The sequence below is a fragment of the Sciurus carolinensis genome, chromosome 12 (genome assembly GCF_902686445.1).
Source record: "Sciurus carolinensis chromosome 12, mSciCar1.2, whole genome shotgun sequence".
Taxonomy (NCBI): Eukaryota; Metazoa; Chordata; class Mammalia; order Rodentia; family Sciuridae; genus Sciurus; species Sciurus carolinensis.
The window spans coordinates 78855191-78998024 of NC_062224.1; the positions used below are offsets into that span (position 1 = coordinate 78855191).

Below are 142834 nucleotides of genomic sequence, written 5' to 3' on the forward strand. Positions count from 1 at the left end.
GTGAGCCATTGTGTTCAGCTTTGACTGTAGACCTGTGCAGAGAGGAGACTGTTACAGAAGTCCAGGGCAGAGAGGCTCATCCAAGAAGGTGAAAGTCGATTCTGGTTACTTTTAGAGGGAGGAGCTAACAGTATTTACTGGTAGATTGGTGTGGATCTGAGAAAAACAGAGTAGTCAAGTCTGATTTTACCAATCACTTTCCCAAGTACTAGTTCTAATGAACCGAGGCTCCAGGGGCAGTGAGTGCTTTGGAGCAGGAAAGTAGCTGGCAGGATAAGAAGAAAGGGGTGCGGAGAAGGAGGATGAGGTACTCGGTCACGTCCCCATATCCCCTTTAACCTTGGTCAGACCCCAACTGAGCCTAAGGCTTTATTTTAGTTTACTCATCTCTGAATACATTAGGCTTTGACATTCTGAAGCCTGTGTTTGGTGTTCTGGAATTCTGGAAGCTTAGGATTCTGATTTGGGAATGATCAATGTCCTTGAAGAGTAGGGCTACTTTTGGCAGTCTGCATAAACAGCTTCCTGAGCTTTGCTGGGGAGTGTGTGGGGGGCCCAAGCAGAGCAACTGATGTTTCCCTTCTGTGAAGCCAAACCACTCAGGGACCTGTCCCAGCTTGTGAAGTCTGAGACACCAAATGCTTATTTACCTGGGCTCCTGGCCCCAGAAAGGGGAAGGAGTGGGGATTTAAAGGGCCCCAGCCACTCACAGTGAGGTCCCCCACATGCCCGCCTGCTCTCCTGTGGTCTAGGATCTGGGGTTGCGACACCTCCTCTCTTCTGCTGAGTTAATTATTACTGAGTCCTTTGTCACATCCTTTGGTGATGGGCAGAGGATGAAAATTCCCTGAAGTCTTATGTTCAGAGTTGGGGAAGTGGAGAGAGAGCACCATGTGGGAGTGCTCAAAATGCAGGGTCCTCAAAGGTGACCCTTCTCTGCAGTGGACTCAATGGGGGTCTCTGTGTTCTGCAGGGCTGATGAAGTCGTTTCTTGTTCTGACCTCTGCTTGCTGGGTTAAGGCAGACTTCACTGAAATGCTTACTGTGGGCAAGACACTAACATTTATTGGCCTGTCAGCTATGCATCTAAATAACTTACTGCCCACTTGCTGATTACAGGATTCCCCCACCCACATGAACCTGTGTTAATTAGAATGTGGGAGTTAGATGTACCTAGTTTAATCTACAGAATCCTACATTCTCCCTTAAGGATTCTCCAACCAATTGCTTGGGCATAACCCCTGTGATGGTAGACAACTTTCTGCTTAGAAGACACTGAAATGCTAGAATGGAGAGAGTCTCCTTTAAACTGCAACTTTAGGTAATAGTGTTCCAAAATGATTCCAGGGAAGGTGCTCCAGGGCCAAGTTAGGGACAGAATGACCTTCCAGGTCTCCCTAAAAGCCCTCTGACCCAATGGGTGGGAGAAAAGTGTCCAATGAGACCAGCCTTTCATTGGACCTGTTTCTGCCATTTACAGTGGCTCTATGCCTGGGAGCCCTAAGCCAGGAGCCCTAAGCCAGGAGCCTGCCTACGGTCCCACAAAGGGAGCTGTGTTATCCGACTTGGCAGAGGGCCAGGGGAAGTCTGCTTTGACTTTTCTAGTCCAGCTCTGCCTCAGCCTTTCCTTCCATCACTTGTGGTCAAGTCTGTTTTCTGGCCCTCCAGGCTGGCATTCTTGCCCAGGAGGGAGGGGCTAGCAGACGAACCCTCCCTGCAGCCTGGGCAGTGACTCACAGGTAGTTACCTGTCTTAAGGCTCCCTGCCAACGCTGTGGAGGGAGCCAGAGGCCAGGTTTGGAGTTCCTCTGTTCATCCCTCTTAAACTTCCCTGGGGTGAGTTAAACTCTGACCGCTTCCTGATCCTTTTAAGGATCCTCCAAAGTCCCCAAGAAGCTGGGATTTTCCACGTTTTTCCTTTGGGAGGGGCCTGGTCAGCTCACCTTCCAGCCCAGTGATATGTCTAGGACTTTAACATTTTGTATACAAGCTCTGCTCTTTGTGTCCCCTGCTTAGTCTTCTCTCTAAGGTGATCCAGGAAACAAGAGGAAGCTGATCACTACTGGCTTTGGAATGGTGCCAAGTAAGTGCCTGGTATCAAATTGAGAGCCCTTCCCCAATCTAGGGGTCCAGGTCTCTAAAGATCACTAATACTTTCCTGGTGCCTTCTGTTTGCAGGACCCCCTCCAGCCCCCAAGGCACCCATAGGCAGGCTGGCCCTGCAAAGGCCTCTGGGACGACCCACTTGCCCAGTCCCGTCCTGGTGTGGGGGTGCAGTGACGACAGACGGGCGTGACTGCTGCCAGATTCCTGAGGCCCGCCCTGCAGTGGGGCTACGCCCAGCCAGGGAGTCTCCAGAGGTGAGGCTGTTGTTTAAAACTTCGGAGCCAAGAGAGGAGACCCCTACATTTGAGGGGAGCTCTTAGAGAGGCGATCTGGAGAGGGAACCGTAGCAGCAATCCCGGGGAGAGGTATGTTACCTGCCTTCACGTGCCCTGGGGGGCTGGATGGGGAGCAGGGCTATCTCTGGGTGCCCTGGTCTGGTAGCAGAGCCTGATTCATTCCTCTTCCTGGGAGCTCACCCGAGTGAGCGCACCTCCAGATGCTTGGTTAAGATGTCTGCTGCTGTTTGCTCTGCTTTTCCACGTCTGATAAGCGCCTCAGTGACTTAGAAGAAAGCAGGTTCAGGTCTGGAACTGAGCACAAAAGAGAAGCAGGAAGGGTGGGCTGGCCCAGCTCAGAGTGCTTCATTCCTGGGGGATTTCCAGCTCTGGGGTGGGATTGCAGAGAGAGCACTGGATAAAAATCAGGAGGTATGTCTCTCTCTTAGGCCACCTGTCAATCATGGGACCTTAGGCTGCATGCCCCCAACCTGGATTCCTGGGTATTGGAAGGAATGACTTTTTTTTTTCCTCTTTCCACATTTTTTAATTGGTACATTATAGTTGTATGTAATTATGGAATTTTTTTGGTTACATATTCATACTTGCACATAATATAACAATATAATTTGGCCAATATCACTCCCCCCCAACTTCACCCTTCCGCTGCTCCTTCCACCTGCTGGTCCCTCTCCTTTACTCATCTCCCTTTGATGAAAAAATGATTTTAAAGCAGTAGGGTTTAAAGGTTTAAGGTTGCCAGAAATGTCACCAGATTACCCATGCCAGTCCCTCATCCCTCCATGCCAGCTCCTAAAGGAGTGCTTAAAGCCAGTGGCTGTCATTGGCGTAGACAAGGTTCAATCCAAGGCAGAGAGGGAACACTGCAAGAGCAAGGATAGAGTATGCTTCCACGGGGGCACACCTCTGGGACCCCCACTTGAGGCTTTGGAATCTCCATTTCCAGCTGCCTTCAGACTCCCTGCACATAATTGGAGAATTTTGGTTTGCTTTCAGTTCAGATTAAATCCTCTGTCACTTTATCAAAAACAGTCAGGCCCACCTGTCTCCAATTGCCCACCTGCCTCCCAGTTATCTGCTTAGTCTAAAATTGTGGTCACCACAGCCTCAGCCTCATTGTGGTCCTTGGTGGTGCCAGTGGCAGGAGAGGGCTTGCCTCTAGGCTCTCTGCCACTTGGCCTATTCGCCTTTTGGACTGTAGGCTGGACCAGGTTGAGCCTGCTGGTCCAGGCCCTGAGAAAGATCAGTCTTCTCCCTGGAGGAAGGAGCAAGGCCTTGGGTCTCCTTACAGTTCTTTGCTGTTCCTTCCTTTTCCCCATGTCCTCTTTATGGCCCTGCGGAGTGAGCAGGGTTGATCCTCCTTCCCAACCATTTCAGAGGAGGAAGTTGAAGTCTGGGAGGGGGATGGGATTTCCCCAGGGTACCCTGTGAGTCACATAATGGCTGGGAAGGGGGTCTAGGACTCTGGCATTTTCCAAACTTCTGGTTACAAATGGGTTTGCTGCTTGCTGTTTGTCAAGACCCTAAATAAAGATTTCTGAAAAAAAACAAAAAACAAAAAACATGAGTCCGAAAGCCTAAAAGGAAGGGGCTAGTGTGCCCTGGGGGATTGTATTATTCTACGCAGCCTCTTTGTTCTGCCCCAGGTGAAGTTCTCTCTGAGGATCACCCCACTGGCTGATGATGAGGCTGTTCCTTTTCCTGTGTTTCGGTGAGTGTCCCTTCCCATAGTCCCATGTCCTGTTCTATAGCAGGAAAGTGACCACCACAGGTAAAAGAGAGTTTACCAAAGCCTAATGGGGACATCTGTGAGAGCTTCCCTACACCATTGGGCCTTTGAGGAAGAAAATTCTCTGCCTCTCTTGAAAGGCTCCCAAATGTCTTTTTATTCTTACCTGAAGGTGGTGTGTGATTTCCTGAATGCTCTGCACTGGTTAGTTCCCACCCTCTCACTCTCGAGCAGGTTCTAGAGCCACTGTGGCTTGAGCTCTTTATTTTCTAGTGAATTGTAATGGAATACCTGCTAAATGTGACTGGATCAATGTTGCAGATAAGGAGTAGAAAGAATGAAGCCTCTCTCCATCTTCCACAAAGGGCTCGACAGTTACTTCTAGCAGTCCTCTAGGCTGTTGCTAGGACGTGTGTCAGGCAAAAAGAGCTGTGTACCATGTCCTGGTGTCTGTGTGTGTCTCTAGCTTGATTCTCAAAGCTACCTGTAGATGCAACATTTCAAGGTCATCTGTGGGTTTTGGTTGCCAGTGTTTGTCTTCTTCTCCTTTTCAAAGTTTGGGATTATAGGATATAAAACCAGATTTAGTATTGGGACTGTAATCATCACCACCACAGTAGGGAGTGGATCATGAGTGAGAGAGAGGGTCCAGTTTTGCAAATATCAACTCCCCTGAGGGACTCTGGGTGGCCAGTTAAGCCCTCCTCTCTCTGGGCTGCATCCTAGCACACACCCCTATGATTGCAGCCTTACCTGGCTTCCTGCATGCCCAACAAGCCTGCTCCCGTGGGGCCTGCTATCCACCTGTTGGCGACTTGCTCATTGGAAGAACCCGATTTCTCCGAGCTTCATCCACCTGTGGATTGACCAAGCCTGAGACCTACTGCACACAGTATGGAGAGGTAGGACCTACTTTCATGGCCACTGGAACTGGAGGAAGTGGGAGGTACTGGGGTGGGTGGGCCTGCCATTTGTTCACTGAGTACTTAGAGTGTGTGGAGTATAGGCCAAGCTCTATGCACTGTGAAGAGTGGAGAAGTATAAGAAAAGTATAAGACCGATCCCTGCTTATAAGGGATTTACATGTTGGTTGGGCAAGAGACAATGTACTCAGAATTAACCAAAAGGCTCTCTTCCATTGGATAAAGCTGGGGAGGTTTTTTGCTCAACCCTTGGGCCTGAGCAAAGGACAGATTCAAGCTCTGGGGATAGGTAGTGGACAAATATTGATCTCTTAAGTACGCAGAATCTTAGGTGCCATTTTTGGTGGTCAAAGACAAGGCTGGTGGAACGTGGGAGCTGGGATGTGTACGCTGACTGGTGTTCTTGCCACAATGTGACCTGAGTTGAGCATGGTCCCTCTATCACCACTACCTTTTTGACCAGTGTGGGAGTGTGGGTGGGGCAGAGCTAGAAGGAGAATATATGACTGGAGGCTAGAGTTTATCTTCTGCATTTTGCCACATTATGTGTAAGGGACTAACTTACTTATCTGTTAGTCTTAGTGGTCCTCTGGAAAATATTCAAACTTGTTAAAAATAAATCAGTAAGATAAGTGAAGAAGTGACTTGAGGTTATCAGTAAGGGTCAGAGACTTAGTTGATGAATTGGAAAGGGAACTGAACAAATCCAGGAACTCAATTCTTTAATGTTGATTAACATTACCTTTTAGGTAATTGACTTTTCCCATAGTCCCATGTCCTGTTCTATAGCAGGGAAGTGACCACCACAGGTAAAAGAGAGTTTACCAAAGCCTAATGGGGACATCTGTGAAAGCTTCCCTACTCCATTTTTTCCTTTTTTTTGGTACTGAGGGTTGACCCCACTGAGCCACACCCCAGCACCCCCTTTTATTTTTTCAAAGACAAACTAGTGGAAAACTAATATTTTACAAACGTTAGAACGAAGAAACAGTAAAATTCAGACAAATTTTAAGAGTTTATCATACAGTAAACCAAGACTTGACCCTGATCCTATGGCAACCATCCCTATGTATGACAAATATGTTGAAAGGCACCAACACTGAGATTAGGATAACTTAGTTGGGGTGCCCCTAGAGTAACCCAAGACACAGGGTTTGACAGCAAGTAGTTTGGGAAATGGTCCTAGGAAGCACTGTAGGAAACTTGGGAAATGATCAGGGTAGTGAGGGAAGCCAGTAGAGCGTGCCATAATGGGTGAACACCACAGGAGGCAGCTGAGGTCCAGTCCCATGCAGGACTTGTGGAGGACTGGAAGGACTCACTGCATAGGAATTGAGCTAGAACATTCGTTCACCAACACCCTTTTGCTGGTTTAGCTCAGAGAAAGTCCTCAGGCAGGGAGCATACATTAGAAGCACGCTAATACATCTTCCTGTATTAGAAAGAGTGGTGCTCACAGAACACAGGTGGAGAACACAAGTTGTCTGCTATGGTCTTTTCATTCCCAGTCCGTTCTTATATTTTATTTAGAGACAGGGCCTCACCAAGTTGCTAAGTGCCTTGCTGAGTTGCTGAGGCTGGCTTTGAACTCACAATCCTCCTGCCTCAGCCTCCTAAACTGCTGGGATCACAGGCATGTGCCACCACATCTGGCCTAGGTAGTTGGTGTTTTAAAAGAACTTTTGTATTTTTTCTTCCATGTCACCTCTGAAACGTTTTTGTAGGAACTTTGGTTTCTCTTTTCCCCTCAACAAGGTGGGGTCTTTCTTTGCAAAGTTAAAATCACTCAGTGTCTTCGCGAAGTTAAAATCACTCCGTGTTTTCTTATCGCCAAGTTGCTTTATTAGTCATTTTGCTGCCCTCAAAACATAGGCCTGGCTGGACATGGTGGTGCATGCCTGTAATCCCAGAAGCTTGGGAGGCTGGGGCAGGAGGATTGTAGGTTTGAAGCTAGCCTCAGCAATTTATCCACACTATAAGCAACCTAGTGAGACACTGTCTCAAAAAAAAAAAAAAAAAAAAAAAAAAAATGTAAAAGGGCTAGGGATATGGCTCAGTGGTTAATTGCTCTTGGGTTTAATCTCTGGTACCAAAACCAAACCAAACCAAACCAACCAAACCAACAAAAAACATAGGCTTGAAGGGAGTGAGTAAGGCATGGTTTGCCCTGAATCTTTGCAGCCTTTGGGGGAAAAGAGAAAGAGAGGGAGAGAAGGTGAGTGAGAGAGATTGATTGCTATGAAGGAGACTTGGGTTATCTATGGCTTCCTCTTTCTAGATGCCCTTGTCCTCAGGATGCTGGAAGGTGGTATCTGATATGGTCTCTGGGTCTCATTGGCCTTTTAGTCCCTAGTGTTCTCTTGGCTATTTTTAATAGTACTGGCTAATGACTTTGAGGTGCCGAGCAGAGATGGCTGTGGTTTCTGCTTCTCACCCACTTGGATGTGGGAAAGCCCATTTGACAGGGTTGGGTAAGGCAAGTACTCCCTGTGGGCCCGTATGACTCCACAAGCATCAGGGGACCTGGAATTATTGAGCTTTCTAGGCAACAGAGTAATTTTAGCTGCCCCCTTCCTACATTCCCTGCTGTCCAATCTTGTGCCATTGAGCCCATGTCTGGAAATTTCAGGTATACCTCCTGCTGGTTTCTTCCTCAGATTGATTTGCCTTCTGGAAGGGGAAGCAAGGCATGATCAGAGCCCTGGAGTTGGGTGTGCTCTTGCTCCCAGCCCTGTCTGGACAGATTCTCCCTTGCTAAGCCTGGGCTTTTGGCTTCTCCACGGCCTGCCCTCTGCCTCTCCCAGATGCTCCAGGGAGCCTGCCCTTCATGTTTGGAAGCAGCCCCTGAGAGCAAAACACAGTGCTTGCAAAAGAGAAGTCTAGACTTTTGCAACCCTAGGGATAGATAAATCTCAGCTATTTTCTTGCCATGAAAGCTGAGAAGCATTGACTCTTTTTTCTTTTTCTCTAAGGGGAAATAAATCCAGGTAGGCTTTGGAAAAGAATAGGGGGTGAGAATACCTTGAGAAAGGTGTTTAATTCCAGTTCTGCTATTAACTTTTGGTGTGAACTTGGCCCCCAAATTACCTCTAGTCTTCCTCTCTTCTTCCATGAGTGAGTGTTGGACAGGATGGTCTTTAAGGTCCCTCCTGTGCTCTCACATTCTTTGGGAATGAGCTGACTACTGGCTACCAGCACCTCTCCCCTACCCTCTGTCTCTCTGACTTCTTTCATTTCCCTTCTCCTCTCCTTTACATGCCTAGGCTTCTCTGAGGCCATAGCTTCCAACAATGGATACATACACTGATAGCTGTGTGAGAAAAGTTAGGAATTCAGATTTCAGCTGGGTTGAATTCCAGATCCAGTCTTTTTTTTTTTTATTGTAAACAAATGGGATACATGTTGTTTCTCTGTTTGTACATGGCGTAAAGGCATACCATTTGTGTAATCATAAATTTACATAGGGTAATGTTTTTTGATTCATTCTGTTATTTTTTCCCTTCCCTCCCAGCCCTCCCACTCCTCTTTTCCCTCTATACAGTCCTTCCTTCCTCCATTCTTGCCCCCCTCCCTAACCCTAACTCTAACCCTAACACTAACCCCTCCCACCCCCCATTATGTGTCATCATCCACTTATTAGCGATATCATTCGTCCTTTGGTTTTTTGAGATTGGCTTATCTCACTTAGCATGATATTCTCCAATTTCATCCATTTGCCTGCCCAGATCCAGTCTTTAAGTTTATTTTGTTCTCAAATGATACTTGTATCAACTCTCATTTATGAAGCACACATTATATGTGCTAGGCATCATGCAAAGAGTTTCATGTAAGCTAATTGTCACAGCACCCCATGAGTGACTCTTATTCACATGAACTACTGGAAAGTATGAGCTGGGACTCCACACTGCTGGTGGAAACACATAGGTGTTGAGAAGGCACAGTGAATGTTCTGTATAGCCACAGCTGGAAATGAGGGTGGATGGTATAGAGCTGCAGTCCTAGTACCTACCCCTTTATCCTGTGACCCCTCACTCCTCTCTACCAGCCTCCACTCCTATGTACACACCTTCCTCAAGTTAAGGCCTCTCAGGGTAGTGCCTCTGTTCTATTTCCATGCAGGGGTGACGTGGCGAGCCCTGAGCGTAGTACAGACTCACCGGGCACTTGCTGCCTGCTGCTGATGTGGCATAATTCAAGTGCAGCAGGGGTTCATGACTTTTGGACATTTCTGTCTTACTGCACCTCCCACCTCCAATCCTGCTGATTAGCAGAGGGAGATGGTGGAATGGGAGTTATAGGAGTAGCAGGGACTCCTAATTTCAAAATTGCTTCTCCTAGCTCCTGATCTCTGAGAAGCAGCTCCTGTTCTGTGGACCTACCTTAGCCTGTTTGCATGTTACCTCCTCTGCCTAATTCTGTCTCAGTGGCTAAGTAGTATTGGCCTCAAGGTCTTGCTTCTGTGGGTTTTGGATTCATGTTGCAACCCTTGCAATGGATATTGGACTTGGCTGGGTTTGCCCTATGGCACCTCCTCTCCACTTGACCAACTTTGTCCTTCTGGGCGGCAGCCTGCCTTCATGACCCATTAACTGTCTGGGCTTGGGCCTAGGCTGCTCTTTATTGAAACGTCCCAAGGCTGCAGTTCCAGCCTGTCCCCTTGTTTGCTTTCTTCTAGCTCTGAGATAACTTCTGGGTAAACTGACCACTGCCACCATTATTCCCTCAGCCTCAAGGCCAGGTCAAAGTGACTGTGGCACCTCTCTCTCCTCACTCACTTCTGTGCTGTCCCTGAACTTCATTTGGTAAATGGGAGCAATGATAGCACCTGCTTCAAAGGGCCGTTCTGAGTATTGTATGAATGGATGTGCAAAGTGAATGCAAGGTGCCTGGCAGAAGCTGACTCTTCTGTCCTGTCCCTTCCCCTTCCCTACCTCCCGGGGGCTGTGTCACTTCGAGATCGCCCATCTGCAGATTCTTTCTTGATCAGAACACATGCTCACGTACCTCACTGAAATCACCCCATCCTGGGGTTGGCCTGCTCCCTGCCTCCCAAGGTGACTGCTGCCAATCTGATCCACAGTGGGCTGCTGGAGAATTCACATGCAGTCACAGTCAGCGACATCTCCCCAGATTGGGGATGAAGACTCTAGTTCTGGTCCTGGTTTGAACCTTAGAATAAGTTGGTGCCCTTGTGAAGGTCATGACTCCTCTTTCTTTTCCCATTTTGTGAAATGAAGGAGTTGGGTTAGTCAGGCTTCTTAGTGACTGCCTGCTTCTGAGATAACTGGGTGACCCTGTGGGTCCTCACAGTCTTTCTCAGGGCCAGTGCTGCAGAGACTGAGCCACATCCACTGGTCAGCTCTGGGCTAGTGCCCATCCTCAAGAACCAGAGAGTTTCATCTGGAAGCTTCCAGCTCTGAGTTCTGCTCCCAAGAATATCTCTAACATTGTGTTTCCTCCCCTTGCTGCTCTATTTATCCCTCACATCTCTCCCTTTCTAGGGGAAAACTTAATTACCCAGTTGCCTAAATAACAGTCTTACGCAGCACATTCCTCAGGTTAATTAACTGTATAAACCAAACAGCTGTCATATTTTAATCTCTTGGAAAGAAACTGGGAGCAGTAACCAGTTGGAGAGTCTCTCCTTCCCAACACACACATGCACATAAGCACACCCTTACCCACATGTGCACACACCAACAGCCACTGCCCGTTTTGGTCTGGCAATTGTCTGTTTTCCTGACCTTCAGTAAAGCTCATGTGTAGGCAGAGGATGTGTTCACATGTGTACAATGGTCACCATCCTTTGCCCACAGAGGGCTTTGAGCCTGTCTGACCAAAATATCCATTTTTCTGTTTCCCAGAGGCCTAAGTCTAAAACTCCTACCAAGAGAGCATCACTGTTTTGGATGGAAGGTTGTTGAGTTCCTTGTTTTAAATGCAGTCACCCCTATGTGACCTTTTTCAACCATTCAGGCCTCATAAGGGTTTATCAGAAACTTAACTGTGACTTCCACAGAGTCTCAGGAGAGTAAGACCAGGGGAGTAATTTTTGCAAGAATAGAAGAAAACAACAAGGGGTAAGGTGGGGGGTTGCTGTTAGAGAGAAACGAGACATGGGTTGGTGAAATGTGAGATCCTAGGGTCCTGGTTGTTATGAGCAAGGAAGTGGGGCTTGTGGGGCAAAAAGGAGAAAAGAGAGGGGGAAAGGTGTAAGGGGAGACTTAGACACATACCATGATGGCTTCACAACTGTGCTGGCCTGGCCTCTCGCCCCATTGACCCTAGGGTTCAGCACCCTGGAAGCCTCTGGGCAGCATCTGCCAGGCCTACCTTGCTTCTTTGACAGCCTTCTACCTTCTGCCTGTGGCCATGGCAGAAGCTCTAGAAAGCCATTGCCAGTCATGGAACCTCTGGAGGTCCTAGACACACATGTCAACTCTCTACACCTAGGACGAGGGGAACATCTCCGTTTCTGGAGAGGTCTGTGATACAGTTGAGGTTGCCCTTCCCAGGATGTGGGGGCAGAGGACGAGAGTGTCCTGCAAACCTGTTCTAGCCTGCAATTTCCCGTAGTTGCTAGGGGACCTCTATATTCCTTAAATCAGAATAGCATAGGTATGTTTGAGTCAGACAGCCTGGGATAAGAATCTCTGCTTCATCCCTTCCTACTTTTATGTGCTTGGACACACTTCTTACCTAAGGTTCACTTTTCTAACCTGTAAAATGGGAATACCCACTATTTGTCAAATGGAATCCAGAGATTTTAGAAGGATAATGTGAGATCATATATATACTTGGTGCTCAGGAGAGAGACTGGTGCAGTGTGATTTTGGGGTGTGTGGTATACATCATCTCTATAATCAGCTTCAGAAATGACCTCTCTAAATTTAGCTAGGATGGAGAGAGGGCTGTAATAAATTAAGTCTTTGGTCAACATTTCACTTGGTGATGAGGAAGAAACTGAAGTTGAAAATGACTTAACAGCCAGCACCTGCAGTAGGTCCTGACTTTTGACCTTGCCTGGCAATCTTTTTGAACATAGAAATGTTGAAGCTCTAACAGATACTTTGTTGACTAAAGGCCTTGAGGACTCCCTCTTCCACTACTCTCTTCTCTGGGAAGAGAGTTTTTCTAAACAGCATCTGTCCAATATCTTATTTTTCTCTTGCTTCCTTTGTATACTTGCTGGGAGTGCCTTTGACTTCTGGGCTGATAAGCTGGAGTAGAGGAGAATTCCAATGGCATGTTAGAGCAAGATGGAACTTCATTATCTCATCAACCCTTGTGTTTTACCAATGAGGAAGCTGTTGTGGAGGAAATGCCTTTTTCTTGAAGGCAGCTGGATTTTGTTTTGTTTTGTTTTGTCTTATTTTGTTTTGGTCTTGGCTTCCTTCTTTTGGCCCTGGATGGTGGCCATGACCCTGACTGTAGCTTCTTAGTTGGACACAGGCGGTCCCCTGGCTCACTCCTGGAAGGGAGCTGTGCCTTGTACAACCTGAGCCTGTTCCCCTATTTTCCCCCAGAGTTAGCTCTGTGTTCTGCAAAGGCAAGGAGCTTTCATTTGCATTTGCCTTTCTTTCCACCCTTCTCCACTGAGATTCAAGCCCCTGCTGGCTCTTGCTCACTCCTCTACCCTCCTCCAGCTCTCTGGGAGGGTTGTCTTCCGGCCAGACTGCTGAGCTTCTAGAAAGCTCTAAGAGAAGGGAGAAGGCCCAGCATTTCCAGCTGGAGAGCAAGCAGAAGCCAAACTGGCTGGAGGCCTGACAGGCTGAATTGATAATAATGCTGCATCTCTGAGCTGGCACAGCCAGGAGGATGCTGGCCGGATGACCCCAGAGTGGGAGGCAGCTGCAGCTCAGAGCTTCCATCTCTGAGGGAGACGGAGGCACATAACACTGGTGAGAGAAGAGCCTCAAACTGAGACTTACATACATGCATATATATATGTATATTTATATATATATAAGCATATATATATGTGTGTATATATATATATATATTTGTATGTGTACATGCTACATGTAAGCTCACAAGAATAAAATAGACAGGGACACTGAGGCCCAGGGGGAAGAAAGAAATATGCAGCTTGTCTTTATACAGGCTTCTGTCACAAGCTGCTCTATTTCAGGCCTTCATTCCACCAGCTAGTTGACAAGCAGAGCTACTTAAAATACCTGTCTCAAGCCTGTTGGCTTAGCCTGCCTCTAAGGATTGAAGTAAATCCCTCCTTAGCTATGTTACTATGATAAGCAGCACATAGTTTTTAAGCCCATGAGGCCATCTGATCCCTCCATCAGTGCCTGCACACGTGGAAGGAGGGTGGAGGAGGCATGGAGTTTCCCAGACCACCCCTGTGAAGACCAAGGCAGGAGGCAGGGGGACAAGTCCGTACCAGACTCTGGACATTTTTAGTTTATTTTGCTTTACAATGCTGCCTATTTTCCTGGGTATAAAAGTTAATATATATTCAAGGTATAAATGTTTAAACATATTAAAAGATAACAGAGAAGGGAAAAGGTGACCTAGAATCCTATTACCCAGATATTAGGTTGAACTACATGCTATTGTTGTGTTTGTAAGTCAAAATGGGTGAATATCAGCAATTTCATACTGTTTTACCTAATATATTGGTATATTTCCTTCCAGACATTTTCTAAATGTTTAAAATTACCTTTGAGGGATGTTTGTTTATAAAAGTTTATGCCCAATGTGTTTTCCCATAAAACCTACTATAATGACTTCTTCATGTAGTTAAAATTTTTGTTTAAACTTATTTTTTAAATTTCTTTTTGGGTTACTGAGAATTGTACCCTCTAAACTCTCTTTAATAATTACATAATATTTTGTCATTTGGGAGTATCAAGGGCATTTCCACAGTTTCCAGCTCTTTGTCCCATGGTCCAGGGAAAGAAAGAGCCTTGTTTCTGGCACTCTCCTGGCCAGGGGCAGGCTGGGATCAGCTCCCAGCAGAGCTGGGAGTGGGGAGCTCTGGTGACAGGCGCCTGGCCGGAAGGCAGCTGGCCCTCGTCTCTCCTCAGGACATGTGCTGGGTGCAGACAGAGGATGAGGAGTGGAAAAGTTTGCCCCTGAGGGACTGGGCAGAGTGTAGAAAAGGGCATGCTCACTGCCAGGGACCAAAATAGGGTCCTGGAGGGGAGTCAGACTCCAGTAAGAGCCTTCTCTTTTCCAGAATGGACTATGTTAAAGGCCCAGGTATTCGGCCAGGGACCCATCTCCAGTCTTTTTTTATTCAATGGTAACTGAGTTGAAGAAACCGAATTCTTCTCAAAGACTTTGTTTGCCTTAGGCATCTCCCATGATTGGCTTCAGGGTCAACAAACCCTTCTTGGAGCCCATTGTGCAAGATAGAGATGGTCACTCTTTACTGTGTCTCCCATAGGGTCTTCCGTTCAACTGGTTTCCTATGGAAATAGGAGGATAAGAGGAAGGGAGAAAAAGAGAGCAGTGAGAGAGGTGGTTAGGGACTCTTAGGTGTTGACACTAGTGATCAACTAGGAAAGTTATGTTGCTTCTTTGAGCCTCAGCCTTCTCATCTATGAAATGGGATGAATAGTACTTATCACGTAGGGTTATTAATCAATATAGGGAATTATACTGAAATTACCTAAAACAGTTCTTGGTACATGGTAGTCATCCTGTCACTTCTTTGTTTTATTTATTTTTGCTATGGATTCTAACTATGTTGCTCAGGCTGATTCTGAACCCCTGGGCTCAAGCAATCCTCCTGCCTAAACCTCTGGGGTAGCTGGAAATATAGGCCCATCCTTTGATATTGACATTTGATATTGACATCTTCACCCCTCCTTTTAAACTCTGAGTGATGGAAAGAAGTGTCTATCAATAGTGTTAATGAAAATAATTAGTGTTTACTGAATATTTACAATTCACATGCATTCATTCATTTATTCAATGAGTATTTAGTGAGGATCTGCTATTTGCCAGGTGCCTTTCTAAGCACCAGAAATACAGCAGTGAAGGAAGTCAAGCTCCTGACCTCAGGGAGTAAGCAAACAGTAGATGGACAATAAACAAATAAACAGATAATAAATGCACAAGTATCAAGTGGAGATATGTACTATGAAGAAAAATGTAACAGGGCACGGGAAGGGACAGTAACAGGGATGGGGAAGGGGCTGGCGGGCAGTGGGTACTGTTTCTGTAGGACACATGCATCAGCATTGTTTGAGCATTAAACTCCCAAAGGATGGCACTTAATGAGTCAGTTTTGGGATACGACGTGGATGCCTCCAAGCGTCAGGAAGGGGGCAGTTCTCTTCTTTAGCAGAGTGGATGTGAGAGCTGGGAAGTGGGGTGGAAGCAGAGGCCCAGGGCAGGCCTGCGGCTGCCCCGCTGTGTTCTCTGTGCCCCACCTTCCTTGGCGATGGAGAGGGCAGGTGAGTGTTTCTCCAACTCAAGGCACAGGCAGGGCCTACCCACTCAATCTCTTTGGAACTGAGCTGTCAGGCGAATCCATTCAGTTCTAAGACATCGGTTTGGTGTGTGTATGGCCTTTCATGAATGTGGCGGAGTTCGAGGAACCAGAAGGCGGCAGAGGTGGCCACCAGAGCCCCTTCTCGATTATGATGAAAGTAGGTTTAGGGGAAAGCAGAGGCCTGGGGAGTGTGGAGTGCCAGGTGTCCCTACCAAGAAGGACCAGCGGGGCAGGGAAGTTCTAGTCTAAAACTTCTGCTTTGTCGAAGGAAGAATTTGTAGCCTCTGGACAGTGCTCTTGAAGCCGGGCACAGGGCTTGGGATCATGCTTACTCCAAGAGAACAAATTTTGCATGTATAGCAGGGGGAGCTGGGACATGGTCATGTTGTAATCTGTGCTGTGTGCGTGCATGTGCATGTGTGTGCATAGGCACAAACTAAAAGAGCAAGGGACATATGGCCTCTCTGGTCATATTTTTTTCTTGGTGATCTCTACCCTGCCATGGAGCCCATGGGGTTTATATTACTTGAAGAGATCGGCACAGTCCAGGAAGGTGAAGTTTCCTGGGGACTTCCTCAGTGAGACTGGCTTCTCTTATGGATAGGGAATATGGAATCTAGGAAGACCCTACAGTCCCAGGTGTCTGTGATGGAAGGCCTTGGAGATCATCTGACAACATTCCCCCAAGGCCAGGGCCTTTGTTTTGTTCAATATTCTAATTCCAGAGCCCACAGTAGTGCCTGGCATGTGGAACATACTCCATCAATATTTGTTGGATGAATGAATGACTCTAGTCCAAACCACACTCAATTTATAAAGCCAATCAGTGTTAGAAGTGGGTTAACAAAGTTAGCACTGAAAATCCAAATTTCTTTATCTTTTTTTTTGGTGTCCCCTCTCCCTGATCCTCAAAATCCTAGCCTTCCCCAGTCAGACTTTCAGAGTAAAGGAGATCAGATATAAAGCTTTTCAGTTTGTATCTGACATGTACTCTGTGATAAACTGATGCAAACCTCTCCTCCTTCTTGCCTTTGGCACTTTGCTCAAGTTTCTCTTCAGGACAATGTCACATTCCAAGGTTATTTTTTCCACCACTTTAAACCTCTCTGTAGCCACAAACATCTATTTACTATTCAATTGTATGTTAGTAGGGACAGAAAGGAATGGGATTAAAAGATGGCCAATAGTCGTGTTTTTAAGAGATTCACCTTTCCAAGTGTATTAAGATCAGTGGGTCCCTGGGAGTAGGATTCCCGTGGAGGGCACGATGTGTTGGGATCTCAGGACACAAGGGCTAATTTGACAAGGACCCCACCTCTGAACCTCTGCCATCTCCCTCCCCCACAGTGGCAAATGAAATGCTGCAAGTGCGACTCCAGGCAGCCTCACAACTACAACAGTCACCGGGTGGAGAATGTGGTTTCATCCTCAGGACCCACACGCTGGTGGCAGTCCCAGAACGGTAAGGATCTGCCACCTCTAGCAGCCCACAGACCGGGCCTCCATGGAGGTGGTCAGGAGTCCTTTGGGTTTCTCGGCATTTCTTATAGTGGCAGGGCATGGGAGGTTGACAAGCAGAACGTTCTAACTCTATATTTGGGATCTACTGGATGTTGGAGGTGAAAAGCCTTTTGGAGGTTAAGGAAAGGGTCTGAGGAGAGAGAACTGCCTTTATTTCACTCTATGTAGTCTCAATAGGTGGTGCATAGAAAGAATTGAGCTTCAGGAACAGATCTGTGTGGACAGACGAGTTGAAACCCACTAAGCCGTGAGAAGCATCAGGTGATGGTGGGGAGGAAATTTGGCCAAGATCAGGCAGGATCTTGAACAGATCGCGTAAGTACAGATGTGCTGCTAGTCTCCTCTCCCAGAGGTAGACCGAGAATCAAGGTTGGAGTGTTTTGAACTTCCTAGGGCTAGTCTAGTTCAGGATCTTATGCAGGCCTGGAAGGTGGGAAGTCTCTGACCTAATGCTTCTACCATTCGTCCTTTCAGATGTGAGCCCTGTCTCTCTGCAGCTGGACTTGGACAGGAGATTGCAGCTTCATGGCATCACAATGGATTTTAAGGTCTGCTTTCTGGAGGTGGTGATGGATAAGAGCGGGGTCCTGGGCCATGTGGGCTTAGGCCATGGAGGAACAGTGTTCTTCTCTTCCCAGCCTGGGAGTGATAGCACCATATGCTGGGCGGCCCTCTCCCCAGGCCTGGAAGCATCCACCATGAGCTTATATCATGGTGGTAATAGAGGCTTGGCTCCTGGAAGGAGTTGTACCGCTAGGCTCCATAATGAGATTGTATATTCTCTTCTTCTCTGTATCCCCTCTCCTTAACCCATCAGATTAACTCACTCTGCCCGAGTACTGATTCTGCTGTGCCTGATTGCTTATTATCTACTTGTATATTCTGGTATACTCTGTTTAATAACTTTGCAGATGAGGTTAAATTTAGCCATTAGCCAAGAACTCACCTATCTATATGAAAGATGTCTCTTTGGGGCAGCTCTCTTGATGGACCTTCTCCTCCTCCAGTGCTCTGACTTCTCAAAGTATTTTCAGACTCTTGTACTAATTTCTGAGATAATCCTTTTGGAAGGGATATTTCTTTCCTTCCTCTCTGCCTCCTCCCTTCTCCTCTCTTCCCCTCCCCTCCTCCCCCCTCCTTCCCTCTTTTCTTTCTTTCTTTCTTTCTTTCTTTCTTTCTTTCTTTCTTTCTTTCTTTCTTTCTTTCTTTCTTTCTTTCTTTCTCTCTCTCTCTCTCTCTCTCTCTCTCTCTCTCTCTCTCTCTTTCTTTCTTTCTTTCTTTCTTTCTTTCTTTCTTTCTTTCTTTCCTTTACACTGGGGATTGAACATAGGTGTGCTTTACCACTGAGCTACATCCCCAACCCTTTGAAAAAAAAATTTTTTTTGATAAGGGTCTCACTAAGTTGCTTAGGGACCTCACTAAGTTGCTGAGGCTGGCCTCAAATTTGCAATCCTCCTGCCTCAACCTCCCTTGTCACTGGGATTATAGGCATGTGCCACCATGCCTGGTGGGAATATATTCATGAATTCATGACAGGTCATTTTTTTTCTTTCCGCAGAAGCTTTGATTTTATTGTTTCTGCAGATAATGTTAAATATGAAAGGATCAAGTTTGGTTAATAAGTAGATGACCAGGAAAAGCAATATGTTTTTCAAGAGTTAAAATGTGCTTGGAGTAAAAGTAATAGGACCTAATTTCTTACATGACTGAGAAAGTTGGCTCTAAGGGCCATGACTTACGTAAAGGTCAAGAGTATTTTGAGAAAGGACAGCATCGTTTGAATGGATGCCCAGTCTCTAAAGGTGACAGTTTTGAAGGGCAACAGTCACTTGGATGGACACTGTTAAATGGTCTCATTGCTTTATTATGCTTCACCATCCACTTATTTGTCAGTTCTTGTCACACACACATTGAATACTGATTGCATGTTGGGTTTGGTGTCAGATGTTAGGCACAGAAAAACAAGTAAAGCTAAATCAACACTCTTTAAAACTGCTTTTTCAATACGCAGGGAAGACAAAGACCCAGTAGTGAGAGTGTAAGGGGTGTTGATGTTGGTAAGAAGAGGGGTTGGTGAGCACAGGAGGGGGCATCTAGCTAGGTCTGCCTTGGTGTGGGTGGGGGAATGCCTCCAGGGGAAGATGAAACTTCGCAGACCACTAATAACCAGGTCAAAGGCAACATTCATTCCAGGGAAGAAGGGCAAGCGCAAGGCCATGCGGTGAGACAGGAAAGTTTATCACTGGGGAGGGCCCAGTGAGCCTGCTGGGTCAGGAGGCTCAAATGCATTTATGGAGTTGAGAAGGTGGTAGAGTGGGAGTGGGAGTTTACAGATGTAAACGTGTAGGGGCAGCAGACTAAAGATTCATTCCTCCAGCAAATGTATACGAAGCACCTACTGTGTGCTCCATGCTGGGGTTAAAGCTGTGAATGAGATGGACCAGTTGGCCTACAATCCAGTGTGCTGTTTCTGAACCAAGGGTGATTTGGCCCACCACGTTTCCCAAGGGGATAGGTGTCGATTTCTGGAGACATCTTGGTTGAGCCGACGGTGGGTATGGTTTGGACATCTGGTGGGTAGAGGTCAGGGATGTTGCTGACCATCCTGTAATGCACACAGCAGCCCCTAGAACTGAGGGTTATCCAACTCAAAATATTAACCGTGCCAAGGTTGAGAAATCCTAATCTAGTGAGAGAATAAAAAGCAGGAAACTGAAATTTCATTGGAAATTGTGGTGAACTTTCTGAAGGAGGCGAGATGCTGGGATAGGAAATAATGGTGGGGTGGGGCGTGGTGGGCAGGGTGTGGGCAGAAGAATGCACGTTAGATGGGTATAAAAAGATCTCTTTGAGGAAGTGACGTTTAAGCTGAGAACAGAAAGTGAGAGGGATCCCTTGGGAGAGGACCATTTCAAGCAGAAGGAGGACAGGAGGACAGGCAGCAAGGTGTTGAGGGAGTGCGGTTGGTGTGGAGATGGAAGTGTCTGAGATGAGGGGAGGAGGCAGTCAGGCCCTGTGAGCCCAGGGACTCTCCTCTCACAGTCCGGGGTTCAGATTTTTAAAAGAGTGGGTTGGAGGATTTTTAGCTAAGGAGTGACGCAGTCCATGTTTATGTTTTAAAAGGGACAGCTCTTTTTGTATGGGGCAGGCGTGATGGAGTTCAGAGGTAGGAGTGAATGGATGAAGGGGTGTAAGAGGGCACCTGTGGGGGAGGTAGAGTGGAGTGGTGGCAGTGGGTGGTAGGAGGTGGCACTGGAGTCAGAGAGGTGGGCCTGATTTAGGTTCTGTTTTGGAGCTTGGATTTTTGAACCTGCAGTGCAAGAAGTGGCACGAGCTGGGAAGTCACCTGGAAATGGATGTAATGGCCAAGGAAAGGGGCAGGGATATATGCGTGTCTTGATGTCATGCGTGGAGCTTGCATCGTATCTTTAGGCCAATGCAGATTGATAGTAGAGTGTCCTGATCAAAAGAACTGTACAGGAAGAGCTCTCTGGTGAAGTGCGGAGAGAGGTTTGGAGGGCCGGGACAGAGGATGGACATGATTCATGATTCCAGGCTGTGATAATTCAGCTCAGCATGACCATAGCCTGGACTGTGGCCTTAGATGACCACATGACGGGGGTGGGAGGGGGTAAGGGCAGAACCCAGGTTTACTAGGTATAAAAGTGGTTGTTGTGGGAAATGCAGGAGTGGGAGGATTTTTGTGCATGGAAGCCTGGTGGGGGGAGGAGGCTGACTGAGCTAGGGGTCACACCGTCACACCTTCTGGAATACAGATTTTGTTTCTGTTACTTTCCACAGTTTCCCTGGGTACAAACTCCTGTGGCCTATGGTTTGCCAGGAAGATTGACTGCAGGGTTGCCCCTGAGCCCACTTGTACCTACTGGGCCCCTTTCTAAGAAATCACCCTCATTGGAGGAACCTGTTTCTGAGATTGTGTCCCCATGGGGACACCCCCAGAGCCTCCCTTTCCTTTTGTCACTCTTTTTTTTTATTTTTTATTTTTTTTATTTTTATTTTTTATTATTGTAAACAAATGGGATACATGTTGTTTCTCTGTTTGTACATGAAGTCAAGGCATACCATTTGTGTAATCATACATTTACATAGGGTAATGTTGTTTGATTCATACTGTTATTATTTTTTCCCTTACCCCCACCCCTCCCACCCCTCTTTTCCCTCTATACAGTCTTTCCTTCCTCCATTCTTACCACCCTCCTTATCCCTAACCCTAAACCTAACCCTAACCCTAACGCTAACCCCTCCCACCCCCCATTATATGTCTTCATCCGCTTATCAGTGAGATCATTTGTCCTTTAGTTTTGTGAGATTGGCTTATCTCACTTAGCATGATATTCTCCAGTTTCATCCATTTGCCTGCAAATGCCATAATTTTATCATTCTTCATGGCAGAGTAATATTCCATTGTATATATATGCCACGGTTTCTTTATCCATTTATCAACTGAAGGGCATCTAGGTTGGTTCCACAATCTGGCTATGGTGAATTGAGCAGCAATGAACATTGATGTGGTTGTATCTCTGTGGCTGATTTTAAGTCCTTTGGGTATAGGCCAAGGAGTGGGATAGCTGGGTCAAGTGGTGGTTCCATTCCAAGCTTTCTGAGGAATCTCCATACTGCTTTCCAGAGTGGCTGCACTAATTTGCAGCCCCACCAGCAATGTATGAGTGTACCTTTCTCCCCATATCCTCGCCAACACCTGTTGTTGCTTGTATTCTTGATAATCGCCATTCTAATTGGGGTGAGATGGAATCTTAGGGTAGTTTTGATTGGCATTTCTCTTATTACTAGAGATGTCACTTAGGGTTCTCCTGTTTGTTTCTTTTCAGGGCCCCTTGCCAGCCGGCATGCTGATCGAGCGCTCCTCAGACTTTGGCAAGACCTGGAAGGTGTACCAGTATCTGGCTGCAGACTGCACCTCTGCCTTCCCCCGAGTCCACCAGGGCCAGCCCCAGAGTTGGCAGGATGCCCGGTGCCAGCCCCTGCCCCAGAGACCTAATGGACGCCTAAATGGGGGGAAGGTAGGTAGAGGGAATTCTGAAAAAATAAGCACAGACGTACCTGTGTTCCTCAGTTCACAAAATCACAAGGAGTCGTGAGAAGAAGCAGGAGCACCCTTGGCCGGCTCCCCTTGCAATCCGTCCTGACTTCCCCTATAATGATACCCTGCAAGCATTTGTTGGGATGTTTCAGAAGCATCTTGAGGCTACTGCATTACCCAGCCCTGCCCTCTTCCATAGCCTCCTCCCAGGCTACTCAGTAGCACACCCTTATACAGAGAGGAGAAAATAACAAAAATTTGTTAGGATTTAACACAAAAATGAAATTTTTTTGGTTGAATTCATCCATTTAGTCAGTCCTAGTCCTTCAAGAGGAATTCAGGTATAAAGAGCCCCAGGTCACCTGAATTTAAACTCTCAACTGGGAATGAGAACCTGCTTCTGGAAACACCCAGAGTTGCTTCTCCCCAAATCCTCCTAATGTGGGTCAAACTCCTTCATAACTGGATTCCCCACCCCCTGGTGGAGTAAGCTGGTTTCCTTTCTTCTGTCCCCGGCTGGGATGAAGTGACCCCCAAGAGCTGCTCTCAGGTGAGTGTTCTCATGCTGAGCGGTCCCTGCCTACAGGTTGCATAGCTGCGTCTTTGGGGTGGGACAGCTCCTCCCTCATTACATCTGAATCCGAATCTATGGTCACCATGCTCTCCAGACCCCAGAGGCAGGACTTTTTCCTGATTTATGGAACGTTGGCTCAAAAACTTCCTGAGATATGCAAGGAAGTCACATCCAGTGAGTGGTTTTGATTATAAATAAAAAACCCATTGAAATCAGGGTTGTCTGGAGTGCCACGGTTACTACATTCAGTCTCGGGACTTCATTCATCCTAGGACATTGGAAAATTAGTGTCTCTTGAACCCTCGTTGTGTAGAATTTTGACCCAAGAAAATCAGGAAATTCTTGAGATACCTTTAGTTTTAGCTGGAGAGAAGTTACATGCATGCGTGCACACACACACACACACACACACACAACACATACACACACACACATACACACACTCACACACACATACACACACTCACACACACAACACACACACAACACACACACACAACACACACACACACACAATACACAACACATACACACACACACTCACACACACACACACCACACACACACACACACACACCACACATACACACACTCACACACAACACACACACACACACACAACACACACACACACAACACACACACACAACACACACACACACACACACACACACACACACACTCACTTAGGGCCTAGTAGTTACCTTGCTCATCTAGGGCAGGTGGCAGGCCTCATGAGGTCTCCTCTCTCATGTTCCAGAAAAGAAGAACCTCTGAGTTCAAGGAGGGTGGAGTGCGGACTGGAAAGGAAGGCTTCTGAGCTGGGGCACACTCTTATGCTTTGGTTCTTCCCTTTCTCTCCTCTGTATAGGTTCAACTTAACCTTATGGATTTAGCATCTGGGATTCCAGCAACTCAAAGTCAAAAAATTCAAGGTCAGTTTGGCTGCTCTTCCTGCCCGTGGGACTGTGAGTGGGGAATGAAACCAGTTGGAACCAAGGTCATGGAAATTTCCTGTTCTCTCCTATTTTTCTGACATGGCTGGAATTTAGACCTGCCCTGCTTGCCCCGCAGGGATATTGTGTGTAGGATGCTGTGGGAGCTGGGGCTGGGGAGGATGGTCCCTGGTACAGCATGAGGGCAGGACAGAGGGGTGGAGAGACTTTTCCTTATCTCTCGTGGTCTAGGACACTTATTTGCCTCTAACTTCCTTTCTTGGTTTTTCCTTTCCCCACCCCTCCTTTCTTGCTGCTTGCTGCCCCTCTCAGAGTTGGGGGACATCACAAACTTGAGAGTGAACTTCACCAGGCTGGCCCCAGTGCCCCAGAGGGGCTACCTTCCCCCCAGCGCCTATTTTGCAGTGTCCCAGCTGCGTCTGCAGGGGAGCTGCTTCTGTCATGGCCATGCCGACCACTGTGCACCCAAGTCTGGAGCCTCTGCAGGCCCCTCCTCTGCTGTGCAGGTGACAACTCAGGGTGGGGAAAGGGTAGCACCAGGCAGAGCAAGGGTGTTCCTGGGTCTCCTGTGACACAGGGAGGGCACACAATTTAAGACGTGTTTAATATTTTAGCAATAATGAAAATGAATCTAAGTGACCATCATTTCTGAAATCAGAATTTTGTGGTACTTCTTCAGGCCTGCTTTATAGCTTGAGATGGTTTTAATTTTCAATTACTTGTGAGTAAATGTCTGTCTGTACAGGAGGAGCTTATGGGAAAAACTTCTCATCCGGCCTACATGCTGCCATTATGATGCATAAATTGCCACTTGCAACTTATCTAAAAATGTAAATATGAAAATATTATAAATTTTTTTTTTATTGGGAGCTTAGAAAAAACTTGCATGGACCTCCACCATCACCTATTTTACTATTGGATTTAAAGATCCAGGTGGTTGCAACCTCCTGCCAGGATACAGGCTTATCCAGTGGTGAGAAACAGGGCAGGTGATTGACATGAAGTCTACCCCAGACCAGCAAAGGCGGTCCCGCAGGGCTGACACCTTTTCTGAGGTGTCAGTTCTCCGTCAACACATGGGAGTATGGTGTTTGTCCTGGTGGTACAGGGACATGAAGAAATGTACAAATCAGCCTGGGGAAGAGGTGCAGGTGGTCTGGCATCAGTTGGCTTTGTTCTTTTCACTCTTGGATCAACTGCAGCCCCAAACTGCAGAGGAGTCCAGGGGAAGGCCGCTCAGGGAACAGATAGGTGATCCACGGGGGCCCATAAGACAATTGAAAAGGAACTCAAAGGGGATGAGGAGATGGCTGGCGTGTGAGGAATAGCATTGTGGGATATAGAGGAGGCACTGGGCCACCCAGCCCCGGTGCTTCCCAAATCTGGCAGCACAGTGAGTGGAATTACTGCTTTAAAAGGCACAGATGCCCAGGCCTGTCCCCTGAGATTCGGGTTGAACTGTGTCCGGGCATCAGTGTTTCCCCAGGTGATTGTGAAGGGCAGCCAGGGTTGGAATTTATGGAACTTGAGGGACCAGGGAGGTTTTATGAAGGAGGTACCATTCTTGCTGGAGTTACTGGGTTGGGTTTTGCTGGGGAATAACAGAAGAAGAGAATTCCAGATGGAAGGGGAAACATCAGCAATGGCCAAAAGATGGGGGGAAAGAGGGTACAGGGAGTGACTGAGAGCTGAGCTTGCTGGATTGTTGGCAGGGAGCAGGGGATGAGAATGGAGCAAATGTGGTACAGGTCCTCCAATGCCACGCTGAGGATGTTGGGTTTAATTTGGAAGGCAATTAACACATAACAGCTATTCTATTTTTATACCTTAATGAGCCTAGTAACGATCCATCGTAAGAGTCCCATTAGCCAAACAACTTAGTCATGAATAGCTGGAATATAAATATTCAGAGAGCCCCCCAGCTTCTAGAATCACAGTTTACCCAAAGGGTGTCTGAGCACCTTCCAGGTGCAGCCTTGGACTGAGCATCCTGGGGTGTCCGAGTGAAAGGAATGAGCTTGTAAAATCCTTGCAAGGAGCAGTGCTGGAAAATTCACATGTGTTCTCACACACAGAACAGCAGCAGGAAGGACACTCTGTCACAGGAGCGGGGCGAGGGCTAGTGCATTCAGGAAGAGCATCTGCAGGGCTGAGCCTGGGCCAGTCCTGAGTGGTGGGCAGGAGGGTCACACAGGGGAGGGCAGCTCCATCCCTGGGGCTTTCCTTTGTTAATTAGTCTTGATGACCCACGGTCCCCTGTCCCAGGTCCATGATGTCTGCGTCTGCCAGCACAACACTGCTGGCCCCAACTGTGAACGCTGTGCACCCTTCTATAACAACCGGCCCTGGAGACCCGCGGAGAGCCAGGACCCCCACGAATGTCAGAGTAAGAACCTGGGATCACCCCAGTCCCCTGCAGCAACTGGGTTGGGTGCTGACCCTTCTGCGACTCACTGACCTTGCCTGGAACAGAGGAAGAATCTGTTTTTTATTACTGACATCTAAACCAAATTGTGGCCTTGCCATTTAAGCTGTCCTGGCTCTGTGGGGGTGGAGAGAGGATTGGGTGGGATCTTCTACTGCCTCTGCCTTGTTTTCAGCCAGCCCTGGAGGGGCCAGGGCTTGGTCTCTGCTGATGACACATGGCTCTCACAGTGTCCCCAGAGTCTCCTTTCTCTGGCCCCTCCAGTTGCTTTACCCTGAGTCAAACATATCTGGTTCCTGACCGTCCGTTTTCCTATATCAAATGGTCGCTTGGAGTCAGAATCTTTGCTCACATAGCCCTGGGGGGCAGTGACCCTGCAGGAGATTCATGGTGGCCATGGAGAGGGCTGAGGATAGACCATTCAAAGGGCTCTCTCTTTGCTCCAACATGGCCACTGTTCTCGACTTCGCCCCTGCCCACCCACGCTTGGGAATCAGGAGGCCTGAGTCCTCATTGTACTCAGATTTCTTCCTTGGTATATTACACAAGGCTCCTTGGCCTTGGTCTCCCCATTTCCCTGCCCTGGCAGTCTGGTGGAGTTGCTGGAGATGCTAACGAACTGCCTTGGCCTGTGCTTGGGGGATGGCGATGTTGCTGGTTGGTTATCAGCCTCGGGATCCCCTTTTCAGGATGTGATTGCAATGGGCATTCGGAGACATGTCACTTCGACCCAGCTGTATTTGCTGCCAGCCAAGGGGCTCAGGGAGGTGTTTGTGACAATTGCCGGGACCACACTGAGGGCAAGAACTGTGAGCGGTGTCAACTGCACTATTTCCGGAACCGGCGACCGGGTGCTCCTATTCAGGAGACCTGTATCCGTGAGTAGGGGCTCCAGGGACCCAGGGTATCATCCATCCTACTTTCTCTGGTTATAACAGGACACATGTCCCTGGGCATACAAAGGCCATTGGGGAGCATGAAGACTTGGTTGGATCATGACTTGTGGCGGTTGTTTTAACTTAGCTGTGCACTATTAAGCAAGTCATTTAACCTCTATGAACCATCAATCAATGAGTCGATCAGCCCATAGAAGAGAAAATATAAATGCAAGCTATAGCTCCTGCTGTCTGGTAATATAAAGCATACACCCAAAAGAGGGATGAAAGCTCTTTGCCCATGCTATTGCCTTTACCATGTTGCAATGTGGTCTGATACTTGTTTTTCTATTTCCCCAACACCGGTAACTCTTCCCAGGCAGAGATCATGTCTTATATCCTCTGGTCCTAACACAATGACTAGCAAATAATTGATGCTCAAGGAATGCTTATTGAATGAACGCATGGATGTAGGGGATGGAACATTCAGAGGCAGCTAACATGCCCACAAGGACACAGACTGCACATAGGAGAGAGCAAACTAGACGGAGGCAGGCAGGCAGAGGCAGTTTTAATCAGCAAAGACTTCGGCACTGAAAGAGTGTTTTGTTTTGAAAGGCATGACAGAGGCCAAGGAATCTGGTAGGGGAAAGCTGGGTCACTTCCTGTTGATAGTATTTGTTTATGGAAAGACTGAGACACCCTTGAGTTTGACTCTTGTGTCCAGCATTCACTTGCAATGTGATCTTTAGTAAGTTCTTCAGCATCTCAGAGCCTCAGCTTCCTCATCTGTACAATGAGGATGAGAATCTGCACCTTTCAGGGTTATCACGAGCATTACATGAGACATCATGGGACAGTGCCTGGCTCAGTGCTTGGTACATAGTAGTTCTTTGGTAAAAAATGAAAACAAAAGTACTGGTATAGTGTTTAACATCTCCAAGTGTCTTCTACCTACTCATATTTACTCATTTATTACTCATAAGAAGCTATGATGGCTGTATTATTTTCCCATTGTACAGATGAAGAAACTGAGGTGCAGAGGGGTACAGTACCTGATTGAGGTTATAAGATAGAAAGCTAGTGTTGGAAGAAGGACTTGAACCAGGCAGTGTGGCTCTAGAATCTTCTCTGAGCTCTTGAAATTTCTTTGTTTTCATTGTTGCGGCTGCTTTTGTCTCTCAGCTTGCGAGTGTGATCCGGATGGGGCAGTGCCAGGGGCTCCCTGTGACCCAGTAACCGGGCAATGTGTTTGCAAAGAACATGTGCAGGGAGAGCGCTGTGACCTTTGCAAGCCAGGCTTCACGGGACTCACATACACCAACCCACAGGGCTGCCACCGTGAGTAGGGGGCCTGGCCCAGTGTGGTGTGGGGTGGGCGTCACGGGCCCCCAGTTCAAGTCTTGCACTGCCATCTTCAGAGGAAATCCCATTCAAGGGCAGATAGTGGGGATGTGCCAGGAGGTCAGATTTCCTGTCTTTCCCAGCACCAGGTGCCGTGCTACTTGCCGCCAGCAGGTGGCAGCACAGGCTCGGGCTGGAAGCTGGGACTGAGTCAGCCAGAGCAAGGGTGGGCCTGCAGGCCGCCAAGCTGCCAGGTGGCTGGGAAGGCACAGTGGCTGTGAGTCAGCCATGTTATCCACAGGGGACGGCCCTTCCCAGTGCTTTTTCCTGGCTGGCCTCCTCTCTGGATGCGTGTCTTCTGGGGCTGAAAATTTTTCGTGGTGTTAGCCTGAGCTCTGCTCGCCCTCCTGCAGGTTGTGACTGCAACATCCTGGGGTCCCGGCGCGACATGCCCTGTGACGAGGAGAGTGGGCGCTGCCTGTGTCTGCCCAACGTGGTGGGTCCCAAATGTGACCAGTGCGCTCCTTATCACTGGAAGTTGGCCAGCGGCCGGGGCTGCGAGCCATGTGCCTGTGACCCGCACAACTCCCTCAGCCCCCAGTGCAACCAGGTACACGGTGGGATGGCCCCAGGGGCTCCTCGGCAGGAGAGGGGAGACTGCCCACCAGCATCTCTGTCTTACCTTCATGCTGCCGGAGTGGGCGGTTTGAAAGTCAGGCTGGGATGCTTCTGTCCCCAGTCCTCTTGGGGGAGGCCACCAGATGTCCCTCCCTCTGTGACTGTCAGTCTTGGGCAATGTCATATTTACTACATCTTCTGCAGAGCAACTCTGGGCTTTGACTTTTGGGCTTGTCTCTGGGTGGGAGTCTCTGTATTTTGGGGGCTGGTGGGGGAGCACATCACCTCTGCAGATAACTGGTGGGCCCAGGGCTCTGTCTGTGAGCCTGGTGCCTGATAGCAGGGCAAGGCAGATCCTGTAAGGTAGCCTGACAGTTCTCCCCCCTCCCAGTTCACAGGGCAGTGCCCATGTAGGGAAGGGTTTAGTGACCTGCAGTGCAGTGCCGCTGCAGCCATCCGCCAGTGTCCAGACCGAACCCATGGAGACGTGGCCACGGGATGCCGAGGTGGGCGCTAGCTGCGTGGTGGGACAAGCATGTGGTAGGGTCACATAGTCTGCGATGTGGTTGGATATCCTGCATTGATAGGCAGCCCCATGAATGGCCACACTCCTGCCCCTGCTTGTCCTTCCTGCCCTTGAGTGAGGCTAACCAGAGACCACCCCACGTCCCCACCTCCGGAGGGTTGTCTTGCTCCCACTTCCCCGAGAACGGACATTTTCAGGCAGGGAGCAGGGAGGGGGGCTGTTTCTTCTCTCTGCATGGGTGGAGAAAGCAAGCCCTGAGGCGGGCGGGTGTCATTCCCAGAGTCTGGTTGGCAGTAGTGACAAGAGCACAGGACTGGAGTGTCCAGGCCCAGTGCTGGCCTCCGCTCTGCCTTCCCCAGTGACCAAGGGAGCCACTCCCCTCTACACTCGGTTTCCTCATCTGGGGGAGGAGGCCCGTTAGCCTCCCGTGCCTGAGCTGCCTCATCTGTAAAAGTGGGAAATAAGAGTGGCAAACCCAGCCTGTTTCTGTCCTAAGGAACAGTGCCTGGTCCCTGGGGGCTTCTGGGCGAGTCTTGCCTTTGTTCTAGCGGCTGTAGACGGCTACTCCAAGTCACAGAGGCAGTCCCTCAGGTCAGACCTCCTCTCTAGGGCTCTCCCCACCAAATGCCTTCATCTCCCTGACCCCGACTGGTCTCTGACTGCCTTTTCTCCTGGCCCTAGCCTGTGACTGTGACTTCCGAGGAACAGAGAGTCTGGGCTGTGACAAGGTCTCGGGCCGCTGTCTCTGCCGTCCCGGTTTGACTGGGCGCCGTTGTGACCAGTGCCAGCGAGGTTACTGTGACCGCTACCCAGTGTGCGTGGCCTGCCACCCTTGCTTCCAGAACTACGACTCGGACCTCAAGGAACAGGCTCGGCGCCTCCACAGTCTCCGCAATGCCACCGCTGGCCTGCGGTCAGGGCCAGGCCTGGAGGACCGCGGCCTGGCCTCCCGGGTGCGGGATGCCAAGGCCAAGATTGAACAGATCCAAAGAATTTTTGGCAGTGCCTTGGTCACAGAGCAGGATGTGGCCCAGGTGGCCAATGCCATCTTCTCCATCAGGTATTCCTTTCCCTGTGCAGCACTTGGAAGAATTATGCCACATAGGTTCACATAAGGGACACACAGGCCCTTCCTTACCTTTGTGTGGCCCTTTATAGTTTACAGAACATTTTCACATGCTCCCACTCTCCACCGTTACAGTCCTGTGAGGGTGGAGTGGTGGCTAATATTACTTCTGTTTTATGGTAAGGAGACAGGCATCGATAAGTGATGCCACAGCCATGTGACCAGTGATGGGCAGGGCTGGACTTGGAGCACAGGCCAGGACCCCAAGCCCAGCGCTCTTTCAAGTGCTTGGTGCTGACTGTAGGAGATAGTCAGCTCTGGATTAGTCACCCTGGTAGAGGGCATCCTAGAGGCAGGGGTGCTAAAATTAGATCCTAACTTGCTTTTGGAATGGAATCCATCCCACCCACACCCCACTCCTAACAGCAGAGGTGACTTTCTCAGTGAGATTTGGTTCTGGAAGATTCTATAATCAGTTTGCATTTCCTGAGCACCAGTGAACTGGTGGTACGCAGAGATGTGTACCACCAGATGTGTGATTGGCAGCAGGGAAAAGGCAGACCAAGAGGACCGAAGCCTCTTTTACTCATGGAATTGCTAAGCTTCTTCAGGGGCCTCAGGAGAGGAGCTGGAGCAAATGTGGGGAATCATTGTTTCACTCACTCTGCGGAAATTCAAAAGCCCCTGGTGTGAGCCAGGCATTGCATAAGGCGTGAGGGATATTAGAGTTAACGTGCACGGTCTTCGCCCCCAGAGGCTCACATGCAGCTGGTTGGTGTGCCAACACTGAACAGCAACCGAGACTCCCCTGAAACGTGGCTGTGGCAGGCTTCGCAGGGGAGCTGCTGTCTGACCTAAGTTTCTGAACTGCATAGTGTGTCCACAGGGCTTCAGAAGGCTGCAAAGGCCGGCATGGAGGGTGGACCTGTGTTCTGTGACTGAGCAAAGCTGGAGGTGGAGCACGTGGTGCTGTGGGAGGGAGTCGAGCTTGGTGGACAGACAGAGGGCATGGAGAGAGAGGACCCTGGGAGCCCTGTGGCTGAGCCTGGGGATGCAGCCTGAGCCCCTTCCATGGGCCTGTACAGCCAGCAGGCGGTTGGTCTGCAGCTCAGTGGGGTGATGTGTGCCCTAGAGGAACAGTTTGGGAGCCACTGCTGAAGTCTGCCAGTAGAGAGGCTAGGAGCAGGGGACAGGGCAGTGCTCCTTCTGGAAGCTAGGGGCAGGGAGAGAACTGTGGGAGGTGGAAGAGGATGAACAATACTAAGGCCAGAGGAATGGAGGAAGGCGAGCGTTTAATGAGCCCATCTGCAGAGGGATGGAGCAAGGCTGTGTCCTGCCCCAGCTGGCTCCCGCTCTGCCCAGCAGAGTCCTCTTCAGCCCGTGGATTCCCTCTCTGTTGCCTTTGCCGAGGGCACGTCCCCTGTAAAGGCTGTTTCTCCTGACTCTGTGGCAGTTTCTCCAAGGGGAGGCTGATTCTGGGGAGGCAACCCCCTCCTCCATCTCGGCCAGTACTCTTCTCCCATTCCAGGCGGACTCTTCAGGACCTGCAGTTGGATCTTCCCCTGCAGGAGGAGGTGTTGTCCCTCCCAGGAGACTTGGACAGTCTGGACAGAAGCTTCAATCACCTCCTTGTTATGTATCAGAATAAGAAGCAACAGTTTGAAAAACTAAGCAGTGTTGATCTTTCAGGTGAGAAGAGAGGGAGCCAGACGACCCACCCCTCCATCTGCCCCTCCCCGTCTCTTCTGGCCTCCAGAGCCAGGGACAGCTCTCTCCTCTCCCCTCTTCCCACAGGAGCCTTCCGGATGCTGGCCGCAGCCTATGAGCGGTCATCGCAAGCCGCTCGGCAGGTCTCCGACAGCTCCCGCTTGCTGCACCAGCTCAGGGAGGACCGCAGACAGGCAGAGGGACTGGACAGGCTGGTGGGAGGAGGAGAAGGTGCTGGTGACCCCCAGCTGGCAGCCCTGCAGCTGGAGATGGCATCCTTGCCTGACCTGACAGCCACCATCGACAAGGTGACTCAGGGAAGGGGAGTCCCCCTTTGTGGACCCTCCACCCTCGCTTGTCACATGGGGACTGCTGCCACACCCCCACATTTCCCATTGGGGCAAACCTGCCCCTGTGAGAACCGGCTCACCTATCCTGACCCTTATGCCCCTCACTGTGTGCTCAGGCATTGCCAAGGAAACAAGTTTCCAGTGCCTGGTTGTCATGGGGATGTCTGACTGTTAGTTTCCTGGTGTGGGGGGTGGTTGTTGAGGAGCCTCTTTGACACCCCATCTCTCCACAGCTCTGTGGCGGCTCCAGGCAGACAGCCTGCACCCCGGGAGCGTGTCCTGGTGAACTCTGTCCCCAGGATAATGGCACAACCTGTGGCTCCCACTGCAGGGGTGCCCGCCCCAAGGCTGGAGGGGCCTTCCGGATGGCGGGGCAGGTGGCTGAGCAGCTCCGGGGTTTCAACCACCAGCTCCAGCAGACCAGGCAGATGGTAGGTGAAGCAGCGGGGAGGTGGGCACAGGTAGGAAGGGATAGAGAGGAAGGAGCTCTGTGGGCAATTCAGAACAAACTTCCTGTTTTCTTTTACTTTATTTATTTATTTATTTTGCTACCGGGGATTGACCCCAGGGACACCTAACCACTGAGCCACATCCCCAATTCTATTTTGTCTTTTATTTAGAGACAGGGTCTCATTGAGTTGCTTAGTGCCCCGCCATTGCTGAGGCTGGCTTTGAACTTGATATCCTCCTGCCTCAGCCTCCTGAGCTGCTAGGATTACAGGCATGCACCACCACGCCACCATTTAGAGACATGCTCTCACTAAGTTGCTTTAGGGCCAGAATTCCCATTTTGAAATCAAACACTAAAGCCCAGAAACATTAGGTGATTTGTTAAGGTTTTACAGCAAATGTGACATAGAGTTTGAAATCAATGTTTTTGATTTTTTTTTTAAACCCAACATCCACATCACATCTTCTGAGGCCAAACTTGGTTGGTTGTAGATGGTTGTAGGTAGGTCCTGAGGTAAAGGATGATCCGTGGAATCCTTGGGGGCTGCTGAGAGGCTCCATGGAGCTCCGGCACCTTCTGATGCACAGTGTGTGTCAACAGATTAAGGCAGCTGAGGAAGCTGCTTTGCAGGTCCAATCAGATGCGCAGCGCCTAAAGACCCAGGTGAGCACCAGTCACTCCCAGATGGAGGAAGACATTGGACGCACACGGTTCCTCATCCAGCAGGTCCGGGACTTCCTCACGGGTGAGCTGCCTTCAGTCTCCCCTCGCTGGTGTTCAGTTCCTGCCTGTCCCTCATTCCCATGTTCACTTTAGCAGCCCCTGACCTCCTTCCCATCTCCATGGCCTCCAGCACCCTGGCTCAGGCCCCCATTACTGGTCTGGCCCATGGCCGTGACCTTCTGTTCTTCCACCTCCCTTCCTGCTCCCTGTGATCCATTCTCAACAGAACGATCTGAAACACCTTTTAAAAATATGTCAGATGGCATCCCACTCTCGCCTAAATCCTTCAATGGCTTCACCTTGTTCCTGGATAAACTCCCAGCTCCTTTCTTAGCTTACAAGGTCTGGCCCTTGTCCATCTCTTGGATGTGACCTTGTACTCCTCCTTCCTTCACTCACTGGATACCCTTTGCTCTTTGCCTGCCTGGGATGCTCTTTCCAAGGTTGCTGCCTCTGGGCCTCCAGGTCTCAGTTTCAATGTCATCTCCGCAGAGGAGCCTTCCTGACCACACTGTCCGTGGTCAGCCCCCTGGTCCCCACTCCCCACCCCTTCTCTGGGCTACTTAGGCTCTGCTTATGGAGTTCGTTTGTCTGTAAATATGTCATGTGTCTCCCCACTCGACTGCAGACTCCGAAAGGGCAGGGATGGGTGGCTCTTTTGTCTATGGCTGTGTTGCCACACCTAGCGTAAGGCCAGACACAGAAAGCACCCCTATTGGTGGAGGGAGTAAATGAATTCCATCTTCTCCCCTGCAGCCCTGGAGAGTGGGACTGGGCTGTGCCATGGAAAGACCTCTGGACAGGGCTCAGGAGACTTGTGTGACTTTGGACATGTTGCTTCTTCTCTTTGCCCCATCTTTCATTTGCACGCGGGGATGGTAGTATTTCACAACTTTATTCTGAGTATCAAATAACTGATGTAAAATGTGCTTTGAAAAATTAAAGGTGCCTCTGGAATGTGAGTTGATATTATTAGATTTCTGGTCTCTGCCAGGAAATTTGCTGGCTGGGAGCCCAGTTAATATGAGCTGAGGGTTTGGCGTAATGACAGTGGTTCTTCTTGCTACTATTGCAGTGTTTTTGCCCCAAATAGGTCATAGCTCTCTCCTGAGTGCAGATGGCAGGTCAGAGAGAGGCAGGAAGGATCCACAGGAGGTCCCATGACTTGCTTGAGGCCATAAGACACACTGGGGGGAAATGTTACTGGGGACACAGGGAGATGGTGCCCAGCAAGGAGGCCTGAAGGGACAGGCCAAGGTTTGGGGCTCAGACTCACACATAAGGGGGTCTTGCCCCTGAGTCACATCCAGTGAGGCTGAATGACCGCCCATCTAGAATTAACCGTGGCCAGGGCCCAGGCCTCAGGAGGTGGGAGTGGGCTGGAATTCCCAGACTGGCATAAACAGGCATGGAGCCATCAGGCCCTTTTTGTCCTCTGAGTTGTGATATGTCTCAGGTCAAGTCCTATGATGGAGTCAGGGAGAAGGAGCAGGGCCTGAGAGAGGCCTGCCAATTGGGAGGACCCAGGAAAATTCTCGCAGTCATCAAAGTGGGGAGTTCTAACTTCAGAGACCACTGGCAGGAGGCAGGTGCTCATGCTGTTGGGAGGGAGAGTGGCAGGTCTATGGAGGAGACCTGCTAGTTCTTTGCTAGTTCTTCAAAGGAGCTGAAAAAGTTAATAGCATTCATGAAGCCTTACTAAGTGCCAGATACTGTATGAAGGGCTTTGCATCAATTACATTATTTAGTTCTAGCTACATGAGCTAAGTACTATTATTACTTTATTTTACATATAATGAATCTAGCACAGAGAGGTTATGCAAACTGTCTAGGAACGTCCAGCTTAGAGGTGGTATGGGTAGGATTCAAGCCCAGTGTTCTCCCTCTGTTGTGCACATCTACGTTATTGCATTGTAGGACGGGCACACACACACTCACTTTTGCTTGTGCTAATGTTTCTCCTCTCTGGATTGCCTGCCTTTCCTCATCTTTCTTGACCTGGATAATCCCTGCTCATCTTCTCTGAGTTCTCTCAGGAAAGAACCCCATTCCCTAGTAAGCCTCCCTGGACCTCTAGGCCTGGTGAGGCACACCTCCAGTGACTGTCCTGGCACCTCTGCTTACCCCATTGGTCACTCAGTATTTTGCTTCCTTGTTTATGAACCTCCCTCTCCCATTTGATCTCAAGTTCCATAAAGGCAGGGACTGAGGCTAATTTGATTTGCAGCCTCCACTCCTCATGTGCTGTTGGGCAGAGCAGCAAATATTGACTAGGGCCCACTTCAAGCTTCGGAAGGCCAGGAACTGAGTGTGGGGCAGCTGTGGCCTGGGTGAAGTTTTGCAGAATACACAAAGCACCAGAGCTGGCTTGGGCTGTGTTCAGCAAGGGAGGCTTTCCTGGAAGGTGTGTGGTAAGCTTTATTTGGAGAGGACTCTGGGTTAGAAGAGAGGTTGATATCAATATGGACAAAGTTCTCATGCACCTTGCAGTAGAATGAGCCCAGTTAAGCCCAACCACTGTTATGCCTTGGGCTCCTATGTTGAGATGCTGCAGGCTGGTCCTATGGTCATGGCAGTGAATAGGAGTGGCTTCCACCTTCCAGGAATGTATTCCACCTGGTGTGAGGAGGTTGGGAAAGAGACCTGTGTAGCCAGCTGGTGAGGAAACTGCCAAGCGTGGAGCAAGGCTGGACTCAGGGCCACAGAGGAGTTCAGGCCCAGGCCAAACCTTCTGGTGGGTGGGGCCTCCTGGACACTTCTGTTCAGGTAAAATCTGTAAAAGCTAACAGGAAAATGTCATCTCTGTACTTCTGACCTCCCTCTCTGACTCGGAGTTGGTTAAAAACGCTTGCTTATTGATTGTCACATGTCACAACTTCGGAATGCGGATCATTAGTCCTATTTCAAGGAGTAGGAAATTGAACTTGAGAAGTCACATGACTTATCCCAGGTTGCTTGAATGGCAAATGGGAGGCCTAGATCTGGCAGTCATTCACTTATCCCACAAACACCAAGGACCTCCGAGTGCCAAGTACTGTGCCAGGGTCTGGGGAAGGAACTGTGGGCAAAACCCAGTCCCTGTTCTCCTGGAGCTTACCTTTCAGTGGCAGGGGGGCGTGGGGGAGAGACCAAACCACATAAATGAGTTCAGTGTTTGCCCTGTAAGTGCTGGAGAGGAAGAGGAAGAGGAGTCCCGGTGTAGTGAGGATGGAGATCCAGGATTGGCCTCTGAGAAGGTGACATTCCAGCAAAGAGTGCTAATGCTTATTTGCCTTTTAGTACTTCCCTGGGAGGGTGGATGGGAAGGAGTCTCGCTGCCAAGGAAGCAGCCTCAGTCCCTGACCGCTCCCCTCAGTTTGGGGCTGATTGCAGCAGACATTGCTCAGTACCAGCTGTCTGGCACCTCCTCCTCCCAGCCTGCAGTTTCCTGTGGCACCAGACACTTAGTTACCACAGCTGTGCTGACACGCCTCCTCCCCACAGCACAGAACACAGGACAATCATCCTACAGCATCCCCGGAAATTCCCAGAGAACTGGCACCTGAGTTTGCTTGAGAGTGGGCAGCATTTCTCTGGGGCGCCACAACAGAAGGCCCCAGAGGCATTGTCCACGGCGCTGTTGAACAGGCTGCTGATCCTTGGGGAGGTGAGTGACCTCCCCAGTCTGATGGATGGCTGTCTTCCAGACCCTGATATGGATGCAGCCACCATCCAGGAGGTCAGTGAGGCCGTGCTGGCCCTGTGGCTGCCCACAGACTCGGCTACTGTCCTGCGGAAGATGAATGAGATCCAGGCCATCGCAGCCAGACTCCCCAACGTGGACCTGGTGCTGTCTCAGACCAAGCAGGATATCACGAGGGCCCGCAGGCTCCAGACGGAGGCTGAGCAGGCCAGGTATGGCCTTGGGCCCTGAGCTTCTCCTCGCCCAGGATGGGGCTAATGTTTTGTCCCCCAACCCTGTTTCTGGGAGAGAGGAGCAGAAGGCTAGGACCCAGGGGGGCTGCTTACTATGGTGGGGGATGGTTAAGTGACATGAGAAGTCCAGGTTACACTTCACTTACTTGACCCTGTCTTCCATGTAAGAAATGGGCCAGAGGAAGTCTCAGTTGTAACACTCACTATGCCCTCTTGGTGGGGTCCCGGGAAGGAAGAGCTACTGAGCTAGTATTGTCCCTACTCTTTCTCTAAACTGGGAAGGGTGTTCTCTCAGGCTGGCGCATGAATTAAACCACACATTTATCATTCGCTCTTCACTCATTCTCTCTTTGCTCTTCCTTCCTGTTCCTCAGGAGCCGAGCTCACGCAGTGGAAGGCCAGGTAGAGGATGTGGTTGGGAACCTGCGGCAGGGCACAGTGGCATTGCAGGAGGCCCAAGACACCATGCAAGGCACCAGCCGCTCCCTTAAGCTCATCCAGGACAGGGTTGCTGAGGTGAGGCATTATGGATTCCTGGCTCCCATTTTGGAATAAACAGATTTTAGGCACAAGGCATAGAAGATGCTAGAAAGTGACTTTAATGACCAAACTGGAGGTCTTGAGAAGGCTGGTTTACAAGCCTCAAGTCTGGTTTTGAGCTTTGAATTTTCTGGTTTCTTGGTCAGGATGCAGTAGGCAGGGGAGGGGATCAGCTGAGCTGCAGAAGGAGGCCTGGATATCATGGATAGGCAGGGGCTTAGGGGAGCCATTGTGAAGTCCTGGTTGAACAGAATTTTCCTTGTCTGAAAAGTGGGAGACAAGATGGCAGAAGCAGGCTATGACTGCCTGTAAGAGCTACTGCAAACTTTCAGATTTACTCCCTTTTCCCACAAAGGTTCAGCAGGTCCTGGGGCCAGCAGAAAGGCTGGTGATGAGCATGAGGGATCAGCTGGGTGACTTCCAAGCACGGATGGAGGAGCTTCGCCGCCAGGCCCGGCAGCAGAGGGCACAGGCAGCCCAGGCCCAGCAGCTTGCAGAGGGTGCCAACATGCAGGCACTGAGTGCCCAGGAGGTACAGAGAGAGCAAATTAGCCCGACGACACACACACTAGTGAGGTGCTCCAGGATTAACCCAAATTTAGCCTCTGGCTGCCTCTGTGTAACTGGGTCAGGAATGCCAAAGATGATCCAGTCCATCTGAGACATCTGGAGCTGTCTACAGATGAGACGGCCACTCGCCCCTGCCCAGTTCTACAAAGCAGGTCTCTTAATGTGTTATCTGGAGCTTGTCTCCTCAGTCCCCGGCCTGGACACTCAGCTTAGACCAATGATCTGGGCTCCCTCCCTATCGGAGTTAGATCAGAGAAGATTAAAGAGCTTCTCCCAGTGTCTCAAGGGCACCACCTGCTTCTCCCAGGGTCAGGAGCACCGGCATGTGCAATCCTGGGATGCGACCAAGTTGCCAAGTCTGCTTTTCAATGACACCTTAATATGAACCTATGAGTATGTGTTTGGCATTATGCTTAAAGTGAGATGGGGAGTGGCGGAGCTAGAGATAGAGAGAGGGGAAGGCGGAATTCGAAGACATAATCTGGGGCACAAGGGTTTATACATAAAACACATGCCTGGGTGACAATAGGAGGCATCTTGTCACTGTGTGCTGATTGGGGTGATGTCAAGTGCTTTAGCCACACGCCTTTAGGACTGAGGATGGTGATACTGAAGTGGTTCTACCTTTTTTCAGGATTTTGAGAGAATAAAGCAAAAGTATGCTGGGTTGAAGGACCGCCTGAATTGGAGTCCCATGCTGGGTGAGCAGGGCAGCCGGATTCTGACTGTCAAGACGGAGGCAGAGGAACTGTTTGGGGAGACCATAGAGATGATGGACAGGATGAAAGGTGAGGGGCATGGACTGCTGGGCACCCCTGAAGACTGGAACCTACCCAGGGCTGCTGAGGTCCACTCTGGTTGGAGGCAGCAGTGCTAAGGGAGTGAGGTCAATCAGGATTTACTGAGCATCTAGAATGTATGACAGGTACTTTTTACTGAGCACCTTGTATGGGTGACAGTAGCTTTTAAAAGGATTCTGAGGTTTCCTCTGAAAAAAGAATAAGGAATCTAGGAGCCACTCTTTCTCTAAGATGTGAAGGTGGTGTCACTGGGCTGGTGTGTTTAGGGAATGCTGCATAGCTTCTCTGAATTTTGGCAAAAAGTGATTGGCAGACACCTTGGTGGGTGGCCAGGTGGACCCACAGAGAAAGTTGGGTTGGTGGGTTCATAATGAAAAGATGGAGACCATGGCCACCCACCCCTAAAGGGCAAGGGGCTGAACTTAAAGGAGGAACCAGAAGCTGGGTCAGTGCTTTTCCTGGCCTTGCCCATCAATGCTCTGTATGAAGATGAAGAACTTATCACATCTGTGGATGACGGACAGTTAATACACCAGATAACAAAATCAGCACTGTAAGGCAATTGCTAGACTAAAAAGATGAGCTGAAACCAATAGGATGAAATTAAATAAGGAGAAACCTTACCTCTGGCCTTTGTGGGCCTAAACCACAAGTACAGCTAAGGAGAGGCCTGACTTCCAGTGGTTCATGTCACTGAAACATGGTTTTAACTGGTAAATACAAATTGTCACTCACCTGAGAAAGTCCCAAGAGTTCTGAGTAACTGCAAGCTTGTTTCGAAGCAGCAATATCTTGGTACTGCTGAGAGCTAATATCTTGCTTTTGCTGAGATCTAATAAACTCAAAGCAGCCAAAGTAAGGGAAATTAGTGGAAGCTTAGGGGTGATATTCAAACTACCTAGCAACTGGTGTGGCACATACCCACCAGCCAGAACAGTCTTGGGTCATAGCATTGGAATGGACCCACTTGAAGGAATTTACTTTTAATTGGAAGATAATGGCGAGGATCATGCATGAGGGTAGCCTCTGAACATAGGGGCCCTGAAATAGAATAGCAGTGATATAACCACCACTATGAATGTATTTCAATATCTGATCAACCTGTAGGTCCATGTGGATATTCACTGCCTGATACTCTCTTATGCTCTGTTCAAGTGAAGGCTGCTACATCTTCGTAAGGGATATTGACAAACCTGCACACATCAGGAAGAGAGTGACTGGGGAGGGAGAGAAGGAGGGGCCCAGCAATTGTATCCAGTGAGGAATGGAGGCCTTTAACCTGGAGAAAACGAAACCTCAGAAATGGGCAGGACTCCTATTTGGGAACAGAGCAGATATATTTCTACATCCCCAGGAGACAGACCTGGGGCAGTTGGGTGGAAGCAACGAGTGGTTAGATTTCAGTTGTCTGAGAAGAGGACTTTGTAAATATTCAGAGCTGCCTAAAGTTGGAGCCTTATAAAACTGTGCCTGCTGCCTCCCTATTCTTGGCAAAATTTAGGCTGGGGGAATGTGGTAGAGGGGACTCCTGCCTAGGGGACAGGCCAGTCTGGTCACTTCAGTGTCCTTCAAGCCTTCACACATAATCAGATGGGACCAGGATGGGGGTGGTGTGAGGAAAACTAGATTAATCTGGGGTGGCATTTTTGGAGGGAAAGTGGGCAAGGATTCTGGTCACTTGAGCAGTTCTTTTGTCAAGGTACCTACTTAAGTGTCACTGGTAGGATGGCGGCTGTCTGGGTCCAACAGCACTGGGCTGGTAATCTTGGTACCAGTATCCCCACACCCCTCAGCCTGGTACAACTGAGAGAGCCTGGAGAAGAGGAGAGGGGTGGGGGGATAATCGGGAGTGGGGGCCTCTTGGACTGGAGAGACAGGAGGCTGCAGAGAGCACACCTCGAGGCCAGCCTCCTCTGAGTTGGTTCTCCTGCCCATGCTGCCTCCAGGCAGGGGGAGAAAAAGGAAGGGATGGCGTCTTTGGGTGTCTCGCCATCCACTCCTCCTCCCTACACTCTTCCATCTGCCTCAGACATGGAATCGGAGCTGCTGCGGGGGAGCCAGACCATCATGCTGCGCTCAGCGGACCTGACAGGGCTGGAGAAACGCGTGGAGCAGATCCGTGACTACATCAATGGGCGTGTACTCTATTATGCCACCTGCAAATGATCTCCAGCTCCCTTTGGTTTTGGGGGACAGATTGGGTGGAATGTTTTCTACTCTGGGAGACTTGGATGCCGCTGAAGGCACATCTAGGCCACCCAGGTGTGCAGCAGGATGAGCCTGAGCCGATGGGTCCACTACATTTGTGGACAGAGATGGTGGAGGTGGGTATGTCATCATGCCTGGAAACTCAAGTGGAGGGAGCCAAGTTGGGCAATTTCTCTGCCCTTTGTCCTCTGTCGTGACTGAATCCTGGACCAACACAACACAAAAAAACTTAAAAAAAAAAAAAAAAAAAAAAAAAAAAAAAGATGTGCAAATTAAAAACCTAATAAAAATCTTTGGAAAGGAGCCTAGAAGCTCAGAGAGGGAAAATGGTCTGTCTTCCCATTAAATAAACTTTTGTCACTTATTTCTGACTCCTATTTGGTGTTCCTATGAGCTCAAGACCACTGGGCTGCCCTACTAGCTCAGTCCTGCTTGCTCATCACCTGTACCTAGGGAGACTGGTCCCTTCTGTCCCAGGACCAGGTGGACCCCATCCCTAGGAGGCCAGAGAAGCAGTTCCCACCTTTGGACAGCAATCCAGCTTCAAGTTAAAGATGTAGAAATAGAAACCCAGAGAGGGGAAGTAAGATGTCCAGATTCACACAGCTCTCAGAGGGAGGACAAAGACTAGGATGTCTCCAGGGATCTGAGAGAGATCTCAAAGAGTATGTGCCATCTGTGTGTGTGTGTGTATGTGTGTGTGTGTGCACGCATACAAATATGGAATGGCATGAATATTTGTGTGCTAACCACAGTCCAGGTATGGTGTGAGGCATCTTATCTACATTAACTTCTTGATCACTATCAATCATTTTAATTATTTATTGAGCACTGTGTTGGACACATCATTTGCATTGTCTCATGACGTAGGTGACACCATTATTCCCATCAGACAAATAAGAAAACCAAGGCACAAAAGGCTAAGAACTCACCCAAGGTCACAGAAGTGACAGGGGAGCACAGAGCTGGGCCTCAAACTCATGTTCTTCTGACACAGTCATTAAGAGAACGGACACTGGAGCCGGACCACCAGGCTCCACAGACCCTGCTCCTGTTGCTGTGAATGGTGTAACTCACATTCCTAGGTGCCCGGCACAATGCAGGCTTCTACTTCACACCAGCCACTATTGCTCATTCCATCCTGACCTACAGCTGTCAGGCACCTTCCACTCCAAACAGGCTGAGGTCCCTGAGCTGCTTCTGCCTTTGAAAGGATAAAATGAAGCTTTGTAGAGAAAAATATGTTCATTTTATTGAGCACAACATGGAGCATGAAGCTGGAGGTGAGCGGGGGCAAGAAAACTATGGAAGGACAAGAACAATGCACCAGACTTCCAGGGAGACAAGGGAACCGAGACAAGATGGGAACTCCTGGCTGCAAGGAAAATAGTTAGCTTCCAGTGTACTTAATTAGGGCCAGGGTGACAGGTCCGTGCAGCCCCCAGTCATGAATTTCTTTCTGTTCCACCTTGGATGGTGTAGCACTGCTTTTAGATTGAGGTGGGGCAGGGGAGGGTCTGAAATGTTCTGCGAGTGGCTGGCATGTCTCAGTGCAGTTGGGAACTAATCCTGGAGTTAAGGATTAGTGTTTTGAGGCCCCCAGGCAAGCCCTGGGAGCTGCCTGGCGTTCATGCAGATGGGCAGGCAGCTATGATAATGAGCCCAGTCTGGCCACGAGACCAGAGGCTGGAGAGGCAGGAGAGAGTGTATGCGGAGCAGGGAGTCTGAGTAGAGGCTCCATATGGCTTTGCTTGGAGAAGGTGGCACAGCCTGGCCAGTCCACTAAGCTTTTCACGACAAACAGTACAGACCCAGGCGAGCACTATCTACGCACACTGCACAGAGCCAGGGCACATAGGGCGAAGGGGCAGAGAGCAGGCAGGTCAGGGAGACCTGGAAGCTGGCAGATGCCGCGCCTCCTGCCCACAGCTTCAAGGAGCCTCCAGGCCTTGGGGCTTCCTCCGGGGCCCCTGTGAAGACCCGCCCCTGGCGGCAGCAGGTTGCTGTTTGACATCAGAACCCCCTCCTGCCAGAACCAGCGCCACTTGCTGCCCTTCTGCCTCTGCAGGGTAGATGCCAGGTTTGGACAGGCAGAGAAGAGTTGGACATGTTCCCTGCAAAGGAAAGGTGTTCAGAGTGGCACTGTCCCCTCAGAACCATCGTTTAGACCCTGGGGTGGGGCTTTCCCTCTGGGATAGAAGCCCTCCCCAAGCCCCGCGTCTGGGCTTCCCGGCCTCTAGGCCTCACCTGAAAACTACAGTAACACGGGCCTGGGCTCCGGGGATCACATAATGAGACAGACCCCAGTCTGCCCTGCCCGGCAGTGGGAGCTGCCACTGGCTTTAACTGGCACCATGACCTCTGATTTGAAGTTCCTGGAAAGGAGACAGCAGAGGTCTTGAAGTATTTGAGGGAGGAAGAAGGAAGAGCCAGGGGCAAGTTCTCTGTGCCATGGCATCTGCCCAGCTCTCCCTTCATGAGCTTCCCAAAGTCCAAGTTCCTGCAGAGAAGACAAAGAAGACACCCAGGGCTCCCACCCGCTTCCTCCCCAAACATGGAGGTCCTAATGCACACTCCTCATATACGCCCAGTTTTCTGTGAGCTTTTACAATCTCTGTTGCTTCACTCAACTTTTATAGTGTCTCTGTGGGGCAGGCTGAGCAGGTAAATACACGTTAATCAAGCCCTTCTGCAGCTCAGCAAACTAGAAAGGGAGACACTCCCTGGCTGTCAATGGCCTCAGAATGAGTGAGCGGTAGGGACAGGCCTAGAAGCAACCCCTTCCCCTCATCTAGTCTTTTTCCATTCTCAGAGCTGCCTCTGAGTGGAAGAGGCCTTTCTGTCAATTTCTTTCTGTCCTTTGCAGGGGTTCTTTCAGACCTGGTTGAGCACGGCTCGGGCTCTGTTGCTGGCTGAAAATACCTACTGTTTTTTGTTGGCCTTTTTGAGGAGTGTGGGCTCCGAGCAGTAGGAAGACTTTCCCTTGTTCCCAATGCTCAGGCAGCTGGAGCAGCAGCCACAGGGCCCAGTGGCCAGGGGCCCCTGGTGCATGGGCACAAGGCTGCTGCTGATGCGGAGGGAGCCATTGACCAGACAGTTGAGGGACCTGCCACCGGGGGCCACAGACTGGGGTCCATGCTGGCAGGGCATCCGGGTCAGTGTGGGGAGTGGGGTGCTCTGGTCCAGGGCGGGTGCCTCTGTGATGGTAATCTCAGGGGAGCCAGGTCTAGAGACTTCTGAGGCTTGCGTGGAGGGCGGCCTGTTCTCCACCTCGGGGCGGGTGCTGGGGCTGTGCAGGTTCATGTGTAGCTTCCGCATGTGGTGCACCACGGCAGCCGCATTGAAGGCTTGCTAAGGAAACACAGCATCCTTAGAGCCCCCAAGGGACTCAAGCATCCCCTTTTCCTGTGGCCTCTTGAAACCAAGGTGCCCACTTGTCATTTAGGGGGGTCAGGGGAGCTCTATTGCCTGAAGGGATGCCCTGAGGTAGGCCCTTCCACTAGCCCCCACCTAGCCCAGCCTCAGCCACCCTCGCCCCAGCAGCTTGCACACCCCCTGCAGAGGACAGCTCACCCTCCATTTGCTCTTGGCAAAGTTCTTCTGGATCTGGAGGCTGACAGATGGGTAGATGTCTCGGTGGAGGGCTGTGTTTCCATCAATCCTGTAGGTACAGGAGGGGTCCCTGGCTGTCGGGGTTTCCAGGACCCCCAGCCTTGGGCACGGTCAAGATGGCGCCTGACGCTGAGCCAAAAGCGGCCAGCTATACAGTAAACAACCAGCGAATTCCAATGATTGGCTAGTTAACAATGTGATTAGAGCATGCCCCCCTCGTGTACCTATTCTATGCCTGCAGCTGTCCGCGGTTTACCTCGTGTGCCCCCCCGCCCCATTGGTTGAAGTGTATATAAGCCTGGTGGGTGGGAGAGTAAGGGGGCGGAAGAAGCTGGGAGTGCGCAGAAGCTGAGAGAAGAAGCTGAGAGAAGAAGCTGAGAGAAGAGAAGCTGGGAGTGCGCGGAAGCTGGGAGTAAGAGAAGTGTAGGAGAGGGACTGTGCATAATAAACTTCCAAAGCTTCAGACGTTTGTCGTGTCTCTCTCTGCGGCCAGAGGGAACGCGATACCTGGCTACTGGGTGGCTGTGAACCCTCAGCCAGGGGGTGGGCAAGGGGCTGTGCATGCAGGTCTAGGTTCAAGCTGAGTAGAATTCCCCCAAGAGAAGGTAGACTCACAATAGGAAAGGGCTGGAACCAGGGCTTCTCGGCCCCACTGGGCTGGTCACAGTGGGCTTCCACTTTGGCAAAACCAAACGCTTTAAGAGCAGGGTTGGAAAACTATGGCCTGTGGGTCAAATCTACCCATTGTCTGTGATTGTCTAGTATGTTCTCACTGGAATGCAGCCATGGTTATTCATTTAGGTGTTTTCATGGATGATTTTGTGTTAGATCAGCAAGGCCCAGTAGTCAAGTAACTGCCACAGAGACAGTGTGGCCAGCAAAGACTTTACAGGAAACAGTTTATGGATTCCTGTATCACTGGACACTTGTGACATTACTATGCTTTAGTTCCAAACTTTGCTTGCAACCAGCTCCTCCTGAAGCCTTCCTCAGTGAGGCCATCTGATATACGATGCTCCTTCCCCTTGGTCTCTTATTCACCTATCTCTGAGAATTCCATAGACACTTGCCATGTGCACAGTATTGGGAAAATCACTAAGGGATCCAGAGAAGTGAGAGATATAAACCCCAATCCCTAGGAGCCTACAATCCAGTGGGGTGGTGTGTTTCATGTCTTGGACCAGGGAAGTTGACATAAGCTGCATAATTAATAAAGGGGAATGAGAGTCTGCATGGACTGCGGGTGTCATGGGCTTCTGTGAAGGGACCTGGACTTGCAAACATGCAACACAGAGGGCAGGAGGCAGGACCGTTCTCACAGGTGGTATGACCCGAAATATAGTCAGGAAAGAGCTTGGAATAGAGGGTGGGGAGGGCAGGAAGAGAAGTATAACTTTAGGTCTATCTAGAACAGAAGAAGGTGCGTTAGAAATCTTGGGAAATGAAGCTGGAGATAAAGGGTCGGATTAGGGAAAACCTAGAAAGACTAAGGAATTTAAGCTCACTATGGCAGGAAGTGGGAAGATATTATAAGTCCTTCATCAGGGGAGTAGCACGAAAAAAAAGGTTTCAAGATTTTATTTATACATTTTATCAGTTGTCTGCTTTGTGATTGCTCTTAAATCTCTTCACACAAAACAGGTTTGATCTTAGAGTAAAAGGATGCTCTTAAGGACACGAGAGGGTTTTCTTTTGAGCAACTAGTACTGACACCTACAAGCCTGGGAACCGACTCCCAGGGTTGCTGAATGACAGCGCCCGCTGTGTCTGCCTCCTGAATTGCCCAGTCCTGCTACTCCTGGGTCAGAACCTGCCTGATTAAATGCTGTTTGCACTTCCCCCTGGACTGATGAACAGTTGTGTGCTCCTGGATGTCTCCACAGTCAGGGGCTCAGGGCAAGCCAGTTCCAAGAAACTGCCATGTGGATGAGTCAGGTGGCTTTGGGAACCACAGGGTGAGGATTGAGGGTCCATGCCGTTTCTCACTCACCAGGGGTGCCTCAAGGCTTTCTCGCAGGTGTACCGCTCATTTGGGTCCTTCTCCAGCAAGTGGCAAATAAAATCCTTGGCTAAGGAGAGCAATCAGACACACGACAGCTAAGGACCAGATTTCATGACTGATGTAAATTCACTTCCGGGCTGGTGGGTGGCAGTGAATGCATCTTTAGCTAATCTTCCAAAGAGGCAATTTTAAGAGTCTTAAAAGAGAAAAAAAATTCCAACCACCTCACAACAACCCACTAGAAACCACCCAAGAAGAGAGGCTCCAAGCAGAGTCACCCACACGGCACTGCAGAAACCCCACCAGTCATGAGGCATCCGTGTGCCTGCACTCCATGTGTGCATGCATTTGCACAGATCTATGGGCCAGCAGCAGCACGTGGACACACGTGTGAGTGCCAGCTCCTTCCGGTTCTGCTCTCCACTTCACAGGCCCAGCAAGCATGTGTGAGCACCTTCTCATATGCACAGACATTGCGTGCTCTGTCCTGGTGTCTAATCCCTTGGTTTTGCCATTCTGGCCTGAAATTCTCCTCTCCGCCTGACTCTGCCCTCCTGATCTCTCATCTAAAGTGAACCCTCTTTCCTGCCCCTCTCACCAGACACACTGGTTCTGCCTGCAAGAAAATAAGAGCATGAATCTTAGATGCAAATAGTTTATCTGGCCTTTGAACCAGATGAAGATTTCTTTACTTTCCCTGGCAGCTTGTTCTGTAAGCTCCCCGGGACTTAGAAGAACCAGGACTGTCATCCTTTGTTAAGATCTTTTCTCTTGGCAGCCTCTGCCTTGAGCCTGTTATCTTGTCCTTCACACCCGCTGGCCTTACCTGACTCTGAAATGTCATCCCAGAATGGAGACTCGAACTCATAGTAGCCTTCTTTGATCTTCTCAAAAAGCTTAGACTCAGTTTCTTCGTAGAAAGGAGGATACCCACATAGCCTGCAGTGGGACAGGAGGGAGGTAGGCTGCTGAAGCACCTCATCCTCCCTGGGTCAGTCTCTCTCCTACCCTGCCTAGCACTATACTCATGGGGGCGGGGCCTGAGGGTCCTGAAGCAGCAGTGTGACAGGATGTGGATCTACCTCTGATTCAAGAATGGCACAGGTCCCATAAAGAACTGTCCGTGCAGGAGCCCAGTCCTGACCAGGCATTCCTGATCTTTGTATATCATGTGTCCAAACCCTCACTACCTCTCCCCGTACTTCCTCTGACTCTTGGATGCTCTGTACAAAATATCTTTGAGAAGGATGTGGAATGTCCACCTGAATGTGATTTTCACGAGCGAATTTTTTAGGCTGTCTTGTTTGTCGCTCTATTCTTTAGCACCGAACCTAGGGACTGACTCAGAATAGGCAGTCAGTGAGTCTTTTTGTGTAAATGAAAGCACCCGAATAATTATTCAACATAAACTGAGGAAATAGAGATCTGAATTCACACTAAGGGGTAAATGTCTAATAGCAGATTATTTTTCCTAAAAGCAAAGCTTGCTGCAGGCAAGGATTGATGATGGGGAAGGGGTGGTGAGCAGGTCAGGAAAGGGAGAGCCCCACAATGTAAGGAGAGGAGAAAAAAAAAAAAAAAAAAAAAAAAAAAAGAGGTCCTGACCAGCTTCACCCAGTCTATGGTTTTGCCTTGGGAGACCAGGTAGGGGAGAACGCTGGGATGCAGTGGTGCTGGGTCTACCTGGCTTCCCGCCTGCCTTGACCTCTTGCTTTTTCACTACTGGTTCCAGAATAGGACTCCACACATTTATATGCAGCAAAGGGAGGCGGGTGCAGGAGGAGGGAGCACCAAGTGGCTGAGCAGTGGGTGTGTGCTGGGCTCTGCTTCATAACTCGGTGGAGATTAGGACAGAGCGACCTTTGGAGATGTGTGCTTGAGTAAGTGTACATATGTGTGCACTTGCACATGTGCTTGCTTTGGAGGAGGAATGGAGATGGGGAGGGGAAGGGAGGGGTGGGCAGGCTCCCAGATTTCCCAAGGTCTGAGCCCATGCCAGCTTCTACTCACAATATGTAGGTGATGACGCCAATGGACCAGCAATCCACAGCCTTGCTGTAGGGTTTCTGGGCCAGCACTTCCGGAGCTGCAGCAAACCAAGGTCAGAGTCAGAGCTGGGGGCGAGAGAAGAGGGCTGTGGGGTGCGGGCTGAAGGTCAGGAAGAAGCTTAGAGAAGGGAACAGGGTAGCCTGGGGGATGGTGCTATTTCTGTGAGACTGACACTCCCAAGCGCAGAAGCTGTTTTTCCCCTAGGAAGACTCTTCTATGAAGGGAGGCTGTCCCTCCTTCAGACTGGGAATTCCCTGTGACAGGCTCTATGACTCCTCCATCAGACCAGGGATCTCTGGAGCTGGTCCTCCCATTAGACCGAGTACCCTCTGAGAGTAGGACCGTTGTCTTCCTAGTCAGATAGGGGATCCCTGGGGGCAAGGGTCAGATCTTTCCTTCAGACTGGGAGAACCCCAGGTAGGTGCTGTCTCTCTCCCACTAGAGTAGGAGCCCCTGGAAAGCAGAGGCTGAGTCTCCCCATTAGTTAGGAGGAACCTAAAGAGCAGGCAGTAATTTTCCCATCGGACTCTGGGTCCCTATCAGATTGAGAGCTCCATGAAGACACAGACCAGGTCTTCCTTTGATTGGGAGACCCAGGCCGAAGAGAGCTGCCTTCTGTATTCACGCAGGTACCTCGGCTTTGTACCCACTGAAACTCAACATCTTCTGGAGAGTAACTGACCATCCTTTTCTGGAGAGAGTAGGTTCCCTTTCTAAGTCAGGGTTCTGCTTCCCATTTCCTAATTGCAAACAGATGATGATAGGCTTAAAGGAAATGGGCAGGAGCAGATATTCTGTCTCAACTTCCTCCCCCAGGGATCCCAGAAATGCTTTCACCAGCACTCTGCCTGCGTTCACCCTTTCAGGAGCCCTGGAAGCCCACAGGTCTGTTTGGATGGGATGCCCCACCTCTGCCAGTTCCCCAGCTTCTTTGGGTGGACATTTAGGGGTCCATAGGTAGGTTCTTTAAGCCCAAACTCAATACCCCGTGCTTCTAGGCTCCCCACAGTTGGGGATGGAGGTCTCTTCTAGAGTGGGAGGACTAGGGCTAGTGCTCAGTCCCTCAGCTCTCTACTGATCTTTGGGTTTGTTATCTTGTCTCTGGTTCTGATCACATTGGAAAGATGAAGACAGGAGATCTGTCTTCAGGGGTGACAAAGTATAGTCTAAGGTCTGGAGAGGGCTCAGGGGTAGGCTGTCTTTAAAGATGTCAGATTTGAAAGAAGTAGGTGTAGTTCTGGAGATAGATGGATTGGCTTCCTAAACCTATAAGTGGATGCTCTCCCTGGATAACCCCAAAGGTGAACCCTGACTCCTCACAATCGCTGCTCTCTGTGAGTTACATCCCTGTGGTTGAATACAGTCAACTAGTCAACTTCCCTCCCGTTCCCTGACTCACCCACGTAGCCCGGGGTCCCACAGGCTGTGGACATGACACCACTCTGTTCCATCTTGGACAGACCAAAGTCTGTGATCATGATCTTCGAATTCTCTTCAGGGGTGAGGTACAGCAGGTTTTCAGGCTGCAGGAGAAGGAAAGGGGTGGTATAGGACACAGTCACTTGAAACACATCTCTCTTTCCTTCTACTCAATATAAGAAAGCTGAGTCCTAGGCTCCTGACTCTGAGACCACGCTCATCTTCCCCCATTCTTCCTTCCTTTAACCTGTGCCCTCACTCCCGCACCCCAGAGCTCCCTGTTTTCCTTACGGTCCTGACTTCGCTCAGCCTTAACTCTTCTCCCAACTACCTCAGGACCAACTCCTTTTTTTTTGTTTTTTCCTGAGGGAACCAACCCTTGGTTAATTCCTCTGACATCACCAAACTCTACTGTGATGCCTGGGGCCATGTAGACCCTCAATAAGAATTTGTTGCAATTGATTTCACTCTGACTGGGTTCCAGAAATGTGTGAATTATTTTGATATCTTAATAGGATAAGGCATGATGAAAGGTTCAGGAAAAATTTGAAGTGCAAATTAACAACAATTGTTTAACCATCCAAGACTTGTTTAAGGAATCTGAGGGCAAAAGAGACCTTGGGTGTAAAACTGGTTCAAACCTCTTGGGTTTTACCACTTCAACTTCTCACAGTCCATGTGCTTTCCTAAAGGATCATTCTGTTTCCCACTGGGTGCTCAGGCTTCGGTACCTTTAAGTCTCTGTGGACAATGCCATTCTCATGGAGGTATTTCACTGCTGACAAGACCTGCTGGATCACCAGACTGGCATCCTTCTCTGTGTAGACACCTCGCTCCAGGATCCGGTCAAAGAGCTCACCTCCAGAAACACTGGGTGCAGGGTGAGAACAGGAATCCATTACTTAATGCAGGTCTGTGGAATGCCAATGTGTTTGCTATGTGTCCAAGGGAGATAGAGCTGAGACACAACAGGAAGGTGCCCATGAACTCTGATTTTAAGGGGAGGGGAGGCCTACTCCAGTCTCAGAACACCTCCTTGGGTGTCTGGTGTGATACCTATCGCTAGGGAGTCATTTCTCTGGGCCAAGTTTCTCTCGGAACTTCCTTTACAATGCAAATGTTCCTGGTTGGGGTTGCATTAAAAGCCAATAATCCCTTACTGTGGACACATTCCTTATCTGTCTTCCTTCCTGGCCTGGGACACAGGAAGCCATCATGAACCAGAGAGGTGACACAGAAACTGGTAGGAAAGAAAAGGTGTGAAAATGAGACAATTCTGTCTATATCAGGATTTCTTTCCTCATCTTGGAAAACTGGACTACCTAAAGCTGAAGTTATAGGTAGAGCATAGAAGTGTTTCAAGACTCAAATGGCATCGTGTCTCAGGATGCAGAGGAGCTTAACAGCAAGTCCAACCTCCCATTACTTTTTTGGCGGGGGCAGGTACTGGGGAATGAACTCAGGGGTACTCAGTCACTGAACCACATCCTTAGCCCTATTTTGTATTTTTTTCTTTTTTTTTTTTGCGGTACTGGGGATCGAACTCAGGCTCTTGTGCTTGCAAGGCAAGCACTCTACCAGCTGAGCTATCTCCCCAGTCCCCTATTTTGTATTTTATTTAGAGACAGGGTCTCATTGAGTTGCTTAGTGCCTTGCTTTTGCTGAGGCTGGCTTTGAACTCATGATCCTCATGCCTCAACCTCCCAAGCTGCTGGGATTACCAGCATGTGCCACTGTGCCCAGTCCAACCTTTCATCTTTTGAATACCATCTACATCATTTTTGCCTGGAAGTTTTCTAGTCTGTGCTGGAATGCATAAGTGTCAGAGAGCTCACTGCCTCTGATGACAAAATTGTTTGACTTCTTAATATTTCTGTGTATTATGTTGAAACCTGATGCCCTGTAATTCCTTCCAGAAGACACAGATTCCACCCATTGGGACTGCAAAAAACAAACACAACATCTTTTTACAGGAATCTTTTCAAGTATGTGAAGCTCGTGGAATGCTCCCCTGAGACCTCCTCTTCTCTGGGATAAACATCCCTGGACTATTTTGAACATGATCTGGGGTTTCTGATGCTCTCACCATCCTGGCCCCCATTTCCACTGTTACATGACATCAGATGACAGCATCATATAGCAATGAAGGAACAGAATGTCTCCAATCAAACCCATACCATCTTGCTCTCCTTGTTTCTCTTTTTGGGGTCTGGGTTCTGTGGTAGGAACTGGAGGTTCCCAAGAAAGATGCTCTTCAAACACAGCTGACTACGAATGACCTGGGTCCTGGAGTGGTGCTCTTAGGAGGCTTGGTGGCTCCAAAGTGACATCTAAACCTGCCTGCCTCCCTGTTTTCCCTGAGCCTGCAGAGCATCCGTGTGCTAATCTTGTTGAACTGGCCTCCTGAAGGTGCCACATGGTCCCTGCTCACTGGTTATTGCCACTTTGGGCCCTTCCCACCTCAGTCCCTTGACTGTCTGCTTTGTCTCTTTCCTGGGCTTTCGTGAACCAATCAAATTAATCAAATTAGTGCACTGAAATTTCTGAGGAAGTGGCCCGTCTGTCAAAACTCATTGTGCCCAGCCACGCTGAGTTTGCAGAGTGGTGTGGGTCTCTAGGAGTGATGCGTGCAGACCTTTTAGACACTACAGAGGTGTCTTTGAACCCAAGGCTGTGCCCTCAGGAACACTGGCCAACCCACATGCAGTCATCATCAGGTAGAACTCTTATGTGGATATGACAATGACATAGAGACCTTTTCTAATGACATTCTATTTCTGTCCTACAGATGAACACACAAAATACTGACACTTTTTAACTTTGAGTGGATCTCTTTTGAGAAAGTCTTTATATTGAATTTAAATCTATCTACCTGTGACTTCCCCTTCTACAGCAATTTTACCCTGAAATGATGTTAATACATTTTCTATCCACTTGATTGACATGGACTGGTCAAAATGGACTCAGATCATGGTGTCAGAGAAGGGTTCTGGTGGCCCATTCTATACCTGGCATTACCCCATTTAGTTTTGCATTGGGGGGAAGTCCCAGAAAGTCCCAGGGGAGGAATGGGGAGGCAGAAGAGCACAGACAGCTCTTTGCCCACTTGTAGGAAATATTGTAATGACCGGGAAGCCTGTTCTGGTACATACCAACTCAATAATCAACCCCAGGGTTACTCCCCATCTCACACAGCATGCCTATGATCGGAGGTGTATTGACCCCAAAAGAAGTCTTGGCAACTGAGAACCTCTTGGACTAATTCTGCTTTTGTCTTTTAGTTGCCATGTTCTCACCACTGACTAATCCCCTCTGGGCCTCGCAGGCCCCCCGCAGGCCTCTGTGTAGGAGGCGAGCCGCCTTTCACTTACAGCTGCATGACCAGGTAGTAGTGAGTGGAGCTCTCGTAGATGTCCTCCAGGGTCACAATGTTCTCATGCTTGATCCTAGGAAAAAGTAAAAAGTAGGTTTCAGGGTCAAAGGTATGTGTGGTTCAGGTGATCTGGACAAAGAATGCAGCCCCAGCTCCAGAGTATCTGCTAGAGACTCTAGATGGCAGTTTTTAGGAAGTCTGCGTCCTTGGGGATCCTTTGTAGTAAGTCAGTTGTTAAAGAGTAATTCCAGAGAAAAGATTCCCAGGGTGGTGTTTGATCCACATTGATTGAATGAATAATTGATCATCTTATTTTTAAGGAACAAACATTTCAATATTACTCCAGGTTTTTTATTAAACTTTAGCAAAAGAGAAAGTTTAGAGAGCTGAGGAAGGATTTGGGATATAACTCAATGGTAGAGTGTGTGCTTAGATTTTACTAAGGTATGAGGTTCTGGGTTTGATCCTCAGAACTTTAAAAAAAATGAAGAAGAAGAAGAGCTAAGGAAGACTAAGGGGTACCCACTGAGGAAGACTAAAGGTACCCAAGGCCAGGTTATTCTACACCATGGAAATATCCATCTCTCTTTCAGAAACATGGCTTGGAGAAAGTACAACACAACAGGCGAGATGAAGATTAGCTGAACTCCCTCTTAGGTAACCGTGGAGGAAGTTGTTGAAAATTTATTATTCCAGGAGGTTGTGGAAAACAAGGAAGATATTTATTTTCTGTGTGATGTCTTAGATCAGCAGTTCTCAACCAGGGGATGTCTTTATCCCTCAGGGGACATTTGACAATATCTGAAGATACTTTTGATGGTTGCTGTCAGGGTGGGATGGGCTACTGGCACCTAGAAGGTGGAGGCAGAAATGCTACTAGGTATCCAACCGTGCACAGCCCAGCTAGAATGATCTGGTCTGAAGAGTCAATAGTGCTGGGAAACCCTGCCCTGGGTGACCTCGGTCTGTGATTACTCAGGAACTGAGTCAAGTGGATTAATCATATTAGCTGAGGGGCTTGGCTTTCCAGGCAGCAATGCTGGGCATGCGTGGGAGGAGGGATGTCTTCAGCCAGTTTTACCCTGGCTGTGCAGCACAGGGACTAAGTCCTTAGAACCTGAGTCTGCTGGGCCTGAATTCAGATCTAGATCAGGCACTTACTAATTAGGTAACATGAACTAGCTTTCTCAGATCTTCTAAGGCCTTATTTTCCTTGCCTGATGAGTACATTCCTACATTTCTCTCATAGGGTAATATCAGGATTAAAAGAGATAATGCATAAAAAATGCTAAGTTAGGGCCTGGGAAATAGCAACTACATAATGAATTGTACCTATCTGATTTAAGCTCTTTTTAAAAATAGAGACCTGTTGCACTGTTGCTTGATGGTTTCAACTAGATTCATAAACCCATGATGCTACCATTACTTTATTGATTACACACTCGCTGAACAAATAGTACTTATGTTGTTGATACAGTGCAATGATAAGAAAGACCACCATAATCTTTGCTCTTGATGAATCTAGAGTCCATGGAGTGCAGACCTGTATCTCTAGCATCCTATTAGATACCTCTACGTAGAGATACATGGATACCTACAATCAATATGTTCCAAACAATTTCTTTCTACTTCTGAGTCTCTCCTTTTTCTTCTTTACCCTCGAGCAATGATATTGCTCTCTACTTAGTGGGCATTTGCCCAATCTCAGATCATTTTTCATGATTTCTCTTCTACAGTCACTGGTCAATTGCAAATCCAGTCACTTCTCTTTCTGAACTGTCTCTTGCCTCAGGTTTCTTGTCCCCGCATGGCCCTGCCACTACCTTTGCCTAGATTGTTTTGAAAGTCTTACAATTGGTCTCCCACCCTCTGGCTGGTCTTGTGCTACTCATCCTCCACCATGCTTCTGAGGGATGGCTCTAAAATACTCCTTTGATCAAGTGACTATTTAAAACCCTTCTGGGACTTTTCTCTGCCAACAGAATAAAGCTGATGTTCTTTATCATGACATCTAAAATCCTTTGCAATGAGGTCCATTTCACATTTTAGTTTCGTCTCCTTTCCCTTGATGCTACACATTTCAAATTCAGGGACTTCTAACACTCACTTTTCCCTAGTAGCCCTTGAACTTCCATGATTCTACACTGCTCTCAGCCTGAACTTCCTTTTTGTACTTCCCCTCATGCCCTTAAAAATTTCTATTCATGCATTAAGGTCCTTCTTTGAAAATGTACCTAACAACCCATGTTCATGGAACCCAGGTAGGTAAAAGGAATCCCTATGTTCTCCATGCTCCACCTCCGCTTTGGGTGGGATTAGAGTTTGTTGTGGGCACCTAGAAAATGTGAGCTCCCGAGATTAAGGAATTTTGTCTGCCTCATCTTTTTGTTGTAAGAGTCTTGCTGTAAACATTTGATGATCTGTTAGTGTCCCCAATGGTTACATGGCAGTTGGAGTGCTGAACCTGCATTTGTTTTTGATCAAATTGAAGCTAATTTCCAAGTCTTATGCTGTCTCCTTAAATTATTGATTCTTCCTGGTGCTGGCTATCAATTAACTTTTGTTCCTTTAAGCTAATTGTTCTCTGGCCTACATGCAAAACCAAGCTCTGCCACCAGTGGGTTTGCTAGTCAATTTTCTGGGGGGAAAAAATCAACCAGGACAGCTGTCTGACTACATTTAGCTGATTGACCAAACTGACCCATCGTCTCAAAGGGAGCAGCGTCTTTGGATGTGGAAATGCAGCCCAGTTTTTCTCAAAGGTAATTGGTAAAGGCACATTGTGATCCCACGGTTGCGACCCTAAGAGACACTCACTTTTTCAACACAGCAATCTCATTCTCCAAGCTGCTGTCCCGGAAGGCAGGTGACTTCTTGATGCACTTTAGGGCAAAGAGCTTCCCAGTTACCCGTTGCTTCACCAGGAAAACTTCCGAAAATGCTCCTCTGAGAGGGGAAGATACCAAGAGATAAAATTTATTCTGAATGGCTAGAGACCATTCTGGAGCGTATTAAGGAATGACTAGTAATGAGTCCCCCTTGCCGCTGTGGGCCTGGGCCAGCTGCACAGATGGCAGGGCTACCAGACTGCAAGAAGGTGCAGTGTGACCCTTTGGAGTGGCAGTGGTAGTGGCAATAGGGGAAAGGCTCAGACACAGTGGGGCAGAGAAGACTACCGTGTCCATTTTAGATGGTGATAATCTCAGAGATCCCTCTGAGCTGGGCACCCTCTCATTCATTCAGTGGAGTCTGCAAGGACTAAAGACACAACCCCGCAGCTTCTGGAGCAGACTCTCTGAAGAGAGCAGATGGAACCAAAAAGGGAAAACAGGGTAGCATTCCAAATTTCAGGCTTCTTCGTTTGCAGGGGGTCTTATAGAGACCAGGTAAAGGGCTAGGGATGTGGCTCAGTGGTACGTGCTTGCCTAGCATGCACGAAACCCTAGGTTTGATCCACAGCACTATGAAGAATAACAGCTAAGCTGAAGGTAGATACTGGAGTCTGATTGTCCATGTTAGAATCTCAGGTTTTGGGGCAGCCAGTTACTTAATTTCTATAGTTTGCTTCCTCATCTGAAAAGTGAGAACATTGTTAGATGCTGATCTGTGAGGTTGGTTGTTTAGAAGGTTAAATAAATTAAATATGCAAAGTGGTTAGATATCTATTAAAGCCATATATATTTGCCAGGCATGGTGGCACAGCCTGTAACTCCGGGGACTTGGGAGGCTGAGTCAGGAGGATCTCAAAGTTTGTGGCCAAACTGGTCAACTTTGTGAGACCCTGTCTCAAAATAACAAATAAAAAGGACTGGGGATGTAGCTCAGTGGCACAGTGCCCCTGGGTTTAATCCCCAGCACCCAAACCAAAAACAAAACTCCATATGTGTTAGATACTATAATTATTCTTAACATCATTTGAATAAAATCATGGAGAATACCTAGCGATGCAGGAGGAATGGAATGTAAATGAGGGAATAGCTGAGCCACCCTCTCCCCTGCCATCTGGGAATCCTGGAATGAAGGCCCAGCCACAGTCAAGCTTTTGCAAGGACTTTGAAAATCTGCATTAAAAAATACTTGGTACTTCCTGCGTCTGGTTCCTACTCCTCGGCCGCACAGAGCTCATCAGAGCTTCAGAGGTTGCTTGTGCGTCCATTCATTCATTCATCCCTTCAGCCAAGATTTGTTGAGCACCTACTGAGTCTTAGACACTGAAGATTAAAAAAAAAAAGGGGGGGTGGGGATTTCCGTTCTTAAGGAGCCTGCAGACCAGCAAGGAGCACAGACAAGTAAGCAATTATCATTCAATTTGAAAAAAGGCTATCAGACATTCAGTGAATGCTCCTGATGGAAGCTCTGTGTCAGGCACTGGGATGAGTACTGGGCTTAGAATCCAGTGTGAGAGACAGACCCAGGTAGATAAGGATGGCATATTATGAGATCACAGAAAACCGACACTTAACACAGTATCCTGTGGGCAGTGGTTGGGCAGGTTGTGCACTGCAGTCTCAACAGGTGCTATTCACCTCGTAGCCCCTATGTACACTCACAGGATAATTATTACAACATTTTCCTTCCAGAAGACAGAGTGCTGGGGAAGGGGCACCTTTGTCTTAATTTGTGCAAAGTGTACAAAGTGACCTATTGGGATAGCTGAGGAGCACATAATATTTCACCCCTGATTTAAGAGTACACTGAGCTCAGTACACTGAATTTTAAGGGCTGAATGGACCCAGTATGGGAGGGGGGAAGAGTTGGAAGTGTTTCCCGTGGGGGTAGGGAGGATGCATGAGAGGCAGTGTGGAGGGCTGGAGGTGTAGCTTGCCTCTAGCATTGGCTTGAGGGGCGGAGGGAGCATGGAGGTGTGGAATGTCCCGGTCTGTGAAGTCTGAGGCGGGGCATAACGGAAGGTGCTTGAAGCTGGCACCAGGTCCCGTGTGTGGTTGTGTATAGAAAATGCTTAGTCAACATTCGCTGAAGGAGTGGATGGTCTAGTGGATGGAGGGCAAGATGGGGTCTGGAGAGGATTAGTGTGTGTCCTACTTATCTTTAGACTCCGCTTTCTTAATCTATAAAACGACAGTTAAGTTCACGGCCTCAAGGACTTCTTCAGCTGTGACATGCTAGAATTCACCTTCTGAGTTCTTCCTTTCAACCTGAACCTTTGGAACCACAGATGGATGGTCCCCTGATTTCAGAGCTGATACCCACCCTGGGGTCTATCAGGGAATGGTATCAAATGAGGGCCTTCAGTTTGCCCGTACCCCAGGGAACCATCCATAGGGCACGGTCTGCCTATGGCGCCACCTAAAGTCGTGTGGTATTATGGCAATTTGAGAGGGTGTTACCGTCAGGCTGCTTTGCTTTAGTCCTGCATCATGGCTGCATTGGGGTGGGGTGGGACAAAGCGGGAGGATTAGAGGGCTTTACCTTGCCACTGTCAGGGTGGGGAGCGGAGAACTAGTTTTGAGCAGTCAAGTCTGCCTGCATCAAAGCAAAACAGGCAGGGACTTATTCTAGGTGATGTAGACAGAGGTGACATGTCACGGTATTGGCAAATTGTTTAATAAATGGTTCAGAGAAATATGTGTGTAAAACAAATACATCCCTAAGCATCTGTGGGCATTGATTCCAGGACCCCTGGGATACCAAACTCCGTGAATGCTCAAGTCTCTTATATAAAAGGATACAGTTTTTGCCTGTAGTTTATGCATCTCCTCCTGTGTACTTTAAATCATCTCTAGATTATTTATACTATCTAATGCAATGTAATTGTTGTTATACTGTATTATTGGATAATGGTAATTGGAAAAAATTCTGAACAGATTTTTGGGGTACAGATGAGCATTTTTTCTGGATATATTTGACCCACAGTTGGTAGAATCTGCCTATGTGGAACCAGAGGATACAGGAGAGTCAACTGGTATAACGACATGTCAACAACTGTTGGATGTAGGTGGTGGGTACATTAATGTTCACTCTACTATTATTTCACCTTTCCCTTATGTTTAAGCATATTTGCAGTTCAAAGCTGGCGTGATAAGCTCTCAGATGACCAGTGTCTCTCTAGGTCTAGCTGTTTTTAAGCAGACCTTGTTGAGCTCCTACGGGGAGGGTGCTTTTGTCTTCTGACAGTCCCTCAGCACAAGTCTATAGCAGGGGTGGGGACGCTCTCGTCAGCCTGGCCTTCCTTCTCCCCACTTCCCTTCATTTTAGGGATGCTTAACAAATCATTTCCGATTCACTCATGAGCCTTGTCCCTCTCCTGCCAAAACCCCCTCTCCAACTACCCATGTCTTGGCAAGGACCCCCAATGGAAGACGGGCACTTTGATGGCCAGCACTACCTCTGAGATCCTCTGGTGTGTGCAGAACCTGGCACTCTGCCTGTGCCAGGAAGGCCCGGAGGGCTGTTGCGGCCATGCCTGCTTCCTCTCTGCAGCGGGAGTGAGGGCATCTGTCATTATCTGAGGTTGCTGTTCTCCTAGCCAGGGCAGAGTGCAGCCGCTCGGCCAGGATGGGCTAGAGGGAGAGTTTGTCCCACGAACGCTCCTCACCACCCAGGCCCAATTAGCCCCGGCTAATTAGCTGACCAGCTGGGGCTCTAAAGAGGTGGGGGCCCGTGGCCCCGAGCGCTGCCCGCCTGCGTCAGACTGCAGCCTCCTGGGGGAGAGGCAGGACTAAGCGGAGAGCCAGCTCCAGACAAGCTGTCTCGCGTCTGCAGCTGTGTGATCATCGTCAAGGGGCCAGCTCAGGCGCCTGCGGGCTGGTAGGAGTTTGGACAATGGCATGGCCAAGCACTGAGACGCAGAGAAGAGAGGAGGCGGGGCTGCTGCTCTAGCCTCAGAAGCCCCTTCTCATTCATCTAAATCACGCAGTGAGGTTGGTTTGATCCCTGATGAGGGAAAGGAGGACGCCCAGGAAGGTGCGAGGATCACTGAACCTCCAGAAGTGCTCCCCAGTTCTCTTGCCAGGGCGAGAATGCACACATTGTCACAGATCTGGAGGTATGATGGGGGCCACTGGGTGTGGCTCAGATGGATGCAGAACCTGGGGTGAAGGGCCTGGTGTTCCCGGAGGACTCTAGTGCATTAAGTCATCCCAGGTATTAAACAAACCCTCCCCTCACTCCACTCTCCCAGCCCCAGCCCATAAACTCCCCCTAGGTCCCTTAGGGTACCGAGAATAAGTCACAGCAGCCCCGGTCCAGTTTATCCATTGCTGCTCCCAGAACAACACTTCCAACCTCTCCCCCAGCACCCCGCCCCCAGGCCACCAGGGGCTTCCAGTCCCTAGGACTTACGACCCAAGCACTTCCATGAAGATGAAGGTTTTCCTGATGTTGGTGGTCTGTTTCTTCCAGGAACTGCAGTCATCTTCTTCCTTTCGACCCATCGCCTCCAGAGTTGAAGCTTCTGGGGATGCTTTGTTGGAGGGAGGGAAAAAAAATGGTCCGATCAACTAGGTTTTCAAATAAGCTGGGAACAGGTTGCAAAAGAATCTAAAATACATCATTTATGTAATGGCCAGAAGGAAGGGTTGAGAGCAAAACACGGATAATTGATAAAAATAAGAGTATTCTCCCCTTCGGTTTTTCAAAATCACTACAACAAATTTCTTGAATACCTGCTACATGAGCATCACTCTTGCTACCTGATGGAGGAGTTTAGAGTCCAGTGGTGGAACCCTACTTTGTAACCTGTGCATTAATTAAGGGCAACAGTGTGCATGGGTATAGAATAACATGGGAATGCTCACCTCCAGGGATCTGAGCCGAGTTGAGGCGTTTCCTGTGTTACCCAAATGATCACCAAGATGTTTACTCAGACTACAGAGTCAGCCCGACTCCTTTCTAACATCACAGCTCTGCCACCCCCCCAAACTGTTCCTCCTCCTACTCTCCCTACCTGTTATAGCTTAAATGAGCGAGAATTATGTTTCCTCTGCAGCTCCCACAAAATCCAGCACAGTGCTGGGTAAACAGTTATTCACTAAAATCTGAATTGAATTGTATCCTAACCCTGTCAGAGTTCTGGATTCCATATTCATTCAGCAGTCCACACATATTTATTTAGCACCTATGATGTGCCCCCTGCTGGATATGTAACAATGGACAATATGTTGTCCAATGGCCCTGCCCTCCTAGAGTTGCCAATCAAAGGAGACAGGTGGTGAGCAAGCAAACTCATGCGTATGCGCTTACAAGGTGTTGGGGAAACCTGGATGGCAGAGTTACTGGGTATCTGGGAGTGATGGGTGACATACTTCTACCTAAGTCCTCTCCATCCACGCTCCTTGAACTTGACAGAGAAGTAGGAAAATATGTCTAATAGCTGCCCCTCTCAGGCAATGCCCTCCATCTCCACCTTTAAAAATGTAGAATTTCTGAGGTCTTCTAATAGTCTCAGAATAAACGTTTATGCTGCCACAGCTAAGAATCAGGTTTGGAGGTCAACCTGATTTTGACTTCTCCCTCTGTTAGTTCTTAACCTCTTGGATCTGACTGGCAGAGATCTCTCTGAGCAAGATGAACTGTTCAGGGTATGTTTAGCCATGTAGTCTGCAGATGCTGATCTCCAAATTCAGAAGCTTCCACTTATCAGGGTGCTTGGCAACTGGAATGCACGAACTCCCACCCCGCCAGGCAGCGAAAGTGGGGAATAGGAAGGTTTCAATTTGAACTTGTCTGCTACAGCATATCAATCTTTTCAGACCCAGTCTCCAGGGGCAGCTTCTTCTTGGGAGGCACACTGCAGCTGGAAAGTCTTGAAGAATGCAGGGGCTCTGGGTAAATATTGGATGGGATGTTTAAAAGGGTAGACCTGTCTCTGCCCCTTCACAGAGCGACAGAACTGTGGCTACTCCCTTCCCAGGTGAGGGGCAATCCAGAGCCTGGTCCCGTTCCTGGGCCACTGGCCATGCTCATCACTCCCCCTTCTGGAGCCCGGTGGAATGACTGCCTGCTCTCCAGGAGGCTTCGCCACCTCATTAGCAGATCTGTACTCACTGTTCCTTCTTCCCCATGGCTCTGAAATAGCTTTAAAAACATATTCTTAGCCGAGGCCATGGAAAACATCTTTCCCGCCCACCCCTCCTCCCATACACTGAATCCTAACAATTTCGTTTCATCATCAGAGCAATGTGGAAAACACAGGAGACCCAGATCTAACACCACCCCCCGCCTGGCCTCCCGGTGACTCTTTATTTCCACCCCTCCAGAACCTCAGCGAGACCACCTCAAGACCCCCATACCTGGCATGGTACAGGTCTAATGGTGGCCTTGGAAAGGGATGGCGCACATTTCCCGGCTGCACCCTGCTTCTTTCTGCTAAAGCCCTCCCCCCTCATCTCCTGACTTCTGTAATCTAGGCCCTTTCAGAGGAAAAGAAAAAAATTCTGAGAAGCGTGAGACTCCAATATTGCTCTCATTTGCTTCCAAAGCACTCCCCGCCTCTCACTCTATTTCCGGTAACAACTTGCTTCGGGTTTCAGAGCGCAGGGGCAGCCGCTGCAGACTTCTCCCAGGCTTTCGGCTGGAATCGCATCCGCGGTTCAGGAGATGCAGTGGACTTGGCTTTCCTGCCTGGTTCAGACTCTCACTCCTCAACAGAGGAAGACCCTCATGAATGCTCTGAAAAGGTGGCTCCTGACAAAGAAAATGATCTTATTCACAGGACCATCTTTGAGCCGTAGAGGTTCAGCAAGCATTCCTGGAGTACCTAAGTGTGGACACACTGGACTAAATACAAACATTCCTGTGATATGAGCCTGACTTTGAAAGTGCTTACATTCAAATTGGAAAGACCAAACCTAAGTATATCGGGGTATAAATAAGCAACAAAACCACAGGCAGTCTGCTTAAAAGACAGGGACCACGTGCCTAAATCCACAGTGTCTATTACTGTGCCTGGCATACGTTAAAGGTTCGGCTCTGGTTAAAAAAAGTGAATGAGGAAGATGACCCTGCAGAGTTGGTCAGGGAAGGCTGAGGATTTGGGCTAAAGATGGTATAGAAGTGGGGGTGAAAATCCATTCTTTACATTGCTCTAGAGAGGAACATGTAGCCAGAAGACCTGCATTCTGGTACAGAGAGTGGTAACCACCCGCCCCTCACTGTGAGGCTCTACCTGTTGCCCAGCAGCAGGAGAGGGCAGAAAAGCCACAGGAGACAGAATTGCCTTGGGTTCTTGCCATCATCACTACTTCAGGGACAGAGTACATAGGGCCTGGGGTGTCCACTTCTTGGTCAGCAGGACTTTGCTGAGGCACTGGAAGAGCGCCTTGCTGACTGTTCTACCTAGGTCCTCCCGGACAAACCGATCCTTTCTTCTGTAATACACATGACCATCTGAAATTCCCATTTGAGGTCGGCCTCCTCACTAGAAAGTAACTCCACGTGGATAAAGATGGTCTGTTTAGTCATCTTCCTCTGGCCTAGTGAAATGCCCGGCTCCTAGTAAGTGCTCAAAGACCAAAGGCCGGATCTTCCTGGTGTCTTGGGGGGCGCGGATTTTGCAGCTAGGGAGGAGAATACAGAGGGAAAGTTCTTCCTGAAGGACTGGCAGTGCAGTTTTAGGGCGGAGGCCACCTCTGAATGCAGCCCTTACTATGCTCCTGGGGGCAGGCTGTCTGATCCTTGGTGGCAGCCGTTGATGAGGCACTGGTGAGAAATGATTGGGCCGTGAGCCCAGGAGGCAAGTGGCCTCAACTCTCTTCTTCCCAGGCTCCATTTGGTCCCAGGAGCAGCACTGGTCCTGTCAGGTGGATGAGGTGTGTCTTCGACGGTTTCCCTGTCGCCACCACATAACCCAGAAGTGTCAGATCACCTCATAACCTTATACTGCCTGGACACGCTCCCTAGACTCTTACCTCTGTCCCCGCTTCCCATGTAGCCTCCCCACCAAATTTTCCTACTTGAGTCACAGCCATTTAGGACCCTGCTCTGAGATGCTTATTAAAGGAATAGCTGTTAACCTTTTGTTATGACATCCCAGAGTCCTGGGAGCATCACGTGGTAATCCAAAGGCATTGGTTTCAATCTGGTGCAATGTATACGCAACCAAAGAACAATCACAGTGCTCGAGCATGGACAAGCTGGAGGGACGGGCACAGGGATGGAGAGATCCTTGGAGCAGCACCTCTGCAGTCCTAAACCCAGAGATCACGCCTCAGTTCCACCCATGCGAAGGGCTGCCATGCTTTTTTCCAGGGCTTTTGCTTAGGGCTTCTGAACAGAGGTGGGAATCATTCAGGAGCACAGTGAGCAAGCCTCTGGCTTCCAGAGCTTGCTGGGCTCTCTTACTCATCTAGAAGAATCTGTCCACCCTAAGACTGCTTTATACTCTTTGCTTCCTGGGTTTTTATTTCTAGGGAACAAGACTCCATAGGGTCTGTGGGCTTTGAGAGGGAGGTTATCAGTTGGATGTCTTTAATAAGAAAGTGCTCTTTACCTCCTGATGGGGGCACACGAAGTCATAGAAATATATACGACACCAGATTATAAAGGGGTAAAAGGCTAAAGCTGGGAATTATTCTTGCCTGGGGTTCACGATTTCCTGCACTCTGATCCATATTAGACTTTGTAGCATCTTTTGGGTTGAGAGGTGCATTAGAAAGAAGCCAAGCTTTGGCACAGTCTTGGCTTGGCACTGAGGAACCGTGCAGCCCCAGGTAGATCATTATACATCTCTGAGTTTCCATCTTTTACTTTAGTCAAAAAAAAAAAAAAAAAAAAAAAAGCCTGAAAAGGAGATTGAATTAAATTAGGGCTCCCTGGTGTTTGTTTTTTAGAATATTAGTCCAGGAAGACTGTCCACAAGGAAGGCAGATTTGCTGTCCCATGGTCTCCTTTCCTAGAGATTCATGATCCACATTAGCTTGTTAAAAGTTCTGAGGACTGCGAAAGAAACCTACTTAAGGCTGTTTAATGTGGAATTTCCTGAATTTAGTTGATGGTAAAATTCTTTCCTTTTGGAACAGCTGTTATCAGAGAGGGGATCTGGGGTTGCTCAGAGCATACTTTGGAAGATGCAAATGAGACCATTGCTAATGCCTTGTGTTTGTTCCTCTTTTGGAGGCACATATGAAATGTCTAGCAGTCCACTGGCATCCGTCACAGTCCTACCCTCCTCAGTGTCACAGGCACATGGCTGGGTCCATACAGCTTTCAGAACTTGTTTACAGCTCACGGGTTGCAACCCAGGGCCTTGTCAGCTAGCCAGAGCCCAGGCCAGTTCCCCAGAGGCTCCCTCTATCCCCAGCCCTGTGCTAGCCCTGCATTCCAAGACCAGAGCCCCATGCCAGTTTCTGTTCACAGAATAACTGAGCAAGAAGGTCTTTCAATTTCTGCCTGCCGTTTATTTTAGATGCAACCAAAACCAAATTAGTCCTGCAGCAGTAATAAGCCAGAATCCATGTGTTGCTTAAGATTTATAATGTGCTTCTCATAGCGGAAATGAAGCCCATTCTCTATAGATTCACTTGGTGACTGAGAGGTCAACACATAGGAGTCAATGGAGAGAGCAAAGATTTTCCCACTTATTCTTAATGTGCTCCTAACCACATTGGACCTCACTTTCTTCATCTGCTGAATGGGAAAGATGATGCCTGCTCTATTTCCCTGCATTCCTTTTGAGTAATGCATCCATGGGCACGAAAACATTTTGTAACCTCTAAGTGCCAGTCCATGGGCCCACATTGTAGGCATCTAAGTTATACACCAACCACCGAGAAAAGAGCAAGAGAAACAAAACAATTTAAATAGGAGTGAGCATGACAGGGGACATGAATCTGTTCTTCCCTCAGCTAACCTTCAGTCCCACATGCCTCTTATAGTGTGAGCATCTCATCTTATTGAGAATCTTGCGTTGTATTTTCATATATCATGGCCCTGAAGGCAAGCCAACTACTTCATCTGGTCCTCAAATGGGAGGAGACCACACCTATGTTAGGTTTCTCTGAGGGCCATGTGCTGATCTCCATTCAGGCACCTTTCTGAGGAGTTAAGGGTAATGCCACCTGTGTGTCGTATGCGCTACTGGTAAGCCTGACTCTCATGCAGGAGGTGCCTCCTTGGTACAGGCGTGGGGCTCAACCTTACCAAATGTCCCAGCCAGGTTCTCTCCTGTGGCTCCCAGAAGTGGTGAGCAAGGATCTGTCCTGAGAGAGGACTGTAGAAGGAAGGACAGGCTGAACTTGGGACAAAGCTCTGAGTTATCAGCCTTCCCTCTGGGGACATTCATTCACGGGCTGTGCGGCCCCCTGACCCCATCTGGCTCCCTTTCTTGCTGGCAGCTGCTCCCCGCCTCCCCTTGCCATTGACCATGGCGACGCGCCCGCAGTTGTAGCACCAGGCACGCAGCCTGTTTGCAGACGCAGCCGCTCCCCCTCTCATTCATGCTGCAGCTCATTCACTCTGCTGGCTCTGGCAGTCTGAGGCTGGGCGCCGTCACTCTCAAGCACTCCGTGTGGCAATTTATTTCTGGCCGGGTGTGCATGTGTAGGGGGGAGAGGGAGCGAGGGAGGCGTTCTCCTTTGAGAGGGGACGCCTTTCCTTTCCAACCAGTATTGTTCCCGGGCCTTGTAGTAATCATCGCCAGGGACCGAGCACTGGGTGGGGCACCCTGCACAATCTTGTTTAATGCCTCACTGCCACTTTAACACTGTGGCATAGCTGAAGCATCGATGAATAGAAATGTTCAGAAAGCCCCCAAATCAAGCAGATACGAAGCGACAGAGTTAGGCTGGGAGCCCCAGTCCCTCAGACTCCTACACCAGTTCTCTTGTCACTATACCTTGTAACCTGTTGCCTCTTTCCTGTTTCTCTTTGTGGGGACATCACGCATCTCCACCTTCCTCTTTGTGATGCTGTCCTGCAATAATCCAGCACCTGAATGATCCCTCCCTGCTCCCCAAAACAAAGCTTGGGTGGTCTGTGAAGGCTGAGTTCCCCAAGTGCTCAGCTTATCAGCATTGAGGCTGGAGGCACTGCTTCTATTACTGGAGCCTCTTCTGGCTCCAGATTAAATCTTTTCTGACTCAGGCTTTCCCCAAAGTTTTGCCTCATCTTTCTAAAGAGTGCTTTTGCACCCTCCCACCATGTAGCAACATGGAAAGGTCACTGAATTTACCAGATGATCTGTGTTCAAAGTAGTGCTACCACCATCAAATAGATACCACCAGTATGCAGCTTTGCCATCCCAGGCAAACCATTTAACCATGTTGAGCCTCTGTGTTCTCATCTCTGCTAAGGGGATAACAATATATACTCCACCACCCTCTGCGGGATTGTCCTTAAGAAGATAAATGAAAAGCATATCATAAACTGTATGGTCCCCACATCAGGTATTACTAAGCACTTTGTATTTGTGGCCTGTTTCAGATGTGAGTCTCATCTTTGGCCCTGGTTAAGCTCAGGTCTCAGGAGGGAAGACAGAGGCCAGGGTCTATCTCTGGCTTCTGATCTGGAAAAGATTGTCTCCTTACCCAAGGCGAAACCTGCTTGACTCTCTTGACCCTTCCCAGAGATTTTCCTCATGATCAGTGTATCTGGTTCCAGAGCAAGAGGCTGGCCAGGCGCACACTGCAGCCAGACCAGCGCCAGCCCTGGCAGCCACCTCCGGAAACCTCAGGGTTAATGTTTGTGCGTCAAAGTTACGTGGAGAGAAGGGGCCACGGTGCGGATGGGGGTGGCGGTGGTGGATCCAGACCTCCGTGTAACAGCTTTACCAGAAAACTAAACTAGGGAAGTTTAAAGTCTCCAGGGAGGTGGACGTGCCCCTGGGGAAGGTGAAGGAGCTATCTTGTGACTGACAGCAATAGCGTGCCCATGTTCTGCATTTTAACGCAGCGCAGCGGGGACAGGAAGCCTGGAGCCTGTGCACGGACCCTGTCCGGAGGCCTGAGACTGATCCTCCTCCCTGGGGTTTGCAGAGCCCTGGGCTGTTTACAAATCTCTTTTTTGCCCACTGGTTCTCCTTGCTCCCCCTCCCAAACCCCAGAGAGGTGGGCGGAGCAGGCATTTCCCCATTTGACAGATGGGGTCAGAGAGGTTAAGAGATGAAGGGTGAGCAGAAGGGAGGGGTGCTAGGGGGCTGGAGGTCCTGATGCTCTGCAGATGGACAGGGCCCCTCCCTGGGATGGAGCCAGGGGCACGGGCAGATATTTCACTCCTCTTTCCCTGCCCAGAAGTGTACAAGCTTCCCGGGGAGCCAGCCCAGAAGTGATGGTCAGATGGCTCCCCAGGGAAGTCCCACTCAGACCCCCATTCACACTTATTTTCCACAGCAGCTCCAACTTACCCTTGAGACTGCAAGAGTCAGAAGACTGGGATTGGGGCTCAAAGGAATGCCCAAGCCGCTCACAGAAGTGGCTCCTCAAACCCACTCTCCAGGCGCTGCATGCTTCCCACCAGGCAAGGAGACCCCCAAAGCGAGAAAATAAACAGGTTCATCTTACCCAGGGACTCGGAAGAACGGTGCTCTTGGGCTTCCACTCCTGCTCCTACAGGTCTGTGAGGATTAGCTGCTCCAGTGCTTTAACAATAAACCCAATTAAAGGGGAGGAATGCAGGGGTTTTCTTTCCTAGGACCGTAACCAGGCAGCCTTAAAGGGAAGTAAAAGTAGCTAGGGTGGCTTGCATCTCCCCTTCCCTTCTTCTGCTCTGCTTTCCCTCCCTCCCAGTGAGCTGTATCAGAAAAAGGTTTGCTGGAATGAGCCCTTTTATGCCTGAGGTGTGCGCGCATGTGTGCGTGTGCGTGCGTGTGTGTGTGTGTGTGTGAATTGTGTTTGTATTGATGAGTGTCTTAGAAAGAGAGAAAGTGAGAATGAAAAAAAAAAGCATCAACTTATAACTTTTTGCTGGCCTGAATGGGAAGATAACAGCAAGTCAGAGAGGCTTTCTAGGACTGTGTGCCTCAGTTCCACCTTTTAACCACTCAGTTGCTGGAATATATTATCTAAACACCCTCCCCACCCCCACTAGGTTCCTTACATTGGCTGACATGTGGAGACTGAAGACCTCTCACTGTCGACTTGTCCCTTACAGATGGGGAAAGGAGCCCTTGGTTGTCCCATTGGAAGTCCTTATTTTGGGTGGTTCCGCCTAACATCTCTCCTCCAGTAGCACATTCTGATCCCAGCCCTACCATCCTGTCCTCAGTTCTGACCCAAAGGATCCAGGAGACAAGTCCTCTCCTCTGGGGTTCTTCCCTCCCTCTGCTCTCTTGTCCTCAACCCTCTACCTGCCCTTTGACCAGACAGTCTCTACCTAAGCCTCCCCTAGGGCCGTCTTTTTAGTTAGGTTCCTTAAACCTCGGTCTTCTGCTCTTTGGCTTTCTCTTTCTCTAGTCTCCTCTTCATGTTACCCATTCACAGGCTCATAACCAACTTCATGGGAAAGTCCCAAATCAACACCCCATCTGGGTTTTCATCTTTAACCCCAACATCTAAATGTTCACTTTCATAAATAAATAAGCTTAAAGGTATTGTAGCCAACTTCCAACCTACTCTTTTTCTGGGGTCCTCCCAGTGAAGCCAATGGGCCCCCATCTGCCCCAGTGCTAAAGTAAGATACCCAAGTGATTTCTTTGTCTGCATTGTCTTCTTGAGTGTCTTCCAAATCCAATCAGCTCTATGCTTTTATTTGTTCCTTTGTTTTTTAAATTGTGCCTTCTTTTATATCTCCTTGGACTTTGAGTAAGTAACACATTCACATGTGCCAATAATAAGAAGCATATTAAAGGCATACATTGAGGTACATCGCCCTATCCCACTCCACTTCTGCCCTTTGCCCTTGACCTTGCCACTTTGATTAGCTTCTTGTATATCTTTCTGGTATGTCTTCATGTAGATGCAAGTAGATACAAATATTTCTCCATTTCTTACATACAAGGAGGTGGGGAGTGCTGTCTCTTATATTTCTATCTCTCCAATGGTATTTCATTATGATAGGCAGGGCTCTTACCAAGTCCTGGGTGAGGTGTTTCAGTAGGAGAGTTCAAACTGGGTCTGAAGAAGAGTTCTAGGCTGGACTCCTGAGTTTTGCTTGAACTGAATGTGTGACTCTGGGTAAGTGACTTAATTTCCCTTTGCCTCAGTGTTCTCATCTGAAAAATGAGGCATTACAGAACTTATTTTTCATACACTAGCAGACTGAAGTGAGACAGGATACAAGTTACTTACAACCTTCACTGGCACATGGTAAGCACTTGCTAGCTATGATTATCTCTTTGCTGTGGTCGAACATTTGGGTTCCCACTCGGATTCATGTGTTGAAACATAATCACCAAGGTGATGGTATTGGGGGTGGGAACTGTGGAAAGTGATTAGATCATGAGGGTGGGCCACTCATAAATGGGATTAGTGACTTTATAAAGGGCCCTGGGAGCTGCCTTGCCACTTCTACCATGTAAGTAGCCCTTCATTAGGCATTGAATCTGCTAGTGCCTTGAACTTGGACTTTCCAGTCTCCAGAACTGTAAGAAACATATTTATGTGGTTTATTGAGCTTCCTGGTTTATGGTATTATGGTAGCCCAAACAGACTAAGACACTTTCCAATCCAACTTTGATTCTGCTAGAATTACCTCAATAAAATACATTGCTTCTACCTCAAAAATCACTGAGAGAATAATATCCAAACCCCTTAGCCAATCATGGAAGGCATTTCAGGATCTGGCACAAAATGACTCCTCTCACCAACATCTTTCTTTTCACCCATCTGACACTCAGTCATAGCATATGAGACACCAGCTGCAGAGCTCCTGGCCTTTGCTATCCTGATTTACTAGTATCAACTGCCCTTTCTTGCATCTCTGCCCTTGAAAATGCTATAAATCTTGAAAATCACCAAGAAACACCACTTCTTCCAGGAAACCATGATTTCCCCACTCTCTCAGAACTAAATACTCCATCCTCTGGGCTCTTCCCCAAACTCTGTCTATGACTCTCCTTAGTTCTTCATCTTTTTCTGCCTTGAAATCCAGTTTGCTTCTACTTCTGTTTCTCTTCTTGAGTGGAAAGTTATTTAAGGGCAGGGATTTTGGCTATATTTCTGTCCCCTTTTCTCCATCCCTAATCCTTCTACTATGCCTAGCTTGATAAATGGTGACTGGACCTGATAGGTTCATCCTTTCTCAAAGGTGGAAAACCCTTGGAGAGTCATTATAAGTAAGTACAATATGATTTACTAGTGATTGGTGCACATAATAAAATCTCTATAAATGCTAGCTCAATAGTATTGATAACGAGCATTATAGCATATTATCACTATTGTCTAACATCATAACTTACTACTTAGATTCCCTGGGTAGAGCATCCCTGACTAGCCACTAGCCTCCTCCTACTTGAACACTCCTGAGCAGGGGAGTTTATCACAGCCTGAGGCAGCAAATAATGCCCATGGGTATCAACTCATGTTAGAAAGTTTATCTCCATGGGAGCTGAATTCTGCCTCTCTGAAGTCTCTAGCACACACACACATACAATCATTCCTTAAAATATTTATCAAGTGCTGGCTGGGTACTGGGCACTTGGGATATGAAACCACACCCAGTCCCTATGTTCATAGAATTTCCAACCACATGAATCAGTGAATTCTGGAACTTTGTAAAAGCTGAATTGGGCGAGGAACAGACTATCACCAGCTCATCAGATTCTTCTTTCCTCTTTCCCTTTCCCTCCAATTCACCAGTACATTGCTGGCCATGGTGAGTCGCAGAGCCAGGAATGAACTCTCCATTGGGGAATAGAAATAGGTTCAGAAGGTGTCTGGTGCCAGATGAAAAAGCATTGCCTCTTTACACTGAAGCTAGGTCTCCCTGTAAGCACTCACTGGGTCACATGTCAATCATCAGAGGTGGTGGTGGGGGAAGAAGGGTGGAGCATCCCTTGCTCAAGTTTTGGCACAGGTGACTGGAGAAATGAAGTGTTTCTCCACGATGTGAAAGAGAGTTTTGGGAATTAAAACGCGTGGACACAAACGCATGCATTTAAACATAGTTTACACATGCACAGGTGTGCTCGCAAGTTTTGGCTGATTTAGATCAATTTGATGGCCTTTTCTCCACATTGCCCTCAATTGGCAATTCCACTAAATATTTATTAAACACCAACTCTGTGCCCAGGTGAGAATATATGACTAAAACATGGAAAACAATTGGAGATTAATCAATAGAGAAATAAGGTACTATTAATTGTACCCAGAAATGGGGACCTGGGGAGATTGCTGTGGGCTGGAGACATCAGGAATGGTTATGTAAAAAAATAGAAGTTAATCTGAGGCTTAGGGATGAGTAGGATTAGATTTGGGAAGTGTCAGTGGTGGGTGGGGTGAGATTGGGAAAAACACAGAGGGTGGACTCCACGAAACCTGAGCTGGAAATGAGATGGCAGCCTTGCAGTGTTGTGGAAGACAAGGCTGGATGGGTGGGGAGTGAGCAGTCTGGATGAGGGCTTTGGATTTGACTGGAAAGGAAGCAGAGAGTCAGTGCAGCCCTGTTAGCAAGGAATTCTGTGGGCAGTCAATGGCAGTGTGCCTGTGGTTGGAGAAATTTGAGACTGAAAAGTCAATAGGGAGGCTTTTTAGGTCCCCACAACCTCAGGGGATGTGGGGATGAACTAAGGTGGTAGCAGGAGGGAAGAAGAGAAAGGCATGTTCCAAAGGAGATACCAGTGTATGTTAGGAGCATCCTCTCCTCTCCCGGAACAACTGGTGGGTCTGAGTTTAAAAAGCTGTTTGATTGACAGGTGATGCTTCTGGTCCTCAGTAGAGGTTGCAAGAACTGAAAAAAAGCAAAGACTGAGAATTTTCTGGTGTGTCCTGTGTTGGATACCATGAGTCCCAAGAGCAGGGTGGGGTTTAAGGCTGAGAGTACATGGGTTTACAGTGGGTTGCCCCAACTGACACAGAATCCACAGGAACACACCAAGCAGCCCATTCCTTCTAGATCACGTTGCATCTTCCAATTTCTTTCGAATCTGCAGAGCGCTGAATGTCAGGGAATGTGCAGAGTTTCTGGCTGTGTCCGAGCAGCACCGTCCGCCTGCACTTTTCTTCTCTTCTCCTCTGTCTCGTGGTCTCTTCTCCCCATGTGCACTTCCCCTATAATTTTCCATCCTCCTCCTCAGCCTCTGCCAAGTTTCATCAAACATTCAGCTGTCTCTGGCTCTGCCTTGGGGGAGGCAGGGTGAGGATGGCGGCGACTGGCAGGTGGAATGTCTACAAGGTGGGTAGATCTTCATTTGACCCTCACCTCTATGTCTGCAGTGGGTCTATTTGCTAAAAAGAATTTCTCACCATTGTTGTCTGAGTTCTATTCCCAAATAACCCAGCCTGGAGACATCTGTGTTCAAAAGAGCTGGGGGCAGGAAGAAGCCTACTACTTTGGGCTTCTGATTTTTGAGGACGATCCAGTCGGGTCCTACATGCAGATCTGCTTCTGGTTCCCAGCAGAGGTTGTGAGAGCTTTCTTCTCTGTATCCATCATTATCTGCATGTATTTCTGTATCCACAGCTAAATGAATTAGCAAGGACTCTCCAAGGTCACCAAAGTGCGACCTTGAAAACCCAGTGGGAGGGAGTCTAGGACAAGAAATACCACTTGCCTCATTCACACTTTATCATGGTTGCTTACAGAGTATCTGATTGAGCAATTTGTTTTTATTCTCCTTTTTCTGTTTCTTCCTAATGCTCCAGGGAATGGGCAAATGGCCTATAAAGGAAAAATTACTATAGTGAGAATTCCACTAAGGAATTTAGCCCTGTCATCCTGTTTGCAGACAGTCCTGAATTCAACCTGGGATTGGGGCTCAAGGGACTTGGCATCTCCCCCACCTGCACCCCCAGGCCTCCTATTAGCTGGGCAAACCTAGGATAAGTCTAAATCTCAAGGATCTTCCTTTTCTCATCTGTCAACTGGGCTAAAAACCTCAGTCTTCCCAACAAATCTTTTGTCAGGGTCAAAGAAAACAGAAGGATGCATATGAAAACATCAAAGTTAAGGTGTTTTTGTCCCCTTCTGAAATTGAGTGCCTATGTCCAGGAGGAGCCACCTGCCCCTTGGGCAGAGCCATTATGCCACAGGACTGAACAGGCTTCTCTGGGGAGACTTGGCTGTCAGGACTCCCTCACTTCTAACAGTGAGCTGCCACTGCCCTCTAGTGACGGCGTCCTGTCTAGTGCCTGGCTGATGGGAAGAACAGGTTGTTTTCTTGGTCTGCTTGTTTCTGACCAACCCTCTGCCTTGCTTCAGTTCTCCATATTTCCAATATGGGTGGTGACTGATGCTCATTTTCTTTAATATTTTAAGAACTAACAAATATGTGCCGGGTGTCTATTATGGATAAGGCAGCATGCAGGCATTGTAATATCACCTCTCCGCCGTCTCTCACCTGGCTCTTCTTCCTTCCTCAGGAGGGGAATCTCTGACCAGTCGCCCCCAAGATTTCTGCCTTCTGGAAACTTCCCAGGGATGATTACAGAACCCCTTTCCAGTCCAAGAAAAAGGACTCTGTGGGACCACAGGGACTTCCTGATAGTCCTCTCTGTCCCCCACTGTACCCAGCACAGAGCAGACATGGAATAAACATTCTGGAACATTCTACTGAGTGAATAGTTGACTTTTATGAGTGTATTTTCTGGATATACCCCAGAATCCTAATACGTGTACACCTTTTTGAGAGTCATTGTAGTGAAGCGATTGACTCAAAGACGAGAGGCAGACTTGGCACTGGATTTTAGGTGCTCTATGTACTAGTACTATGATCCTAGGTAATTTTCTTGACATTTCTGAGCCTCAGTTTTTCAGGCACAAAATGGGTATAAAGAAATGATACTTCCCTCAACAAGAGAGTCAAAAGAATTAAATGAGATAACGTACATGAAGGGCTTTGGAAACACTCAGGAAGAGGGCCTTCTGGGGACAAAAATCAATTTGAGACACTACAGGGATCAATACAGCCATTAAAGTAGCTCAAGAGAGCTGGGTGAGGGCTGTATGGGGCAGGGACAGCGTGTCTGCATGGAGGGTGAGCGTGGGTGCATGCGTGTGCAGGTTTGTGGGCCAGATGTGCAGCAGGGACCATCTCCATGTGTAGAGAAGTCTCACTTATGATCCCATGACAGAAGTGGCAGGTAACCTTCCCCTCTTGGGACGCCTGTCTTTTCCAAGAAATTGAGTGTCTGCCTATGTCTGGGAGCCGCCTGCCCAAGAAGAGGAAAGTGCTCTCAAGCACCTGGTACTCCAGGAGGACCAAGGTGTTCCCTAGCTAGGAGACTTAGGAGTGGGAGGCCAGTGAAACACAAAACCTTCCCTTAGGAATGGGTCTGGGAAGGTGACAACCAGGATACCTCCCCCTCCAGGTGGCCCTGGGGAAAGTAGCAATAAAGGAACACTTTGTCTTGTCCCTTGACACCCCCTTCAGGGAGGGGAACCTCTCCTATTCCTAGTCCTCCTTCCCTCTTCCTCCTTCCAGCCCATGCAGAAGGTGGCAGGTTCTGAGGCCAGGCAGCTGCAGCGCCACCACCTAACTGCTCCCCTCAGTCATTGTTCCTGAGATGGAACATTTAAATAATAGAGCTGACAAGAAGTAGAAATCAGCGAAATAATCGACTCCTCAGGAAGGAAACAATGGCTTAATTTAGACACCAGATCTCTTGTCTGTGTGTTCTCACTGCTATGGTCCAAATTTGACCTTCAGAGATAGATTGAAAGAACCCTGTGGAGGGAGGGACGGTAGGCACGATGCCACCGCCGGGCAAGGTCTGTGGGCTGAGAACAATGGCCTGGCTCAGCTCTGTGCAGTGCATGGAAACCGGGCACAATAGGCACTCTGGATCCAAGGCTAGTCCTTGCATTTTCTTTCCACAAGTCCGCAGCATGGGGACAGGGAGCAGGCTGGCATTGCCACTCCTTTTCATAGATTGTTTTGATCTCAGCTTTCAGTGTTTCTCCCTTCCCCACCCCCAACAGGTGGGAGGAAACAGAAAGAATGCTCTGTACAGGTTTTCCAAAACCTTGGGGGAAAGCAATCAGTCTAAATGATTGCAAAGGGACAAAGAGTCATTTCTTGTGGGGGTGGCAAGGCAGAGCGTTCAGCAGCACTAGAGGATTATTGATTGATCTTGGGGCCTCAAGGACCCTAAATCAAGCTATTGAAGTCAGCCCAATGTTTAAGCACCAGGCCTGCAAGAGGAAGTGTGGGAGAGAGGAGAGGAAAAAGAGGTTTCTGTTTTCTGCTGGACTAGGATGTGAGAAAGCAGATTCCAGGAGGGAAGCAAAGGGCAGAAACAGAGGCTGAGCCTGTCCCTTTCCCAGCCCCAGAAAGCTCTGGCAGCGCCAGCCTCTGCAAGTCCACCCCATCGGTCATCGTGGGCATTTCTCTGTTAGGTCAGGTCGGTCTGAGCAGAACCTGTAACCCAGCTGAAAATAAGTAGAGAGACCAGGAGGAGCTTAGTATCTGGAGAGGGTGGTTGTAAGCAATGGCTGCCATACCCAGTGATTTGCCCCCTCCCAAAGTTCCTGTGAGAGGTAGGCGCCAGGGCAGCACAGGAGTTGGGAGTGGAGGAGAAAGCAGGATTCTGAGATTTCCATGTCACCTACCCTTGCATGGGCCATTTCTTCTGCTGGCAGGTTCTCTTCTTGTCTCTTCAGAGGCTTACACGCTCTGCTTCAAGAAGAGCTCACATCTCATTCTCTGAAACCTTCCATAGCAAAAGTAAATGATCCTTCCTGCAGCATTGGACAATACTTTATTGTGCTTTGATTGTATTCAAATTTTCAGTTATTAATTTAGTTTACTAAACTTTGAGCCCTTAGGCATCTTTAAGTGCCTGGCATTTAGCAACTAGTAATTTCTTTGCTCATCATACAAAGTACGCTAAGATTCAGGAAAGCAGACTGGTAGTTAGCATGAGGATGAGGTTTGTGGGAGAATTCAGGATGAGAACCATCTAGACAAGACACCCAGCCTGGGGTAGAGATGGAAACAAGAGCAAGGAAATATCCCTGTTCCAGTGAAATTGGGCACGGGGCAGAGTTCTAATGCAGGGACTGCAACTCAGGAATCTGAACTGGAAACAGGGTTTGGGGAGAAGAATTGATTGTGGGAACAAGGCAGAGACTCAGCACAGAGTTGAACGTTGAGCCCGAGAAAGGATGGATGCTGGCCCAGATCCATGAACACAGGACCGTAGGGGCTTCTAGACTCCTTAATGGAAGACTGTCCTGGTGACCAAGCTTTGTACCATGCTGAGTCTGTTGTTGGGACGTGGACTTGGAGTGGTCCCAGGTAAAATTGGAGGACTGAGGTGCCAGAAGCCAAAAAGTCAGTAAGCCAGACTCCTGGCTACTGCTTTGTTCTCATTTCTCCAAAAAGGGAACACGAGCAGAAAGGTACAGACTTCTAAGCCAGAGCACAGCAGCACTAAAGCCACCAGTAGATAGTAGACATTTTGTGCACAAAATTTGGCAATGAATCTTGCAGCATAGACACAGATGCATCCATTCAGGTATTGCCTGCCCCGTGTGTTCTACAGGACATACTCGTAGTTTTTAAATGCAAGCCTTTCTCCTCCAGTGTAGACATGGCACAATTTCTCCCTTCAGGACAAGACTCCTAGGAGAGATTCTACTTCTCACCCAGGGATCAGAGCAGGGCCAGTTAGAGCTCAGGTACGCAAAACGCTTCTGCAGATGGTGTTCAGTTAACACAAAAATAACTAGAAAGTTAGGTGAAAGTCTATCAAGCATTAAGTCTGGGCAAAAAGACAGGTCAGGTCCTAGTAATGCTCCTTTACAAACTCATGGCATAGCAGAGGTTTTCGATCTAAATTTAGTCTTGTGTGAGTGACATTAGACAAATCTAAGTATTTTTAATATTTTATTTAGAGACACGGTCTCACTGGGTTGCTGAGGCTGGCTTTGAACTTGTGATCCTCCTGCCTTAGCCTCTTGAGCTGCTGGAATTACAGGCGTGCTCCACCATGCCCAGTTTGACAGCATGGGGGTTCTTTGAGCACAGTGAATGTTTCCTGGCATCTTTCCTTGGCGCCTTTGCCTTTCTGGGTGCACATTCACCCCCCCCCCCTTTTGCTGGGAAATGCCTATCTTCATGACATATGGCTCTAATGACAGCCACCACACCCACATAGAACCTACTCCCGGCCAGAGATGACAGGTCATGCGGCTAGCCCAAGTCAATTCGGTTCAGTTTTGCTGCCAAATAAACTTCAAATTTTTATTTAATCATTTCTTTTAGATTTCCAGGACTCTTCGGATTTTGGAATCGTGGACAATGGATTATAGAATTGTAGCTGATTGAGTCTGGGCATATTTGGATCACACATATTTATCTTTCTCTAATAAAATGTGAATTCTTTGAGGACAGGAGTCCTACAGTCACCTCAAGTTCAGCAAGTCTTGAGGGAAGTGAGAAAGGTCAGAAGTAGGGAGTGTGAAGGCTTCTTCCCCTCTCCTTTCCGCCTGTCTCCTCTGTCATGCCCCCTGGAAGTCTGAGCCCCTAGCAACTCCCCACTCGTCCACATCCAACAAATCTCCAAGTTTTGCTGATCTCACTTCCTAAATATTGCTTGAATTTGCCCCTTCTGCTCCATGCCTTCACTGTTTGACTGAATTACAGGAAGAGCCTCTGAATTGGTCTCATTTCCTCTAGTTTGGTCTTTCCCATCCCCATTCTTTACTAGCCCCACTAGAGCAATTGATCAGTAATGCAAATCTGAGCATATTGCTCTTTTTAAAAATCTCCCCGTGGCTTCCTATGGCTTTCAGGATCAAATCCAAGCTATATAGCACAGTATGGATCTGGCTCAACTACCTGTACACACCTGCTGTTTTCTGCTTCATGTACTTCATCATGCAGGTTCTCACCCTCTGTTAAGATATCTATCCTGTATTTCTTCACCTTTCAAAACCATCTCAAACTTTAGTTCCTCGAGAAATCATCTCTGGGCTGGGTGAAGAAAATCCTGTGATACCCCATTACTCTCTTCAAGTGCCTCTATCATTCATTTTATGATTCTGCATTGAAAATCTCTTATTTTGACTATCTTTCCAGCCAAACTGTGAATTCTTTAAGAGCAGGGGTGACATCATATTGATCTTTGTTGTTTTAGTTCTTAGAACATGATTGGAACTCGTATGTGTGTTTATTTTTAAAAATTTGTTCTAATTCGTTATATAGGAGAGCAGAATGCACTTTGACACATCACACATACATGGAGTATAGCTTCTCTTTCTTCTGGTAGTATGTGATGTAGAGTTATACCAGTCATGTAATCATACATGCATATAGGGTGATAATGTCTGAGTCTGATTATATGATTGGAACTTAGTAGATGCTTACCACTTGCTGAATGTGAGAAAGAATCCAACACATTTGGGCTCATCTGGAAAACTGGTGGGGTGGACCTGCCAGAAGCCTATTTGCGTGGAACTGAGCAGACCCTGGGAAAGCACTGGTAGGTTCAGGGATACCATCCACATCTTGGTAAACCAGGATTGTTCTTCAGAAACCAGCCTGCAGGGGAGCCAAGGAATCTTCTGGGAGACGTCCTACTGAGGCGTATGGAACTTAATCCTGGGGAAGATACTACTGGTTAGAGGGAAAAAGTGATCTGAACTCAAAACAAGTTTGTTTCAGAAAATGCTGTAACATGAGGGCACAAACAGCGCTGCTCTGAGATGCCTCTTAACATGCCCCACAAACGTGAGTCGTTTCCAACCCACTTCTCCTCCCCACATTGGCCACACACAGCAGCACTGGAGCTGAGAAGGTTGAGGACATTGGAGGCGTTATGTGATGGACTATCACCAGGGAAGAACTTCAGAGCTCCAGAGAAAAGTAGGTGACACCAGAGTGGCTGGCAGAGAATCCCTGACTATGGCGGAGCGGCAGCCAGCAGCAAGGACCACCAGCTTAGTAGAGCTGCAATAATAGCACCAGCAGGCTGCACTTGCTGAAAGGTGGACATGAGACGCCCCTGAGGATTTACATAGAATCTTGGGGCAACTTTGGAAAAGACCTGACATTCAGTGTGACCTGGAGGCATGGGGTGGGGGAGGTAGAGACATGTGAATTATGACTCCTAGTAAGATGGTCAATTTATGATGGTAGGTTGGAAGGCTGAAGAAATTAGATCTAAAAGCTAATTATTTAGGGATTGTTTTTGTCTTTATTACCTGGACATCGGCTTCTCCAACTGGCCTGGCAGATGGGGCTGATTGTGGAGGGTGAGAACATATACTCCTCTTATGGGTTGGATTGTGTCCCTTCAATATTTGTGTATTACAGTCCCAACCTAAGAATGTTGGGATTCCAGAATGTGATCTTATTCAGAACTAGGGTCGGTGCAGATGTAATTAGTTGAGTTTAGATGAGGTTCTACTGGAGGAGAATAGACCACCAATCCGCTGAGTCTGCTGTCCTTATGGGAAGGGGGAATTTGGACAGAGACACATACATACAGTGTAAGCATAGGGGATGACAGAGATACTGGTGATGCTTAATCCACCATAGATGGCCAGCAGCCTCCAGAAGCTAGGAGAGAAACATGGAACAGATTCTCCCTCACAGACCTCAGAGAGAATCAACTATGCCTACCTCTTGATCTAATTTTCAGAACTGTGAGAGAATAAATTCTGTTATTTCAGCTACCCATTCTGTGGCACTTCATTATGGCAGCCCTAGCAGATTGACATACCTCCAGAGGGATGGCTAAGGCTGAACTCTGGGGTAGGAACCTTGCTCAGTTGGTCAGGGCTAGAGAAAGGAAGTCTGGGGGTCAGTACACCTCTTCTGCCCTCCGACTGGTATGATGGCCCCGGTAGATCCCAAGTCTGCCTTTGTTGCCCCATCAAGACATGGATTTGCTGACAGTGTGAAATTCTGAATCCTTATTCTTTCATTTTCAATCTGGAGTCAGGGCCCAGGGGGTACCTTCAGGAACTGTGTGTGCTACACGCTTTATGTGTCAGAATCAGCAAAGAAGCAAGTTGTTATAGTCTGTTTTCCAAAGCACAATTCCCACCGCTGGTCCATCTGACAGGCAAGAAAGGAAAGATGCCTTTCATGATTTTAACCATCTGGAGACCTGGCCCCAAAGAATTGTTTTAGTCACTACTAGATGGGACTTTGCCTTTGGGCATGAAAAACACACCCTAAACTTTTGAAGGCCCTTTACAATACAGACCTTCAATGTAGAAGGATTTATTTGAGCATGCAATTAAATTCCAATCATTCTTCTCAGTTAGATCGCTGGTTGTAAAGGTGGATTTGAGTCATCAGCAGAAATCGTGAAGGTTGAATAAGTGAGTAAATTGTGTGTGTGTGTGTGTGTGTGTGTGTGTGTGTGTGTGAGAGAGAGAGAGAGAGAGAGAGAGAGAGAGAGAGAGAGAGACAGGTGGAATGACTAGCCGCATATCTTTGATTGCTGCTCAAATGAAATAGCCAGTATTTTCAGACTGCTTTGAAAACTCTAGTGTTTCAAAATCATTGCCAAGTAGATTTTGAACTTTTATTAAGAAAAACAGGAAATGAGAGGATTGTAAACCCCAGGAAAGAAATCTGACAGTTTGAGGCTAGTTACAGACTCCCTTTGATCACTAACAAGAACCATTGAGTATTCTGTGTTTTGGGTTAAAGGGATCTCTCATGATGAGGTAATGTGCCCCCAGAGATCTGAAGGAATGATCTTGAGGGCTGAGTTATCAATCGCGTTTGAAGCACTAGACCATTGCCCTCTGCTGGCGGTTATGGGCTCAGCCGGGGCTCCGTGGCTAAATCCCATTCCACACAAGGAAAACCAAATTCATCTGATCTCGAGTGTCCAGGTGGATTTTTTCTCTTCTATCTCTCAACCGTATTTCTTGCCTATATTCCCCTTTCTCAATTTCTTTTGGGTTGAGAGTCTTAGATGAGCCAGATTAAAAGAGTGGAGTTTTTATTAGTGCTAAGACTGAAAAAATCTCTTTCTATGATTTTGTCAAATAAGAACTTATTGCTGTCCCCCAGGGTAGAGGGAGAGGACATGCTCACATCTTGGGTGGGGATGCCACAGCTTGCAGTGTCTCTCCAGGTGGAATAAGAAGCCAGAGGAGGGGATGGGGGAAGAGGAGGGAAGCCAGGAAGATTCTCAGGTCCCTAAGGGCGACCTGAATAACCGGGAGGCAATTGTTTGAGAAAAGTCAAGCAATGTTTTGTTCCATCCTTCCAATCTCTGATCAGTTACTAAGAATATTGTACTTTGGGGGAGGGGAGGCCAGACATGTCTTGAATGGCCTTCCAAACGCTATAGGCCTCAGGAAGGGTATCATTTTGGAACAGAATTCTGTTTTAACCTATTTGCCTTGAAGCAACTCCTTTGTTGATCAGTACAGTTACCTGTGTGTGGTTGCTCTCTCTGTAGCACTGTCTGTATCTGGAATCTTTGGGTTTAAACTATTAGCTCCTCCAGAAAACTGGCCTTTCACTACAGTATCCCAGACTGTCTTAAAAATAACTGCACAGGAATGGGATGGAGCAGAACAGTGGTTAAAAATGTGGACTCTCTCCAGTGTCAGACTGCCCTCCAACTGGTATGATGGCCCCGGTAGATCCCAAGTCTGCCTTTGTTGCCCCATCAAGACATGGATTTGCTGACAGTGTGAAATCCTGAATCCTTATTCTTTCATTTTCAATCTGGAGTCAGGGCCCAGGGGGTACCTTCAGGAACTGTGTGTGCTACACGCTTTATGTGTCAGAATCAGCAAAGAAGCAAGTTGTTATAGTCTGTTTTCCAAAGCACAATTGGTTGGATTATAATCCCAGCCCTCTCTTGCGAGTACTATAACCTAGGCAAACTACTGAACTGCATTGTCCCTCGGTTTCTACCTTTATAAAATGAGAATGGATATAGCACTTACCACATAAGGTTGTTGTCAAGGGTTAAAAAACAGAACAGTTCCTGGAGCATAGTAAACACTCAATAGTTGTCATCTATCATCACCACCACATCATCATCATCATCTTCTTTATCATCACTCTATGAACAACACTTAAGAGGCTAAAAATGTGTCTTCACTGACCACCCTGCCATTGGGATATGACTGTACATGTTCTCGAGAGTGCAAAGAGATGTGCTGAGGTGATGCGGCTAACGATCCCTATTCACCAAATCCAGTTCACCTCTTCTAGGAACATGAAGGACTCCTGCAGGGAACATGGGTAGGGCAGTGTGACTCATCCTGTTCAGTGGAAAGTGAGTAGGTGTGGTTTATGTCATCACTTCCGGCTGAGACAGTTAAGAGCCCAAACGTGATTCTTCAGTTTCATTTCCTTGGCGACAGCAACTGAGAAGTTCCTGTATTCCAGAAGTTGCCACTGTAAATTGGCGGGACATTTGTTGGCCTGGGTTCTGGAGTGACTGTGTGGAGCACAGCCTAACTGACTTTTATTCCATATATGGAATGAACAAAACCACACTGTAGTGGTGTAAATTCAGCAAAATGAAGGAGCTATTACTACAGACAGCTGAGCCTGGGGTTCTCAGTCTGGTCCTACCTGGGAATGTTTTAGAAATGCAAACTATCAGTTGGAAAGGTTGCTGTGGGCTCAGGAGATCAAGTGAGCTCTACTACCCTTGCTTCGTGAGATTTTACCTAATAAAACCTATTCTGTATGTAGCAAGGGCACACAAGTAGTGCTACCTACTGGTTTCCAGAACTCTCCACTCCAGTGACTTCTTTCTCCTCTGCATGTGCCACTGTCTTAATGATTTCATTCTTAAGTGAAATGGTCCTAGAGTTCATTCCATCTCTAGGCCAGACTTCTCTGCTGATAATGAGAGGGCACAAGTGAGGCTACTGAGATACTGGGAATGTTCTAGACTCAGGTCAGATGATGGCTAAATGGGCACGTGAGAACTCATTGAATTGCACACTTATTATTTGTTCAACTTTCTGTATGTATGTTATCTTTCAATAAAAACACATCCAAAGAAAAAAAAAAAGAAATGTAAATTATCAAGCTTTGCCTGTAGCCCTAAATTGGAGACTAAGGGTAGGTCCAGTTATCTGATTTTAACAACTTTTCCACATGATTTTGACATAGCTAAAGATTGAAAACCACCCCTCTAACTGATCCCGAATGAAACTGGTGGCAAAGGAAGACATGAAAGGAGATCTCAACACTTGGCTCCTAGGTTCACAGGGACCTTGCTCCAAAGCCTTATTTGTGACAATCCATTCTGCTGTCCTCCTTCCCATTGGTGGAGATACTTAATCATCTACTACCTGGGAATATAGCCACACATACCAAGGCCCATGGTATTTACCTAATGCTAACAAACCACCTGGAAATGTTCGGTTGTTGCTTAAAGGATGAATGCTTTTTAGTTCTTCTCAGGTGTGTGTGAAACCATCTGGTTTATTGCACACTTGTTCACTCTTTGCTTTATAGCCCATTATGGTTTGGATCTGGAATGTCTCCCAAAGTCTCATGTATTCAAGGTTTGGTCCCCAGTGCAGCAATGTTCAGAAGTGGAGCTTCAGGGAAAGACTGGATTATGAGAGTGTTAACCTCATCAGTGGATTCTTCATTGATAGCTGAATGGACTACTGAGAGGTGGGGGAAACTGTAGGGGCGTGACTGAGGAAGTAGCTGCTGGGGGCTGGCCCCTTTGCCCTTGCTCTCTGCTTCTTGGTTGCCATGAGCTGAGCAGTTTCCCACCACACCTTTCCGCCATGATGTTCTGCCTCTCCTCAGGTCCAGAGCAATGGAGCCAGCTGACCATGGACTGAGACCTCTGAAATCAAGAGTCCACATCATCTTTCCTACTCTATGTTATTTTTTCTCAAGTATTTGTCACAGCAATGAAAAACTGACTCACACATAGCCCTTCTTTGCCTCAGGGAAAGAGGATCCCTATTTCAGCAAGGAGAGAGTGAGGCTCCCAGTGGTCATGTTGTTACTAAAAGTCCTTGTTCCTGATGCCAATTCAATAATGAGGACATGGTTTTGAGAATAAGGGGGAAAAAAGTTTTATTACTTTGCTAGCAAAGGAGAAGCACAGGGGACTTCTGTCCCAGGGGCTGTGATTCTGCTCATTAGGGAGAAGAGAGGGTTTTTAAAGAAAGTAGTATTCAAAGGCTACTTTCCAGGTGTTCCCTGTAGGATGATTGTGATTCACTTGTTAATTTGAAAGAGGGAGAAGAGGAGAAAATATGTCCCTTTTAAGATAAGCCTTGGTGGCAGAGCAGCAAGAGGTGAACCACTGTTACAGTGTTATCCGGACCTCGGAGATGTAGCTTTGCACTGCATCCAGCCTTCTTGCTGGGCTCCTGTCAGCAGATGTTCAACAAATAATTTTAGAAAAATGATACAAAAACATTTACTGACCCAACCCATTGCTTAAGCGTCTGAGCTTAGTTGGACTTCAGTCTGGTGCCTGTGACTGCATCGGGGTGGGTCCCAGCAAAAAACAAAAAACAAAAAAAAGGAGGATGAGCTTGTCACCAGGTCGATGCAGACCAAGCAAAGGACTCAGCAGGAAAAATCAGTTCCAGTTTTCTTTGCTAGGCAGAGCTGTCCCTGAGACGTGAGAGCCTGTGGTCAGCAGAGGGCAGTATTGTTTCAACAAATCCTTCAATGACTACTTTGGAGGACTGTTTGCTCACCTGAGTTTGGGGACGACTGATGGAATTGACAGAGATCAGAAGATCTGTCCATTTGAAGAACAAAAACAGCAAAGAAGATGGACATCTGTATACCTACCAACTATTCTGAACATTTCCTATATAATTCCTTCAATTTTTCTGTCTGAAAAAATTTTAATAACCAAATGTTGGAAGGAAAGAGAGAATGGCGCTCTAAGCTGTCCCTTCCTCGGCTCTGCCCTGGCCTGCGGTCATTGCTGTCGGTGGCAACTGTCTTCACTGAGCACCCTATTCTTGACATTCCTCGGATTCTTCCTGCTCAGAGGTGGGCCCCAGACCAGCTGCCCTCACTGGCTCTCTTTTCTTCTCTGCCTTTCTTCCTCTTCTCTCTTCCTCCTGGCACTGAGCTCTACCTGCTATTAGGTGTGTGTCTGTGTGGCTGGCTCATGACTTATCCACTACTGGGCTCCAGGGCAGTAAGTGTGAGGACACAGCAGATCCCATTCCCTGAACTGTCATCTGTGGGAGAAACCCACAGAAGCGGGGCTTAGAGGAAGAAGGCCGGAGAACACTTAACTCATATTCTCTGGGCCACAGGATAAGCACAAACCCGAATCTCAGATTCCGAGCTTGGCATCAGGCTCTGTAATATTTCAGGGCTTCCTTATGAGCTTTCTAGAATGCACCTTTTCCGTGTCTCTGAACACCACAAAATTTTCCAAGGGACCAGTTCCTGCGTTTGACTGTTAGAGGGTAGCTCAGGTGATCCAAGAGGTCTCAGTTACACACCTCAGAGTATTCTTAGAATACATTCCCCCATCTACCTGGACCATTCCAAGACTCTGTGACCCAAAGGTGACCTAGAATTGGAGACAGCCTCCTAGGACCCCTGCAGTCAGAGGCAGGACTCAAAACCCACTCTGGCTCTGTGTCCCCAGGCCCCAGCTCAGCTTTCTGAGAAGGAAGCTATTTCCTATTCTGTGCTGCCAGAAGGAGCCAGGATGCTGTGCCTGGAAAGGGGTGTGGGGAGGTGAGAACACCATTAGCAGCCATGACTACACTGGCATTAGGAGATTAATGAGCCTTTTTGAATAACGAATGTAGCTTCAGCCAACTGTTGGTAATTAGTTAGAGCAAAGCCACGCTGTGCGCTGGATCTGTCAGCTGGGATCTCCAGAGGAGCTGAAGAGTGGGATGGGTGAGAGCAGAAAGAGTGGAAATCCCATCTTCCCCATCCTAAGCCAGGTCTGTAGGTCTGTACTGACACTGAGCTAAGCATTTCAGAACCATATCAGTCTGATATCACTTTGAGAGACACAGGCACTGAGGGGTCTCAGGAGGTCATCTTCTTCGCCATCCTACCTCCACTCAGGCCCACAGAGCACTGCTTCTGGAAGTTTAATCTGTTTATAGGTCACCTCAGGGCTTTGCTCCCAGATGATTGCTGATGCTGCTGGTCCAGAGAACACTTTTGCAGCAAGCCCGTGGGGGGAAGAGGGGGCAGGGAGAGATAAAGAGAAATGCTTTGGAGCCCAGAGCACATTTATTTCATGAAGTTGAGATCTCAGTATTTATAATTCACTCATCATTTATTTCTTCATTCATGCAACAGTGTCCACTCTGTGCTAGGCAGTTGGACTCACACGTGTTGGTACAGAGTGGGCTGAAAATAGCCCAGAGTAACCAGAGAGATTCCCTTGGGAGAGAAGGAGAAGGCTAGGGAAGCAGAGTGGGTCCAGGACTTGGCCACAAAGGCCTCCTAGGGAAGAGCCAGCTGCTCCTCCTCCCTTCCAGAAAGGTCCTTCTACAACTGCAGTAACTGCAGGCCAACAGCCAAGGCAGCAGGGGGCAGAGAGAAGTAATGCTCACATCATCTTCTCCTTAAGAAAGAAAATGCATCTTAAAAGCAGTGGGAGCTAATTTGCTCTTCTATAATCAATCACCCAGCACAGAAAACAAAACCACACTCCAGCAAGCCTGGAACGGCTGAGAGGAGACACAAGGCAGGTGGGCAGGCCGGGGGACTCTGCAGAGAGGAAGTTTTTCTCTTTAGAGGTTTTAAATCAAATGACTCTTAAGGTCAGGTGCGTGCGCAGATGTGTGTATGTCTGTGTTTGTGTGAGGCGGGTGTCTGACGGTCATGCTTCAGTGGCCAATCTTCTCCCAGCTTCCAAGCATCTCATCCCGGCGCCTGCTCTTCTTGGATCTACAGGTGGGCAGTGGGGCACTATCATCTCCATTCAGGCTTCTCTGTGCTCTTCCCTTTAGGGAAGGAATAACATCCAGATGCCACCCTGGAAGCCGGGAGCTTAGATTGACCTCTGCCTTTCACCTCATCCCTCCTGAACCTTGATTGCCCTCTCTGTCGAATGGGGCGGTCTGGACTCTTCCTTCTCTGTCCCACACCATCAGAAAAGCAACGCATCACTAAAATTGAAGAAAGATAAGCTCCCGGGGAGCTTGGTGCTGAGGCTGTTTCCCTGTGGGTCTTGAGTTTGGGGTGAGAACAGCCTAAGCTGGTCTGAAGCATCCCCTCAGGTGCCGCTGCCCCTGGTGGCTGTTCCTAGGTGCTTCTTTCCCCCAGCTCAGAGATGCGCCCCTTCCAGATGCCTCCTCCCTTGTCCCCCTTCCTTCCTCTCCTTTATCCTCAAATTCTTTCTTTACCCCTGTATCTAGTATGACTCACATTTTCCAAATTTAAAATTGGGACATAGCCTGACAGAAGGGTAGAGCGTTTGAAATGCGGACATTTGTGGGTGTTCTGGGAGGTGCCATCGCTGTGGATGCCCCTGTCTGCGCACTTCCTCTTCTGCCCTTCATCTGTTCTGGGCTGTAACACCATGACCATAAGACAACCAATCGGGGTCAACGCGATGCCAAATATCCAGATGTTTAGAAACGTCCAGATGGTAGATTTAATGTTTGCAGTTTTGTTTACTCTGGGTGCCCCGTGGACACAATTCAGTAAAAACAAATAGATGAATAAATAAAGTAAACCTCTACAACCCAAGCAGTGAGTTATTTAGCATCTTATCTTCAAAACAAGGGGTAGAGAGAATGGATGGTTATTTTTTCCTTCTTGCTGGCATTATTTTGGTGGTATGTGGTATCGACTCCACCTAAACCAACTCTGACCACACTCTCCACCCACTGTCCTAGGAAGAGACACTCCCTTGGAAAGAACACCAGAGCTTGGTTTTCTGAAACCAGAGGGTCCTTGTAGTAGTGGGTGGAGTCCCTAGTCCCAAAACCATCCATCCACCCACATACCCACCTACTTCTCACCCATCTATCTCCTCCCCCCTCCTTCCTTCCCTCTTTCCAAACTCCTTTGTCTCCTGTATACCCTGCCCTGTGCTAGACACCAGTCCTTGCCTGCCAAGGTTTACAGTCATGTATCTCAGCATGTAGTTGTTAAACTGAGAGCATTTCTTTCCATGTCTGCACATTCTAACCTTCTCTTCCTGACTTAGTGTTTCCTTCACTGCCTCCCCAGCATGGAAATATTTTCTCCTGAAGTTCAGAGACTACTAGAGAAGCTTTGCTCCTTAGGTGGACAGATCTCTTCCCCAAATATGTGCGGGTGGCTGGAAGAACTTGATACATAAAAGTTTGAGTGCTGTCCTTTTCTGTCCCTCTAGAACTCTTCATTAATGTCTCTCTGCAGAACAGCGGCCCTCCTGCTATGGAGAGCAGCAACTCACAGATGAGACGGAGGACATTTCTTCGCTCAGAATGTCCTCCCTGGCAACTTCACCCCAGGTGGGAGCAGATGGACAGGGAGGCAGAGACACTTGTTTATTTCAGTTCCGGCTGGTGTCTGGCCTAGTGGGAGTGTAACGAAGAGGAGAGAAGGCTTGTGACTTTGGGAGCTTAATTAAACATATTTACAAAGTCCAGCACTGGATAGCTAGTGAGGCACAAGGAGACAGAAGCTGGTATTGCTTTATAAGATTAATAAACCAATTAAGTAAAGACTGCGGCGCCTTGGTGCCCCAGTGGGGCAGGAGGCAAGTTTGACAGCTGCTCTTTCCTGATGATTGCCACAAATTTCAGAAGAAAAGACAGCCTGGGCTTTCCTCCTTCCATGAGAGAATACCCCAGGCTGTTGTCCTGTCTAATCTCTCACACAGCTAGTCAAGTTGTTTTCCAAGCCCGTGGGTCGGATGTCATGTTTAGCCAACTGGGAAGAAAAGAAAACAAAAGCTATTTCTCTCCCTCTAATCCCAACAAAAACAAAAACAAAAACAAAAAGTACTGGTATGAGTCCATTTATTGCTCCTTGGGATGCACCTTTCTGGGGAGGAGCGGAATAGGGTAGGCAAGGGGATTTTGGAAGCCCCAGTAGGCAATCTGCAGAGGAGCCTCTCAGGGAGTGGGGTACCTACCTCCTGCAGGGTGGCAGGCTTCTGGCCTGTCTCTGCCCTCTTCTGTCAGTGTTAGAACACAGCTCTGGTTCTTCTGGATCAACTCACTGTTTGGTTTTTTGCGTGCTTCTCATTAAGTTTAGATGGCTCTCCCTCCCCATTGTCTGGGGCATAATTAATAAAAACAGGCCCATGTGTGAGGTCCAGTGAAGACCCTGCAAAGCAGCCAAACAAATACCCCTGCTTAGGGAGCAGCAGTGAGGAGGGAGACCCACACTCAGCTCTGTTCTCAGACTTCTGCTGCCGTATCCCTCCCCCACTCACCCTGGGCCGGGGCTCCATGGCACCTGCTCAAGACTGTGAGTGAGACAGTGGAAACGCAGCCCTGCATGGTGGAGGGTATTAGTTAGGAACCCACACCTCAGTGACATCTGAAGTGTGTCTTAGGGCTTCTACTCCTGCTCAGCTGCACCAGCGGGGAAGCTCAGGGCCCTGGTGTCACATCAGCTGCCTTGGATAGATTTATTAGCTGTCAGACTGCTCTGATCCAGAGCTTCGAGAACACTGAGGGGACTTGCCAAGTTTCAGGAAAGGTTCTGGGTATTTTAGTTTCCTCATTTGCAGAGAAGAAAAAAAAAGTGGGGTGAGATACTAAAAGAATAAAATTCATGCTACCCACTTCATAAAATTGGCAGAGAAACAAGGGAAATAGTGTCTGTGGAGAGCTCTAGATAAATATGAATACTTGGAGTTGTCAGGCAAGTGCCTTGATTCTTTTCTGGGACAAAATGGGAATGAATGAATCTGGCTGACCTGAGTTGTGGCATTTCTGATCTTGGCAACCTGTTGAGATTCTCAGAACCTCCTTTTAAATGGGCATGGCAACACTGGAAGTCAAAAGTGTGGTTTGTGCTGTCCTAATCAGACTTTGTCACCTTCTGGTTGTTTAACCTTGAGAAATTTATTTGAGCCTAATTTTTGTCCTGTACAAATAAGGATGATTATAATTCCTACCTCATAGGTGTACTGTAAGACTGGATTAAGATCATTTGTATAAAGTTCTCAGTCCAGTGCAACTGGTACGTAGTAAATGCTCAATATCATCAGAACAACATTGATTGTTCTTACTAATAAATGAGATTATGTATACATAAACATCCTTCATGGTATGTATATAAAACTTCCCACATATGGCAGATGTTCAATTAGTAAAAGTCTATGCCTCCTCTCCTTTCATCAATGAATCAGTTCATGTAGTAAAAACCTGGCCCAGCTGGGTGAGGTGGCACATGCCTGTAATCCAAGTGGCTCTGGAGGCTGAGGCAGGAGGATCCCAGGTTTGAAGCCAGCCTCAGCAACTTAGTGAGGCCATAAGCCATCTAGTGAGACCCTGACTCAAAATAAAAAAATAAAAAGTCTGAGGATGTGGCTCAGTGGTTAAGCACCCTTGGGTTCAATCCCTGGTACAAAAAACAAAAACAAAAATAAAAACAAAAAACCTGGCTCAACTGTGTTTCCCTTGGAAGACTAGATACCTAGTGTGGCTCGTAGGTCACATTGCTTTGGGAACTATGGTCCACAGGATTATTACTTCTCTGCAGGAGAAAGAAATGCTCAGAAAGAACAAGGTGGGAAGAAGAAGGAGAGAAAATCCTGACCCCACTGGAAGCACTTAGAAGCCTCAACCCCAGCCTCATAGGAAGCGCCCTACTGTTTTGCTTGCATGACTCCGAAAGTATCCCCCAAATCCAGGCAGCTCCTTAAACTCCGCAGGTTAACATCTAGGATTTTCTCCATCAGTTAAAGCCATTCCAAAGGATATAATTTCAGGGCATTCTAAATACTGACTCTTTAAAATGAAACCATTATTAAACATATTTGGTGGAATCTTCTTACCATAGTGAGTTGGTATCCATCATCCTCTACTTGAAAACCATGTGAACACAGTTTTTCTTTCACATTGGCAATTTATTTCATTCTCCAGCCTTCTGAGGCTCATCTTTCTAGTCTATCTCCCACAGAATTTTATTCTTATGTAGTATCTTTTTATTGTTGATTGTCTTTACTGATCGACCAATATACATCTCCAAAATAACATATTTATAATTAAATATTTTTACAAATTTAATTTTTTGTTGTTGCAAGAAACAGCATAAAATTTATCATTTTAACCACTTTTGGATGTATAGTTTAGTAAAGTTCATTCCCTGTGTTAGGTATCATCAGAATTTTTAATAATGTATTTCCTTAAAGTTCTAAATGTTAAAATTACTTCTTGAGCATCCAGACACAGTGGCATATGCCGGTAATCCCAGCAACTCAGAAGACTGAGCAGGGGGATTACCAAGTTCAAAGTCAGTCTCAGCAACTTAGTGAGACCCTAAGCAACTCAGCAAGACCCTGTCTCAAAATAAAAAATAAAAAGTATACTCCAATTATGTATGATGTGTCAAAGTGTATTCTATTGTCATGTATAACTAATAAGGACAAATAAAAAAATTAAAAAGGTCTGGGATGTGGCTCAGTGGTTAAGCATTCCTGGTTAAGCATTCAATCCTGGGTATAAAAAAGAAAAAAAAATACTTCTTGAGTGATAATTATAATTGTTATCAGTATTCATATGACCAGAATAACATAAATTTTGTCAGTGCTAAATTAAACAAGTAGTAAAAATTTATAGGGACTATATCTCTTAATGAGATTAGTGTGAACCTCAATTAGATAGTAAATATTACTTATTGCTAGAATGAGAAAGGATACAGAATCAATTCTATTTGTTATTGAAAATTTATTTTGCTTTTATAGATGTGCACACTGACAAATCTTACATGCATAAATTGATGGAAACGGAAGGTATTTTATTATGGTAACTTCATTAATTATTTGAACTCTGAGTTCAAATGCCCTAAATCTCACAGTGACCCATCACTGAAACTTACTTTCTTTTTCAATTTTGTTCAAAGAAAAAAGAACTTCCTAAGGGATTTGTCACCCATAATTAGAGCCATTTGCCTTTTCAATTTCTGGGAATATCCAAAAAGCCTTTTCCAAAATTTATTCGATGATTATTAATTATATCTGTTATTTTTTTTTCACTTAGCAGCAACTTGTCTCATTCAATTTCTTAAGAAAGTGTTGGAAAATTAAAATATTATACATTGTAATGCACTTTTCCCAGTGCAATTTTAAAATATAAAGTGCATTTATTTTATTACATGGTTTAAGTATCTTTTTGTTAAAACCTTCCAGCTCAGATTTAGCTCATTCAACTTATGGCAAATGCCTTGTGCATAATCTATTTAGCAAAGCTAGTCTTCCTTGTCAAGCCAGTCTTCAAATCAGACTTTTGGTAAGAAAAATTCTGACTTAAATTTTTAATTCAAATCAACTTTATATGTTTTGAAGAATACTATAAAAACCAATGAAGAAGGATTACTTCTAATCTTGTAAAAAGGATTATTGAAGAGAGTCAAGACCAAAACCCATAAAGGATATGATAGAATTAATCTATTTTATAGCAAATTATGAAAATGAGAATAAATCCATATGCTATTTCTTATTACTTAGTTTGTCAGAAATAAGTGTTAGGTGCAACTAAAATTGTAAGTTATTTATGAAACTAAAAGAAGATAAAAGGTGCGGGTGTTTTTAGTAAATGTGTGTACTACACTTAGGCTTTGGGGAATAATTAAATAAAAAATCTGTGTAAAAACACTGAAATCACTCTTTTATTTTGATTAGACTGAGATAAACCCTCCAACTAATTCATTGAAAGAGAAGGTATATATCACTAGAAATGGACTAGTCCAGAAGCTGGCATTTAATTTTATTTTTTGATTAATAGGAGGTGCGGGAGAGACACATTTAAACATTTTATAAGATTATAAATAGTCTCAGAACTGATTGTAATTGGAATACATACCTCATTACATTATTGATAAAATAGATTTTAACTACCTATTGAGTAATGCACACTGCACTCAAAAGAAATCACATAAAATTTTTTATCTCTGGGTTTTATTTCATACAACTTGTAAACTTTAGTCATCCTTAAAAGTCCCTGTGCTTAAAACAATCAAGGTTCTAAAACAGATGCTGGTTTTGCTGTTCAAAGACCCTCCTTCCCTCCCTCCCTCCCTCTGGCTCTCCCTCCCTCCCTCCCTCTGGCTTTCCCTCCCTCCCTCTATCTCTCCCTCCCTCCCTCCCTTCCCTTGTCCTACTCCTTTCTGTCATCCTGGAGTTTATATTGATAGTAGTTGAAAAGATTGCTTGTGTTTAATATGTTGGAGCAAAAAATCATTTTTAGCCTTCATTAAAATTCCTAGCAATATCATCTTGTCTTTGCTCTCCCCAGACTGTCAAAAGCAATGTGTTCTTTGACAAGATGAAGAGGGCAGAGAAGAGGTCTGACCCCTGAATTGCCCACACTCCCATTGCCCAGCTGCTATAATACATCTGACTCAAAACCATTTCAACAAAGCCTTTACTAAAGTTGTGGCTTTCTCTTAACCAAAGAATGTATGCAGCAGGAAGCACCGGAAGTCCAAAGGTAGGCTTATTGTGTCTTAATTCATGGGTGAGGAGACCCACTCCAAAATAACATTCAATCGCAACTGTCCTTTGTGTTTGGTTCCCCAAAGAATCTCAGTCGCTGGAGATCACACTCAGTAAGGCTGGGGACTGGAGAGAGAAACATCTTTCTTTTGTAAAGTTGGAGAAAGACAAAAAGTGTGCAGGAGAGCAAAGGGACTCAGTAGGAACTTAGGTTGGATCTGAGGGCCTGCTGTGGGTCAAATTAGCCATATCTGCTTACGCCTGGGAAGGTCCTTACTCTCTCTGCCATCTGCATACACACTCACACATGCACGTGCACAGAGGCACACACACACACACACACACAAATTCACTCAGCAAGCACTGCCAAGTACCACCTCCTCGCAATTCATGTGCTCAGTTTTAAGGCCACTGCTCCAGGACATCATCCAGAGTTCCCCTTAGTGGGGCCCAAAGTCTTGTTTTCCTCTGGGAGTGTCTACTTTTTTGTCTTTCCTAGGATCACAAGGACCTGGCAAATCCGCAGGAATCCCGAGCTGCCCACTGCTGTGTCAGCATGGCCCCGCCTGCCCTGGGGACAGCAGAGTGCTTCCCTCTGAGGAGGCACAGTCACAGAGTCTGTCCTCATGGCTTTAATTGATGTTTGGGTCTGGCATCAGTCACTGGCTGTCAGCAAACAGAAATCATGACTGGTGTGCCCAGACATACTTGTGCCCTGTCCTGCAGGAGGCAAAATAAAATGTTTTCTCAAATGTCACCTTGAGACACAGTTCCTGACCTGCTCCTGTTGTGCCCTGTGACCTGAAACAAATAAAGAATTTTTCTGGGCCTCCCACCAACCTCTGCAGTGTGTGTGACTACAATTAAGTGTGATGTGTGTGTGTGTGTATGAGTGTGAATGTGTGTATTTTGGTGTGGAAGTTGAGGCCATTTGTGCGTGTGTGGCATGTGTAGGCAGTGGGAGTGTGTGAGTGCACGTGTGTTTGGGTGTGAGTATTTGTATGTGGGAAGTTGTATGAGTGTGTGGTGGGGGTGAGTGTGCGCACACATCAATGGTAGAGTAGGGTTGGGTGCAGCCAAAGGGAGACCTGAGAGGGATTTACAAGTGATCTTAGCATCTCCAGTGATGGGTGAGGACCCATTAGGAGACTAGTTTCTTCTTTCAGCAGACACAGTTGGAATAGTATGTGCTCACTCCTGGGCTCAGTATTGGCGCTCAATAGCCAACAAGACAAAATTAGTCCTTGCTTTACATGGAGCTGAGAGTCTTGAATTTGGGTAAGAACACAGGCTTTTGCAGTGTAGCACGGGAGTTACAAGAGACCTGAGCAGGAAGTGCTAGTGCTGAAGGTTTGCACACGCCTGCCCCAGCATAGTCAAATGCCTCCACCATCATTGATATGTTGAAGCCCTAATCCTCAAGGTGGTGGTACTATTAGGAGGTGGGGCCTTTGAGAGGTGATCTGGTCATGAGGGTGGAATCATCCTGAATGAGATTAGTGCCCTTACCAAAGAGGTCTGTAGGAGACCCTTGCCCCCCTTCTACCATGTGAGGACGCAACGAGAAGTTGGTAGTCTGCAATTGAAAGAGGGCCTTCACCAGAATCCAGTCATGCTGGCAGCCTGATCTTGGACTTCCAGATTCCAGAACCGTGAGAGAGATTTCTGGTTTGGCAGTCATCCAGTCTGCGGTGATTTGTTACAGTAACTTGCAAGGACTAAGGAATCTGTGGCAGCACAGAGGAGAGGCACCTCGACTACAGACAGCAGAGCCCTTAGTTGTGGAGCCCTGAGTAATGACAGGTGTGTGGGATGCAGCAGAGACAACGCTCCAGGCTTGTGCTACCTGATTCGGAAGCCACTAGTCATAGGTGGCTGTCGAGCACTTGAAAACATGGCGAGCTCACGGTGACAAATGCTGTAGGAGCCCCATGCACTCCAGAATTTCATGACAGCGTCAAAGAGTGCAATTATCTCATTAATGATTCTTATATGGATTACATTTTGAAGTGATAACCTTTAGGACAGACTGAGTTATAAAATGTATTATTAATATTAATGACAAGCTCACCTGTTTTTCTTTTTTTTTTTTTTTTTTTTTATTTTCCACGGTGGTTCCTAGAAAACTGTGGATTGTGTATGTGGCTCACATTCTATCAGCCAGCTTGGCTCTGGATGATGAGAACGGTCTGGGCAGAGCTCAGGGGCCGGCGAGAGTCAGAAGGGTTTAGGGAACTGGAAGGGATATTTAATTGCTGAACTGGGGCTTGGGGAGGGTTGGTGAGAGCTGAGACTGGAGAGGTCATGGGGTGCATCACGCAAGGTCCCAGGGAGCCCTTTAATGGAGTCTGCATCCTGAAGGCCCCAGGAAGGATTTTAAGCAGGGATGTGACCTGATCCGATTGATGTGCTTTAGATATTTAACTCTGGCTTCTTTGTGGAAAATAGAATGAGAAGTGAGGGTAAACCTAAAGCAAGAAGAAGGTGGGAGGCTGTAGCCGTGGCTCAGGGAGGGAAGACAGTGGCTTAGGCCTGGCTTTCTCAGTGTGGATGGAAATATCTGAACCATGAATGTGAGGAGCTTTATTACAGATTCCCAGGAAATATTTCAGCAAGGAATTTTATAAGAACTAAACTCGCCAGCATTTGCATCTCATACTCTTGGAATCCTCGAACCGCAGAAGGATGGGGCAGGAAGTGGGCATTCTTCTTTGAGGGTTTTGGTAGAAGGTCATTTAATCCTAAACCTATAGAATAGATAAGTGCTTTGCTTCCCAGGCTGGAGAGAGGAGCTTTTCTGGCTAATACAAACTTGTTAAAGCAGCAGCAGCTTGAGGGTACCCGGCTGCAGACCAAGCCCATGGAACCTGTCTTGCTTGTCATTTTCAGCAGGCTCTAGAGGCTGCTGTCCCATAGAGGGTCTGGGCCAGTGGCTTTAGGTTCTCTTTCTGCAGGGGCCAGTGCTTGGCAGATGTGTAGGGAATGATGGGGTGCCTGTCACACTGGCTCCCTGCTGCTGCCCACTTTCCCAGCCCAAGGTATAGCAGCTTCTGGCATTGGATGTATCTGACTTAGAAAACTCAGACACTGCTTGCCAGCTGTTCTTAAAACAGCCTCCCAACTGCCTCCCATTGCCAATCTTGTTCACCATCCCCGACTTTTGATTCTTTACTTGTAGTGCTGAATCTGATTCCCTTTCTCCCCTGCCTCAGAATCTTCTAAAGGGCCCCCTGTACCATAGACCAAAGCCCGGCACTCCTAAACAGCTCTAGGACCCAGTCCTCTTCCTCTCCAACCTCTTCCCCATCATCCTTCCAGGTCTCTAGTCCTGACGCCTGACCACCTGCTGGTCTCAAAACACAGGGAACCTTGACTCAGGCTGCTTTCTGCCTGCTCTCAGATTCCTCCTCTTTCCCTGGATGGAGTCTGCCTATTTCCCTAGGTCAGGTAATCTACTACCTTCTTCCTCAGTCCTTCCCTTGCTGTTTCTCTTCGTGGCGCATGCCTCTGCTTTCCACGTTTGCCTCGGTGACAGCGCTTCCCTACCACCTTGTGTCATCGTTTCTTGTTCACAGGTTTCCCTTCCCCACCATGTTGTGAGTTCTTTACAAGCAGGGGCTCCATCTGCATGTGTCTATGTGTGTTTGTGACCTAAGGCTGCACAGTACATATTGGCAGAGTGACTGAGTGACTTTGTGGAGCCCTTGGATTGGTAATGTCCCACTCTTAGTCTTGCACAGGGACCTGGCACATTTGTGGCAATCTGGGGCAAAAGGTAGGTTGGGATGAGGACGAGGTGAGTGGAAGAGTCTTGGGTGCAAAACTTAAGGCCTCACTCTTGGTGCTGACCCTTCCCTTGCCTGACTCTGAGGGGAGCACCTCCTAGGTACCTCATTTGCCTTACCCTAGGTCCAGCCCTAGCAGGAGGGATTGGAGAAGTCTTGGGATCTGAAATGAGTCCATCTACAGGGACTCTACAGAGACAGGCCAAGCTCCAGATAGTGAGTTCTTCCTCTCACACTGTTGTATGGAACTATCTAGATAAGTGAGCCCAGGCCAAGTCCAAGGGGCACAGAACTATCAGCATGATTCTAGAACCCACTGGCACCAGCAGAGTGGCAGCCTTCCAACAGCTGGGAGCACCCTGGGAATCTGAAAGGCTGATGTTTGAAGCACTATGGAGGAGGGAAAGGGATGGCCTTCACAGGTACCAGGCCTTGGGACAGGGCACAGAGCCAGAAAGTTGTCTTATACTGAACAGTTAGTAAAAGACTGGAGACCACACAGGGTCCCTAACTGGTGACCAGGGACTAGGATAGGATTGGGTCCTACAGAAATCTGAGGCACTAGGGTGACTAGTCCGGATTTGGGAGAGGAGTTGTGTCTCCATGAACTGTCCACTATGGGTTGGTTGGGGTGGAAAGGAACAGAAAGAGTTACATCCTGGGAGGAAGTGTAGACATTTACCAATGTCACTAGATCTATGTTTAATGGCATTAAACAATGATGGGGGAGTTGCATGGGGCCAGCACTCGCTCTGGGGCTCTGCAGCCTATCTCTGAGGGTATGAAAGACCACAGCTTCATTCACCTGAAGGAAGGAGGCAGGAAGGGAGGGACAGTGGGGTAGAGGCTATTTAAGTATGGGTGACGACATACCAGGATTGGTTTGGAGTTGAGGGCAGTGTTGAACTTTCATGAAGAACAACTGACCGGCCCAGTTTTAAGGCTCTACCTGTGGTTCCATATTGCCAGGTCAGAATCTGGCTGGGTTAGAATACCCAGGGAATCGTGTTAAAATACAGCCTCAAGGAGATTCTGCTTCTGTGGGTCTGGAGTCATTTAAAGTGAGCTCTACTTGTGATATGTAGTCTGATCTGGGGACCATGAGCTGGGAGCAAAGTGAAAGGAGGTGAGGAGGCTGGCAGTTCAATTGGAGTTCATCCCATGTCTTCCTCCAGGCCTCACTTAAGGCATGAGAGACCCGAATAGGAAGCTCCTCTGATACGCAGGCAGAAATCAAGGTCCAAATTCGAAGGCACACTCAATGTCTCCAGGGGTTTCCCTTCTCTTTCCCCTACGTCACCCCTTTCAGATGTCCTAGTGTGTGTTTTCTCACTTTAGCACAATGATTCTCAAACTTTTCATGCACAAGAATCCGAGAGGGCCAGTCGGTTGTTTTCATGAAAGTCCAACACTGCCCGTAATGAGACAAGGAAATAATAGGAACTGCTAGAGTTGTGTGTTATGCAGTAATAATAAGTTGTATTTGGTATTTGCCTGGACTAGTAAAATTAAAATTATAAAGGCGCCTGGTGACAAACTTGCTGTGTGCAGGATGACACTCCTGAACAATGCCCATATGAACCTTTATCTAGGATTCGAGTGGGGGCTCCTAGTCTAGTCGTGTCCTGGTCTTTATCAGTGAAGAGCCGAGCATGACTGGGCTGAAAATCACTACTTAAACCCCTGGCCTTTTGGAGCAAACGGTCAGCAACACCGTGACCAGAGGATTCCACGTCGCTCTGTCTCTTGACGGCCTGGCTGTTGTCTACACTATCACTGATTGCCGATCGACTGTGGTCACTGAGGCTGGTTGACTAACAACCGCTCCCGCGAAGACAACTGCCATCCAGCCTCCTGCTTATCGGACAACCGAACTGAGGACATCCGAGGAGCAGAGAGAGGCTACGGCTGAGAAGAATCCCCTCGGTCTTGCTGACTGACTTCTTGGCTAAGAGACATTGCATTGAGTAAGTCCATGGGGATTGGACTCTAGGGGAACAAGGGAGTGAATCTTCAATGTATTGGTGACTTGCTATTATTAGGGATGTTGTGTGTGCATTGCATGAATAAAATCCACTTGTTGGAACCAAACTTAATTCCTCTCTTACTCACTGCTCGCAACACTGCCCCACTGTCCCTCTTTTCCTTCCTCTTCCTTCAGTGAATCTGTGGTCTTTCATACCCTCAGAGATAGGCTTCAGAGCCCCAGAGCTGAGGGGCTGGGTCCCACCCCTGGAACAAATGGGTCTGGGTGGAGTGGGGCCTGATCATCTGCATTGTTAACATCTTCCCAAGTGACCTTGGCACAGCTGGTGGGAGGAAGATACTTTGAGAACCATGCTCTTGTGTGACAAAAGGTGTAACCTACGTGTAATGATTAGAAGGAGAAGAGAAAGGAACAGAAGAAATACCTGAAGCAATAACGACCAAGAATTTTCTAGTGTTAGTGATAGACAACAAGCTACAGATCTAGAAAGCTCTGAGAACACTGAGCAGGATAAATACCCCCAAACTGACATCGAGGCATATCAAATTCAAACTTCAGAAAACCAAAGACAAAGAAAAAAGTGTGAAAGATGCCAGAGGAAAGAAAATACCTTACTTATAGAGGAACAAAGACAGGAATTACGGTGGACTCACTGTTAAAACCAGGCGGTAAGAAGAGAGAGGAGTGAACTCTTTAGAGTGTTGAAAGAAAAACACCAACCTAAATTCTGCACCCAGTGAATTAAGACTTTCTCAGAAAAACAAAAACTGAGGGAATGCGTTACCCGCTCACTACCCCTTCAAGAAATGTTAAAAGAAGTCAGTTCAGAGAGAAAGAAAACGATAGAGGTTAGGAACTCAGATGTATATAAAGACTAAAGGATGGGCGCCAGAGAAAAAATAAGTGGAGGCAAAACAAAAACTTTTCTTCTTCTCCTTAGCTGGTCGAACAGAACAGTGTTCAAAGTAAGAACGGTAACCGTATGTTGTGTCTTCGTCAGGTTTTCATGGCTGTGACCAAAAGACCTGACAAGAACTATTTAAAGGAGAAAAAGTTTATTTTGGCTCATGGTTTTGAGGGTTTAGTCCACGATTGGTCAACTCCATAGCTCTGGACCTGAAATGAGGCATCATGACAGAGGACATGGAGGAGGAAAGCAGCTCAGGACATGGTAGCCAGGAAGCAGAGAGAGCTCCACGCACCCAGGACAAAATATATACCCCAAAGGCAATGGCCCCAGGGGTCTCATTCCTCCAGCCACACTCCCCGGCCTATAGTTACCACCTGGTTAATCCATATCAGGGGATTAATGTGCTGATGAGGTTACACCTCTCATAATCTGATCATTTCAGCTCTGAACATTCTTGCATTAAATCACTCATGAGATTTGGGGGACACCACATATCCAAACCACAGCATATTCAGTGACTATTGTGTTTGGTTGAGTGAAATGCCTGACAGCCGTGTTATAAGACACTGGAGGGGAGACTGAGACTACTCTGCTACAAGGTACTTACACTACTGTGAAGTGATCGAAAACCAGAGAAGGCAGAAGAAGAAGGGAAGGCAAAACAAAACAGAAAAAACAATTAAACAGAGAACCCAGGCCGTAAGTGAGAAACAGTTAAAAATGTGATAGACATGAATCCAGTCACATCAATATTCACTTTGAAGATGTACGGTCTAGAAACTGGTGGAGTAGCTCAGTGACAGGGCTCTTGCCTAGCACGGATGAGGCCCTGGGTTCAATCCCCTACACCCCGAAGGAAAACAAAAGATGAATGATCTAAAAATACTAATTAAAAGACAGAAGATGTCAAAGTTCATTAAAAAAAAATAAATAAAAAATAAGACCACTAGTAAAAGAAGAAGGAAGAGAAAGAGGAAATCAGGCCATCAAAACTCAGGGGTGTGGAGTGACCAGAAGACCTTTTAAGAACTTTAATGCCTATTGTTCAACGTTGTCTACAGTGTTGCACTATATTCAAGAAAGTCTATAAATCTTCAAAAAATACAAGACCAAACTATATTGTCTACAAAAATTCCACTTATATACAAAGACACAGATGGGGTAAAAGTAAAAAGATGAAGAACAACAGCTCAGGAAAATCAGCTCTCAGCAGGAAAGGCTATCAGCTATTTATACTTTCCATGAATTTCTTAGTGTTCCTTTCACAGGATTTTTTTTTTTTTTTCAGTTTAAGCTTCTTGTGATATGAAAGGACATGTCAGCTGTTAACAAGATTTTGAGTGAGAGAGACCTCCTTGGGATTCCTGAGGTGGCCAAACCCAAATGCCACACCTGACTAGAGACTCTGCTGGGTGGTTTCTACTTTCCTAGATCTGCTGGAGGAATGGGTTCTCAATAGAGCTTCATTCTATGAGTCAGGTCTTAGGCAGACTTGATGTTTGTTCACATCCCTGGAAGCCTTCCAGGTGAGTCAGAGTAAGAACATATGGGTCAGTATCCTGCATGGAGCAAGGTCAGTACCTGCAAGGAGTCAGGTCAGTATGCTGCATGGTGTTGGTTCAGTATGCTGCATGGAGTTGGGTCAGTATGCTGCATGGAACTAGGTCAGCACAGAAAACAGGCAAAGAGGAATGACTGGCTGCTGGAGGGAGAAAATTCACCTGATCATTTTGGATTTGGGTTGTTTCTGAGCAGAACACCTGTGAATTTATTCCTTTAAGGTATCAGCAACTAAATGGAAAAGAAAACATTTAACTGGTTGTTATGTCATATCTGATACTGAACATTTGATTGATGTTTTGGGCTGAGTTGCTCAGATGTTGGGTATTCTGGATTTTCAGTAAGTGCAGGTCGATACATTTATGTCAAAGATTCCCAGATAACACACTGAAGAATATGAGTTTCATGAAATATGAAAAGATGCTCTTTGTGCATGTACACGTTGTGATTCAGGAGTATGGGGAATCCAAGTCCTGAAGTGCAGGTTGGACAAAGGGAACAGGTTTTATTTTAGTCAGTTCTTTGTGACCAAAAGACTTGACAAGAACAACTTAGAGGAGTTATTTTGGCTGATGGCTTCAGAGATTCAGTCCATGGTCTCCTGACTCTATTGCTCTGGGCCTGATGTGAGACAGAACAACATGGTAGAAGGCATGGCAGAAGAAAGATGCTCAGTTCATGACAGTCAGAAAGCAGAGAGTTTAAAGGGCAAGGAACGAGGATGATAAATACCCAAGGGCATGTCCCCAGGGACCTGGCTTCCTGCAGTTACCTCCCATTGATCCATTCAAATCTTTAAGCCATCAGATGGATTAACCCATGGATTAGGTTACAGCTCTCATAATCTACTCATCTCACATCTGAACCTTCCTGCATCGTTTTACACATGAGCTTTCAGGGACACCTCACACCCAAACCATAACAAGTTTCCTTGTTAGAAACATTTAATATAGGAAACTGTGCAGTGGGAAGCTTATCAGGTAAGGTGGAGAACCCTACGGTGCTTGTGATAGTTCCCAACTTATTTTAATGGGGTCTTTGTAAAATATGGAATGCCTATCAAATGTCTTTCAATGCATTGCTTAACCAGTAAGAGGTTATAAATGATTTTTTTTCAGGTGAAAGAAGATATGGAAGTAGGTCGTCCAGGTCACTGTGACCTTGTGATAGGACTTGGGACCTGGTTCTTTTTACCTCTCTGCTCTTATCTTGAGCTAATCACCCTATCCCTGCGTCCCTCTGTGGTTCTAGATGGCTAATGATGCGCTTGCTGGCACACACTTGTTGTAGGCACGGAACTGGAGGAAGGAATGAAGGACCTAAGTATGGAAGTACCCTAGATGGGTACCTCCCTAGGGAGGTTTCTTAGAAGCCCCATCTCATGACATCTCCTCGCCAGTCATTGTCACATCCAGCTGTGATAGAAGCTGGGAAAAGGAGATCTAGATCTGAGCACCTTGCTGCTCTGAATTAAATCAGCTTTATAAACAAAGAGGAATGGAAAAAAGAGAATTGAGTCTGAAGACAGACGCTGCGCAAACATTCAATTGCACGTTCTTCAGGGACATGCTTGGGACATGTGGACAGGTATTAATTCTTTCTGGTCTCCCTTGGTTTATCCTACCCATATGGTAATGGTCTCAGTTGGTCTCTCTGAATCTCCTTACATATTGTTCTTTCTCCTACACACAAAAGTACAGAAATACACACACAAGTAAACATATGTCTTAGATTCTTCATAGGATATGAAGGACCGATGAAGTGTTAGTGTTCAGTGACTTGAACCCTGGTCACACATGAGACTCACCTGGGGGAAATTATAAAAATATCTTATGTCTGAATCATAATTTTGGGGGATGATGCCCAAATACTCTTCTCTTTCTTTGGAAGTTTCCCCGTTGATTCTAATCTATATCCAGGGTTGAAAGCTCCCGATCCACCTCAACCTCGTAATCACACAGGCCTCAGCTGTGAAGTTCTTTCTTTCGTGCCTATTTCCCCCATTAGACTGTAAACCAAAAAGAATAGCAATGGTGTTTGCTTTTACTACATACATGACCCGAGCTTAGCACAGGGTTGGTGCAGAGTTGAATGAATAAATAAGTGAATGGATGAGTCAATGAAGGCCCAGAGAGGGGGAAACACACACGCAAGGTAACACAGCAAATGTACAGCAGAATAAGGACAGAATAAGGATGAGAACCTTTGTCTCTTGATGATCTGCTTAGGACGCTTTCTGTTATCCTATGACTTACAAGGTTAAATGGTCAGACTGTGGAACTCTGTATTCCAGAACTGGCGTTTCTAAAGGGCATAATGTGTGCTGTTGTAATTATTTGTGAGCCTCAGGTTTGGGATTGTATCTTATTTCTTCAAACTTGACCTGCCAGCCACCACACTGGGCCCACGACAGAATATCCCAGATAAGGAGTGAGTGGAGAAAGGAGGACTAGGCCCTGCAGATTCAGGCCTTGGGAATACCACAGCTTCCTTTCAGGGCCTCTCTGGCCAAAGGCCACTTTGCTGTTCTTCAACCTTCCCTGACTGTGCCCTAAACCTGGAAACCTGGAATCTACATCGTCTCCACTCATTTGCTCAATTTTAATGGTCCTGTTGAAAAGTGCTGAAAACTAATTCACAGGAGGTGTTAATGATTGACAACGTTTATTGGAATGACCTCCTTGGGGGTCTTTGCTTATCAACTAGAGACAAAACCTAATTGTGAAATTTTAAGTATGAGGCACAGGCAGGGTGGCCTTCCGTGAGGAATTACCGGCAACTCCATCAGAGCAAGGCGACAGGCTTCAGAGCGGTACCCCTGGGGGGCAAAGTCTCCAGGCAGCCTGGCTGAGAGGTCTGCCGTTCCCACTTGGTCACGGGTGGTGTAAGAGTGGCCGCTTCCCTGTGATCCTGTCCGGGGACTCAGACCCCTAAGGGTCAAGGAGGAAGCACCATCAGAGCCGGAGGCGGGGCTCTTAATAAACATGAACTCTCTTTCTTCTCTCAGTAGGGATTGCTCAGCCGGCAGCCCCAGAGGGAACAATTAGGTTGTTTATCCAAACCTCAGCCACTTTGCTATGTAATTGATTTTTCATTGAGTGTATTTAGAAAATGGTTATTTACATGAATGCAGGCACACCAGGGACAGGCAGCATCTGATCACAGGAAATGGGAGGGGATCTAGATCAAAGGGGCTCCTGGAGGAGGAGGAGGGGAAGGGTGGGCTGGGAGGCAGACAATCTGGGCTGATCCTGACTCAGCGGCTGGCTGGGTTCATCAGCAACCCTGTGCGCCCTGGTCTTATTTGAAAAGGTTGGTGAAATTACAAGTGAGTAGATTTGCTATGGGGATTACTCCAGACAGTGCCATTAAAATGCCAAGAGCTGAGCCTGCCACAGCACACGCACTCAGTAGGTCCTAGTTATTGTTATTTCTACTACAATTATTGCTGTCATCATCCATGTTCGGGGGTCGGGGGCTCCCATCCTCCATGTAGCCTGCCTGTTCCTGGCGGGGTCTCAGCTCTTGACCCCAATGGCTTCCCTGTTGTCCCCATCCTTCTCTACTAACCACCCTCTTCTATGAACATGGATGAGATTGAGTCTGTAGAACCATAATTTAAGCCTTAGTTACAAGCTGCAGAGTTTTATTCCCCCCGCCCGCCTTTATATTCCAGGAGTTAGTAAACGATGGTGCACCAGTCAGATCTCGCCCATTGCCTGTGATTGTACAGCCCTGGGGGTTAAGAATAGTTTTCACATTTTGAATTGGTTGAGGAAAATCAAAAGAGGACTATTTTATGACATACAAAAACTATATGAAATTCTAATTTCGGAAGCCAGAAACTTCTAATGGCATACAACCACGACCATTCACTTGCATGCTCTTTATGGCTGCTTAGGCACTGTAATAGTAGAGGTGCATAGTTGAGACAGAGACAGTGTGACCAGTAAAGCCAAAGATATTTACTATCTTGACCTTTACTGAAAAGTGTTTTGGGCCTTAATTCTAGGCTTGTTGGCAGGCAGTATGTGCCATTCTTGTCTGGATTCCCAGAGTATATGCAGTACAACAGGCATGTTAGTCTGTTTTGTATTGCTATAACAAAATACTTGAGATTGGCTAACTTATAAAGTAAAGAGGTTTATTTGGTTCTTGGTTCCGGAGACTGGAGGGTCCCAACAACATGGCACCAGCATTCTGGTAAGGGTTTCTTGGCTGCATCATAGTACAGAGGAGAAGAAAAAGGGAACTGTGTGGTGGCCTCACTATATACCAATCCACTCTCATGAGAACTATTATTCTTGTGACACCCAACCCACTCCACAAGACAGGTATGAGTCCATTCATGAGGGCAGAGCCCCCATGTCCTGATCGCCTCCCAGTGAGCCCCACCTCTTAAAGGTTCTACCACCACAATATCACCACACTGGATACCGAGCTTTCTGCACAGCAACCTTTGGTGCGTAGACAACTTCCAAACCCTATCAATAGGTGTGCAGTAAATCCTGAGTTGCTGATTGCAACAACTCAGTCTGGTCACAAGAGGGCGCTGGTCGTCATCCCTCTGCTCCTGCTTCCTGCGATCCAGGCCATTTGTCTGGCAAGTGATTGTGATGAGACGCGTCCATCATGGTGGATTCCAAGTCCTTCAAGGCTGAGACACCTGTTTTTATTGCAGTGCCAGAGAAGAGGAGGGGAGGTAGAAGGAAATGAGTATCAACAGGTACCAATATGCACCAGGCACCGGGCTATTATTGGAAGATGAATGATCTCTTTTCTGTCAAGGTCAAACCTGTAGTCTGAGTTTCCCAATCTGTAACAAAAATGTGTTAACTGTAACCTAAAACTTAAGTTTCACACCGTGGGGCTAGGTAGAACCATTTTAAAGTATAAAACCATATGGTTAAAATGGAGCCCTTCCCCACCTGGAGAACCCTTCCCTTTGCCCAACCCAATTTTAAAGATAGCCAATCACGTAGACTGTAACCCGGAGCTCCTCCTATCAGAGCACAGCGCTGCCTTAGGGCTAAAAACAGGTGGACTGCTGTCCAAGTGGGCTTGCTTGCCAGACTGTTCACCCTTCTGCAGAAGAAGTTTGCCCTGCTGAGCTACTTCTGAGTACGTGTCTGGTTCCTTGTGACAACTCGGTATTGCATAGTTTATCTCATCTCACACCCATTTGTTTATTTGACACACATTGATCAAGTGCCTGCTGTGGACCAGGCGCTATTCAAGGCACTGGAGATGCAGTAGTGACTGACACTAACCAAACATTTGCTGTCATCGTTGAGTTTGCTTTCTATATAGGGGTGGGGTAGACATTCTAAAACAATAAATAAACATGGTGTGTTGAAATATATTGTATTTAGATGTGAATAAATGCTAAGGAGAAAAAGCAGGATAGGAGAGAGTATTTGCTAGCTCTTTTGAGGGGGAAAGTGCTAGAATTTGAAGTTGGGAGGTCAGAAGAGGCCCCTTTGAGCAGACAACTGGAGCAAAGATTGAGGGCATGAGCCATGTGGATATTTGCGGAGCAAAACATTATGGGCAGAAGAAACAGCCAGTGCAAAGTCCCTGAGGCAGGAGAGACCTTGATTTGTCCAAGGGACAACAAAGGAGCTGTATGGTTGGAGTGAGGAGAGGAAGGCAAGAGAAGGTAGAGAAGGAAGGGAGGGAGAGCTGCAGAGAAAGAGATTTTGAATAGCTTTTTATATTCCCGTGGGAACTTTTACTCTGAGATGGTAAGTCATTGAAGGGTCTTGAATTCAGGGGCAGGATATCTGGTTTCTTTTCTTTCGTTTTTTTTTTGCAGAGGGGTGTGGTTACTGGGGATTGAACTCAGAGCGCACACAACCACCGATCCACTCCCCAGCCCTATTTTGTATTTTATTTAGAGACAGGGTCTCACTGAGTTGTTAATGCCTCACCATTGCTGAGGCTGGCTTTGAACTCATGATCCTCCTGCCTCAGCCTCTCAAGCCACTGGGATTACAGGCATGTGCCACTGCGTCTGGCAGGATATCTGATTTCTATTTTGAAATAATAGCTGGAGAAAGTGTTACCCGTTTTCATCCTACAAATAATAATTTAAAAAAAAGTGATTTCAGACAGGGTGCTGTGGCACATGCCTGTAATCCCAGAAACTCAGAAGACCAAGGAAGGAGGATTACAAATTTCAGGCCAGCACAGCATCTTAGCGAGATGCTTTCTCAAAATAAAACTTAAGAAGCATTGGAGATTTAGTTCAGGGGTAAAGCACCCCTGGGTTTAATCCCCAGTACCGAAGATAGATAGATAGATAGATAGACAGATAGACCAATAAATGAAGGTGACTTCAGAAAGGCCAGTAAGAAGCAGAGATGGAATTTGAACCTAGCCTTAATCAGACTCTCTCCACTACCCTCTCAGTCTCCCTAGTTGGTACAGAGTAGAGGCTTAACAAATTTTCACCGAGTTACTCAAAGTAACTTCTGGGGCTTAGATGGAGGAGGGAACAGCTCAGCCCCCACCCTGCCCCATCTGCTCAGCTCCGGGCGCTGAGAACAGCTAGTCACTCTGTCTAGGGCCTGACCAGCAGGTCCCGTCTGTTTCCTTTACCCTTGCACCAACCATACAGCGGCCGAATGACAAACATTAATTAAAGTATGAGAGAACAACTTAATTAGCTCCTAATAGTCACATGCTGCCAATTAAACACCTTGGTGACTAGTTTACTCTGGAGCTTAATTAGGTATTTCTCAATAAATCTAGCCCTGTGCCACCACCTGTCAGTTTGGGAGCCAGATCTTTTCTTGGATGTGCCCTCTCTTACTTGGGAGGGAGTAGGACGACTGGTCTGGGAGGAGAAGAGACTGGGATGCTGGCCTATCCCAAGATTATTTCATGGTCTTGTTGCACACTTGAAACGTGGTGCAGGTGATATTTCACTTCCTGCACTGCTTCCAGACCTCTGGCAACAGGAACCTTTAACAGAGAGAAAAAATGGTAATGTGCATTGTGACTTTTCTTTTTGGCAGGTAACATGAAGTCCCACTTTTTGGTCCTTAACGATCAGCTGCCTGAACATAGGCTATGCTCTCAATGGTGGCAGAATGGAATTTGTTATGAATGAGGGGCTGGAGCTTAATAGCACCACAGGGGAGAAAGCTGTAGGCCCTGGCACACTCAGTGTGTGTCAGGAACCAAGAGACTGCTGCAGATCCCAGACCAAATCTGTGGATGGAGCAGACACAGCAAAGGAGATGACGCCCAGGGGTCCCTGATGCTCATCAGTGACAAGTGCGTGGGGTACAGTGTGGCAGCTTCCAGGGAACTTTGAGAAGCACAAGCGTCTCTCAGGGTACTGACTGACTTGGCGAGGGGTCATAGAAGTTAAAGCAGTTCAGGAATGGATGCAGAAATGGAGAGTGCTTTCTGGGGACCAGTAGAATAGTCACTCATCAATCTGTGATGAGCTCTTATAAGCCGAAGGCATCCACAGTTGCATGCTGCTCCCTAGGGCAGTGCAAGGGTCCAGAGAGAGCATTACTATCACCCACACTTTGAACCACTGAACTTCCTGGAAGGGAGCTCAGGTGCACTAAGTGTACCGTCCTCACTGTTCTCCCCTCTTGGTTGATCTCGTTTCTTTGCATCTTGCAGGCTGTGGCACTTTCAAGACATGTCCTCACAGGTCCTTAACGCTCCTCACATCAAGAGGTGGAGGCTGTGTCTCTTCTTGTCTCTGCAATGGTTGACAACTTTAAGAGACCATAGGGAAAGCAGCAGTGAGCTAGCATATAGCTCTGGGTCTTCAGGGGCTGGCAGCAGCTACTTCCTCCTGGGAACCTGCACCATGAACCCAGCCACACACAGCAGGGATGGGAGCAGTCACTTGGGCAGCCATATTTAGGTGTTTCAACTGATCCCAGTCAGCAACCAGCAGCAGCTGCCAGCCACATGAGCAAGCAGAGACCAGATGTGCCACTGACCCTTGTTCACGTTGCACGCTTGTGAGCAAATACACACTTGCTGTTGGTTTCAGCCCTGTATTTGGGGTGGCTCATTAGATAATTGGAGCAGAGGTCAAGGCAGGTCCCAGTCCTCAGCTCCAGTCCCATGGAAGCGTCAGGTGTTTCTGCCTCGGCATTGGGGCAGGTCATGGTGGTGACTCAGGGTGTCTGTTGAAGGAATAGATAAACACACGTTCCAGTCATGGCCGCAGAATCCTTGCCTTAGTCTGGAGACGCAGTTCTCCTCCAGGACCCTAGTTCAGTTATTTTTAAGTTTGATTTAACAGTGGTGTCCATTTTTTTCAAATATAATCTGAAGAGCTTCAAAACACGTAAGGAGCTAGGTGGAGCGCCTCTGCGTGAGCTGGGCCTCCCCCTCACCACCTCACGAGGACCTCCAGGAACTTGGTTTCTGTGAAGTGCAGGGGGAAAAAGCCAAGTCCTCCTTCATCTGCTCACTTTTTGCCGTGGGGCCTGCTCTTGAGTTCTGTCCCGAATGCCTTTCTCTCCACAGGTAGCAGTGGGGGTTCCACCTGAGTGGGAGTAACGGTTCTCATGGTCTCCTAAGCATCCTGGGGGCGCTCTGAGGAATGCAGTGCTTATCTCTTGGTGGGTAAGAGTGACCCCCCCGACCCCCGACTGAGGCTCCATGGGGAAGTGAGGAAGGCCCTCCCTCTGAGGGAGATCAGGGAAGGCTAGCTTACCTGAGGGAAGGGCAGAGGGTGAGAGGGGGTTCTCTACCTGTGGGTAAGAGTAACCTTTAGCAAAGGGGGTCAGGAGCGCTGGCAATTGTGCTGAAGCAGAGGCCCCCAGAACTGTCCTAAGGGGGGAAGGCCCAGGATCCCCAGGTCTGGGTGGGGGCTTTAGGTTAAACATGGTTTGGAAAGGGGACCGTGAGGCCTGAGGAACACGGAGAGGGGGGCACAATACATGTGTGAATGGCCCATAGAACACAGGAAGCTGGGCCTGGAGTCAACGTGGGGTTGAGGCTGAGATGGATGGTAGTGGAGGGGCACTGAGACGTGTGGTCAGAGGCACGAGGACACCAGGCAGGGACTGAATAAGATGGGCCAGGGAAGGAGGACTTCTGGAACATCTGGAAGCTTGTTCCCCTTGAAAGGGCCTGAGAGAGGAATGGAGAATCCGGGAGGAGGCTGGTGATGGGACCACACTCCCTGAAGATTCTGCCAATGGCTCAGTGACCCCCTGGCCTATGGAGGGGGTCAGTGTGATACCGTCAGAGCTTCACTGTCCTGGAGTCAGGTCTGGTCTCTCCCTGATTTGCCCACAAGCAAGTCTTTTCAGTTTTCTGAGCCTTTCATTAACTTACATGCGAAATGAGAAGGTCGGTTGTTACTGATCGCCAAATCCCTTTCAGTTCTATAAACTTAATGATTCAATTGGGTCCAAGAAACATGTGGGTCAGGCACAGTGCCGGGCCCCAGAGGTGCAGGTAGACCAGAAGCCCTTGACTGCACGGGGCTCACACTGAGATGGAAAAAGTGGGGTTAAGCTTTAAAAGGAGGATGCAAGCACTGATTCAGTTGCCAGTTAGGGTGAAGTGGTCGAAAGGAACAGAAAAACCCAAAATGGCAGCTGAAAGAAGAACTGGTTGATTTGGAGGTGGAATAAGGAGATCTAGGCCGGTGTATTCCAGGTTTCCAAGCAGAGTGAAGGTGAGCTAAGCAACAAGAGCAGGGACTGTTTTGTTCTTGGCCCCTTCTGCACTCTTGGCCTTGGCTGAACACCCTGTGCGTGGGGGAAGGCTGCCCCCCCAGGGCCGTCTCCCCTAACGACGTCCCTCGGAATGTGGCTCGGCAGCAGGAGTGCTCGAATCCATCTCATTTCTTTGAAATACATTTATTTTTTAGAGTATTGATTTTCATTTTAAGAAAATTGGACTATCAGAAAACAAACAAATAATTCATAACGTTAGCAACCAGTAATATGGCATCTATCCTAGCTTTTGCTCTCTCTGGCTACACACACACACACACACACACACACACACACACACAGGGGATTATATTAGACTCTTCTGTACTTTTCTCACTTGGCAATATATTTGAACATCTCTCCTTGTCGATAAATATGGATTGACATCATCATTTTTAATGGCTTCATAATAATTTTATTGTGTGAACATAACATAAATTATTTAACAATTCCCTACTGTTTGAACTTTAAATTTCTTTCCTTTTTTATTTTGCCATTACAAACAAAGCTTTGATGAAAATGGTATTATGCATAGATCTTCACACACTTACCTAATTATTTCCTTGAGTAAGATGATTTTTACAGCTTCTGATGTATATTACCATATTACTCTCCAGAAGATTTGTTCCCACTTATTCCCAATAGTGGTGTATTTCCCACCCCCTTGCCAACCCCAGGCATTATAATTCTTTTTAATCTTTGCCATCTGAAAAGCAGAAAGGGCACACCATTGTTTTAAGTCACATTTCTTATGTTACCACTGAGACTTAGCATTGTTTACATTTTTTATTGTTATTTGCATTTCTTCTCTCATATTTTGCTTTTTTTTTATATCTTTTTGCATTTCACTCCTGTGGTGTATATATTAGTTTCCTGTGGCTGCCATAACAAATTGCTACAAACGTTGTGGCTTAAAACAACAAATATTTATTCTCTCATAGTCTTGGAGGCTATAAGGTGTTGACAGGGTTATGCTTCCTCTGGAGACTCTGAGGAAGAATCCTTCCCTGCCTCTTTCTGGCTTCCGGTGGTTGCTGGCCTTCCTTGGCCTTCCTTGATCCCATTACTCCAATATCTGTCTCCCTTCATGCCTACCTCCCTCCATGCTTGTCTGTGTATTTCCAAATCTTCCTCTTTGTGTAAGGACAAGAAGTCACTGGACTTAGGGCACAGTATAATCCACTATCTCATTTTAGCTTGATTATATCTGCAAACCCCCTATTTCCATTTAAGGTCACATTCGCAGGTTCTGGGAGTTTAGGATTTGAATATATATTTTGGGGGGATACAATTCGACCCACTCCACTCTGCTTGTCTTTTTCTATTTCTTTGTAATAGTCTCACACTTCACCCTTTAGATCCTTTGACTCACACCTGCTGTTCTGCATGGCCAGAGAGTTGTAGGGCAGGTAGTGATTTCGATTTGAAAAAGGTAGGTTCTTGTGGCGAGCCTGGAATCCCGTAGGTCTTAGGTCCCCTGCTTTAACCCTTTCTTTCTGGAGAAGCTCCATCAGCAGTTCTTACTGGCAGTTTTGTAGGTGGGAGAGGATCAGTATGGAAGAGAGGCTGAGCCAGCAGTGACGGTCTCTGAATCATAAACAGGCAAATGCATGACCACTGAGACTGAGAAGGGGCCGTCTAACTCCGCTGGGATTTTATGGGCTTTTATGAGGATGTTGTGCCAATAATGGTTTCTTAAAAGCATCGTGTATTATCTTTCCTGCTTCTCAAGCACTCAAGCATTGTAATGACAGTTCAGCGCTAAACTTAGTTTCCTTGCCCTTGAATGGATCATGTTTCTATTAAGAAGCAGCACTGTTAGATGCCATGAGGATTCCTCACTCTCCAAACTCTAGCAGTTTCTTAGACGGGTAGGAGAATAAAGAGGAATTGGATCAAACTTCTAGGTTAGTTAGACTGAAGCAGTGGTCTAGTGGGAAGTTTCTTGAGGGACCCAAGTCCAGAGGCTTCTCTTTTGCAACCTTTGCTTCTGAGGAGTCGAGGCTTTGACGGGTCTCTGCAGAGGTTCTAGGATCCCAGACCAGTGGGAAGCAACTCTCCAAGGTGGTGGGGAGGCAGTGTGGCAGGTTGTCCATCCCCTACTGGGTCATGACCAGTGTGGGCACCTCGGCCTATTTGGTCTGACAAGTGGTATCAGGGCCAGAAGAGCGAGTAGGGATGAAGGGAAGTACCCCATACCCACCACCAGCAGCTCAGGAAGGAATGTCAGCGTCCATACAAGGGACTTTCTAAAGCTAAATGCCATCCCTGGGAAAAGTATTGGAGTTGAAAACTCCTAAATCTAGGAGAAAATAGAGATGTAGATTTGAACCCAACTCTGCAATGTACTAGCTGAGCGGCATGAGCTATTCTTTTAATCGCTTTAAGTTGCAATTTCTGTTTTGTAAAAGCAAGACAATTTTTAAAAATTTGTAAGTTGAAATAAAATGATAACAATAAATAAGTAAAAATGAAAACAAACAAACAAATAATAAATAAAATGTGAGGGAAAGTCCATGGTAGGGTTTGGCACATAGTCGGTAACAAATAAATGTCAGCTTCTTTCTTTCTTTTTTTTAATTTAATTCAAAAAATTTGTTCTAATTTGTTATACATGACAGCAGAATGCATTTATACATTTGAATAAATCATACATAAATGGAGTATAATTTCTCATTTTTCTGATTGTACATGTTATGGATTATATCAGTCATGCAATCATATATGCACATGAGGTAATAATGTCTGTTTCACTCTATCATCCTTCATTTCACCCTATATAATATGATTTGAACAATACCATGGAATGATTTTTTCCTAAAATAATTCTAGCCTCTAGTTGAAGCTCTATGATGCCACTTCTCCCTTCTTTATTAAGATGATCTCCCTTAAATATGCTTTTGAATAATTCTGCTTCTGTCTGAGCATAAATCAGCACATCTCTGACCTAGCAGACCCTGTGGGACACATAAAGGCTTCTTTGAGGGGGATGGTGGAGGAGGGAGCTAGAACTCAACTCAGCCCTGGGAAGCAAGTGGGACTGGCTTCCTGCAAGAGTGTGTGGATTAAAGGGGAGGGACAGAGGAAGGGGACACAGGACATGTTCCTCTGTAGCCTCACAGACTCTCTAATCACCTTCCTAGGCAAATGGGACCTGAACATCTTGGAGGCTTCGGTGGATTGTGAAGGTGAGACCATCACCTGCCTAGGCCAAGAGTCTGGGACAGAGGGGTTCATCCTGGTGAGCAGTTGAACCCCAAATCGAGGCCAATATTGAAACAAGTCATCGATTTAAAGGGGGAAGTCGGAAAAGGGGACTCTAGGGAGCAAGATGGAAGGACAGCATCCAGAGGAGAAGGCTCCAAGCCAAGGTGGGTGGCAGAGCCTGTGTTCTGCTTTGAGATGGTGTCTGCAGAAGGGTTTCGTGGAGGGCCCTCGGCCTGGGGCAGAGGCAAGGAGGCTTCTGGGGGGTGTACTGGGATTTGACCTGCCTTCCAAAATCTGCCCTGAAACCCTCATCCCTTTTCGGTTCTGACCACTTTCCTTGTCTTTTCCTTAAGGGTGAGGAATACATGATGACCAAAGTTTGGGCCCCAAATCTGAGCCCCTTCTTCACCCTGTAAAGAATGAATAGGGGATCTACCACCACAGAGACCAGAGAATTAAGGCCACCTCAGTGAACATAGATCGACTCTTCTAGAAATGACCTCATTCCTCTGTGGTGACGCCTCATGGATTGCAGTTGCCAGGACACTTCCTCGGGATGGCCGAGACACTCTGGCCTCCAGGCTTAGCTCCCAGGAGCATTGACTCCCTTGGAAACCAGGCTTTTGAAGGATTAGACATTTTCATCACCAGGGGGAATGAGATACCACAAGGACTACCTTGGTCTTCCCAGGGGGGTCATAATTCTGTAGACGAAGACTCTGAATTATATGTTCAGGGGCAGGGGGACACTCTGCTCTGTGTGATTGAATGTGTGATTCATTTGACACTGAGAATAAAACCAGGTTGAATAATAAGAAAATACAAGCCTCGGAGGATTTGACGTAAAGCCTTGAAATCATTGTTGAATCATAAATTAACACCCATAACGAGAGTAAAAATTTACCCTGAATTTAGGACACTGTGTTTTTATTTTTTTCAACTGAGTTTAAATGCTTTCCATAAATCCCAAATATTTGGGGGCTGTAAAGATGATTAAACACCTGAAATGTAGTTCCCTGGGACATAAGAAGAAAAATATTAAGCACTTTCTTAAACAAAGTCCATGAGTGAGGACTGAGTTATAGCTCCTTTGAATAGTGAGACTGTGCCTTCTCTACTGGGGTCAAAAGGAAATGAAGAGAAAGGAAATCAATTGGAAAATGACTCTCATGCTTGAATCATTATTTCTTCTTCCACCAGGCACCTGCTATTGGTTTTTATAAGTAATAGTACAGTGATTAAAAACATACTAAAACCTTGAAACAGAGTCTGAGGGAAGCAGCCTGAGCAGAAAGGTCCTTGCTCCTTCATTATTCTGCCTCCTTGGTGCTCCCTCCCCCTTCTTTCATCCATCTTTTGAGATGACTCATGCTTTAATGCTGCAATGATGCTAAAATATTCATATGGATATATTCATATAATTCACCTTTTAAGAGTTTGTGCCTAACCTTACAAACAGATGGTCAGTCCTTCCCACAGATATTGAGCCATGCCATCCCCAGTACCCAGAGACACTGAGCTGGTGTTCCCCCTACTCTCCATGAATGGATCCTTCCCATGGTTTGATATCCCTAGTCACAAGTCAAGTGGTCAAGTCAGTAAGTATTTATCACGTGCTCATTCTCAGATCCTACTCTTCCATGTGTGAGGTCAGGAATAGCAAGCTGGAAAGTTGGAATGCAGAGATTGGGGACAGAGTCATTTTATCCATAGGGTTTGTCAGTCCCATTTCTTGGAAAAGTTAGCTTACATAAGACTCAAGTGTCCTTGATCTTAAGAGAAGAAGAAAGTATAGAGTGTAGAGAGGGTAACTTTCAAGTTTAGAGTAATTCTAGAGCTGGCCTGCCAACCCCAGCAGGAATTTTCTACACTACTTGTGTGCATGCACTTGCTTGGACTAGGTTTATCTGATGTGTTGGTATGGATGGACGCCAAGAATGTACTTGCATGATTCCAGGTATGGTGGGGTTAGAAAATGGCAGCCAGGTCCTCAGGCCCCTGAAGACTTGAGTGGAAGGGGAACATGGTTGAAGTCTTTAAACCTTGGGAGTCAAGGAATTATTCAAGTTTCGCAGGATTAGATCGAGAACTGGAACCAGATTCAAAGATGCAAAGAGAAAGTGTGGCCACAGAGCTCAGGTCAGGAGAGAGAGAGAGGGAGAAAGAAAGAGAGAGAGAAAGAACTCTCAACCCTGGAGAATCTCCTGTGTTGGTGGTGGGGATGAGTAGGAGAACCAGAGGAGCAGCTGAGAGTTTGGGGTAGTGTGAGGAGAGTTCTTTCTTCACTGTCTCAATGACTTCACTCTGATTTTGATGGTTTTCCTGTCTACAAGCCCAGTTTCTCCTGAGACATGTCCAGAGTAATGAATACCTTTCATATTGCACCTTAACTTCACTCTGGAGGCCAGCTGCCTCCAGGCTCGACCTGTGCAGTCAGGTCCTCAGTCACTCTCTTACTTACTCCGCTGTGTGGTCTTTGAACTGACCCTGATCAGCTCACTTCCTGTCTCTCTGATTCATCAAGGAGAGTCTAAAACCTAGGTCCTGTTCTCAGAGTCTGCAATCTTGCTATATAAGCAAGAAGGACACACACACAAAATAGTAGGATATAGTCCAGTGCTAAGCTCTGTGATGTGACATGTGATAGGAAGTCAGAGAAGAATGAGTGCTCAGATCAAGGAAGGCTTCATGGAACAGGTAAAACATGGATTGGAGTTTGAGAATGAAAAAGTGGGTCTTCCATTTCTCCCTACTGGCTGCAGTGTACTGTACTCCCTTGGGAGAAGGGAAGTCTTAAGCTGTAGGCTTCAGGATCCTTGGTTTTTGTAGGCTATGCGAGCACCACCAAACATCTTTGGAAACCATGTAGCTAAGAAGGTTACAGTCCCCTCTAGATGGCCATCAAGAGCTATTAGATAGGAAAGCAGTTATTGACCAACAGATATTAAATCTTGGCTGCTTGTCCATATAGGTAATGATCATAATGAAATCTACTCCCCTGCCAAATGGATATGGATAAAGTCTTGGAAACTGAAGAGAGGATGAAGCCTGTTTGACAGCATCCTTCAACAACAGGTGCCCTATTATTAAGTAAGGCTGCAGGAAAGTTAAAGTTATGGGTGAGGAACAAGTGGCGGGCAGGGAGATTTGATGGAAAGAGGATTGAAGCAGTGAGGCACAGCGTTTGAGTCAGGGGTTTGTGTCAGAGACACACCTGGAACTTTGTTGAGTTGCATGTCAGGTGCAATCCTATCTTGAAATTCTGATCCAGTAGATCTGTGGTGAAGGGGAGCCTAACATACCCACTTCCAGGTGGATCGTAAGAGGACATAATTATAATCCTTATTGAATACCAAGACCATTTGCACCAATGTTATGGTTTCAACAGGTGTCCCTCAAAAGCTCATTTGTAGGACAATGTAACAATGTTCAGAGGTGAAATGATTATGAGAGCTGTCATCTAATCATTGGATTAATTCACTGATATGGATTAACAAATGTAGGCAGGTAGGATGTGACTGGAGGAAGTAGGTCACTGGGGGTATATCTCTGGGGTTTATATTTTGTTCCTGGTAAGCAAAACTCTCTCTCTTTCTTGGCTGTTGGATCCTAAGCCCCTTTTCTCTGCCATACCCTTCTGCCATGGTGTCACTTGGATCCAGAGCTATAAAGTCCACTGACCATAAACTGAACCTCTGAAACTGTGAGCCAAAATAAACTTTTCCTCTTTCAAGTTATTCTTATTGGGTATTTTGGTCACAGTAATGAAGAGCTGACTAAAACACAGTATGAATTATGTAACCACATGAAGAATGGGCACGACCTAGACACCTGACTGGGCAGTGTTTCTCAGTGTGGTCTGTGGAGCATTTGCATCAGAATCACCCCAGAACTAATGAATCAAATCTGAGGGATGCTGACCAGAATTCTGCCCTTTAAGCAAACACATGAGGACAGTGGATACTTATGCACTTACATACTAAAGATGGAGACTCACTTGAGAAACTGTAACAAATATAGAAGCCCACCAAACTTATACAAGCAGTAGTGTTAGAGTAAGTGCCTCAACTCAGATACATCCTTGTTATACTGTGTTAAGTTGCGTTTGAAAAAACAAGTAGCAGGTGGAATTCCAGGCTGGCAGTCTTCAGGCTGGGGTGACTGCAGAAAGACCAAATTTGAAAGCAGGCACAGAGGACTCCACTGTAGACTCATCTGGTAGACTGAGTCAGAACCTAAGAGGGAACAGATGGGAATGCTAATTAGTACTTTCACCTTTAAAGGACCAGTAAGAAACCAGGAAGAAGGGCAGGGACATAGAAACTGGCTCAGCAATGCATGGTGGGGACCTAGTTTCCAGGAACTAGCAAAGAGCTCAGACTCAGGAATCAGTATAGAAATGCAGAGTGGATCAAGAAAACAGATTGACCTGGGATTCCTAAAATTCACTCTGGTTAGGGTCAGTCTTTGTTCCAAATTCTGAAAAGTGGTCCTAGCTAGGTAGACATTCAGTCTTGAGTAAGAAGCTGTTCTACACTGTGTGATTATGGTTGTAGATGCTGCCTGTTCAATATTAGTCTGAGGGATACTGGGAAGATTCCATGATGTTATCCACAAGCTGCAGGCTCCCACATAGAGTTCTAGACTCTAACACCATGAACCCAATGATCAAAAAAAGATTGTCTTATTTAAAGGTTGACCCTGAGATTGCAGCTTGATCCCAACCCCTGGTACTATTCCTGTGATAAATATTTATTTATTTGGCTGTTGTGTTATTCAGTCTTTCATCACTGTGCTCAAAATACCTGACATAAACAACTTAATGGAGGAAAGATTTATTTTGACTCACTGTTTCAGAGACTTCAGTCCATGGTCAGTTGGCTCTGTTACTTTGGGCCTGAGATGAGACAGAACATCATGGCAGAAGGGTGTACCAGAGGAGAAGTTCAGACAGGGGAGAGAGAGAGAAAGAGAGGAGAGGTCCTCAGTGACCTACTTCCTCCGATCATGACCAACCTGCCTATAGTTTCCACCACCTCCAAACAGTTCATTCAAATTATTAATCCATCTAGCTGATCTCTCCATTGATGAGGTTGGATGAAGTTAGATGAGGTTAGAGCCCTTACGATCCAGTCATTTCCTGAAAACCCCACCTCTGGACATCGCTATGTTGGGGACCAAGTCTTCAACACACGAGTTTTTGGAGACCATTCCAGATCCAAACCATAACAGCTATCCTGCATGTGTCTGATCCCATTTCTGATGTTTGGAGGATCCTTGACCCTAAAGTATTACTAAGAAGGGAATCTTGGCTCTGCTGTAAAAATCTAGTTCTCAATTTCTAGTTTTCTGAAATGAATATGGAATAAATGACAGAGATGCAGCCAATCAGAGAGAGCCATCTGAATTTTATTTGGAAGTTGGTTTCTGAGGGCAGAGGAGTGTTTTGTGCTGCTGGTTTTTGCATCGTGGCCCTAGTATCTAGTGTGCAGCACTGGCTCTTAGGATGTCCTCACAGTAGTTTTTGAGGAGTGAATTTGGCTCTGCATCATACTCCATCACCCCTCTCATTACTGTGAGTAGCCCAGCATCCTTCTGATCAATTGTTTCTCTACTCAACCCAATCAGAATTTATCAAAATTCAGTTAAGAAAACAGAAACCACTCCAGGTGGTTAATACTGTGAATCGGATACAAAGGATAGGAAAACTGAAAAGGCAAATAGGGAATGGCAAGGCGATCGGAAGATTAGGAGTTGTAAAAGCTGTTACTAGCCCTTGCTCTAGGGTCACAGTGAGAGTTGGTGACATTTTCAGGTCCCAGAGGTGGACTTCAATCATGGACCTGTCTGGTAGGAGATGAACTAAGGAGATGATGTGATGGGCTGACAGATTTGGCTCCTTGGAAATGTTACAGGCCAGGCTATATGGGCAATGATCAAACAGACTCCATTTTGCTCTGAAACTCCATGTTATATAGGAAATGCTTCTCCCATGGGAACGCCCCGCCTCTGTATCCATCATCAGTTATTTAACATGACATGTTTATCAATGCAAAATGACAATTCTTATGAGATGAAAAATTGTTCTCTTTTGATCCCTATTGCTCCTAAACAATGTACCATGTGAACGGTGATTGTGTGGATGTTAGTAACCATTCTTCAGTTTGTACCTAGGTAAGGGTCATTTTGACCTACTTCCCCCTCTGTTGATGATCTCATGATGTTTGTAATTTTGAATCATAGCAACAGCACTTATGTTTGATGTGATTTTTGGTATAAGAACCCCTACAACCCTATGGTCAGGGCTGTTCTCTCAATAGCCATTTTTTGGGCATTGTGTGAGACAGTCAGCCGGCCGGCTTAATAAAGACTCTCAAATTTGGACTTCTCAGTGGTGATCAGTCTGTTTTTAAGTTGCGCCCCATAATAATGTGACCATAGTCAGAGGTATGGCCTGCATCAAAGTTAAAAAGGAAAAAAATACCCATAGTCAGCTTGGCATGGCTGTGACCAGTATACCTGATAAGAACAATTTAGAAGATGAAAATTTGATTTTTGGTTCCTAGCTTCAGAGGTTCAGTCTATGTTCGGCAGATTCCACAGCTCTGGGCCCAAGATGAAGCAGAACATCAGAGAGGAAGGGTGTGATAGAGGAAAGGAGCCCGGTTTATAACAGCCAGGAAGCAGAAAGAGAGAGTTTTGTTCATCAGAGATGACATATAAATCTCAAAGGCATACTCCCCCCAGTGATTTACTTTCTCCCCTTATACCCTGCATGCCTATAGTCACCAGCCAGTACAGTAGTCCTTTCAAGTTATTAACCCATCCAATGGATTAATCTACTGTTTAGGGTACAGCTCTCATAATCTAATCATCTCACCTCTGAACTTTCCTGCATTGTCTCACACTTGAGCTTTTGGGGGATGTCTCATATTCAAACCATAACATACCCTGACTTCCTTTGTCTCCTTCTGCAGGTGGCAGAACTAACTAGAGAGCATGCTAGTAAAGGAGACTTGTCATTCCCTGCAACACCCAGCTGAGCAGAGGAAAGGCAGAGATGGATGTGAGATGCAGATGACAAGCCCTCAGACTCTGCTGCTTACAAGTAAGAGCATTACTACTGATCAAATGCCAGAGAACATCACACGCACATGCTGGAGAGAACATTCACAGGATGGATATTTCCTAGGTCAAGCCATATTCTAGCAGGAAAAATACAGGCACGTGGCATTGTCCCTGGCTGAACTTAGTACTGCTTAGCACTCATGTCTGCTTTGGCTTGTTTTTTTTCATTATGTTTTACGCTCTTAGGCTGTGTGACCTTTCTCTTTTAGCCTAGCATCCTGGGAGTGGGGGAGGTCAGCATCCTTTGTAACAAGGTGCCAGAATAACCACCCACTTTTGCAAATTTTAAAACTTCTGGTCCTTCTAGACTTCTTTTTTCTTTTAGTGCCTTGACCTTGTGATTTTTATCTTGCCATCTGATTGGAGTGCCATAGATCATTTCAAGAATGAATCTCAAGTCAATAGATCATGAGGGGGATGCTGGGCACTGGCAGAGGAGAGGCCCCAAATTGGAAGAGGCCCCAAATACTCCTTTGTGATTCCATCTACAGTCACCAGCCCTGTGGGAGATAAGAAAGGCCTATCCTTGGATAGAAGAAACTCTAGAAGCCCTCAGTCCCTAGAGATTCTTTTTCTCATTTTGCTTGCGTTTATTTATTTATTTTTGGTACCAGGGATTGGATTCAGGGGCACTTAACCACTGAGCCACATCGCCAGCCCTTTTTTGTATTTTATTTAGCGACAATGTCTCACTGAGTTGCTTAGGGCCTTGGTAAGTTGCTGAGGCTCGCTTTGAGCTGGGGATCCTCCTGCCTCATCACTTTTTTTTTTGCCCTGAATTAAAATTAGAGACTGAGTTTCTTTTCATCTTGATAACCTCAGTATTTAACAAAGCTATTATTGTTTGGATGTAGAAGGTCCCCCAAGGGCTCATTTTGAAGGTTTGGTCCCCAATGCAGCAATGCTCAGAGGTGAGGCTATCAGGAAGTGATTGAATCATGAGGCTTTAACATTATCAGTGAATTAAACTGTTGATGAATTCACAGCTGAATGGACTATCAGGAGGTGATAGAAACTGTAAGAGGTGGGACCAAGTTGAAGAGAGTGGATCCTTGGAGGCTTGCCCTTAGGGACTATATGTTGATCCTGTCCCACTGCCTTACCACCAAGAGGAAAGCAACTCTACCATGTATGTATTCCCCACCATGATGTTATTCCTCAGCAAATACACACAGCAATGGGACTAAGTGACCATGGATTGAAACCTCTGAACCTGTGAGCTGAAATAAATCTTTCCTCTTCCAAGTTAATTTTTCTCAGGTAATTTGTCACAGCAACAAAAAGCTGACTAACACAATAGCCTATAATAAGTATGATGAAGAAAAAAATGAATGAGTAAATAAGGAGATGAATGAATTAATAATAGGTCTATGACGACTAAGACATATATATTCCAATATGTGGTCATGGAGAGTAACTGTCTATTAACTCATTACTGTTTCCATGACTGTTCAGATGGGTATGTATACCTTACTACCTTTCCTGCTGTGGGAGGGAAGAGAATTGGGAAGCCCAGGAACCCAGAAACTTCAAAGATGTGGAGATATTCCTGTCAGTAGAGGACTCTTCCTCTTCACTACTCCAAAGATGGCCCAGGGGCTAAGCCAGAGCTGTGTTGGCTTCTGCCTGTCCTGTTCTTTCACCTACATTTCCCCAGTTACACTAGGCCAAGTCAGGCTGGCATGGAAAATTCTCCTGGAAAGACTTTCAAGCTAAGGTTCTTTCACTCTAAATGATGGTTAGACAGGGAGGGAATGGGGACCCTTATTCTAAATTCAAACTCATTAATTTTCAGCCTGGGAAAAGAAAATAAAAGCAAGGAGAGTTCAAGTTCATAAATTCTGCCTGTTCTATATGACTTTCTGTTATGAATGAACAAGTGATTGTCCTAATGATAAAGATGGTTCTAGAGCTCTTTAATTTAGTAATGGCTGAGGTTAAATTTATGGGTTTTCTTCTGCCTACTTCTCCACAAAAGCCTGCCCATGCACGTGTGTGTGTGTGTGTGTGTGTGTGTGTGTGTGTCCAGAGATCTCCCCCCCAGCGCACACAGGGGGGCTCTCTTGCCAGCCTCAAGGTGTCCTTCCTGCTGTTGAATTATGATTCATCTTGCCTGAAGTCTGTTTTAGCTCCTGCTAACATGAGTAGACTCCCTTTGGAGATCTTTGGAAAACTCCAGGAAGTTAGAAAGATCAGGATACGGAATCTGAAAAATAACAATGGGTGACATCTGGTTGGATGAATAATGGAGGCGAACTGACCCCTAGCCGCTTGCCTGAGGATGGGGACATTGCTCCTCAGGGGAGCTGTCAACACATTTCTTAGGGGTTCCATTTTCTTCTCCAGAGGAGATAAATGAACTTAAGACCACCCTGGAACTGCCTTTTCAAAGATTTTTTTTAAAAAAAATCATTATCCAGATTCTCAACTTTAAAATTGGAAGTCCCCGGATCCAGAGTCAGAGGAGGAGATGGGAACGTGAGAGCTGCTAGTCTCCCAGAAGCCTCGGCTAGCTCGTCTTTCTTCTTGAGGCCATCTATTGGCCTCAAAAAGAGTATGTGAATCACTTTCCATGGCCCCATAGTTTGGGCCCCAGTAATAGCTTTAGGTAGCCTTGGGTGTCTAGTCAGAGGGAAAGTGCACACGTGGGGAATTCTTTAAGTAGAGATGTTCCTCTGCCTCTCACTCTTGGCATACAGGAGTCAGTGTGTGCAAGTCCTTGCGTGACTGGCATCCCTCTTCTTCTCTTTCTTTTCTTTCCCAACCTCCTCTCTGTCTACTCTTTTTCCTTTCTTATGGTCTCTCTCTTCCTCCAGTTTTCTCTGCTTGAGTTTCCCAGTCTTGTTTTTTAGCCTGGTTCTTATTTCCTTTCTGTACCAGGTTGAATTGTGTCTGTTCAAAATTCATGTCCTACCTGGAACCCCAGAATGAGATCTTATTTGGAAATATCATCATTGTGGATGTAATTTGTTGAGATAATGTCATACTGGAGAACAGTGGACCTTTAGTCCAATACGGTAGCATCCTGAAGGGGAGAGTGGAAGAGACAAAAACAGACATGTCCAGAGAGTACACCAAGCAATGATGGAGGCAGAAATTGGAGTAATGTGTCTACAAGTCAAGGAATGCCAAGGATTGCTGGTAATAACCAGAAGTCAAAAAGAGGCAAGGAAGGGTTCTTCCCTGGAGTGTTCAGAAGAAACACAATTCTGCTGATATTATGATTTTGAATTTCCAGAACTCGGAGAGAATTTTTTTTAAAAGTCAACTACTTGTGGTACTTTCTTGCATTAGTTCCAGGAAATGAACACATTTATCCTTAGGTTCCTGCATATTTGTTTCCATAGCCCGTTTTTCCACAGATTCAAACCCTTGACCTCGTCATTGCAATTTTGGCACCAGGTATCAGCTGGCTCTTTCTTGTTGAGGGCAAAGCTCACATCCACTGGACTCACAGCCCAACTGCTGTGCAGGCCTCTTCTCTGCTCAGTAGCTTAGTTCAATAGCATAGGAGTTTGTAAATATTTCACGAAAGGTATACCCCCTTTTGACCTGATCTTGCCCAGCAAAGTTTGCCTTCTTCAAGAACTACAGAAAGATTCAAGGGCTTGGGTTTTAAATCTCCGTGTAGCTCTGGGCAAATCTCTTAACCTCTGTGTGCTTCCAGGTCTTCATTGATAAAATAAGCAAACCACTTCCATCTTGCCTGCCTCTGGAAAATGCAGTTAATGTCAAAGCACCTCCAAAAATATCTCATAGAATGTTGTGTACATTTATAACCCTTTTCTATCCAGTTTAGGAAGCTGGGGTGAAATAAATGTTTATTGAACTCTGGAAGATCACTGGGACTTTTTTCAATTTTACATTGGATTTTCAAAGTAACCTATCAGGTGGGTGATACCCATTTTTAAGTGGGAGGAAAATTAACTAACTTAAAGTGAAGAAGTGCCACTTGCATAAGAAATAATGAAGGTCTTACTTAAATTCAGTTTTCCTATGTCCAATCTAGAGATTGTTCTAGTACATTACACTGTGATTCTCTTATTTGTTCATTTATTATGTTTTTAATGATGTTCTCCCTTCCCATTTTGAAATTTTTCTCTGACCCCCCACAGGAGAAGATACTAAATCGATAGAATCTGGTCATTTGTATAAGGAAAGGTTTAAGTTTCAAGCATGTTTATTAATAAAATGTCCAGAACACTTTGGTGGAACAATTGATAAAATCAGACTGGAAACTATCAAGAGGTGAGGGATTTGTAAAATTAAAACTTAAGGCTGACCTTTGAAACAGAGGCAAGTAATACTGTGCTGTGCTTTGAATGTGTGCCCCCAAAATTCATGTGTTGGAAACTTAATCCCCAAGGCAAGAGTGTTGAGTAGTGGGGCCTAATGAGAGGTGATAAGGTCATGTGGGCTCTGTCCTTATAAATGGATTAATGTCATCATGGAAATGGGCTAGTTATTGTAAGAATTGATTTGTTATAAAAGGGAGTTTGGTCCTATCTTGCTAACTTACTCTCATCCTCTCTTCCCCATCTTTCTTCCACCATGTGATGAGGCAGAAAGAGGATTCTCACCTAGTGTGGGTACCTTGATCTTGGACTTGCCAAGCTCCAGAACCATGATCCAAATAAATTTCTGTTCTTTATAAACTAGCTAGTCTCAGGCATTATGTTATAGCAGCAGAAAATAGACTAAGATGCATTGTACTCAGAAAAGAGGAGGGAACAAATTCAGGAGCCACAGTAGGCTTGGAGAATGTAAAAATCTTTATCTGAGCTCTGCGGTGGGGGGACAGTTTGGAGACATAGAATTTTGTTTGCATAACATGTGTCCATATATGTGTGATATATATGTGTCAGAGAAAGAAAAGAGAATTTCTTTTATGTTTTGGGAATCTTCTAAAGATGCTTATGTTTAAAAAAATCTACCCTTACTATATTCTTACTTTATGCACATCTTTCTTCTTGCTGAGCCTTTCTTTTTATTCTAGAACAAGGGAAACACCAGCTCTGTCTTCAGCCGTTTAACTGCTTCCTGCCTCACTGCAGAGGGACAGACCCTTTTCTTCCTATCTTAAAGTCCCCATTGTGTCTTTCATCTTCCCACCCTGAGTGTGATTAGGGTGAAGAAAAGCTCATGAAAAAGAAAATCAAACTTCGGGTCATTACGGCCCGTAATTTGTTTATCTTTAAGAAGCCCATATTGGAGGAGCATTACTCACTCCGAAGATCCTGGCAAAGGCAGATACATCATTTATACTGAAGTATATTATCTGCTGTGATATTTATGATGAAATGAGTTTGCCAGCCATCGTCTATCAGGTCATAAACATCTTACTCATGCTTGAAAAATGGCTTTTAATACGATCTTGTTGCAAGATTGGGGTGGATATGCAATATGTGCCTTTCTTACTTCTGCTGTTCCCAGGGACAGGGGGAGCAGGGCTGTGTCCTGAGGTGGGAGCTGTGTTCCTTTGCCTCATTTATGCTTCACTCCCAACCCTGGGTCCAGCGAGACCACAGGTTCTTTTAGACCAGAGTCCATATCTTACTCATTTTTGTATCCCTGGTGCCTGACATAGGGTGTGGCTCAGAGATGATTGTCAACAAATGTATGTTGAAACAACATGAACGGAGTCACAGGTGAGAATGTTTAGCTTTGGGGATCATGACCCCATAAATCCCAGGGGGAAAACAAAAGAAATACTTATCATCACATGAGATCATTTGTTCACCCCCAATTTTATTCTATCAGGCATGTACTCCTTTGTTCAACCAATACAAGCCCAGAAAGTTATGTGCCAGGTGCAGTGCCAGGGGCCATGTGAGCTAAAACTGCAAGATGCTGCTTCTACCTTCAAGGACCTTATGCTCTAGTATTGAAGGGAAGAGAGGAAGAAATAATACGGAGAGAAGAAAATGAAGCTATGAAAATCTGTGGGTGTTTTACTGATGAGCAGATCATTTCTGGCTGCAGGCATCCTTAAGAGTGGCATTTGAATAGAATTAGAATGAGCGGTGTATTAGTCTTTTGTTTGCAAGTAAATTGAAAGGAAAATCATCTAGCTTTAGTAACAGACGATGTTCATATGAAATAGATTGTACTACCTCACAGAATCCACAGGAAAACTCAACTAATGCGTACTGGCAGGGCGGGAAACAGATCCCCAGGGCCCTGTTGTGGGACACTTCCTTTAAGAGTTCCCTCATTAGTATGACTCAGTGACCATGATTTTTTTTTTTTTTCTGGTCAGATCTTTGATTTCTAGGAGATAAAATACAAAGCTGAGTGGCAGGAGTCCAGTCCCTACCCTACTTAGCTGTAGACAGAGGACCTATCTCAGGAATGAAGCTGCTAAGGCTCCCCTCTAGACAGTGGAAGCAGTTGCCAGAGGACAGCGGTTGGGCAGCCTCTCAAGCCAGGCCCCACTAGATGGGCAAGAATTGGAAGCATGTGGATATGGTCTGGAAGGACATTTCAGAAGTAGAGAAGCAACAGGGCTAAAAGCCTCTCCACCAGGACTCTGCCTTGGCTTCCATCTCTTCTCCCAGTTTCAGGTATGATCGTTCATGTCTGGCTCCTTTCCAGATGGTGTGTGTATCAGTGTACGTGTGTTGTCCCTGTAAGCATGTGTGTGAATGCAAGTGTGTGATTGTGTTGCACGTGTGATTACATTATGTATGAGTGGTATGTGCAAGTCTGAGCATGTGTGTGTATCTGGGTTTATGTGTTCATGTGTGAGTGTGAAGGTGTGTGAGTATTGTGTCGTGTGAGTGTGATTATACGTGTGCTGTTCTGGATTCTGCTTTGGACAGGGATGGGGAGAGCACAATAGCTGAATAGTCTGACCTTTGTCACTGCCCAGAGGGGCTGCCTCTTAGCATAGCACTGAGGGACTACTACATGAGGTGAGTTTCTTGTCTTCCACCTGACAAAATTACTAAAATTACTAAATGCTCTCTCTCGTTAGCCTACCTTCCATGTGTGTCAGCCCAGACTGTGGACAGAGCAGGGGAGAACAATACCTGCCCTGCAACACAGCTGTTTTTCACGTGTCAACCCAGTCATTTATTTCCTGCAGCAGAAGTTCATTTCATCCTCTTGAACTTTATGTGTTCCTTGTCTGATAATTTCTAGGTTGAATATGGTCATCTCCCTCTTTTTCAGATTAAATGATTTGGGTTCCATCCACTTGCTCTGAGCTCCCTCTCCCAGTTCCTAAATGCACGAGCTGCTATTAGCTTCTGTCCCTGCCTTTCTTTTCTCACTCCTCTATACACCTCTGAAGTCTCACGTCTTCTCATATAACTTGAGAAAATGGACTTTGCGTTCTTCTTTCTGCAGAGGATCCAATACAGGCACCTGTTTCTCCAGGGAAATCTACATCTCAGTAGAGAATTTGCTTGCCAGGGCTGGTGCAATGAAGTGACTAGTGTGTGTAGGTGAATAAAATCCTTGGGTGTCTTTCCTGGCATGAAGAGTGGACACTACCAAGGTAACACCAGGGAGAAGGAGTTATATATATATTATATCACTGGACTTCTATGGACCTAAGAAATATTAGGGAGTTAATCAAACTCTCAAGCTCCCCATAACCCCCATTGCTATATGGGAGAGAACATGTGTCTTGCCACCTGTGAAGGCTTTTATAAAGAAGCCACCTGGCTCCCTTGCTGCTTTGCTCCCCACTGGAGAGAGCAGCTGCATGCATATCACGCCCTCTCTATCCCAGCAGCAGAGGCCCTGACTTTTTATCAGCAGTAGTTCATTTGTAAATTATTAACCTTCCAAGAACCAATATTTGCTCACGGGCTTCCAGTCCATCTGGAGCATCACCACTGTGCTTGGGAGATTGTGGGAGAGGAAGGTGCAGAAGCTGAAGTTGGGGGGAGGGATGGCATGCATCATTTTATGTGGGTTGGAATGTTCCCTGTCCAGCAGGAGAGGAGGAGCTGACCCTGCAGAAATAGCCCAGCCCTTTCTCACTCAGGGCAGGGAGACCAACCATGACAGAATCTACATGGGAGCAAGTGGCCTTCAGTGCCATGACCACACTGAAAGTTTCTCTGCCCATGCCTATTCCACCACTCCAGGCTGAGGATTTCCGGGCCAATGGATTTTTTCCCTACCTTTTTTGATTGGTGCATTATAGTTGTGCATACAGCTGGGATTTCTTGTTACATATTCACACAATACATAATATAACAATATGGCCAATCGATTTCTGAGGATAAAATGAAGCAGGGAGTTCTGGACAGTACACTAAGAACAATCCCAAGGTACTGGAGCTCCAGGCAGATGGGAACTTTACTTGTCACTCCTTATGAAGCGGTTTCCTTTGCAATTCTCCTCCACAAGGCTGTGGGCACCTTAGGAGTGGAACCTGTGACTCTATCATCTGAGTCCTCAGACTCGCACAGGGTCTGGGACTCATCAGGCATACAGTGAATTCTTGATGAACAATTAAGTCTAGTTCTTCAGAATTCTCAGGACCAAAAGGCAGTCCTTGTAAAAGCAAATCCATAATTCAATCTCCATGTTTAAGTACAACACAGCACAGGAAGTATGTTACAAGTCCATTATTGAATGTACATGTCACCCCAGTTTCCAGACAATGATCTGTCAGTAAAATGGATAGGTGGCCTTTGTGGAGATAGACCACAAAATATCCTATCTTGCAGGTCATCACCAGTAACTCTAGTTGTCTAATTGAGCAGCTGGAGGCTGAAAATGATCCTGAGTTTTTCTGCCCAATGAATGATTTGCTGATGGGTCAATATAAAGTTACCAAAAGGGGAGGGACATTATCAGGAAGGGTATTAAAAATGAAATAAAGTTCTCACTTTAACTTTGACTAAAACTATGTACTAAAAGCCTGGAGAGATCCTATTTTGTTTTGGCAAAATAAAACCAAAAAACAACCAAACAAAACCAGAATCCTTGGTTTTGGGAGAAACTTGAATTTTATAACCAGCATTGCTTCATAAAATATAACTCAGACAAATTACTTAACAACTTTGAGACTCAGTTTCCTGGTAGGTAAAATGGGGATATACTATCTGGCCTATAAGGTTACTGTGAGGGCTAAATGAGTTAGTACTTGGAGAGGACTTAGAAAAGTTCTCAGCACATAGTAAGAACTCAGGAAAAGCTATCATCACCACCACCATCAGCAGCACCATCATCAGCACCATCATCATCACTACCACCACCACCATCATCACCACCACCATCACCACCATCATCACCACCACCATCACCACCATCATCACCACCACCATTATTACCACCATCATCATCACCACAAACATCACCACCACCACCATCACCACAACCATCATCACTACCACCATTACCACCATCATCATCACCACCATCACCAACACCAGGAGGACTAAGTGGATCTTGAGGGTCTTGCATGTACATGGCATATGATAGGCACTTAATAGATGAAAGCTAATTAGTAGCAGTAATTATAGCTAGACATGATAAATGAAAAAAATTCAAATATGTATGAAACAGGAAGAAGTGTGTTTCTGGTAATCAAAGTCAGTCTACTCCTGGCTACTGGGATCTTCTATTTCTCCAAAAATAGAGAGATAAGAAGACAGAACTAACATTTATTGGGCACTTGCATTGTACCAGTTTCTGTGCTAGGGACTTTACAAACATTTTTTCTAATTAAGCAAATAATCCTAACTTTACAGACAAATCACCTAAGGAGCAGTGAGATTATGTATCTCTCTGACAGTCACACAAGCTGAGTGATAGGCTGAGATTTCAACCCAGATATGCTTAGACTCCAGAGTCCATGCTCATTCCACTTTTCAGAACCCAAAACAAAAACAAACAAAAATGAAAGCTCTCCAGAGCTCTCTGGAACCCTTGGTTGTTTTTCTGACCTTTTCTTTCTGTGTCTGGGCACAGTGCTTTGTGATTGGGGCAAAGCTTTTCTATTTGCCAAAAGAATCATCTCAGGGAGTCTTTCCTGGAGTGAAGCTCAGCTGATACATGTGTGACTGCAGAGTGCCAAGCACCGCATTATGATCTGGACTTAACATGATGGATGGGGCATGGTGGCAGCTGTCCTTGAGGAGAGTTCATATGTCCTACAGAGAAAGTCACATGTAGTCAGATGATGTCAGGCAGACCTGAGAACAGGACCTGCAGGAACACAGAGGGGGCCCTAGAGGAGTCTGGACTTGGAAGGAAGAATGTTTTGGAAGAGATGACAGAACTGTGAATGTTGAAAGGTTAGCAAGAGTCAAATAAAGGAAGATGGGAAGAGTGTTCAGGAAAAAGGGGAGTAGGAAGAAAATTCCAGAGAGAACGGGTAGCATGGAATGTTGGCGGAACTCTAGTCTATTGGGAGTGCCCAACATGAGGACTGTAATACAGAAGTGGGCAGATATCCTGTCGAGGGGTCAGCAGGGCCAGGCATGTGTGTCTCAGAGTTTGGACTTTATCTGGTGCAGGCTGGCAGAAGAGTGATAGGTGGGGAGGCTGGAGTCAAGGAGAGCCAGGTTGGAGGTAAGGGGACGGTTGGGTGGTAATTGTGTAGGGGAAAGACGATGGCTTCAGTGATGGTAGGAGTGAGGAGAAGGCAGAGATTCTGGAAATTTCAGGAGGTTGAGTGTTCAGGACTTGCTGGTTGAGTGAGTGTGGGAGTGTGGGAAAGAGAGGATCAAAGATGTTTTACAAGATTTTTGCTTGAGACAGCTAGGAAAATGATGTACAATGAACCGAATTCTTAGAGGAAAAGAAGGCATGTAGGGAAGGAGGCTAAGGGGGATTGTTGGGCAAACAGAGTCTGGGGTGCATGTGGGAGACTCAGGTGAGGAAGGAAGTGTAGCCTGCCATGTATTCTAAGACTGAGACCAGAGAGGAGGCCAGGGCTGGGCACTGTCACTTCCTCTCAGTCACATCCAAGGCCAGAAGTTAGCAGGGGTTATCAATATCTCCTCCCAACTCCACCAGTCTCACATCTTACTTGCTTCCTATTTGCATGTTGTAGCAGAGTGCCATTGCAGTGCATAAAATCAAATGGTCCCTATGAATTCTCTTTTCCACCATGACCTTTCATCTTGCATCTTGGTTATGCACTGCCTTCTTTTTTTTTTTTTTTTTTAAAGAAATTTACACTTTCTCCACTCAGTGAATTCTTACTTGACCCCCAAGATACAGCTTAGAGTTTGGGGATAAATATTTTGCAAATAGCCCCCAAGATTCCCAGAACCCTTGACGCAGACTCACACACTGGTTTTGAAAAATTGCCAGGAACTACATCAACAGTTGGTATGTGTGTTGAGTTTTCTTCTTACCATCCTTTTCCCTCCCATCCCGGCTTTTCTCAAATCTTCCAAGACCTTCAATTACACATAATGCAGCCCAAGAGTAGTGGCTAGTCGAGAATCTTCCTTTGTGGTGGGGTTCTGCATGGAGCACCCCAGGCCACCCCTGCGGTGGCATTTTCAATAATTCCACTGCAATTTGCATTGGCTGGTTGAAAGCAATCTTAAGTCAAAATGCAAACTCACATAGGTAAACACTGTCACTTGGGCCTGGCTGCTCTGAAATCTCATGGTAAAGACTGAAAGTGAAGAAATAAATGAAAAGAAGGAAGAAAAACAGGAAGGAAAGAGGGGGAAAGAAGAAGAGAAGAAATGAAGATATGTAGGAAGAAAGAAAAAAAAAGAAGGAAGGAAGAACAGAAAGAAGGAAAGAAAGAATAATTTATTGAGTTTCTACTACATATCAGACTTTGCACAAAAAACGTTATGTATTCAACACCCGCCTATCAAGCACCTATACTGTTCCAGACATTCTAGGTACTGGGAATAAAGATGAACACTCCCTTAACTCAATTTTGCAATGTTTATAATCTGGGGACTGGGGCAGACAGTTTCCTAATGAATACACAATGGAATTACAAGGCTTATGGAGGCATAGAGCGGAGAGTACTTTTCTCTGCTCCAGGAGAGAGGTGGGTGGGGGGACATCCGGGAGGGCTGATGGAGGAGCTTTTGAGCAGAGATGGTATGGAAGAATGTCTTAGATGGAGATTAGGGAGCACACACATGCCTGTATGTTTGGGGATTACTGAATATGTTGGCACAAAGTGACTCCTATTTTCCAGAGCCCAGTAGACTAGCTCCCTGAATATTTGCTTTCTTTATTTGCTTTTAATAATTAAGCACTAAGAAAGTGGTTTTGATTGTCAGCTTCACTCTCGGGGTTAATTAGATATTTCCAAATAACTTGCCAAATGCTTGCTTTTGTCCCAAGCTTGATTCCCGCCTTTCTTTCTCTTTCCCCAAACACTGATTTCTCCGGAGAGCTCTTGTGGGAGAATTGACTGGAGCTAATTATTCCAGATAATTAAGATCGCTAAGCAAAGCAATTTAATTCTTTCTATTTTCTTTATTTTTTTTTTGAGAAATGTTAATGTCTGCATAACACACCATCAATAAAACTCCTTTTAAAAGGTTAAGGTGTCTGAGTTCAATATTGAATTAAGAATGACTAGGATCAAAAGAAATCCAGTAAAGATATTTAGCAAAGTAATGAAGTTTATTCGGGAACAAATGGCTTTTCCTTATCATAGTTTGCTTTTACTTGACACAGCACTGAAATGGGGAAGAACAAGCCAGCCCAGGCCAACCACATTAAAAGAAGTTTGTTTTTTGTGACCTTCCATTGCCCTCCCGCTAGCCTTTCACCATCCGCCACTCCTTCCCATCTCCCTCCTAAGCATACGGGTCTTATAATTTGCTCTCACAACCTCCTTTCCTTCATTCTTCTCCAAGCATGGATCCCTCCAAGCAAGCAATTCTCTTAAATGTCTATAAATAATAAATGTGTGACTCATAGGTCAGAACCAACGTATTACGGTTTGGATATGAGGTGTTCCTCCAAAGCTCCTGATAATGCAGGAATGTTTGGAGGTGAATTGATTGAATTGTGAAAGTTGCAGTCTAATTAGTCCCTCCTAGTTTGAATGGACTGGGTGGTAACAGTAGACAGGTGGGGTGTGGTTGGAGGAGATAGTCACTGGGTTGTGCCCAGGTAGAGCTCATCTTCCCTGTGGCATCCCCCGCTCCTTCTACTTCCAGGCCGCCAGGGGGAGTGCTGCTTTCCTCCACTACACCCTATGGTGGGGATGTGCTGCCTCACCTCAGGCTCAGAGCAATGGATTCAGCTGTCTATGGACTAAGACTATAAACTCCAAATCAACTTTCCCTCCCCTAATCGTTCTTGTCAGGTATTTTGGTGACAGAAACACAAAGTTAACTAACACACAGTTTGACCACTTTTTGGGGGGAGGTTGGAAAACATGGGGTTGACTTTGTAGACAACATTTAAACATCTGGAGACTTTTCATAGGTTCAGATTTCCAGCTTCTAGAAGTCTGCGTTCAGCATTGTTACCACTATCAACAGGAGCAGACGGAATACCCCACCCAACCCTGTTTATTGTCTTCTCTGCCTGGTCCAGTGGGATTTTAGGCTTGAAATCCTGATGGAAACTATTCTTTCTTCTTTTTCCCTTTCTCATTACCCAAACTAGCATTGTCTCTTTTCTCGTACAGATTTTAATTTTGTGATAAGAAAACAATCTGATTAAACAAATCCATTTACTTAGGGTAATGATTGATAGTCTGCTTAATCCCACTAGGGGTATTGCATTTTCAGATGCTTCCATGTAGATCTCCAACTGTTAACATTTTGGGCGATGTGCCAGAGGAGAGTGAAGAATATCAGTAGTCTAGAGGGAGTGTTGTTGGCTAGTCATGCTTTCCTAGGCTGTAACTTTCATGGTTACAGTGTCCTTTAGTGGAGAGAGCATGGGCTTTGTACTCAAACAGATGTAGGTTCACATCTGGACCATCACTAATTATTTCTGGTGACTCTTTCTGTTCATACAGTTTCTGAGCCTCAGTGTCCACCTTTGGAAAATAGACTTTGTTTCTAGGATTCTTGAGAGGCCTTGCTGAGCTGGCTTATGTAAAGTATTAGGAACATAGTAGCTGCCAAGAAGTGCTTCTGTCTCCACTGCCACCTTACTTCCACATGGCACCTGGGGATGGGTATTCCAATTGTCTGAATGACTACATAATCATTGCCTCATGTATTTCAAAATAAATGTGGGGAAACACATTCACTATAAAAAGAGCATATGCTTAAATTAGTTGATTTGCTGATACAGACTCAGAACCATAGTCCTGGGAACTGTGACAAAACAATTCACCCATCCATTCGTTGTTTTGATCAGTGCAGCTACTGACCAACAAGCTTTTGTTCAGCGTGGTATTCACCAGCTTTCACTAGGTTATGTCATGGTAGAAACAATCCCAAACCTCAGGGCCTTGCAGTTGAATGCTTATTTCTTGTTCATAAAATGTGCTGATTGCAGGTTAGCTGTGGTTTCTGTTCCTGTTCCAAACTATGCTCTGGCTTCTGGGTTCCAGGATGATGTAGCCCCTGTCTGAGCCATGCTGTTCTCATGACAGAGCAGGGAAGGTTCTGGTGAAATCGTACAATGCCTCTTGAAGCTTCTTTCTAGAACTGGCTTAGTGTCACTTCTACTCAGATTTCACGGGTCAAAACAAGTCACATAATCATGCTTGATATCAACGTGCAGGGTTCCTATCCCTTAGAATGGCAGTGCAAAATCATAGCAAAGGGGAGCAATGCTTAATCCTCTTATAGGCAAGAGGGGGGCCAGGTATGTGGGAACACTGTGCTAAGTGCTGGGGACAAAGGAATGGATGAGAGAAGAACTGTTCTCTCAAAGTCAGAGCTTAGAGAGAAAGATGGACATGCCAGCGACTAGATGAAATATAATGAATGACTGATAGCGCACAGTGAGCATTGTTCTAGGGATTTACATGCATTAAACAGTTTGATCCTTGCACAACTCTAGGAAGAAGGAACTGTTATTATCTCCACTCCATTTCATAAGGAAGAAGAGAGACACCCAGCAGTCCAGAAGGATCAGAGCTCAGATCACAGCAGTGATAAGTAGCAGGAATCAGACTGGAACCTGGGTCATGTCTTCTAGGTCATGGTACTGCACCGCCCCATGTGGGGACAGTGGAGAGTTCCCAGAGGGCTCTGGAGCCCAGTGTGGTCAGGGGGAAGTGCTCACAGGAGGTGGTCCTGAAGGACAGAGGAGGATTTAATCAAGTGGAGAAAGTGGAGAAAAAGGGACTGAGTTGTGAGCAATGTCAGGAGGAGGCAGGAGTGTGACCCTAGGAGTGAGGCCGCAGAGCAGAGCAAGAGGGGACCAGATCAGAGGGGAGGGAGCTGGCAGGAAAGTGGGGGGATTGTCTCTACGTCTCTGCCCAAACTCAGGTTGGATTTGGGAGTGCCTGTGAAGAACCAGGAAGACTAGCATATTGCCTATGCCCTCTACCCTTGCCCAAAGGGGGTTTCCATCAGGAAATGAATTTCCGGTTTGCTTGCACACGTTTTCCTAGATGTCTGCCTCCGTGGGGGGCGGGGCGGAGTGCTGAGGATGGGGCGGGGCCTGGCCTCCGAGCCGATCCCAGAGGCAGCAGGTCTGAACAGGTGGCAGGGTTTTGTCCTGCTCGCGCTTGGGCTCCACAGGTCTGCGGAAACACTGAGCGGTTTTGTTTTCCCCGTGAAGCAGAATGTCGGCAGCTTTATTTTTCTCAAGGGTATAGCGCTGAATGTTATTTATTGTTCCGACTCTGAATTCAGAGGTGTCTTTTTTTCTATTTCCTGCTGACAGATGATTTACTCTGGAACAATTAACAGACTGAAGGCTGTGTTGCCTCTCCTCTCAGGCTCCCGCCAGGCACCCTTGGGAGCGCAGGAGGAGAGAGGCTTTCTTCTTGATCCTATTACTGCTGGCCACCGCCGAGAAGGATTAATTAACCCACCAGGTTTTGCTTCATTACCAGAAAGAAAGAAAAACCAGTGATGGTGGATTTCAAACACCCAACAGGCAAAGAATCTGGTGCTTGAACACCTTAGCAGTATTTCTAAGACTTTGCTGGGCTGGGTAGTGCAGTGGCAGGTGGGTGACCTGGTGCCAGTTGCACACCCTCCCAGCCCTTCTGAAGGTTCGCACCTGAATTCCACAAATCAACCACCCATCCTGAGCCAAGCCCTGCAGGGGCCCGTAAGAAACCATCTCTCTGCTCTTTGGAAGCTCCCTAAGAGGAACTGGGGAGCAAAATCATACCTACCTCCCAGTGTTACTTTGAGAATTAGTAAACTGTGGTACTGTGTAAAAGTATGCTGTAACTAAGCTTTGGGTAAATGTTAGTAATTATCATTTTAATGTTTAATATTCAAGCATTCAAGTAATTACAGAGCATTTGTTAGGGCAAAGGACTATACATGGAACCAATGGTTTTGTGAAAGGATCCAGAGATATTGGGTTTGCTGCTCAGGAATTTCCAATATGGTCTCCAGTGATGGCACACACATGATACTAATGACAAAGTCAGAGTCTCAGTGGTGTCCCATCTCACATGCTACCCAGGTCACTATGGCCATCTGGAGTATTATGCGGAAAAGGATACTGAAGCTCTTTCTGGGCTCTGCTTGAAAGGATGCTGGGGTGAATTGGCAATGGATGACAGGGTCACCAGCTGACAAGTGGTGATACCCGGGCTGGTACTCAGTAGCAAACTGAAGGATAAAAACAACCAACCGTTACAGCAATTTAGCAAAAGTTGGTATCAGTGTGGGCTTGTGTGGCCACCAACCAATGAATGTAGAGGAGTGAAAAGGTTGGTCTCCAATGACTAGGCTTCAGTGGGGAGAGAAGTAGTGGATCATGTAAGGAACCCTGAACTCTATTCAAAGCTGGGACATCCAGCTTTGTTTTAGACATTGTTTTAGACATGTTTGTTTTAAACATCCAGCGGTGTTTTAGTCAGCGTTTGCACTGCTATGACTGAAAGGATTTGACCAGCACAATTGTAGAGGAGAAAAGGTTTATTTGAGGGCTCCTGGTTTCAGAGATCTTAGTCCATAGAAGGTTGGCTCCATCCCTCAGGGCTCAAGGTGAGGCAGAACATCATGGTGGAAAAACATGGCAGAAGGAAGCAGTTCACATCATCAGGAAGCAGAGAGAGACTCCACTTTCCAGATACAAAATATATACCCCAGAGCCACACCGCATTCCAATCTCCTCCAGTCACATCCTATTATCCCTGACGGGATTAATTCCATCAGGGATTAATTCACTGATTGGGTTAAGACTCTTACAACCCAATCATTTCTCTTCTGAACCTTCCTGCACTGTCTCTCATGAGCTATTGGGGGACACCTCACATCCAAACCATAACAACTGGTGAGCAATGTGGCTTGGGCCACTCTCTCCTTTAAGGACTCAGAGTTTTCATACTTAAAAGCATGAGCTTGTCTTGATGTTTTAAAATATCCTTTCTAATTCTGTAAAACAATACATCGGTGAGCTAGATGAGCGAACAATGGGCCTGTGAGCTGTTGTGTGAAAAATAAATTTCACTGTCAAATAATTTGGGGAAAAATCTGAGTTCTATGTGCTTATTCATTCCTATTCTCCGTTCAGGCTTTCTTGGATGCGCTACCATTGTTCCTGGCAGGTGGTGTTTCTTCCTATTGTAATTGTTGTTGTGATGGTAGGAAAGATGGGAAATGGCAGATTCCAGGGACTTTTCAAAATAAAAGTCAGTAGGACTTGGTGACTAATTGCACGTAGGTAATTAAAGAGTCGTAATCAAAGCAGCAGCCGTGAAACAATGTTAGGATCAAGAGAGACCAGCCATCTTGACTTCCCAGGATTATGAGGTGTCTCAGGACATGAGACTTTCTGTTTAAAAATGGGGTAATTCATAGGCAAAAAGGATTGATTATTCTAATAGTCTATTTTTCCTTACCCTAGGATGGATAGCTAGATTCAAAATCAAAAGAACAGTGTATTTATTCCCAGCAATTTTTGTTGAACTTCTTTTGAGCAAAGTTCCAGTTAGCCACCTAATGGGTGGCTGGCCTCTCTTATGCCCAGCATAAATAGGGGCATTCTTAGCTTGTCCAATATTCTCTGGTCCACTTGGCTCCAGCTAGGTAATATTAATGTCCATCTCTTAATAGAGTGTGTTGAGAACAGAGGGAAAAGGCAGATGGGACCCCTTTCATTAGACAGTTCCCATATTCATTTGATGGAATGAGGCTAATGGATTCCTCCCTCACAAAAGGAAGGAAGATGCCAAGGCTTTCCTCAGGTCGATTTTAAGGGAGTTTTGAATATTTAAGTGGAGGAATGTTTACAGAATTGGGAAAAAATTTGTGTTTGTGCCAACAAATTCCTGGATATTCCCTACCCCACCACCTTTTAAAAATGTCTGGTCAAACTCTAAAGGGAATTACTGAGGAAGGACTCAAGGGAGTGATGGAGAGGAAAGAGGAAGGTAAAGGTGGAGGAGAAAAAAGGGGGAAAGTAGAGAGAGAGAGACACACACAGAGAGAGAGAGAGAGAGAGAGAGAGAGAGAGAGAGAGAGAGAGGTGTTTGTCACAATCAGACTTTTCCATCCCCATCTAGAACATTAGAAGTTCTACTCTTGCAACTGAGAGTAGAGTGTGTGAACAGCTCACACATTTACTTTAACACAAATGGTTTGAACTTCCAAAACAGGGCTCTTCTGGAAGATGCAGTAGAGTTAGGGACCTGCCACTTAAGACAACTCTTCACCACCAACCAAGGTGCATTTTGCAATGCATATGTCATTTCACAGAGAGGCACATTCATCAGGTCTCTGAAA

At 46.8% G+C, this 142834-nt stretch overlaps 2 protein-coding genes across 4 annotated transcripts; one reads left to right on the forward strand and one right to left on the reverse strand.

Moving 5' to 3' along the window:
• Positions 1 to 2228: 2228 nt before the first annotated feature.
• Positions 2229 to 42104, forward strand: Lamb3 (laminin subunit beta 3). 2 transcript variants are annotated; one of them, XM_047521124.1, is made up of 23 exons: positions 2229 to 2359; positions 4048 to 4112; positions 4878 to 5032; positions 16857 to 16971; positions 17505 to 17578; positions 21881 to 22072; positions 23538 to 23601; positions 23935 to 24128; positions 25888 to 26008; positions 26737 to 26925; positions 28108 to 28263; positions 28680 to 28876; positions 29276 to 29390; positions 30092 to 30470; positions 32005 to 32165; positions 32271 to 32491; positions 32767 to 32964; positions 33585 to 33729; positions 37394 to 37601; positions 37997 to 38138; positions 38518 to 38694; positions 39367 to 39520; positions 41562 to 42104. In XM_047521124.1, the coding sequence occupies exons 2-23, from the start codon at positions 4082 to 4084 to the stop codon at positions 41696 to 41698; spliced, it is 3525 nt and encodes a 1174-aa protein (XP_047377080.1). In that variant the 5' UTR covers positions 2229 to 2359; positions 4048 to 4081; the 3' UTR covers positions 41699 to 42104. The 2 variants fall into 2 exon arrangements, with proteins under 2 accessions (XP_047377080.1, XP_047377079.1); XM_047521123.1 differs by having other exon boundaries at positions 2335 to 2470.
• An 866-nt stretch (positions 42105 to 42970) lies between these two features.
• On the reverse strand, positions 42971 to 69725 carry Camk1g (calcium/calmodulin dependent protein kinase IG). 2 transcript variants are annotated; one of them, XM_047520976.1, is made up of 13 exons: positions 69651 to 69725; positions 61498 to 61618; positions 57013 to 57141; positions 54194 to 54268; positions 51554 to 51692; positions 50803 to 50926; positions 49365 to 49440; positions 48181 to 48293; positions 47343 to 47421; positions 45314 to 45401; positions 44667 to 45091; positions 43988 to 44115; positions 42971 to 43854 (listed from the first exon to the last, which is right to left on the reverse strand). In XM_047520976.1, the coding sequence occupies exons 2-12, from the start codon at positions 61587 to 61589 to the stop codon at positions 44025 to 44027; spliced, it is 1431 nt and encodes a 476-aa protein (XP_047376932.1). In that variant the 5' UTR covers positions 61590 to 61618; positions 69651 to 69725; the 3' UTR covers positions 42971 to 43854; positions 43988 to 44024. The 2 variants fall into 2 exon arrangements, with proteins under 2 accessions (XP_047376932.1, XP_047376933.1); XM_047520977.1 differs by lacking the exon at positions 69651 to 69725 and adding an exon at positions 62398 to 62476.
• Between the last annotated feature and the right edge of the window lie 73109 nt (positions 69726 to 142834).

Excerpts from the sequence above, each read along its gene's own strand:
- Camk1g (XM_047520976.1), bottom strand. The coding sequence starts at position 61,589 with ATGGGTCGAAAGGAAGAAGATGACTGCAGTTCCTGGAAGAAACAGACC. Across the intron at positions 57,142-61,497 it reads TTCATGGAAGTGCTTGGGTC|AGGAGCATTTTCGGAAGTTT; the intron begins GTAAGTCCTAGG and ends TTCCCCTCTCAG. Across the intron at positions 45,402-47,342 it reads AAAGCCTTGAGGCACCCCTG|GATTGATGGAAACACAGCCC; the intron begins GTGAGTGAGAAA and ends CTGTACCTACAG.
- Lamb3 (XM_047521124.1), top strand. The coding sequence starts at position 4,082 with ATGATGAGGCTGTTCCTTTTCCTGTGTTTCG. Across the intron at positions 29,391-30,091 it reads CGTGGCCACGGGATGCCGAG|CCTGTGACTGTGACTTCCGA; the intron begins GTGGGCGCTAGC and ends TCCTGGCCCTAG. Across the intron at positions 38,695-39,366 it reads AGGCACTGAGTGCCCAGGAG|GATTTTGAGAGAATAAAGCA; the intron begins GTACAGAGAGAG and ends ACCTTTTTTCAG.